At 47.9% G+C, this 142309-nt stretch overlaps 6 protein-coding genes and 1 long non-coding RNA gene across 10 annotated transcripts in view; 3 read left to right on the plus strand and 4 right to left on the minus strand.

Moving 5' to 3' along the window:
- The first annotated feature begins 24173 nt into the window (after window positions 1-24173).
- Window positions 24174-28971, plus strand: Sfrp5 (secreted frizzled related protein 5). The gene is made up of 3 exons (XM_059246511.1): window positions 24174-24726; window positions 26599-26676; window positions 28019-28971. The coding sequence occupies exons 1-3, from the start codon at window positions 24207-24209 to the stop codon at window positions 28363-28365; spliced, it is 945 nt and encodes a 314-aa protein (XP_059102494.1). The 5' UTR covers window positions 24174-24206; the 3' UTR covers window positions 28366-28971.
- Window positions 28972-37215: 8244 nt separating this feature from the next.
- Window positions 37216-55121, minus strand: Zfyve27 (zinc finger FYVE-type containing 27). Of its 2 annotated transcripts, XM_059257923.1 has the most exons (12): window positions 54943-55121; window positions 53984-54181; window positions 50326-50396; window positions 48312-48498; window positions 45585-45680; window positions 44211-44323; window positions 43198-43337; window positions 42268-42339; window positions 40707-40851; window positions 38745-38791; window positions 38375-38456; window positions 37216-37588 (listed from the first exon to the last, which is right to left on the minus strand). In XM_059257923.1, the coding sequence occupies exons 2-12, from the start codon at window positions 54178-54180 to the stop codon at window positions 37524-37526; spliced, it is 1215 nt and encodes a 404-aa protein (XP_059113906.1). In that variant the 5' UTR covers window position 54181; window positions 54943-55121; the 3' UTR covers window positions 37216-37523. The 2 variants fall into 2 exon arrangements, with proteins under 2 accessions (XP_059113906.1, XP_059113908.1); XM_059257925.1 differs by lacking the exon at window positions 54943-55121 and having other exon boundaries at window positions 54009-54113.
- An 18276-nt stretch (window positions 55122-73397) lies between these two features.
- On the minus strand, window positions 73398-76882 carry Marveld1 (MARVEL domain containing 1). The gene is made up of 2 exons (XM_059246520.1): window positions 74987-76882; window positions 73398-73594 (listed from the first exon to the last, which is right to left on the minus strand). The coding sequence occupies exon 1, from the start codon at window positions 76880-76882 to the stop codon at window positions 76361-76363; it is 522 nt and encodes a 173-aa protein (XP_059102503.1). The 3' UTR covers window positions 73398-73594; window positions 74987-76360.
- Window positions 76883-78954: 2072 nt separating this feature from the next.
- On the minus strand, window positions 78955-88335 carry LOC131895975 (uncharacterized). Its single transcript, XR_009375339.1, has 2 exons — window positions 88136-88335; window positions 78955-79776 (listed from the first exon to the last, which is right to left on the minus strand). It is a non-coding gene; the product is annotated as an uncharacterized LOC131895975 (long non-coding RNA).
- A 13347-nt stretch (window positions 88336-101682) lies between these two features.
- On the plus strand, window positions 101683-107332 carry Avpi1 (arginine vasopressin induced 1). The gene is made up of 3 exons (XM_059246533.1): window positions 101683-101855; window positions 106039-106314; window positions 107126-107332. The coding sequence occupies exons 2-3, from the start codon at window positions 106049-106051 to the stop codon at window positions 107283-107285; spliced, it is 426 nt and encodes a 141-aa protein (XP_059102516.1). The 5' UTR covers window positions 101683-101855; window positions 106039-106048; the 3' UTR covers window positions 107286-107332.
- A 1247-nt stretch (window positions 107333-108579) lies between these two features.
- Pi4k2a (phosphatidylinositol 4-kinase type 2 alpha) lies at window positions 108580-139956 on the minus strand. 2 transcript variants are annotated; one of them, XM_059257939.1, is made up of 9 exons: window positions 139243-139852; window positions 128446-128646; window positions 124289-124420; window positions 123728-123881; window positions 118206-118267; window positions 116171-116270; window positions 115135-115268; window positions 114613-114672; window positions 108580-110838 (listed from the first exon to the last, which is right to left on the minus strand). In XM_059257939.1, exons 1-9 carry the CDS (start codon window positions 139672-139674, stop codon window positions 110677-110679), a joined length of 1437 nt encoding a protein of 478 aa, XP_059113922.1. In that variant the 5' UTR covers window positions 139675-139852; the 3' UTR covers window positions 108580-110676. The 2 variants fall into 2 exon arrangements, with proteins under 2 accessions (XP_059113922.1, XP_059113931.1); XM_059257948.1 differs by lacking the exon at window positions 128446-128646 and having other exon boundaries at window positions 139243-139956.
- Window positions 139957-142061: 2105 nt separating this feature from the next.
- Morn4 (MORN repeat containing 4) overlaps window positions 142062-142309 on the plus strand; it is a 10124-nt gene continuing 9876 nt past the window's right edge. Inside the window, exon 1 of one of the 2 annotated variants that reach the window (XM_059257961.1) lies at window positions 142062-142224. The gene's annotated coding sequence lies outside the window, so the exon portion shown is untranslated. The remainder of the gene's footprint in view (window positions 142225-142309) is intronic. The other variant, XM_059257970.1, reaches the window with a different exon arrangement.

Here is a 142309-nt window from a genome sequence, read left to right on the forward strand (position 1 = left end):
AAGGCTAGGGTTATAGTCACAGACCACCATGATGGGCTTTTACATGGGTTCTGGGCCCATATGCATGGGTACCAGACACTTTACCACCTCCCTACCTTCCTAAAGAAAAGTATTTGCCAGAGTGTCTCACTGCCCATTAGCCTGGACACAGAGGCTTTTGAGGTGCAGGATCTGCTCGGAGAAAAAGGTGCCTGGGAGGGTGGGGCTTCATTTTGAGAGGCTTTGGATGCTCTCCCTAGAGGGAGCCCAGTTCTCCAGGGCCTGTGACAGTGGGCATTCACAAACTCTTCAAGCCAAGCAGAATCCCCTATAGCTAGGTCCTATGTCTGGGTTTCTGGCACCCCATGACTCCCTCCGAAGCTAACTCTGTGCTGGAGAGGAGCACCCTGACATCATACCATGCCACCCTACCTGTCTAAAGATCACACTGAATATCATACCATGCCACCCTGCCTGTCTAAAGATCACACTGAATACCTCCCTCCTTCCCATTGCCTGCGCCACACCTCCTAATTTAAGAGCAGAATTCATTAGCACCTGCTTCACGTTCTCTCTGGGCATGTCAAGCATGAGGACAAATCCTTTGAACCATCCCTGCGTCAGTTTGCAGAGGTGTTTGCACTCGGTCTGGGCATGCAATAGGTGTGCAAAGACCTGTCAATCAGCCAACGATACATGAGGAGAACGAGGGGCACAGGGTCCCTTCTTGTCTTTGAATGCTATTGTTTGAACATGGGGTTTGTTACAGGCTCTTATGGTCATGTTGGGGAAAGCCAAAACAATGTCAGAGAAGATAAGCCAGCTCTGATTTTGTTGAACCACCTAATTAACACATTCTCGAAGTCTCTTGCCTCCATATTTTATCTTTTTTAAAATAAAGTTTTTATTTTGCTTATGAAATATTATTGCTTATGCACACATGCGTGTGTGGATGATGTGGGGGTGGGGCATGTTGCCACTGTGCTTGGATGAAGGCCAGAAGATAACTTTGTGGTGCCAACTCTCTCCACCTTTATGTGGATTCTGGGGACTTGAACTCAGGTTGTCGGGCTTGGGTCACACCATCTCACTGGCCCCTCCACACTTCTTACAAGAATTAAGTGTGCTTTAATATGTGAGTGGTTTCTAGCAGCTCAAAGCAGACCCTACATACCTGTGGTTCTTAAAGGGCTCCCAGGGCCACTGAAAAGCGAAGGAGCACACGGAGGTATCACAAGGTTGACCACACGGCAGTGGTGGGCAGTTTGGCATCAACCACTTGATATGATTGTAATGTCTTGGAAAAGGAGAATGGGGTCAGCAGTAGGAAGAGGAGACCCCAGTTTGGGCCCACAGGGAAGGCAAGCTGTCAGAAGCCCATGGGCAATTATTCCTGGGACTTGAGCCACTGGGAGGAGCCTGGTACAGCCAGAGGGAAATAGACACCTGCCTCTGCCAACAGAACCAAAGCTGAATACTTCTTCGGATATACTAAGTGAGCACAAACTGAGTTAGAATCTGGGGGATTTACAAGTAGGGTGACTCTGAGGACAGTGTGAAAGCCACTCCAGCGCACTCCACTAGTAAGCACCCTAAGAGAAAGCGCAGGAAATCCCAAAACCAGTTCTAACAGTTGAAAGCCCCGAGTGCAAACATCTCCTGCCTCCATCCTACAAAGCCCCTGAGCACACTGGACTGAGCCAGTACTGTAGATCCAGGATCATTTAGGAGCAGAGAAGGGCCCTCTCTAGGGAGAAGCCAGCAGGCAGGATTTTTTTTTTTTACATGATTAATTGTGAAAATAAGAGCCTTGATTGCATTTTGGCAAGCAGATAATTTAACATCCATTCAAACCATTGTTTTTAATTATTTACATAACATGTATTTAGCAAGGATGAGGAGAAACTGATTTTTTTTTCCATAGAAAACTCGGGTACCTTCCTTTAGGTTCAAAAGAATGGATTTATTACATGCATTTATTATAGGTAATTTTCTAAGCTAGATGGCTTCCCGGGAAGCTTAGGCACCATTTAAAATTTAGGTGCTGAATAAATCACTTGTTCCAGTAAACAGTGCCCTGATGGCATTAATCGGTTTCACCCGCTCAGCTGACTGGACTGTACCTGCCCAGGGTGGGCGTACAGTGGGGGGGGGGGGGTACGCTCCTGTGTCTGACAACCTGCAGGCGCTTGAAACACTGGAGAAGTAGGTCAGCGGTGACAAGGAGGGTTTCACACTTGAACACACTGTCTTCTTCAGTCTGAGCCAAGCCAATTAATGCGGGCCAGGGGCCAGCCAACTTTTCCTACAAAGGGCCGGAGAGTAAATACTCTAGATTTTACAGGCCCAAAGCAAAATGAACAAATGTCCTAGCTGACAGCCTAGGCAGTCTTGTTTTGCGTTCTGCATTTAAAATGTGAAAACTATTCTTAGCTCTCAAACCACGCAAAACCAGGTGGTAGCTGGATTCTGTCCGTGGGCCAGTTTGCCAAGTGTCAACTTTATCAGGCAAGTACCGAAGGGACATAGGAACCCGAGAGCCTGGTTGCAGCCAGACGGCTTACTAAAGCACGTACCCTGCCAACGTCTCCCTTCCCTCCAACCCTGCTTTCCCTCCACCTCGGGGCATGAAACTCCTCACTCCCACACTGGCTTCCTTCGCCAGGCATCCTTGCAGAACGGTTAGCTACTCTAGCTGAGAAGAAGCAAGCAGAAGATGCCTTGAGTAGAGACTTTTAATACCTACAGCTGCCTTAGCTACATACAGCACAGCAGAAAGCCCAGGGGCCAGTCACCAAGCCACTGAGCCAGATTAAACAGCCAGGCATGCAGCTCCCATCTTCTTCCCAAGTGAGAAAAACAAACTTCTGTTTGTTTTAGACCCGGTTGCGCTAGTTCCCACCAACACAGTTACACCACCAGCGCCCACTGCCCTGAGAATAGAATCCAGGCTTCCTGACATGCCCACGAGACTCAGAACCTGGGCTCCACCTGATTCTATACCTTATGACCCCCCCCTTCCACTTCCTGTGTCACCTGTCACACCTCCTCAGCCCTCACCGGTGGCTCGATGTCAACAGGCTTCTGCTCCGGTCTTCATCTGCTCAGATGGCTCTTGTCTTCCGGTCCGTGTGGAGCCAACTGTGGCCCATCCGCCCCTCTCATTTTCCTGCCAGCAAGGAACACTCCCAGAACCTCTAGACTTGTTTATTCTTGGATCTGGCGACTGCCTGTCTCCCTGACCTTGGCCTGTTGTCTAGACCCCAGAGCAGGAACCCTGCTGCTCAATGCTCTCTCCCTGGTCCAAAGAAGAGTAGCCAGGACAGAAGACAGGCTCCTCGTGGATCAGTGAGCGAGCTTAAAATAATTGTCCCCTCCTTCACTGGGTTGATTCTGTTCTCTGTGACATAGCCCAGATGAGAGTATTTGAAACCGTTCTAACACCAGTGAGTGAAGAGAAGTGTCAGAGAGCCACTGGGCAGGATCCAGGCCTCCCCCCCCCCACCCCCGTAGACCCGCTGCCTAACCAAACAAGTTAGCCTTTTTCTTGGTGCGGTGCCCCTTTCCAACATGGGATTTGTAGTACTTTCCTCGTACGATTATTGGGAAGCACGAAAGAACCTGTAGACAGCACTTGAATGTCTGGCACTTGGTAAAAAGTGGTTATTATCATTACTAATTCATACTCACTATTCATTGACATGGGATGAGCACTGCTACTGTCATGTTACTTAAATATACTCAGCAATAGTTCGTTCTAGAATCAACACTGGCTCTCCTAACCCCAGATCCAATATGTCAACCAAAATCCCCCACTGTCCCCAGCACAGTCTTTCCTCTCCCTCCCACACCCAGTGCTCACTGAATGAGGACAGATAAGAGACACCGTGGAGAAGATGAGTCGTCCTCAACAGTGACTATGCCAGCCTTGCTGTGTGCCTGGAAGCCAGGAACCCATTTCATTCCAACTGTATGTGACTTCCCCTGCAACAAGCATGTCTAGACAGTGAGCTGCTGGCTGACCCTAAGGAGCCTGATGGTTGGCTTTCTAACCCCCATCCCACCCCACCCCACTCCATGGCCTGAGTTGCTTCAAGGAACATTTCACTTGAGGCTGAGCCACCTTGTCCCTCCAGCTCCCAGCACTAGTCCATATGTATAGTGGAAAGCTGAAATCTCCTAGAGTTGGCTTGTATCTGTGTAGGCTTCCATGTTGACACTGGGGCAGGTGACAGGGAGATGGCTCTGAGTTCCCAACCCATGATGGGCACAGTTGAGGCAGCGTGGGGCTCAGGTATCCTCCCTGAGTGGTCCCACTTGACTTTGCTTGCTCTGTGGCTTCAGCTGGGTCATCCTCCAATCCATCCCACTGTCTTCCTCCCGGGTACTCACAGTCCTCATTCTGCTGTTCACCAGCTCACTAAGCTTTCTGAAGTTTTCAGCATGGGAAGCTATTTCCCCTCCACCATCTCTATCGCTCTCATGGCCTGGAGAACCCCAGCTGCTCTGGACAGAGCAACCATCCTAGGCTGTTCCCTTCCCCCAGCACCCCACTCTTCATCCCGAGGTGGTGAATTGGAACTTTGCTTGCCCATGCTGGCTGGCTGTGGAACTTCAGGCAAGCCTCAGAAGCCCTGTAAGCCATATTAGATGCACAGACTTGTCCTTGTCCAGAGACAAGGACAGAGAGCAGAGGCCTTACTTCAAATGGTTGATGGCCAGCACTCCCTGAAAGGCAGCATGTGCCAGAACTGTGCACCAGGCACTGTTCGTCATAGCCTACCAGTGGTGTCCAATTCACAGCTCACAGTGACCCCGTGAAAATGGTCTATTATTATCTCCATTTTGCAGAAGGGCCAGCAAGCAAGACAGGAAGGTCAAACAACGTGTCCAATGTTCACACCATTAAGAAGTGTAAGAACCAGCTTTGGATCCGGGTAGTGTGAGCCTCATGACTTACTATCCTCCCCCGGCTTCATCAGCACCCATGGCATAAGCACAGCATGATGCAGTTAACTGCTCCCCACCCTGGTAAGGGCTGAGACCTGCAGAAAGAGCTCATGGGCACTGGCCCAGGTCCTAGGACTTCCTGGTCCCAGCTCTTTGATCAGATCTGCCAGGTAGAGTATCTGCCACCCCAAAGGTCAGGTGGGCCCCACTGATGAGGTCCTGCCAATGGACATGGGAGCCACTAATGAGGGCATCATGACAGATGAAGGCCAGGAGTGCCAGCTTCCCCCTCCATCCCTCGTACCAGGGGCACAGTGAAGGACCTCGGGGAGGAGCAGGGGGGCTGTGTTAGGACCAGGTGTTCTGAGTTCCTGCCTCCTACCATTTCTTGGAAAACTGTCTTAGCCTCTTTCTTCCTTCTATCCTTTCTTTCTCTGACCACTGGTAGATCCATTAATGTCCTGTTCTTTGCCTACATAATGATTTCTTCCCCCTCTGGCTCCAGGGAGGACTCATGTAGACATCTGCATTCCCATCTGCTGCCCTACCCTCATCCATAGGAGACCCAGGCTCCACAGAATCAAGAGTAGCACAGAATGCCATTAGTGGAAGACTTGAGAATCATCTTGCCCATAGCTTCTCAGCAGGGAGAAGTACTGTCACCTAAGGGCAGCTAGACAAGAGTGATGTTGTGGCCCCTGGGGTGAGCACCATGCCTATAGATGTGACTTTATTTAATAGGCAGATCCAGGGGTGGCAAGTACCCTATATAGCATAGAACAGTACAGTACTGCACAGTAAAGAAAGTGCCACTCAAAATGCTAATAGCACCCCTCCACCAATGTCTATAGATGAGCAGCTCAAGTCCAACGAGGAAAGGGATTTCAATCGATTCATTGCCAATTCCCTTTTCCTTGGAAAAAGAACCCTACAAACTTCCCAGAGATGCCATTCTCTGCTTCCCTGGCAGCCCCATATAAACTATGTGTAAGAGCTGGCCCATGGGATTAAGTGGGTGTGTTGTGCAGGACTGCTGAAGTGTCTCCTTGCATGGGAGGAGTGACCTTTCCCTTTCTGTCTAAAACATGGGTGCCACATGGGCAGCATCTGGGATGGGGGAGGCGTGCACCAAGGATGGAGGAAAAGCAAGGTGCCAGGGACCCTGATGGAGCATAGTCACTACCTAGCCCTGGACTCCTGCTTAGGAGGACAGGGAGGGAGGGAGACCTCCACAGCTCCTGTCACCTGGGGACCTTTCTAATATTCACAACTACATTGGTAGAGCCATGTAACTGCTTTGGATTGATAGTCATCAAACATTTGTGAGTATCTAAATATGTCAGGCCGTGTGATGGGGCCTTTCACAGGCATCATTTGAGGAGATAATCGTAGGAGAGCACATTCTTCATACCACGTTGCATGTAAACTATTTAAAGACATGAAGGCTGAAAGCTTAACCAGGAAGGAACTCCCTCACCCAGGGCGAGGGACACACTGAGACCATACCTCCCACTTCTGGGCTTGTGACAGGAAGGTAGTTAGGAACAACAGAGTGACTATGTAGTGGCAAAGCCTACGTCAGCCTTGTTCTTAGCCAGCACGGACCCATCTGATAAAAAGCAAGCCTCCTGCAGCCAATGAGGCTAGGAGGGGTATTTCAGGAGAACGTGGCCACAGTTGCTCATTCTACCCATAAACACAGTCAGACAAGTTAATTCAGGCCAGTTCTCCACTGAGGACAATGAACTAGAAGGAAGCCAAAAATTAAGCAAACATCGTCTTAAACATGCCAAGCAACTGGGACCTTCCTAGACCTATGCAAAGAGCACCGAGCTGGAGCGCCGTTTTTATTCACCTCAAGGACATTTGCTGATTTTGGAAACAGATATTGGAGCAGGGCTGTGCTGGGTCTTTTCGGGGCTGGAGGGAGAGCAGTGAAGCCCCAGAGTTTGTGAAGTAAAGTTGCTGCAAACCCAAACCCAGCATGGAGCTGAGCCTGCATGTGCAAGTCCGGGCCAGAGTGAGCAGGGAGAATGCCTCCCCTAAAGCAGCCAGCCCGAGCACAAACCTGCCCTCTGGATTCTTACTCTGAACTATCCAGCCCTGAAATCGAATCACAGATGAAGAAAATAAAAATATTCTCTGGACGCCCTGAACCCTAGGTATAAGGTATTATTCTGAACTCTGGGATAAGAAACAATATATAGGGGCTGGAGAGATGGCTCAGTGGTTAAGAGCCCTGGCTGCCCTCCCAGAGGACCTGAGTTCATCAATTCCCAGCACCCACATGGTAGCTCATAACTGTCTATAATTCCAGTTCCAGGGGATCTGACACCTTCACATCAATGCACATGAAGTAAGATTAAATAAATTACTTTCAAAAAAAGAAACAATACATAGGACTGGGGATGTAGCTCAGCTGGTAGAATACTTGCCTAGAATGCACAGAACAAAGCCCTGGGTTCAGTTCCCAACTACATAAGGTGTACATACCTGTAAATCCCAGCACTCCAGAGGTAGAGGCAGGAAGACCAGAAGGTCAAGGTTATACTCAATTACATAACAAATTGAGGCCAGCCTGGGCTACACGAGATCCTGTCTATGACATAAAATAAAATGCAACAGACAACATAAGCAGACTCAAAGATAAACAAAACACTGGCATTCTCAGGTATAAACTGTACAAACAACGGTGATTACTGCATTCAAATACCTGTGAGTCCAAGCCTGAAAGAGTTAGCAGGACTAGAGGCTATCACGTGTGCTGCTTGCTCCCCTGGATCCCACAGTGCCAGGGAAAGACCAGCGCCTGAAAGATGCCTCTGACCTCCACACAAGCGCTGTGGTACTCACATGTGAACACAATAATAATAATAATTAATAATAATTAAATAATGCAATAATAATAAATCACTTTTTTATTTACTCATTTTTTTTTTAAACAGGCTCTCAGTGCGCAGCCCTGGCTCACCTGGAACTTGCTATATAGACCAGACTTGCTGAGAACTCACAGAGACCCACCTGCCTCTGCCTCCCAAGTTTTGGGATTAAAGGCATGTGCCAATATGCCCAGCCCATAAATAGCCATTTAAAAGGTTACTTAACTGTATAGTTCCAGCAAAATCAACTTCGGAAAAAGGCAAATTCATGGAGAAGACCAGCATTGCCAGGGCTAGGGGCAGAGAGTGAAAATGAGTGGAACAGGAATTTAAAAGATGGTGAGCCTTCTGTATGTTGTTGTGGTGTGGGGACACGTCCTCATGTCTGTCCAAACCCACAGAATGTACAACACTAAGTGACCCTGTATGGACTATGGACTTGGATGTTGATGAGACCAGCTCAGGTCCTCAGTTGTAACAGATGCACTGCTCTGTCTTGGGACACAGAATGACATGAGTGGGGTGGCGGGGGTATATGGAAGCCTCTGTACTTCCTGTTCAATTCTGATATGAACAAAAAGTACTCTTATTTAAATGATTTGTTTTTAAACCTCTCTCTCTGTCTCTCTCTGTCTCTCTCTCTCTCTCTCTCTCTCTCTCTGTCTCTCTCTCTCTCTCTGTGTGTCTCTCTCTCTGTCTCTCTCTCTCTTTCTCTCTCTCTCTCTCTCTCTGTGTGTGTGTGTGTGTGTGTGTGTGTGTGTGTGTGTGTGTGTGTGTGTTGCCCACATGGGCCACAAGGGGACACCAGATCCCTGGGAGCTGGAGGTGCTGGGAACTAAACCCAGTTCCTCTGCAAGAACTGTATGCACTCTTAACCACTGAGTCATCTCCCCAAAATACATTAAGAAAATCAATTAAAAATTTTATTTTAAAGATGTGAGAAATGTTAGTACACATAAGAAGTACTAATAAGGTCTTGAGAGATGAGCTACAATGTTCCTTGACCCACTGAGGGAAGATATTGGTAGGAATGGACCCAGAGAAGCAAAGTGGACCATCATGGTACAAACCAGCGGGAGAATCCTGGCAGGGTGGTTTTTGTTTTTGTTTTTGTTTTTATGTATATAGGTGCTTTACCTACATATATGTTTCTGTTCCACATGTGCACCTAGTGCCCATGGCGTCTAGAAAACAGCATCAGATTCCTTGGGACAAAGTTACAGGCATGGGCTGGAGAGATGGCTCAGAGGTTAAGAGCACTGCTTTTTCTTCCAGAGGTTCTGAGTTCAATTCCCAGCAACCACATGATGGCTCACAACCATCCGTAATGAGATCTGGTGCCCTCTTCTGGCCTGCAGAGATATGTGCAGACAGAACACTGTATACATAATAAATAAATCTTTAAAAAAAAAAAAAGTTACAGGCAGTTGTGAGGCAGGCAGTATGTGGGTGTTGGGAGCTGAACTCAGGTTCTCTGGAAAAGCAGCCAGTGCTTTTAACTGCTGAGCCATCTCCACCCCTAATTTTCTTTTCTTTTTCTTTCTTTTTTTTTCTTTTTCTTTTTTTTCAGACAGGGTTTCTCTGTGTAGTTTTGGTGCCTGTCCTGGATCTCACTCTGTAGACCAGGCTGGCCTCGAACTCACAGAGATCCACCTGGCTCTGCCTCCCAAGTGCTGGGATTAAAGGCATGCGCCACCACCACCCAGCTCCCCCAATTTTCTTAAGACAGGGTCTCATGTATCGCAGCTGGCCTCAAACTCACCCTATAGCCTTGAACTTCTGATCCTCCTGTCTCTGCTTCCTGGGTGTTGAAATTACAGATGAACACTCCCACTCCTGGTACCGGGACCAAGCCTGTGGTAGACAAGGTGTCTACCACCAGAGCAACATCCCCAGTGCCTGGTCACGGTGAGTTTTTGGTTTTGGTTTTTGGTTTTTGGTTTTTTGAGACAGGGTTTCTCTGTGTAGCTTTGGAGCCTGTCCTGGAACTCGCTCTGTAGCCCAGGCTGGCCTCAAACTCACAGAGATCCTCCTGTCTCTGCCTCCTGAGTGCTGGGATTAAAGGCAAGCACCACCACCGTCCAGCCTGGTGGTGAATTTTAAAACATCAGGAAACAACCCAGAAATCCGTCTGGGTTTTCTTGTCGCCACTGAACTATACATCACTGTTGAAATGCCCCATGCGTCTGGGCTTTCACACTAGCATCCAATTCACACCTTCCCACGGCTCAGCCTTTAATGAGCTCCACAGTCTTCGTGACAGTTAATTCCAAGGCTCCTGGCGTTTCTGGGACAGCCTTTGGCATATAGGGTCTTAGCTACATGTGGCATTTTAAAACAATAAGATGACTTTGGGAATCTGTGTTTATAGGAAACTTGAGTGTTCCTAGTTGCCCTTATACTAAAATCTTGCTTCAGTGTGGTTATTGTTAACAGTTTATGATGCAGTACCAGTACTTCCCCCTGAGTGAACTAGAGTGTGTTCAGAACCACTCAACTGGCTTCAGGTGCAGTGTGTGTCCCCAAACTATAGCAAACACAATTCACGATCCAGTATCAACACACTGAAACTTAAAGATGAAGTTCACAAGGACTCTGCCCTGCAATTTTGTACTGAGTTTTGACAAATACATGGTTTCATGTGTCCACCTTAACAGTGAATGAACGGATGAATAGATGGATGGATGGATGGATGGATGGATGGATGGATGGATGGATGGATGGATGGATGGATGGATGGATGTGGATGGTAAAAAGAAAAAATTACCCCACTCCAGCCAGTGTCTGGGCTGAAGGGCTTCCAGAATAGGAGTATCCCAGCTGGGTGCCCTCACCTGGAACCTCCCAGTTCCCAGACACAGCATCTGCTCCCTCTGCTGGCAAAACTGGGGAAGTGCTTGGACATCCGAGTAATCATCCTCAGGGAAGGCAGAAGCAGAAGGCTACGGGAGCTCCTGCAGCACCTCCTGAGCCCAGAAGAGACAAGGTGAGCAGCGCTGAGAGGACAGTAGTCTGGCCTGAATCCTGCCCCAGTCAGGGGTCTCTATCCTGAGACTTTTGGTCCTGGCCAGGGAGTCTTAGTTGAGCAAGGCCTAGATGGGAGACCCCAGATTGAAAAGGGGAACTGCTTTTACCAAGAAAACACAGTCCTCTAAGGACAGGTAGTCCAACCCTGGCGCTGACTAGTCCTGTCCCAATGATTAGAGGTAGCACACATACTGCCCATACTGTGCTTACCTTACCTTGCAGCCGTCCTGCAGGTAGATGCAGAAGAAGAGGCAGAAAGTTATTGGTGGCATCAGAGCAGGCATAGCTCCCTCAAGCCATTTGCCCTTGCCATGTGCCTCATATATTATTTCTAATTCCACAACCGAGGGAGACCCACACTTCCTCAGCTAGTCCTGTGTCTTTCAGAGCCAAGATGCCTCAGATGTGGCTCAGCTGGAGTGGGGAATGGCCTAGGGCAAGTAAGGCAAGCCCCGAGGAACAGACACTACCTCGGATATCCCTGCTGAGTGGCCTGGGGCAGATCCCTCAGCCTCTCTGAACCAAGTCTCGCTGGCAAAAGAAAAGTAGCTCCTGACTCAGGTGTGAGATTGAAGACAAGGTATGCCAGTTCTAGCACAGAACACCCAAGCACAGAAGGCACCCTGCACTGGAGAGGAGCTGGACCTAGTGATGGGTTTCTGCTGCTGCTTGGCAACACCAGAGCAAGCAGAGAAAAGGACCACACTCCTCCCTACTCACTTCCTCCCGTGCTCTGGAGGATATGAGCTGTTCACATGCCCTCTGATCAATGGCCTCATAACTGAGCTTGAAATCGGAGGGGCCAGCCTCAAGCAAGCCTTGGGATGACTGCAGTCCAGGTGCACAAGTTGATCTTGACCTCATGAGAGATCTTGAGTCAGAACCACCCCATTAAGCTGCTCCTGAACTCCTGGCCACCACAACTGAGGAAGTCATTAGACTAAGTTTTAAAAACAATAGCGACTAATACACTTTAGATTCAGCATCTTCTGGCCAGCAGTTGTTTGGGGCAGGGGAGGCTAGCTGCCCCATTTCCATGGTCCTGGCCCCGCAGATTACACACTGAAGGGTGCCCAGGTCCTCTGGACCTTGCCAAGAAGGAAGAAATAATGATAAAAAGCGTTTTAAACTACTGTTTCTTGAGGACCCGCCACCTGAGGCCAGCTGCCCGCCAGGCATGGAGCTGAGGGCTCTGCATTGGTCTTCCTAGTATAACCCGCCAGATCACAGTCTGTCACCCACCGTCTTCATGTCATCGTAGATGGGGACACGAAAGGGGCACAGGCTGGGTGACCTACTCAAAGTCTGCATGGAAAAGTAGCAGAGGTGGAGCCTTACCAAACTCCATTATCCCAGAGCCTATCCAGGCTGCCACACGACTCCAAAGTGCACAATGACCCACTATTTATTCTCTATTCTGTCACATGGTCACACAGCCTGTGTGGCCACCAACCACCCCCTTCCCATGACAGTAAAATAAATCCCATCCAACCCATTGACCCTTAGCCAAGGCAGGCCCCTCTCCTGACACACGCCCTTTGTCCCTATCCCTGCAACAAGTGAGCCCACTCCTCACCACCCGATGCTTAGAGCATCTCAAACCCTAAGGACCGTTCGTGCTGTCCCTGCCCCTCCTCCGTTTTCTTCACAGGTGGAAACAGGCCCAGAGAGGTGCTGTGGTGTATCTAAAGACACAGAGTGGGGACAGCCAGATCTCTGGACTCTCATAACCTGCCTTTCCCAACGTATCACCATCCCAATGCCCACGATGGACTCCACCCCCATCTCCACACACTTGATATTGGAATTCGAGGCCAAACTCCCCAGCAACCTCCCCTGGCCCATCCCTGGGAGCCAGTCCGGGAGGGGGCTTATCTGCACCTGTAATGTGCCAGGCCACCTTGATTAATGGGCTGTGATTATCTTATCTCCCCAGAGAGCAGTTCAGGAGCAGGGGTAGTGGCAGGCAGGTGAACACAATCATCCAGACCCACCTGAGCGCTCCATGGGGGTGGGGGTGGAGCAGAAGCAGAAGGTTAGGGTCCCAAAGGGCTCTGTCCCCCAGTGGCCTCTTGCACTCCCACGTATACTGGCTGGGCACCCAGGACTGTGTCTGGCACTTAGCAAGGGCTCCATCATTGTTACCCATCATTCTTGCTGCCGCTGTTCCTTCTTGGAGAAACCACATATGGCTAGCCAAGAGAGTGACCAGGAACCCGCCTGTTCTCTGCAGCCTCTGGCCTCACCTGCAGACAGAGTTCAGAACCTGGAAGTAGTCTTGTGGAGCTGACTAGCTCTCTGTGTTACTTTACCACGTAACCTGAGGGCTGGGCTTGAGGGTCTGTCTAGCTGAGGCTGTAGGAAATCCCTTCACACATGACAACTCCTGTCATTGGGAGTGTGGGCTCTGGGGTAACAGAGGGAGATCAGACACCCAACTCTTACCAAGGGCCTGATGTTGAAGCATGCTCTACTCACTGGGCCTACTCCCAAATCCAGTGTTGGCTTTGGAGAGAGAGGCCGGAGTCACAGACTCACCGTGGCTGGGTCCAAGGAAATATGGCTGAACATTCTGCTTTGCCCAGAACATTCTGAGGTCACTCGTGGCCCAGCTGGGTGGTTACTAGGACTGAAGTATCCTGTTTGGACAGTAAGTTATTTGGTCTCTACTCCAAAGGAATAAAGTTTTACCCTTCCCCCAGGGACAGCGAGACTACCTAACCTTGAGCAAGCACACATCATGTCTGAGGTCAGATTGTGAACTCAGTCAGGACTATGGAGGTCCCCGTCTCAGAACCCCATGACTGGGTTGGTTGAAGGACTCCCATCATTCTCTTCCCTAGAAACATGTGGTCACTCTGCAGGGGAAGGAAGGATGAAGACGGATGAAGGTGGTGATGGATGATTAATGAAGAAAGTGGAGGGTTACAAGGAAAACATGGGCTTTCGGATGAATAAACTGAACACAGAAAGAATAAATTGACTTAACAAGGAGAAAGAAAAGGGGGTGAATGGCTCAAAGGGGAGAAGAGGTGAGAAGAAAGACACTCAGATGTTAAAGGGAAGGAAGGAAGAATAGATGGACAAAGGGAGGGATGAAAGATGAGTATCAGTCTTGTTGGCTCTCCTCCCAAACCCTTTCACAGGGCATGGCACACGGGGAGCCCAGCCAGATTTTATTCCCATAAGGACATCCCGAGTGACTCTTTGGGGCCCCAGGAAGCCAGTCTCCCTCCCCCACTCCAAAGCCATTCCCAGGAACACACCTCCCATTTGCTGTCTATCACCCCTTCCCACCACCCTTTCCCAGAGGGCAAAGGGCAGCACTGCTGAGGGGCTTGCTCTGCTATCAGCCCCATTTCTTCTGGCCCTGTTTATTCTGAGTCAGCAATTAACAGAGCCTCCTTCCCAGATCAATTAATAGTGGGGGCCTCCAAGGGCACAGGCAGGTTACTCACTGATAAACACTGGGAAGGAGATAGAGACTGCTCCCTAGCCCATGGGCCACCCCCCGCTATCACTCCGAGAAGCCCAGGTCCCATCAGAGTACAGAAAGGTTGACAGGACATGGAGCTGGGAAACCCTGCCGCAAGCTGGGGGGAGGGGACTGAGTCCCTAATCGGCTTCCCTTGTGGGGTGCACAGCTCTGATGAAGATCACTGGCCTCAGCAAGGGACGGATTCAGGTTCATAGGCTGGTCATGTACCAGCTAAATAAGCTAATGAGTTACTCCAGCACTCTGAGACTCTGTCTCCTTCCTACTCTGTAAAACAGGGATGAAAAGGAAGCTCTACTTGCAAATCTCTGTGATGCTGAGTGTGTCTGTACGCACCTACAGTCCCAGCTCCTAGAAGTAGGGGGCTGTGGGCTTGAGTCCAGCCTAGGCTACATAAAAAAACACTGCCTTAAAAAGAAATACATATATAATTTAAAAAATCATATAGTACCCATAAATACACATAAAAAATGTATTTTAAATGGCTCTGCCAGTGTTAAATAGTTACATCATACACAACCCAGTGCTGGGCCTCAGTAAGACTTCCACACATGACAGACGTGCCTGTCACCAGGTAACGCTTTGAACTTCTTTGGAGAGACCCCAGGCACCATTTTTAGTCTTCTCGTTTCTTAGGTCCTTCTACTGTCCCACGGAGTCCTCTAAGGGAGCAGCCAGCATATGGAAGCCCTGTTGCCTCGCGCGTGTCTCAAAGTATATCACAGCCTTTCTGTTGTGCAGTACGGTGATCACCAGCCATCATTTAAAAAAGAACAGAGGACTAACACATGCTATAACATAGACAACTTTACAGCATCAAGTTCAGAGGAAGAAACCAGCCAGGCAAGTCACATTGACGGACAATCGTAGGAAGCGCTCAGAACAGGCAAAGCCATAGATATGGAAGTGTTGTATGGCTGCCAGATCTGGGTATGGAGAGGATGGGAAGCTCCTGCTTTAGGGAGCAGGGTTTCTTTCAGAGATGACAAACGGTTTGCAACTAAATCAAAGTGATGGTTGGTGGCTGTATAAGCCTGTGAGTGTCCTAAATGCCTGGGTTGCTCGATTTAAGATGGTTAGGGAGCTAGAGAGATGGCTTTGGGGTTGAAAACATTGGGCGCTCTTCCAGAGGACCTGGATTCAATCCCCAGCACCCACGTGGTGACTCACAACTGTAATTCCAGTCCCAGGGGAGCCAACACACACATGGTGTATAGATGTGTATGTAGGCAGAACACCCATTCACATAAAATAAAAATAAAGGTTAAAAACCAGTTTTTAAAAGGTAGTTATTTGGTATTCTATGATTCTCATCTCCCTAAAGCACAATTACATTAAAACTCAGTTCCTCAGCAGCCCCAGACACACGTGGCTGGTGGCCACTGACTTGGAGTGGCAGGAGGGAATATTTTCACCACTGCAGAGATCCCACTCACAATCTCTGCCAAGCTTGACCTCCAACTAATCAATTATAGTGATCGATCTCCTCAGACATGCTCTCACCCAAGCCACTCACCAGGACGGTTTTACATTTGCCTGGAAGGGCTGAGAGACTGAGACTGGGAGAGGAGATGCAGAGCCCCGGAGTGGCACTGGAAGTGGCTGGTCTTACCCTGGGTCTTAGGGCACGGAAGCCCACGTCCTTTCTGCCTTCCTCAGAAACTTGCTGCCAAACTCTTGGTGACCACTGGCTCTCCTGCCCAGCTGACCTCCCAGTCTGCTATCAACCAGCCCTTTAGGAAAGGGTGTGAAAGTGTGCGGTCTGGAAGTGCACGGTGCTGGGTTCCTGTATGCGGGAACTGTGGGGAAAAGAACTCATTGCCAAGTCATTTGGAATCCAAACAAAAATTCCAGGAAGTCAAAGGCTGGCTGATGAGTTAAGGGGAAAGAATGCACCTATCCCTGACCCCCAGCTGCCTCATCCCTGAGCCAGGTCAGAAGGGACCGACCTCTTGTCCCCTGCAGACCCTGGTCTGATTTCACAAGCCCTCCTTGGCTGGCCGCAGAGGGACCAGTCCAGCCCTTTTGGTTTTCCTGACTTTGGCCCCACTGGATTCATGGGGCAGTGGGAAAAGGACGGAATGTCAGAGCAAAAAGAATCAGAGCTTTGTTCCGGGCCTCGCCATCACATACTGCCGGGGTAAACTGGAGGAAGCTAACCTCGAGCCTCGGTGTCCTCAAATGCAAATTAGGGAGTGTTCCCATAAGCCTCCCTGGTGCCATAAGGATGGAACAAGACAACATCTGTAACTCCCAAGCCCTTCATTAAGATGAGTCATCCTCACCAGGACCCCAATAGCTGTCCCATGGGACTCTCTTCCTAAGCAGAAACCCCTGTAATGTCCTCATTAGTGATAGACACTGATCTCATAGTGATGAGGGGTGAGAATGAGGAGCCAGAAATGTGTGGTAGAGGGCCATCCATCTGCAACCTCCCTACGGTGCGACCAGTTCACCTCTGTCTTCTCCTCTCGTGCACAGGAGGAAGGTGATAACGCCTCCCCACTGTGCGCCTAGTCACCGAGATGATGGAACACTTAATGCAGGACACACACTGTCCCCTGACACTGTCATCCATCAGAGCACTGAGCTGGGGGCTGGGCAAATAAGAGGGTTGTGAAATCAACTAAACTGCCAAAGACAAGAGACAGGGGACCAGGGCAGAGGAGAGAGGCCAGGCTGTGTGGAACTTCCACAAAAAATAGTCCTCACTTTATCCCAAAGAGGCCCATAAGCAGGAGACTGGGGAGAGGCTGTGCCCAGCAGATGAGGTGGTACAGAGCAGAGGACCAGCTACAGCCTTTCCAAGACAATCACGAGCCGTATAGCTCAGTAATGGAACATATGCCTATATAGGGCCCTGGGTTTGACCTCTAGTACCACACACACACACAAACCACCTCCAAGACCAGGGTTTCTCACCCTGGTCCAAGGTCCACTGCATCCAACTACCTAGGAGTGACATGCATTGAGCTGGGATCTCTGCAGGTGGCCCGGGTATCAAAATGTGTGTTCTGATCAGTTTCTATCCACAGCAGCCACTTTGTTGTGTAGTTTGAGAATCTCTCCCTTCTTCTATGATGTGTGCCCGAATCAGCCATGTTGGAGGGCCAGAAAACCAGCAACAGTTCAGAGCTGTGGGAAGTTCATTCTCACACCTGAGCTGCCCACCGCCTCCCTTAGAATGAACAAATGCCTAAGCCAGGAGTAAGAACTAGGAGCTGCTATGGGGCAGACGCAGGCCAGTCCCAGCAGATCTGTCATCAGAATCAACACTGACCCGTCAGAACAGAGATCTAACCAATCAGAGCATCCGGAACTATCAAGTATACCCTTCCAGCTGCAAAAGAGCCCTGAACATCCTCCAGGGCAGGGTCCAGGGTTGGGAGGGACGTTGGGGCTCAGTGCCAGCCCCAATTACCTTGCCCCTCTCTTCTCTACTGAGCTCTGCCATGTCACCTCTGTCACTTGGTGAAAAGCACTGGGCTCTGGATATATCTCAGCAGGAGCTCTGTCAGCGTGTGAGAGAGGAAACCTCTGGTCACACAGGTTGTGCAGGATGGTGCCCACTAAGTTCAAGTGGTAGCCCAGCCATCCTGATGACCACACCCCCCTCACCTCACCTAGGTGGGAGCCAGCTGCCCACCCAGCTGAGGAGCACAGCCAGCTCAACCATCTCTTGGCAAGTGGAGCTCTTGGGATCCACCAGCACAGAACAGCAGGATGGAGTTGCACAGGAGAGCTACAGAAGCCAACTAGGCCAGGCCAGAGACAACCCTAAACAGTACCAGGTTCTCCAGATGTGAACAATTAGGAACTGGGAGAGCCTTGTGTGGGGACCCACACCCTGAACTGTCAGGCCCAGCAACCCGCTCTGGGGCCTGAGCTCTCAGCAACCAGCAGAAAAGTCATTCTAGGCCAGCAAAGGGGCCAGGACCACCCTTGGGGCAACTGTCCAGCCATTCCCAGGCTCAGACCCCAGCTCCCTCTTCCCAGAGGACAATTGCTCCATTGGCTGGGCTGGCAAGAGGAGGCTCAGTTCCCCACATTCTCTCCCTTGCTGTGGCCATGCCCAGCTCCTGCCTGCCTGCACCCTCTCCTTAATGAGACCATTGTCTCTGCAGGGTTCCCCCAACAGCTGGTCCCAACCCCAAACACTAATGCCCTGGATTTGCCCTCCACAGTCCTGCCCCTAGGTCCCTCCCAGGGATGGTGACTTCCTCTCCTGCACCCAGAGCACAAAGTGCCCCCAGGGCCTCTGACCTGCTGTCCCCTGAAAAGCCAGTCACTTCCCCCTCCTGCCTCAAGGGCTGACAGTTGATTTCTGTGAGCCTGGGAAGGAGCTGTAGCCCTGAGAGCATGTCATTTAGCTCCAATCACAGAAATCGCTGTTTTATTTACAGGCAAATGAGCCGTTCTGTGTCTGTGTTGATTTGGGGAGTCGTGGAGAATGGCTGATAGCTTTCTGTACTGCCTCCATAGCCGCTGGTGGTCAGAGCAGAATCAAGGATTACTCTCAGCTGCAACAGTTTATAAACTTGGGGCCCCCAGCAACCCACATCACCATGTCTGGAGCTAGAAAAGGGGACCCTGCACTGTACTCTTGTGACTGCACACAGGCTTTTGCACCTAACACCAGAGCAGTCGTCTACAAACCTGCAGAGAAATTCTCCCCATTCATTTTGCTGATAGGAAAACCAAAGCACAGGGAATTGGGTCTTGTCCAAATTCCCACAGCCTGAAAGCAGTAGAAACAAAGCCTGGGAGAAGAGGGGTCTTTGACTCCACCCACACTTTCTCCCCTTCCCACGGAGGGGGCTCTGAGCATCTTCCTCCAACCAGGAAGTCATCTTACATTTCCTCCAACCAGGAAGTCACCCTACATTTCCTCCAACCAGGAAGTCATCCTCTACAGTGATCCCAAGTTCATGGATTTGCTCATCAATGGCCTCCTGCCTTCTAGACGGAGCACTGCTGAGATCAGGGAGCCAACCTACCTCAGCTATAGCGACTTGGGTCTCCTTGAAGGGTCTGCTCCCCTCACACCCCCTTCTGCAAGGCAGCTTGACTCAGTGCCCAACAAGATAGCATGTCCCCCAGCAACTTCTCACATGCAGCCAGGAATCCACAAACCATAAAAGGAAGTCCTGGGTTTGAGTCCTGGTACTCTTTCTAGCTGTGTGACTCTATGTTACTTACCTTCTCTGAGCTTGTTTCCTCATATAAATGGGGATAACGTCTCTCTCGCAGTGCTATTGAGATAATTAGATGAGACAACATATAATATAGAGCACAGTGCCAGGCAAGTACCTCGTTGTCTCTAAACTGCATTCCAGAGAGGAAGCAGTGGGCTGCAGGGATGACTCAGTGGTTAAGAGCCCATACTGCTCTGGTAGAGGACCCCAGTTTGATTCCCAGAACCACATCAGGTGGCTCACAACTGCCTGTAACTCCAGCTCCGGGGATCTAATGCCTCCTCTAACCTCCTCAGGCACCAGGCAGGAAGAGGGTGCACATAACACACACACACACACACACACACACACACACACACACACACACACACACACAATCACAAAGCCTTATGCTCCCAACCACACAGCTTTAAAGTATGTAAAGCAGAAAGGATTCAACTACAAAAGCAGGAAGAACCCCGGGCGGTGGTGGCGCACGCCTTTAACCCCAGTACTCCGGGAGGCAAAGGCAGGCCGATCTCCCTCTGTTACCCCAGAGCCCACACTCCCAATGACAGGAGTTGTCATGTGTGAAGGGATTTCCTACAGCCTCAGCTAGACAGACCCTCAAGCCCAGCCCTCAGGTTACGTGGTAAAGTAACACAGAGAGCTAGTCAGCTCCACAAGACTACTTCCAGGTTCTGAACTCTGTCTGCAGGTGAGGCCAGAGGCTGCAGAGAACAGGCGGGTTCCTGGTCACTCTCTTGGCAGGTCTGGCATCTATGAGCCTATTATCAGTCAGTAAATTAATCAATTTAGAATCCCAAAAAGTGACTTACAGTGTTTGAAATTTAAGATAAGAAAAAATTAAATTCATTAATTCTGTCAATAAATCATTGTATGGGCTGGAGAGATGGCTCAGAGGTTAAGAACACTGTCTGCTCTTCCAGAGGTTCTGAGTTCAGTTCACAGCAACCACATGGGGGCTCACAACCATCCGTAATGAGATCTGGTGCCCTCTTCTGGTGGGCAGGCACACATGCAGGCAAACACTGTATACATAATAAATAAACAAATCTTTACAAAATAAATTTAAAAAATCATTGTATGTTAACATAAACAAACTTCATGAAGATAATTATGCTTTTTCAAATGAGAGAAAAAACACACAATGCCCTGAGAAGAATGTCATTATTTTACAGTTTGTAAATCCCCTTAATGTATAGGCTAATAGAGGCCAGCTGGACTCTTCTGGCTGCTTCTGCAGCCAATTTGTTGCCACATGTGTTTTGGCTGAACTATATGATGAAAATTTGGCCTTATCCAGAAATGTGGTTGGAAAAGGAAGAGTGTTTTAATGGCCTTTGCAGATAATTATGGACATCTTCTTTGATAGCACCCCAAAATGACATATGAGCTATATATTCATTATAATAATGTGTAATCTGAAGCCTATTAATAAACTTTTTTCCATTGCCCTAAAATCCATTGATTTATCTTGTACTCTAAGTTGACTTTTAAATTATGTACAATTTTGATTTTGAATACCCTCTGAAAAGGCTTGCGATTTTGAGATCCATTGAAATAAACAATAAAAATGTAGAAAACTATAGGAGTTTATAAAAACAATTAGAAGCATCTTAGATGCCAGAGATATCTATACAGAATTTTGCTCTTTTGAACAAGTGGTCCCCTCTACTAGCTGAGGTAGCATGAACCTGGACAGACTACATACATCCCAGGACAGACAAATGCCAAGTGTGCCAGGTGCCCGATCCAGCTGCCTAGGCCCTGGGTTCACCTCAGCAAGGAGCAGCACCACATCTGAAAGCAGGATCGATTGCCCAGCCGCAGAGCCAGGGGAAGGGCTAGCCACAGAAAGAGACTGCCTTGAGCAGCCCCGTGCACTCTGGCTCCTCCCTTGTGAAGGGCTTCCCCCTTGTTCTCATCCTGCATCCATGTCAGGGAGCCTCAGGCCTCTCCACATCAGAGCTGGCAGGTAAAGAAGGCGCACGATCCTCTTTAAGGAGGCTCCCAGCCCAGTTCCACTGCCCTTTGGAATCTGAGCTGCCAGGCCCAGACATGCTTGCTTTCTGGCCATGTGTTGGCCTTATATAACCAGCCACAGGAACAATGCCCAGCTCTGTCCAGGTCACCTACAGCAATGCCAAGAACAGCCCAGCCAAACCAGGAGGCCCAGGAGCCAACACCTTACACACCACCTGGGAGGCCCAGGGCCCTTGTAAGTGTCCACAGCCACACCTACCCTACAGTGTACAAGATGGTCACAAGATGGCCAGGCCCAGAGATGAGGCAGGGGGTGGATCACAGAGAGCAACGCCACTCTCAGAGTTCAAATCAGAGCCCTGTCCAAGGCATCTCAGGGAGTGTTCAGAACAACCCAAAGACTCATCTCTGTGAACATCTGACATTCCTAGTTGCTCTTCACGTGTGGGTGTTGCATGAGGCCATCCATTCATCTACCTTGCCCATCACAATAACTTCAATGGAAGTCCCCTATATAAAGAAGGAGACTGAAGGTCAGAATCACTCTTTTTTTTAAAGATTTATTTATTGTGTATTATGTATACAGTGTAGTGCCTGTGTGCCAGATCTCATTGCAGATGGTTGTGAGCCACCATTGGGTGCTGGGAATTGAACTCGGGACCTCTGGAAGAGCATTCAGTGCTCTTAACCTCTGAGCCATCTCTCCAGGCCCCAGAATCACTCTTATTTGCCTGAGGCCACACAGGTGGTAGTTGGTGAGGAGGGACAGAATTCAAACTTGGCTTTCTGATGCAGTCAGTGCCCTTCACATTACTATTCTGTATGGCTCGGCTCTGTGGTGACCAGTCCTTCACCCTCTAAATGGTCATCTATAGGGCCTCTTGCATGTAAAGGAAGAAGAGGAAGGGAAGCTCTACCTGGACTCAACTCCGTCATCCAGGACACCAGAGGCATCGTGCCCCACCCTGGGCTGTCTGCCTGACCCGTTCCGGCTTCCTCTGCTCTGCCTGGTGTACTGTTCTCACAGCTACGTCAACTGCATTCAGGACCAAGCCTTTTGCACCCCACCTATATGTGGCACATAGCAAGTGCTCTGTATGTTTGGGGTGTATACTAAGGTGTGGTCCCCACCTCTCTCCACTACCACTGCGTGGGTAGATCGATCGGAAGCCAGAAGCCCTGGAAATGTTGAGGAGCAGAGAGAAAAGGATTACTGGGGAGAAGCACCCCTTACAGTAGAACCAGCCCCTCCTCCCCCGCCAGTCCACTCGATACCACCTCACTACCCACCTCACTACCCAAGCCGGACCAAGGAGGCTCCTCCCCGGGGGGGAAGCCAGAGGTCCAGTGAGACTCACAGAGCCTCCTCCCACAAGCCACTGCTCCAGTTCTCACAGGAAAGTCAAGGAAGACAGGGCCCAGACCAACAAAAGACACCAAGCACGAGGTTCTGGATGTCACCTTTCTAGTGTCTGCTTGGATGACAACAACATTTCTCCCTCCACCCATAGTGTTTCCTGCCCCAGACGGGAATCTTATCTTAACCAAGAATAGTGAAGCTCTGCTCTTTGGAGCCCAGTGCTTGTGTTCAAATCCTGCCTTCTTTAGCACATGAGCTGAGCAATCCCGGGACAATTATCTCCACTTCTCTGAACTCTCAGAATCCAGGCCTTTTAATTGTTTCTGTGCTCTGACTCTGGAACCAGACTATCCAGATCCAACGGCCAGCTCTAACTAATCCTTACCTAACCTCAGCCTCCGAGTCTATCTGTAAAGTGGTTGTAATAATGGTACCTAGCCTCTCTATAGCATCACTGTGAGAATTAAATGAGGTAGTTTATGTAATGTGCCTAGAACAGTCTCCAAGCACAGTTAGCACCCACTGGATGCAAACTTTCATTAGAAAGAGGCATCGATAAGGTTCTGCAGTTTGGCACTTGCAGTTTGACACTTAGCAGAAGCTCATTAAACAGAAGCTAAAATTTCCTTCACACCACCCCCTTGACTGCCATCTACGACCCCCAGCAGGCTGCAAGGTGCCTGGCTCTGGGCAGAAGCTCAGTGGATACTTGAAGACCTCAGGGTGAAGCTCTGCCCGCCTGGCCAGGAGGGCGTGTATGGTCAAGAGACTCCAGTATCGGAGAAGAGCAAATGAAGGTGTTGGGGAAGAGAAACCAGAGCGGAGCAGGGAAAGGCCGAGGAGGAGAGATAAGCAGGTGAAGTGAGTGAGAAAAGGAACAGGAGAGATTGTGGCGGAGAGAGATAAGAAGGATGGAGAAAAGGCCAAGGGTGAGGAAAATGTCGAGCCCCAGGAAGAGGCACAAGGAGAGGCCTGGGCTGCCGCAGGGGAGTAGTTGACCGGCCAGGGTCACATAGTGGGGCGGGGCGGCAACCGGACAGAAAGCGGGCGGGAGGGACTCCAGGGTTCCTCCCAGGTCCGCTAGCCCGGAGCGGGCGTGGGGGGGGGGGGGGGGACCAACGACTGCAGATTGGCTAGGGCACAGCGAGGCCTGGGCTGGAGCCCCGAGGTGGGAGGCGCCTGGATCACTCCGGCAGCGGAGCAGAGCAGAGGCTGCCACCTACTTGGCCGACCCGAGCAGCTGGGACAGTTGCAGGGAGCATCCCGGCCCGGGCGCACACGGGGCAGCTGGGCCCCGAGCACCGAGCCGTCGGGGCGGGCGGCGACATCCAGTCATGCGGGTGGCGCGGGGTGCGCGGACCGCCGCGCTGGCGCTGCTGCTCGGGGCGCTGCATGCGGCTCCGGCGCGCGGCCAGGAGTACGACTACTATGGCTGGCAGGCCGAGCCTCTGCACGGCCGTTCCTACTCCAAACCACCGCAATGCCTCGACATCCCCGCCGATCTGCCGCTCTGCCACACGGTGGGCTACAAGCGCATGCGGCTACCCAACCTGCTGGAACACGAGAGCCTAGCCGAGGTAAAGCAGCAGGCGAGCAGCTGGCTGCCGCTGCTGGCCAAGCGCTGCCACTCGGACACCCAGGTCTTCCTCTGCTCGCTCTTCGCGCCCGTCTGCCTAGACCGGCCCATCTACCCATGCCGTTCCCTGTGCGAGGCCGTGCGCGCCGGCTGCGCACCGCTCATGGAGGCCTACGGCTTCCCCTGGCCCGAGATGCTGCACTGCCACAAGTTCCCCCTGGACAACGACCTCTGCATCGCGGTGCAGTTCGGGCACCTGCCTGCCACCGCACCTCCAGGTAGCGCCACCAGGGTCCCGCACGCCCCGATGGTCCCGCGGGCCAACAACCTGGGGTTGGACAGATGCCTCTCCCCAAACCCTTATCTGCACGCTCGGATAGGTGCCAAGTCCCTTACACACACAGTGCGCGCACACACACACACACCACGCGCGTCCAGGCCCCAATAACTGTCTGCGTTCTCCTTCCCACCTTCATGAACTTGGGGCTCTGGTTATCCCGGCTGGTTCTCTCCCCAATCTGACCTGTACCTCGCGCAGCTCACAGCACTCCGGCTTTCCCAAGCTGATGAATCCCTGGGTGCCCTGGGGGGCTGCTGAATCCCTGGGTGCCCTGGGGGCGTCCCCATAAATTCTTTATTGCCTTCCTCAACTCAGCAATGCTTGGGGTCGCTGGACAGTGTCTTTGACCTGAACTGCAGGCACCCAGGCAAGCCCTACTCCTACTCCTCCCCAACGACGTGGGAAATTTGGGGAAAGGCGAGTGGTTAAGGGAAGAACTAAGGGCCCTTCATTTCTAACCCTGGAACCCTAACTTCTCCAATTCCTAGACTGGATATCTTTTGGGTACTTAACTTCTCTGAGCCTTCTTCCCCAGCAGTAAAATCCCAGCTTCTGGAGCTCCCGGGTTCTGCTTCCCACTGGCACCTTGGTACCGTTATTGCCATCATGTCTGATGTCTGCTTGATCTCAGCTTCTCTTTCACTGTGCCGGTCCTCAGAACTGTCCCAAGATTGGAGGCCACACTCCCTCCTCCTTTCTCCAAGAATGCAGGTCCCCTTCCAGGCTGGCCTGGGCCCTTAACACCCTGCTCAGGGTGACACCCAGCAGGTTGCCTGCGCAGTTAGCATGGGAGAGCAAGAGCTCCCATGAGCCCCCATGGCTGGAACAGGCAAAGCTCCATTCCCTTTTTGCTCCCCTCCCAACTCCCCAAAAGCAGCTGGGCCCCTCCTTGCACCACCCCACCCCCTCTCTCCAAGCTAATCTTAACTGCTTAGTCCTAGGAGGCTCTTGCCTTCTCCTTCTCCCTCTCCATGGAGTGCTGGGAGGGGGAAATCCCTATCCTGGACGCTGAAAGCTGCAGGCAAGCAGGAATAGAGCCAGCTAAGCAAGAAATCCACAGTCCCCAGAAGTTCCTACTGGTTCCTTTTATAGTTTCTTCGGAGCCCAAACATGAACAGCCTGAGAAACTCAAGAATCTTAGGCTCAAAACCCTGCCTGGCCCTGCCTTGCTACACCACCACGACTCCCCCACTTCCCAGTGAGGCTTGCTCACCTGGAGGCAGGCACACAAGAGAATCCAAACAAAGGCCAGATTGGGGGGGGGGGGTGGGTGGACAATAGGCAGGTTGTAGAAAGGTCTATGTGTGGCCAACAGATGACATTCAGATGTTTCACATAAAAATGAGTCGTTTGGGCTTTCTTTGAGAAATTATAAGTTAATGCTGGCTTTTCTCTGCTGGCTACCCACCTGCCCAACCCCTGCAAACACATCCGCCCTGGACATATAGTAGGAGTCACACTCATGTGTCCTAAGCTCTGCTGCCTTCGGTGCCCACATTAGGCCTGTGCCCCTTCACTGGACGTAGAAAAGGCAGCGCCCGCTTCACAAGCGGAGTATTAGGTGGGATAAAATTCAGAACACAACGTGTGTGATGGCTGCAGCCGCCATGGGGAAACAATGCCCCCCCCATCATATTGTCCCTACACTATACGCTCTCTTAAACTGTCACAGCCACTCACTTAGTGCCACCATCCCATTTTCTGGTTAGGCATCACAGAGCAGCTTTTGTGAAGAGGGGGGTTATTGGAGGAGCCTGTACAGTCTTGGCGGTTTGGGATTCCAGCCACTCTGCTTTCTTTCTCTCTGCAGTGAGCAGGATCTGTGCCCAGTGTGAGATGGAGCACAGTGCTGATGGCCTCATGGAACAGATGTGCTCTAGCGACTTTGGTGAGTATGGGCTCACAGCACCACAGCCCTGACACTGCCCCCAGCAGCCTGGCTCAGAGCCAGCCCTACCTGAGTAAGGCTACAACAGCCGTGTCTTGGCACTGGCTATGAAGAGGCCTCCATGGCTGGGCTCTTTTTTTGGGGGGTGCAAGCTTTGTCGGAGATGGATGGAGCCTCACAGGACACGGGACTCCAGGATAGAAGTAGAGTCCCCTGTCCCCTGGAGTCTTGGCTGAGTACCCAGTGTTCCTCTGGCCAGGGTGGGTTGTGACTGGCTTTCCCCACAGCTTCATCTGGGACTCTTCCCACTGTGGGACAGCTGTACCGAGCCAGTTAGGACCAAGCTCACTGTGGGCCACAGAGTTCTGCATGAGATCTTTGCAAAGTTGGTTCTGTTTTGTGTCCTAGCCTCCTCATCTATAAAAACAGGGGAAAGAGCAATGATGAAATCCTTACTTCAGAGGAATCTTTATGTCGGTAGCCTCTTTGGAAAGAAAATGCTATTATAATTGCAGAGGGCAGAGCAGGGGAGGAAAAAAAGAAGAGGTTTTAGGCCAGTTCCCTTTCTGAGTGGTCAAAGTTATTCTCTGGCTTCTTGAAAGATGGAGGCCAGCTACAGAAGAAGGGTGAAGCTGGCCAGAGGGCCCTCAGCCCAGGATTCCTGTCCCTGGCTGTATTGGGTCCCTATGGCCACTTGTGAGTGATCTAGATGATGACTCAAGCCACAGGCCCGGACTTTACCTCCCTACCCTACATTCACTCACCCTCCTACACATACCACAACATACTTCCAGCCAGGATGGATATCAGCAAATGCTACATAGTAGGACTCCTCCTCCCAGAACTGGCTATTAAATATTACCAGTCCCCACCACTCTACCCACTCATCTCACACACACACACCTAGAAGACCCATCAGAATCACCCACAAAGCGATAGCAGAAACCAGTATCCCTGCATCACAAAGACATCCTCCAGATGGGCAGTGGCCACCCCACCCCATTGCTGAAGAACCTACCACCCTGCATTGGTATTATGGAGGAGTGCTCTGGATCTAAACCTGGATAATCTTAACAGGATTTGGCCTCCAGAACTCAGGAAGGACACACACTTCTCATACCCTTATCACCCTACTGTACTTCAAAGCTGAAAGCTACCTACCATGTCCATGGAAGTCCAGCCCATAGGAGCTTCATAAACATTGATGTAACCTCATGAGTCCGGCCATCCAAGCCCCACACCTCAGCAGGCTTCCCAAGAGTGTCCTGGTATCAACTTAGGGCTCCTGCTGTCCTGACAAATGTGACACTTTTCAGACCATCCCTTACCCATCCTTCCACAGTGGTCAAGATGCGCATTAAGGAGATCAAGATAGACAATGGGGACCTGAAGTTGATTGGAGCCCAGAAGAAGAAGAAGCTGCTCAAGGCAGGCCCCTTAAAGCGCAAGGGCACCAAGAAGCTGGTCCTACACATGAAGAATGGCGCAGGCTGTCCCTGCCCACAGCTGGACAGCCTGACAGGCAGCTTCCTGGTCATGGGTCGCAAAGTGGAGGGGCAGCTGCTGCTCACGGCCGTCTACCGCTGGGACAAGAAGAATAAGGAAATGAAGTTCGCAGTCAAGTTCATGTTCTCCTACCCCTGTTCTCTCTACTACCCCTTTTTCTATGGGGCAGCTGAACCCCACTGAAGGGCTGTCCTCCTTGCCCCAGCCAGCCAGCCGTGCCTTGCCCTCTGTCCCCGCCCACCTGGCCTCACCCCCACTCCCAGACTGACCCAGGCCCTGGCAGAGGTGGCTCCGTGCAGCTACTAACTCGCACAGGCTCCAAAGGCATAGGGCTTCCCTCCTTGACTGAATGAAGGGTCCTGGAGTCCTGGGGTCTCCCGGGGCTCCCTCTCTTGGAGAGGGACTTTCTCTTCTGGGGGAAGCCCCAGTGTCTGAGAAAGCAGGCAAAGGAGAAAAATGTGAGGGAAGGATGCAGGGCCTCCCACAGCCTGGGGAGGGAGTTTCCAGAAAGAAGAGTGGGTCTCTTTTAAGAGGGATTTCAGTGCTTAGAGGACGATTTCTTCCCCGCTGCCTCTGTATGTCATCATAGGCCTCCAAAGAACCAGAGTCAAGGCCTCCATGTCCTCCAGCCACACCCACTTCTCATCTGGAGCCCTGCTGGACAGGCGTGCCGGCTCGGCAGCTTCGGCAGACACTGTCACACAGGCTTGCGTCCCGGCTCCTGCCTCAGCCCTCCAGACCCTTGTGTCCCAAACCCGACAATAAATTATTGCTTCTGCTGTGAGGTCACTGGTATTAGACAACAGGTTTGGTTCTTAATATTTTTTAAAGTTTTTAATTAAATAAAGGAAAATAATTGTTGCTTTGGAGCAGGTAATTTCTTTATCCAGTGGCACTGAGGAGGCTGGGGGACAGGGAGCTTTAGATGACACTGAGCAAGGACCAATAGCCTAAGCCAAGGCTTGGTCCACTCATCTCCCTGGAAAGCCTAAGAAAGGCAATGTTCCACAAGAATACAAGGTGAGAGTCACCCTCACCTCCCAACCACTAAGTAAGGGACAGAGATGACCACCCTTCTGTCCCGGAGGGACAGAGGTGTCAAGTTTCCCAACCTGATCCCGTAGTCAGAAGACCAGCCATGCACTGTCCCCTGGAACTTGAGCAGTTCCGGGTCAGAAGGGTCTAAGAAGGCCAGGCCACAGGGATCAATGTCACTTTTCCCCTGGGGTTCCCAGATACTCCTGGGCACTTGTCCTGACATACAGGTGACGATACTTTAGACCACACTGCCCTAAGCATGCCCCGAGGCCAGCAGCTGCTGTGTTACCCAGAAGCTAGTTAGAAACACAGAACCTCAGAGGGCTACGAATGCCTGCCCCTCAAAGAGTGCTTGCCTGAGAACTTGGACACGTGGGCCCCACCCAAACTTGCTGTAATGGAAACTGCTTTTTTTTAAGAGTACTGGGGACCAAACGCAAGAATCTGCATTTTAACACATAAATCTTAGCCCATCTACTGAGCTTTTAACACATACTGGGCCTCACTCCATGCAATGAAAACAGGACCTCTGCCAAGCACCAAAACCCCACGGTTTTGCCACCTAGTGGCATGCAGGGTCTGGGAGCCATTGCCAGGATAAAGAAACCTGAGCAGGAAAAGAGAAAGTTGGGATCCACAGCCACTTTAAAGTACAGGTGCAAGAATGGAGAAGTCTTGGAGGTGAGAGGCCACTGCCATGCAAATGACCAGCATGTAGAAAGAGCTCACTGTGGGGACCAGGTGGGGTCCCTCAGCAGATGTGAAAAGATCAGGCAGATGTCCACAGAGCAGGGGGCAGGCACCCTGAGAGCCTTTCCTGGCCAGCAGACGTAGTCAAGGCCTGCTGTTCCTCTTAATACAGGAGCTGCCCAGGTAAGGAAAACTCTGGCTTCCAGCTCTGGAAGTGTGCTCCCTTGGAAAGATGTCACTTGGGCAAAACAGAAGTGGTAGCATGGCCAGAAAGGCCACTGGCAGAGACTAGGGTGGGCCAGTTGAACTGCCCTCCATGGGGGCATCACTAACAGGTGGCCTGACCACATGTCCATGAATCACCTCTGGGCAGTCAGGTGGCCTCTGCCCAGGCAGCAGAGGCCTAATTGTTCCTCTTCCATCAGAGGAGGATGTTGCCACCCACCCTGCCCAAACCCTGCCCAGCATGCCCAGCTCCTGAATCTGCTCCTTGTCTCCTGGCCTCCTGCTCTAACCAAATATTTACAGGCACTTCCCTGGTCCACCAGGCAGAGATTATTTTTCCACCAAGCACACAGGATTCAGGCCACCTCGGGCTAAAGTACAATGCTGAGCTCTGTCAGGTGCTGGCGGCCCGGAGTGGTGGTAGGAGAGGGCTCCCTTAGCCCATTCCATGGAGTCCAGGAAGGCTCTCCCCACCACTCCAAAAAGGGACCTGGCCCTGGGCCCCACCTGCTCTGTTCTCTGCCTGCCTAGAATCTCTTCTGGAATAGAGAGAAATTCTCCTGAGACCAGGGAGGTTCTGCAAGGCCCAGGCCAGTTTTCTTTACCCAGTCCTGCTGGCTGCAATGACTTCCTTCACAGTCAGCAGGAGTCCACACCTGGACTCGGGGAACCAGTGAAGGCAAGCCTCTGTTCACATGAACAGAACTGAATCCTCTGGCACATGGGACCTCTCCACACAAAAGGTGTGCGTTGGGGATGTCCCAGGCTCTAGACATCTGCAGTTCTTACCATTACAACACAGGTCTCTTCCCAACTCCCAGCCCCTTCCAGACAGCAAGGCATAAAGCTAAGTGAGAAGCCTCCACCCCTCCTGAGCAGAAAAGTAGTGGGCAAGCCCACCTGGTAGACTTTCATTCCAGCTCCAGGCCAGGAAAAGTCACATGACCACCCTCCTACTTACAAGAGAGCAAAGTTTTCACCTGAATACACTAAGTTCTCACACAAAACAGGAGCGACTTGGAAGCAGGGGACCACACACTCATGGTGGGGAGGGAAAAGGCAGTCCAGTTCTGGCCTCCTGTCCTACAAATCAGGGACCAGTGACACTGAGTATACTACCTCCCCCCCAGGGTGACAGAGTGTTGTCAAGTACATGACAAGTGCCTGGCCATAATGCCTAGATTTAGATGGTTGCTAGTGGTTATTAGTACTTTTATTTTTTTTTAAAGATTTTTTTATTTATTGTGTACACAGAAGAGGGCACCAGATCTCATTACAGATGGTTGTGAGCCACCATGTGGGTGCTGGGAATTGAACTCAGGACCTCTGGAAGAATAGTCGGTGCTCTTAACCTCTGAGCCATCTCTCCAGGCCCTATTAGTACTTTTATTAACCCAACAATGCCTGCACACAGTAGGTGCTCAGTAAAATTCCTAATTGATTCTTTATTCAATAGAGATACATGACTGTCAAGATGGCAGGGAGAAGCAGGGGTGTCTTATCTAAAAGCCAGAATTATGGAAACTGCATTTGGGGGTTTGTTTGCTTCAGAAACATATCCCTAGGTGGCATATAAGCCAATATTGGGGAGAGATCTACGACTGCCAAGGTCATGCTGAGCAGCAGGCACCACTCAAAGCATTTCTGCATATTAAGTGTTTTTTTAATTTTTAAAGATTTATTTATGTGGTACTTTATCTACATACACATCTGCACACCACAAGAGGGCATCAGATCCCATTATAGATGGCTGTCAACCACCATGTGGTTGCTGGGAATTGAACTCAGGACCTCTGGAAGAGATGCCAATGCTCTTAACCACTGAGCCATCTCTCCAGCCCCACACTTTTGCATTCTAATTTAAACCCTCCAGCATCCATTTTGATATCAAATCTCACAATGTAGCCCTAACTGGCCTAGAACTCCGCTATGTAGAACAACCTGGCCACAAACTCAGAGATCCACCTGCCTCTGCCCCCCAGTGCTGTGATTAAAGACATGCGCCACCACCGTCCAGCAAGAGGTAGCTCATTTTGGTACCAGTGACTACAGCTCAGAGAAGTTAAGGTCCTTGTTTGAGTTTGCACAACATACATGGTGGTGCTATGTAGCTAGAGTTTTCCTGCCTGGCCCACAGTCAGGGCAAATCTCTCTCACCTGCCAGGCCCACAGCCACTCAGACCCAACCAAGTAAACACAGAGACTTATATTGCTTACAAACTATATGGCCGTACCAGGCTTCTTGCTAACTGTTCTGACAGCTTAAATTAATCCATTTCTACAAATCTATACCTTGCCACATGGCTCGTGGCTTACCGGCATCTTCACATGCTGTTTGTCATCGTGGTGGCTGGCAGTGTCTCTGACTCAGCCTTCCACTACCCAGCTTTATTCTCCTCCTTGTCCCGCCTATACTTCCTCCTGCCTGACTACTGGCCAATCAGTGTTTTATTTACCAACCAATCAGAGCAACACATTTGCCATACAGAACATCCCACAGCAGTGCTAGGTTTGACCTCAAACTCTTAACCACTACCCAGGACTTAATTTTATTTTTTAGAGACAGGATTTCTCTGGGTAGCCCTGGCTGGTCCGGAACTTGCTCTGTAGACCAGGCTGGCCTTGAACTCACAGAGATCTGCCTGCCTCTGCCTCCTGAGTGCTGGGATTAAAGGTGTGCACCACCATCTGGCTTACCCAGGACTTCTTAAACACTTCCCACCCACAACCTTTCACCCAAGCAATGTTTACTTGCTTCCAAGCATAGTTATGTAAAATGGGTATATAAATCAAACATTTACTGATAATAAGCCATAAATCTATTTCAAAATAATCCTTTGGTATACACATACCACTTCTTAAGGGATGAAAGCAAATTTGCACACTAATGGAACAAATGTACTTGCATTTACATAAGGAATTAAATTGTGGCTGTTTGATACTTTAGGATGAATAACACTTTTTTTTAGATAATCAGTTTTGAACTTATAATCACCAACACTGAGAATGCTGTTCTGCACACACACATACACACACACTCAGTACAAAATGGCAGAAGTATGTTTAGAGACATTTCATAAACTATTTGAAATTCTATTCTGACCCCTGATCCAAATGAAATCACTAAACAATTTTTTATGAAACTAAGGTCAGTAATTTTCTTTTCTTAATTTTGTTACTTGTGTACGTACATGTGTGGAGGCCGGAGAATTGGTTCTCTCCTTTAACCTTGTTGAGGCAGGGTCTCGAGTTTATGTCAGGCTGCTGTGTGCTCCAGGGCAATTCTTCTGTCTTCTCCTACTTCACTACAGAAGTGCTGAGATCACAAATGCACCACACCTGACTTTTTAACATAGGTTTCAGGGATCAAATTCGGGTATCCAGCCTATGCGGCTAAGGCTTTACCTAGCGAACCATCTCACCAGGCCACCAACGTTAATTTCTTAAAATCAAATATTCCAACCTAATGCAATCAAAAGACATACTAATTTGATGATATTTACATGTTGAGGGATCCAATATTAAGTCCTTGTTTTTTGTAAACCATTATGTTCCTGTAGGAGCAGGAACAGAACATTCAGTAAAAACGTCACCATGCACAACACACAATGGTCTTGCATCTGAGCTGGGGTGTCTCAAGCAGCATTCTCTGGCTGTGTGGCATCCAGGGATGCACAGACCACAGGGTGCGTGTTGTGTAGTGCAGTGCACAGGACAGCGCTCTAGAGACGCCTCCCACCTTGAGTTACACGTTTGATTTTGAGTGAATTTTTGGTTGTTCAGTGTTCCAAAACCTTTTACTGTTACCAAACTTTTCACAACCCCACATCCAGTTACAGGGTACCACATGGAGTGAGAGCCTACAGTTTAAAAGTCTGAGGACTAAGCCAGATGGTGGCAGCAGACACCTTTAATCCCAGCACTCAGGAGGCAAAGGCAGGGGGATCTCTGTGAGTTTGAGGCCAGCCTGGTCTACAGAGCTAGTTCCAGGACATCCGGGCCTACACAGAGAAACCCTGTCCCAAAACTCCCCCACACACACAAAAAGAGGACTACTTACTATCTTCTACAGAGGTGGGTCTGAGATAGGTTAAACAATTGTGAAGGCTCCGGAAGTTGCTCTGACGACACTTGCAAGGGCCTGGACAGAGGCAGAGGAGCCATCAAGTCCCACACATTCCTCCCCTCTCACCCCTCCCATAATCCAGCCTCAGGTCTCCACAAAGCAAGCTCACATCCCACAGCTGTACAGCCAGCTGTAATCCTGGCTAAAGTTCACTCCTTGGGAAATCTAGTGTGGGGGTGTTTGTTGCTGGAATGTGTGTGGCCAGAGCCCAGGGTCCCAGCCCAGACAGCAGGCTCTGCTGGAGCCCCGAGAAGGCTCACAGCCAAAGGAACCCGGGATCCCCAGCCACCAACAGTGCCAGAGAATGGAATGTGCTGTTGGGGTGTTGCTGGCAGGAGCTGGGGTCACTGGGAGCTGGGGAAGGTAGGGGCTCTCGCCACAAGGCCAGCTCTGTTCTGCTAGGGACTGAAGGCGGTGGTGCTCGGTGGGCAGATCCTTCTTGTTGCTCAGTGGCTAGCTCCTTAGAGAGTGGGGACCAGAATGTGAGGAAGCTGCCCAGAATGTGACCTTTACCCAAAGCTTCTTAGGCCACCGCTGCTACGAACACCTGCAGCACAATTCCCATTCCATTTTGGGTGGGTCACTTAACCTACCTGTGCCTCTATTTACCCATTTAAAATACCCACCAATTAGATGGACCTGTGGTATTGTGGACATTAAAATGAGCTACTGGCTAGGCATTCAGCCTGGCAAAGTGATCCATGAATAGGGCGAGCTGTGGCCAGACAGACACAGACCTCTGAAAAAGGACTGGAAACGGAGCTTTCTTTGGCTTCAGCCCCAAAGGCTGCAGAAGACCCCCTCCCCAAAGCATCACCTGGTCCAGGTATGCCAGGACTCTCCAAAGGCATCAGCACTCCAGACCACCAAAACCTCAGCAGACCCAAGCCCAAGCCAGGCTGGAGCCAGGCCTCCAGACCTGCCCTGCCAGTACAGTACAGGACTGTACCCTGGCTATCTGTCCCCTCCTCCTGGATGCCCAAGATCAAACTGGCATGTGTCTAATTCCACAAAGGGCAAGCTGTCTGTCATGCCACTTTGAATTCTCTGTACCATGAGCTCCATGGTGACAATGTCCCCAGTCCTGGTGAAACCTGATGGCTCTGCTCTCAATGGAACCTGCATTTCAAGACAGCCTCCCCCACCCATTCTCACAGGGGCCTCCAGGAAACAAGAAGGGCAAAACCCCTTTCCTCACATCTTCGACTACACCCTATCTATAGCCAGCCTTCCTGAGCACTGACAGTCTCCTTTCAACAGGATGGCATCAACTGTTTCAAACTAAACCCTGGACTCCCCCTGACACTCTCCTCTAAAAAAATGATTTTACATTATTCTCTGGCTTAAAGGAAGAAGAAAAAAAAAAAGATGATTGCTGTAAGGACAAGGACAGAGGTGCATGTTTTGTCCCAAGGCTGTAGGATGACACACAGGAGGTCCACGATAGGTGGGCTGAGCTTGGAGCTGACTTACACTGCTGCCGCTGGGCACTGCCGTCTTACTGTGAGAAACGCAGTGCCTCAGGCTTGTCACTGGCACTAACATAATGTGTGCAGTGCACAGCACCCAGTCCACCCTGCCTCACTCGGATCACAGGGGCCACCTGCACCTCACACCTCCAAGCAACCTCTCCAACCAGCTCTCAGCCTCCAGCAGGGCTGGGCCTTTCTGGCTTTGCAGGGGAAGGAGAGGGGGTAGCTACAACTTCTCCATTCTAAAGCCTGCATTGTTTAGTATTTAAATTCTGGTCCCAACCTCAATCCATGGCCCTCACTCTGGTCACAAGACAAAGCCTGCCCCTCCTGTTTATAAGGCACAGCTTTCCACTGGGCCTGGCTCCCTCGCAGACTGGGCAGCAGCACACAGGCACTGCCGCAGAAAGTGTGCAAAGACCCGCCCCACAGCCCACCTTGGCCAAGTGAAAAATCTGAACAGCACTAGGAAACCTGGGTCTCCACCCTGATGGCGAGTGTTGGCATAAGGACAGGACAAAAGCATAAGCTTGGGGCCTTTTATTGACAATTCTCCATACAGTTTCTTTACACTGCTCTCCAGAATAAATAAGCACAGAGGTAATGCTCTCTCACCAGGACAAAGGGTACACTTCACCTGCTTGGTCCGCACTGCCAAACCCTCACTGCTCTGTATATGGCCAATCAGTAAAGAGGACTTCAGACGGGAGTCGCTCATCCCACACCCAGATGCAAGGTCCTGCAGAAGTCCCTCATCTTCTTCACCCCAGCCCTGCGCTGCATGCTCCCAGGAACCATGAAATAAATAAATAAATACTTTGAAAAGACAGGGCAGCTCCAGGGAAGGGGGGGGCCTGAGCCAGCTCATGGCTTAAGAAGAGGCACAGGGCCCCCTTGGCAGATCAGAGGGAACATAAAACGAATCATGTGACCTTATCCCACAATGGACACTGTTCTCCAGGAACAGCCCTGGACTCTAAGAGCCAGCCCATCAAGTCCTACACTTTCCCGGACCTCAAAGGCCAAGGGCTTTCAGAATCTCTGCTCCACTCCCCTGGCCTCATGTTCTATGTGGTAATGGTTAGGGAGAGGTGGCAGTGTCAGAGAAGAGAGGTGGGGTGGCCTAGACCCAGGGCAGGAGCAGGAGTGATGCGAGCGTCCCGCAGCCATCCCAGCAGGGCTGAGGACACCAGAGAGTCATGGGAGATAAGATCCTGTAGGCAGAGCTTCCCCATGCTGCCATCCACTTGACACTGAGAGACTGGGTCAGTACCCTCATGTGCACTCTCCTCTGGGCACCTGGGAACTCCAATCATGTCTAGAAAACAACAGCCCCTGGGGCTACTCAAAGGGCAGAGTCAGGCCATGGTGTCTAAGTCATCCTGCAGGCTCTCTGGGGCTAGGCCGGCCAGCACTCAACAGGGAAGAACCTCTTTCCCCACCTCAGGTCTCTTAGAGCCTAAGGCTCCTCAGTCTGGCCTTGACCATCAGAGCTCAGCTGAGAGCAGACTATGCTCAGTTCCGCCCTCTGGTAGCCATTCTCTGGCCAGTCCAGAGTCAACAGGGCACAGGGTGGTTCAGGGCAAACAGCTCCAGGGGCCCCTCTCCCCGTGGGCCTTAGAGGGTCACCAGCCCAGCTGGAGGCAGCAGGGGACGGGCGGGTGGGCGGGAAGGACCTAGCTGTCAGGCTACATTTGCCCAGCACACGCCTCAGAGGACCGGGGTTGGGAGAGGAGGGTCTACTGGTGGCCCCCGGGACAGAGGGAGCCTGGCCTCTCTCTCTCCTCTTCTCACTTGCTCAAGGTCTGATTACAGGAGGCACACACAAACACAGTCTCTCTCTGGGCTTCAGGAGCTGGAAAGGAAGAAGAACGCGGTGAGACGGTTCTTTGTACCCTTTAGGCTCAAGGCGCCAATACTGAATTAGCCTCCCCAGTCCGTAGACAGACCACCCACGGCCCAGCCCACACCTCCCTGACCCAGCGCATTCCCTGCCCTCAGACACGCAGGAGCACTGGGGCTCTGATGCCGACGGCAGGCCTCTCCCAGGTGTTCCGTGCACTGGAAATTCTTCTGGCATCAACAAAACACTTTTTTAAAGCCTTTTTTTTTTTTTTTAAATAAACTACCAGAGGAAATTTTCCCTAAACGTTTTAACGGTGGTTTAAAACCTCTGGGTGGTAAGATTACAGGATCACTTTCCTCTTCCTTTCTTCTTTATAATAATTCCAAATTTTACAGTTAACAAGCGTGTGCTACTTGTAAGATCAGAAGGGAAAAAGCTTGCCCAACATCACAACACAGCACAGGGCAGGAAGTGAAATATAACCCCAGTTTTCAAGAACACCAATGCACATTCATGCCACCTACATGCCAGCGACAGAGAGGCCCACACCCAACCACCCTGCCTGGGACACATGGGAGGATTTTCTTCCTTTTGCTCATCCACAAGTGTTATTCACAACAAACATGTACAGCTTTTAGGAGAGGAAGAGAAATAATTTTGATTTTGTTGAAAATGTTACCGAGGTAATGAAAATAAGATTCAACCAGGCGGTCTCCTCGGTGAGGAAAGAAGGGCACCTCGGGGAGCCCCCACCCCTTCCCAGGGCAGCCGCCCGGACTGCGCCTGCACCCTCACCTGTGGCCCCCATGGAGGACTTGGGCACCTTGAAGGAGCAGCACCGAGAGCAGAAACTGTTCCCACAGTTGCTGCAGCTCCGCTGTAAACAGAAACGTCAATGTCAGATGGAGCCCACCCCCAGGCACCCGACACCCCACTACTTCCTCCCTCCTATCGTCCAATCCTGTGGGGTGGGAATGAGGCCGGACAGAACAGCCAACGGAAGGCTGGTAAGGGTGTGGGCCTGAAGCAGGGAAGATGCGCTGGCCTGAGTGAACCACAGGCACTGGCCCTCTGTGACCTGAGACGTAGGCTCCATTGATGGCTCTCCCGAGTCCCACATAAGCGGTCACAGCACACTGCCCCAAGCACACAGCACCGGACTTACCCTCTTCTTCAGCACCGAGAAAGTGGCAGCGCAGCCCGCACAGTTCCCTGAGAAACAAAGGCAGCAGCAGCTCAGCTATGACCCAGACCAGGCCACTCAACCCGAACTGCTCCTGACTCTTGAAACTGGGACACTTAGGACCCCAGCCTGGCACAGCCCAGCATCTCAGCTGGGTACAGAGAGGAGGTCTGGAGTCAGAAGAAGAAAAGGTACCCACCCCTAGGAGCAGCTGCACCAGGCTACCCACAGCTCCGATTCTCGCACCCTCCCAACACTGAGTGGTCTCGCACCCCCATCACAAGCTTGGCAGATTACCAAGGAGCACCCAGAGACTCTCCTCCCTGGAATCTAGCCAAGCCATCATCAGGGACCTGACTCAAGTGTCCTCGGTGAAGCCCACCATATCTGACCCTTTCATAATGTTTCCTTACAAACACAGCTGAGGGACAGATAGGCCTCCAGGAAATGCACATTCCTGCTTTCTGTCATGAGAAGATTCCAAGAGAGGAGTGTGAAACCAAGCACCTTCCACATGACACGGAGGGAGGGCAGGATTCTCAAGCCCTGGTGGCCAGCAGGACCACCACCTTCCTGAGTCACCAAGGTGACGAGATGGAGGGGCTTCAGACAGTGGCACAACAGCCCAGAGCAGCTCAGGTGGTGACGGGCAGTCAAGGGGTGGATGTAAGGAGAGATGGAAGATGGAGAAAACGGTTCTGGGGCCTATTATGATACGGAAGGGCAGCAATCAGCAGCACAGGGCACAGCTGTGACTCGTGGGTAACATGTCTGACCATAACAATCCCAAAGCTCCTTTCTAGTCCAGCCAGGATTACCCATCGCTCTTGCTAAAAAGAGATTCCCTGGTGTCAAGGAAGGAAGACTGTGGAGCCAGGGGGACCATGGCAGAGATGTCTGAGGCAAACATCCCTTTGCTGCTCCTGGGCCCAGAGGATCTGCCTGCCCAGTCCATCCACCTGAGAAATGACAGTATGTTTATGGAAGGACCCTGAGCCTACAGTGTGTCTATCTATCAAGGCCAGGAGTCAACACAAACAAAAGCGATCCTCAGTGCTTAGGGATATTGACACAGGAAAGAAAACAGCAGGTCCAGAACACCTAACCTAAAAAGACAACCACACCACGAGTCAGGGCAGGAAGGCAGGTCCCAGAGGCCCTCAAACTCCTGAAGATAAATCCAGGGATTTCCCCTCCCTCAAACTCACTAAACACTGGAACACTCAAGTCAAAGGCCACAGTGACGCTCAGTCACCAGTTACTCTAGGCTCTCACGAGGACTTTATCCATATCAGAGCCTGGTCCCCAAGCTGTGCTCAAAGTCAGACCCACCCTTCAAACTCTATCCTTGACCTACCCACAACCCCCGCAAATGCAGACTAACCAAACTACAATTTTGGCAACAAGCGACCTCAGAAAAGTACCATCCCCAGAAGAAGGTACCCTTTACTGCAGATAGCCAGGTCACAACGACCCAGACAGGCTCTCAGGGACACACAGGCCCAGCCAGCACCTCCCACACCAACAGCACCCAGTTACTAAGCCAGCCTGGCCCTGTGCTAACTCTTGGCATGCACTGTCACGATATCCACAACAACCCAACAAGAACTTTCTCTTACAGAAGGGGAAACTGAGGCATAATTTGCCCAAGGACACTGGCTGAGCTAGTATTTGCTGTCAAGTTCTGCCGCCTAGGGATCACAGCTCTCTGTAGCCTGGGCCAAGGGTACCTTCTCTTCCTGTCAGCTAATATTCGACAATGAGAGGTAGACATGAAAAGACCCACACTCATGCCACACTCACATGTCCTGAGACATTTGCACATTCCCCAAGGTGCCATGGACATCTTTACAAGTGCCCACAATTCTTGGACTCTGCTCCTGTAGCCCAGGTGTCCCACCCGCCCTAGCCACACCCCCCTCCAATCCACTTCCTTGGCCATACCAAAGTTGTTGGTGGGATAGCGCTTGCGGAGCCGTTCTGTAAGCCGTGACACCTTGCTGCGCAACACCTCATTCCTACTGAGGAACCCATTGTCCTGCAGGGCCAGCTCATCCTCTGCTGGGCACGGGGTGCCCTCATCATCCTCCTGTGGGAAGAGCTTATTCCAGCCCCGCTCATCACTTACAACAGCCCAGGTCCTGCATGCAGAGGCACCTGGGCATGGTGGCCCATGAAGTGGGGCCCAGTTAAGCAGCCCTGCCCCTTTCACCCCGCTTCTACTTACCAGCACCACCAGGTGGGTCTCCTGCCTCCCAGGGTGCGGGCAAGAAGAGGAGAAAACAGAGAGAGCTGGCAGGCAGGGAGGAGCAGGAGAGGCAGGGGAACTGCTGTGCCATCCCGAGCCCTGAGTACTTCCCGCAGGGTGAGGTCAATAGGTGGGCTCTCTGGAAGCAGCCCAGACCCATGGAAGCTTAGAGAAAGCTTGGCATGACTCTATTGCCGCTGGTCATACACAGTTCAAGAGAACAGAGTAGGAAAGGAAATATCCCTCACAACAGTCTTTTGGGCTGTGTTTCACTTAAGTTCCACACATTTTACAGAACTAAGGATGAACTGGGTCTGGATCTAAAAATGTGTTTCTTACTTGGGTCATGAATAAAAATGCTTGGAAAGCCCTGCCACAGCTATGTCCATCTTCCACAGACCAAGCCTACAACCATTACCAACTTGAGGAAATCTCTCACAGTCACAGCTGAAATGGACTGGGCGGGTCTGAGGGGCAAGTCAGCAGTATAGCCAGGGCCCAGTTAAAACCACAAGCCTCTTGCTCTTCCAACAACCTCTCAGAGGACACTTTCCAGAGTCATGTCTCTCCCTCCACCACAAGGGTTCTGGAGACCAAACTCAGACCATCAGACTTGGCAACAAGCACCTCTCCCAGCTGAGCAACCTTGTGACTTGTCCAACGGGAGACAGTGGCCCCTCAGCTATACTGACTGCTGCAGACTCTGAGATGCTAGGAAAGTAGCAAGTCTACAGTTCTAACCGAAGTCCACCCTATTTCAAACCCTGGCTCAAAGAACTATTTTAAGAGTTTACAAGCCAAAGAAAACACATCTTCAAACTACCCATCTAAATCACTGTCTAAATCAAGGCTGCTGAACTTGCCCTGAACCAGCACTTGGCCAGGTAACTGCTTTCTCCACCCTCCCAAAGGGACATCTATGGAACTCAGTCTACAGACAGGCAGAGGCACAGGGCAGGCGCCTCCTCCAAACATGCCCCCTGACATCATAACCTCAAGCCCAGGTGACAAACCACCGCCCCCCAACAGTGGTTTACATAGGCTAGCAGAGCCAGCCCTGCCCTGGGCTCTCAAGACAGATGAGGAGAGAAGGAAGGGGCCAGTGGCACTCTTTCAACCAGTGAATTTCCAGCTCAGATCAAGTTCTGGCTTCCCATGTGGATGTTAGGGGAAAAAAGTAAAAAACAAAAAGTACAGCTCTCAGCCCACCCAACATCTGGCCTGGTCAGTAGAGGGGACTGGGAGAAGGCCACCCACCTCAATTGCATCTTTGAACTCTTCATCTGGCTCAGCCTCCTCAGCCTCTTCCACACTGCCTGGCGTGAGGTCCTAGAAGAAAAACTCCATGGCGAAAGGGTTGGCAGCCCTGGTCCCCAGGGTAGAGAGCCACCTGCTGAGAGCCAGTGGTTAGGCTCCAAAACCCCTGGACCCGCCCCAGCAAACCGCACAGCTGCAGGAAAGAAAGAGCACCCTCTAACCCCACGGGCACGACCACAGACCAAGACTCCGCTGGACCACAGTAACTAACCGTCAGAGCCTACCCAAGACCCAGCTGTTCACCAGCTAAGAGCCTTTGGCAGCCACTCTGTGCCTCAGCCTTCTCTTGTGCCACTGGAAATGATCTCATCCCCATCCTCAAGACACACCCCACGGGCACTTAGTGCACCCCCGGGCACAGAGCAAGTGCTCACACCCCACGGGCACTGAGCAAGTGCTCACACCCTACGGGCACTTAGTGCACCCCCAGGCACAGAGCAAGTGCTCACACCCCACGGGCACTTAGTGCAGCCCCGGGCACAGAGCAAGTGCTCACACCCCACGGGCACTTAGTGCACCCCCGGGCACAGAGCAAGTGCTCACACCCCACGGGCACTGAGCAAGTGCTCACACCCCACGGGCACTTAGTGCACCCCCAGGCACAGAGCAAGTGCTCACACCCCACGGGCACTTAGTGCACCCCCGGGCACAGAGCAAGTGCTCACACCCCACGGGCACTTAGTGCAGCCCCGGGCACAGAGCAAGTGCTCAGAAAAGGGCAGCTGTTTCACTGCACTTTTTATTACCAAGCATCCCAGAGACTAGGCAGGAAAGCTCCACAGCCCCAGCCCAGAAGCTATGCCTTATAAACAAGAGGGAGGAAAACAGACAAAAAGGGGAGGACCCGCTTGCCAACGGCAGGACACTCACCTCTGTGGGTGTAGGATCAGGTGTGCTGTCCAGCAGAGAACTCCTTCCCCCGGCATCCTGCAGTGCTGAACTCTCACAGGCATACTCTTCCTGCTGGGGGTTCATCCGCCGCTGCAGACAAGCCCTGTACTCAGACACCACTGCAGAGGGAATGGAGAATAGGGTCAGAGGACACGGAAGACACAGTAAATGGGCTGTGGTGGTGCACACCACACCTTTAACCTCAGCACTCGGGAGGCAGAAGCAGGTAGATCTCTGTGCCTTCAAGGCCAGTCTGGTCTACACAAAAAGATTCCAGTGAGCCAGGACTACAGCATGAGACCCTGTCCAAAAAAAAAAAAGAAAAAACTCCAGAAAGAACTCTAGAGGGACTTTCCCAGAGGCACAGTAAGTGGCACTCCAGGAGTGTTCTCTATCAGCACTCACCCCTCTGCTCCAGAGAGTCACTCCAGCAAGTGACCATGAACTAAGGACAGAGGGAAAGCAAGGAGAGCAATCACCAAGCACAGGGCCACTCCAGACTGCCCAGCATCCAGAAGCCTGACAGCAGACTCGGGGTCACACGGAGATGTGGCAGCCACTCCAGGTGGCCACAGTGCAAGAGTAGGTAGCAATTTAGGGGAAGGACACCTCCCTTATCTTCTACAAGCCACCATATCAGTAAGCAGTGATGGATCTGCCTTAAAAAGGGAGAGGGAAGTCGGGCGGTGGTGGCGCACACCTTTAATCCCAGCACTCGGGAGGCAGAGCCAGGCGGATCTCTGTGAGTTCGAGGCCAGCCTGGTCTACAGAGCAAGATCCAGGACAGGCACCAAAACTACAGAAAGAAACCCTATCTCAAAAAAAAAAGAGAGAGGGGACAGCCACCTTAGAGAACGGTCAGAGCACACTCCCAGAGATACTCCAGTGCAAAGCTGCCCCCTGTGGCAAGCACAGCAAACATACAGAAGCAGGAAGCCTAAACAGGTCCTCAGGTGGGCCTTGGCCCAGCTGTCAGGCTCTCTGGGGCTTACCTCGGAAGAATTCCACGTTTCCCAGAAAGAGCGTGCTGTTTAAAAGGGCAAGGACCCAGCAGAGAGGCAGCAGGTAGAGCATGCAAACCATGCCCAGGAGAGCGCCATAGAACCTGGATGAACACAAAGTCCAAGATCAGGAGGAAGTGACGGGGAGCACCAGGTAAGACACAGCTCTGGGCACAAACTGGCAAGACCTGCCAATCAAACCAGTGTGGAACTGTTGAGGAAGTACTCGGAAGTGCTAAGTTGTTGGTGTCTATCAAGTGACACCAGTGAAACCACACTGTGTCTCAAGCAGGGAGTCCATGGCGGTGGCTCAGCTGCCATTGCTGGAAGGGTCTAGGCTCTGAAGTCTAGACACAGACTGGGGCCGAAACAAACTCTGCCACTGTCTCTGTGACAAGTCCCTTGGTTCTCAAGCATTAGTTCATTCACCTATAAAGTACAGGTTAAACAGCATCTACTCCACGGGATCACTAGAAAAAGACAGACAATAAACAGGAACCTCTGAGCATGGGCCTGGCACACACAGTGAAGCCGAGACAGACATTATAGCCATTATTGATATAGGAAAGCCTCAAAAATATGCATTTCTTGTATGCAGCAATTTCATCTTTTAAGTTCATCATTAAAAATTTTTCAAAAAATTAAAACTAAGTCCACCAAAATGTTCACTGTAGGGCTATCTAAATATATAACTTATCTAAATATAAAACAGAACACCTTCACAAATTACAATCATTCACAGTCCACATTACAAAATAATTCCAAAGACTTTGTTGTAACCACTTATGATGTAATTAATGAAGAGAGAGATCTCACACACAGGCTAGAGAGGTGGCTCATTGGCCTAGGGCACTTTGGGCTCTTGTAGAGGACCATGTTTGATTACCAGCATCCTCAGGGTATACACACATGCATACAGACATACAAACATGCAGACAAAACAGTCGTATATTATATATAATATATATATATTTTTTACATATATATAATTAAATAAACAAATTCAAAAAGCAACATGAAGCTGATAGGCACATGAGCAGCTCCAGAAGGCAGCTGAACATGAGCTCAGCTGTTATAGCAGGGTGGTAGATTACACAGTGAGTTACTTGCCTATTATTCGAGTACTGTTACTGTGTATCTTTTAAAATGGCACCTACACAAAAGCAATCATTTAGGCTCAAAAGCATATGTGCAGACCCACACCCTAGGGCCATGGTGTGCTCCTTTCCCGAGGTGGGTGGGGCAGAAGCCTTTTCAAGGTAGCTGGCTTCACTTGGCGGGGGTGGGGGTGGTGGTGGTGTTCAATCCACAGATTGCTACAGGGCGGCGGCAGCGGCGGCGGGTGGAAAGGAAGGGCCCACTCACTGTGAGGACACCATGGGGTTCTCCCAGTGTAGCACACGGTAGGCTGACTCACAGGTACAGCACAGGCGGGTCAGGAAGGCTTCCAGCTGAATCAAGCTGTGGACACAGGAGCTTCTGTGAGTGGACAAGGCCTGGCCCTCCCAAGCCCACCTACCCATCCAGGAGTATAGAAGCTATGAGGATGCAGAGGCTGGGCTTCACAGGCACAGCTAGCCAGCAGTGCCACCGTCGGTAAACACTTGTGCTGGGAGATGGTCTGGCAAAGCGTTCCAGTCCATGTCAACCTCCTTTGGGAGTCCCTTGTTGAGGTGAAACAGTTAAGGTCCCTGCTTTTTTTTTTTTATTTTATTTTATTTATGGCAATTGGGAGGAACCACTTTGTAGACTCAGTGCCCTCCTTCCCCATAGGGCTCATTAGAGACATGGCTGCTTCTAGAGCTGGAACAGGGAAAATTAGACAAATGTGAATATTCTGCTGTGCCACTCAGTAAGGCAGCACTGAAAAATGATGGGGCTATAATGAAAGAAGACAAAAACCAGCTCAAGGGGTCCCACTGGCCAAACCGAGGACACTCCAAGATGGAAGGAAGGACTGTAATAGATTAGACCCTGCTGAGTGAAATAACCTGTGCATTCATACTGACAACAAATGAGAAGCACACTTCCCCGCCGCAGAATGCCAGAAAATAAATGCAAACAGAATGTTGAGCAGAGAACCACTTCTCAACCACCACGGAATAAACTCATGAAGGTAGGACCCACCAGTGGCTTTTACAGCAGTGAGTGGAAGCTGATGAGAACAAGATAGTTCAGTCTCAATGTATCTCTGCACAGATTACTAACAACCGAGGCTAAACAATAACTTACATAGAGAAGCTTTAAACAAGTGACCCAGTTAGTATTTCCTGACATCGTGTGGCTCTCACATAGACTATGACACTCCCCTTGTCAGCCCTGCTCAAATGTGTACCCTGAATCTAACAAGGAACCGGGTAACACAAACTGTTATACACACACACACATATACACACAACAACACAGTGAGCTTGTACTGCATCAAGTACGTCAAGATCACGTGGAACCGCTCACCCCATGTTAACAGAACACAGAAATTAAGTGTGAGGACTGAGGTGCTTGGTAGCCAAGGTCTTGGATCTAGTCTTAGCAGTACAGGAAAGAAAAAACCTTCAATATAATGTATGATTCTAAATTGGACCCTGGACCAGGGGAAACCAATATTAAAAAAACTTCAATACAACTGGCAAAATGTGATTATGAACTATGCAGCAAGAAAGGTACTAATATATCAATATAAATATCCTAATTCCAACTGTTCTACTGGGAATACATAAGACAATGTCCTTGATCTCAGAAAAAAAAAATGCTGAAATGTTTGGAGTGAACAGAGGGCTGTTTATAATTTTCAAATGGTTCAAGGGAAAAAAAAATAGAAAGCTAAAGCCAGTGTGACAATGTTAGTAATTGCTCTGTATGAATGGTATATGGAACTGTTTCATTCTTCTGTGCCTCTTGTCAAATGTTAAAATACTGTTTCAGTGTCAAGCATACTGGTGCACCCCTTTAATCCCAGCACTTGGGAGGCAGGGGCATGAATATCTCTATGAGTTTCAAGTCAGCCTGGTCTACATTTTGAGTTCCAGGCTAACCAAGGCTATATCATGAGATCATCTCAGGAAAAAAAAAAAAGAAAGAAAGAAAAAGAAATCCATAAAAATAAATTACTTCACATTAAAAAAGTTTTGTTTGTTTGTTTTCCCATATACCTGGACCTCACTCCTGATGACTCTATTTCTGGGCATGTTAGTTCTGTTATAACCCCTGCTGTATGTCAAAAGCCTACTTGGAGCCTGAATCAAGGAAAAGCTCAGGAAAAGCCAGTTGCCACTGAAGTCGACAAGGTTAACATTCCTCAGGAGTCTTAAAGTTGCTTCCTCAAAGCACCTGCCATGTCTTGTTGAGGATGGTAATGATGACTAACACTGAACACTTCCTGGGTACCCAACACTCAAGTAATCTTCACAACCATCCTCTGCATAAACCCAACATCATATCTGACAGATGAGGGACCAGAGACGCAGAGAAGCAAGAGAGTTGTTGGATGTTGCACAGCAGTGAAGAGGTAGGATCCAAGCCCAGTTGTTGTGTGATATTTAATAGCATTCTGATGTTCCCAAGACTGCCAATAAAATTTGCTTTAAATCAGAGGATGGATCTAACTACTAGCTGACCAAAATTAACCACAGAGGTTTTGGAGGACTGAGAACAGACACAGGAAGTAGTAGGGCGAGGCTTAGAGAAGGTCTCAGTCCTGTTTGATTAAGGATTGGGGCGGGGGGGGGGGGGGGGGGGGGGCGGGCGCGGGCATTTACTGGTTGCTTCTCTGATCATTCAGGTTCTGACTCCAATATCTGACTCCCGAGTTTTTACTGATAAAGAATAATTAGATAAACACTTCACCCAGCAGGGGCTTGCACAAGCGCACCTAAGCAAGCCCCTTAGAGGTCCCTCTGGGGAAAGAACGAACATAGCTGTGATGGCAGCTGAATCTGGAGTCTCAGTCACTAGCTCTAAGTGGAGGATAATAATAGTGTCTCCGCTCAGACCTGGTAAAGAGATTAAGTAGAATGAAGTCTGTGGCAGCCTGGCAGCATTCAGTGTGGCAGCCGGCTCACTCCCCCACACTCCTGGCCTCCTTTCAATACTTACAAGCTCTTCACCTCAGCCACAGCCTCCGGTCGGGAAAGGCGAACTCTCTGTAGGTCCTCCTGCCTTATGCTGTGGTATTTCCTCCGCATCAGCTCCGAATCTGGCAGCTGTGGCCGGCAAACCTCCTGAAGGTAGCCCAGCAGGGCAGGCACCGAAATCATCAAGGCACCCATGGAGTACCAGGCACCTAGGAGATCAGGAACACTGCAGGTGACACAGTAAACGAGTCTGCGCACCGTCCATGTGCTTGCCTCCCACCTCCTCCAGGCCCTGCCTGAGAAGTCAGCCTGACCACGCTGCAGGTAGGACTCCAGATCCCCCCACGCTACGGCCTGCTCAACCCAGTTTTGTTTTCCCTCACAGATCTCATCACCACACCATGTACTACGGACATGATGTCTCTTCAGCCAAAGTAGGTTCGAAACTGTGAGCCCCAGGTATGTGGTCACGGATGAACTCCAGCCTTGTGTAAATTTAAAATAATGCCTCGTGGGTTGGAGAGATGGCTTGGTGGTTGAAAATATGGGCTGCTCTGCCAGAGGACCTGGGCTTGACTTCCAGTACCCATACTGTGGCTCACAAGCATCTGTAACTCTAGCTGTAGGTGATCCAACACCTTCTTCTGGCCTCCACAGACACTGCACACACCTAGTACACAGACATACATGCAGCAAAACACCCACACACTAGGATAAAATAAAAAATGCCACAGCACACAATAGATGGCTCACATCTGCAGTCTGGATGCTGCAGGATGAAAATTTGGCCCTTTCTACCTACTACTAAGGCAGACGGGAAGCCTTTCCTTTGACTTTTAGGATAGTGTAAGAGTCCTGAGGATTGAGGGATAGATAATGAGGCAGAGACAAAGTTCAAAGCAGGAACTTCTCCCTTGTAATACAATATCACAATAGCAAACAAGGACAGCACTGGCCATCATAAATGCTAATTACACACTTTGTCATTGAAACTGACAGAATTTAGAACTATGCTTAGACACACATACACTAACATCCTAGGAGATTTAATCCAAGAAAAATCCAACTAAGGAAAAGAAAACTGGGTATGATGGTGGTTACATTTGTAACCCCAGAATCCAAGAGGCTGAGGCAGGAGAATAGGTAGTTCCAGGCAAACCTGGACTATATGGTGAGTTTAAGGCAAGCCTAAGCTACATAGAGAGCTCCTGCCTCAAAAAAGAAAAAGAAAGAAAAAAAAAAAGCAGTCCAAAACTAGATGATCCTGTGTGAACTGAGATAATTTTCAACCCACTGACTCCACATGTCCATAGGAAATATTGAGAATCATGTGTGTCATATAAGAACACATAAAAGTCCAGCTACTCTAAACACTGCCCTGGACCCTTCCCGCACTTCCTGACAGTTCCAACCCTGAAAGGACTGGGCCACAGCATACATAACAGATGTCCTCAGGAGGCACTGCCTTCCAGGACTTCTGCAGTCACACGTCTTCCTCATGGCTTTGTGTGTGTGCCTCTCCCCAGCGCTGGTGGCCATCCAGCACATTAGAGAAAATGACAGCTATGAGGGGAAAAGTCTCTCCTCAGATCCTCCTCCTGATAACCTTACCCCAGGTCATGTTGGCAAATGACCCCTAATCAGATAGGAAAGCAAAATGGGAAAAGGTGGAGGCATCAGCCAGCAGTCAAGAAGGAAGCAATACAGAGGCGGCAGCAGCTACAGTCTGTGTGAGGCACTGGGCTGAGCGGCACACACAGGCTCTCATTCCTCACAGTGATCATGAGGAAAGACTGCTGCTATCTTCTGTTCAGAGATGAGGGAAAGGGAGTCTCAACAGATAGGCTCTATCATGTGCCCGAAGTCACACAGAGGCTGAATCCTGAGGATCGCTCTGGAGCTTGGGTTCCAACACCAAGGAGACCTAGGAGGAATCGGACTGGCAAAGAGGTGGTCCCTCTCACACTGCTCCAACTCAGGGTTCTTCCCCCACATTCATTCACAAAAACCCACTGGCCTCCAGAAGTAGTTCTTACCCTCATTCAAAGTGAGGAACAAGATGTTGAGGCCCAGGCAGGTCATCAAGGAACACAAAGGCATCTGCCACCTACAACAGAGAGTTCTGATCAAAAGACAGCCATTCCTCCAGCCTGAAAGAGGCCTGGCAGCACAGCCAGCCAGCCAGATCTGGACATGAGGAGAGGAGGGGCACGAGGGCCATGGAGAAACACACATGGGCCTATCTGTAGGTCAGGAGGCTAGCGGAGGAACAAAGAGGTCACACACTGACCCTGGGGTGACAAACTGGAAGACCCACAGAACCTCCTTCCAGGGGGAAGAGCTCTTCCACCATCCGTTGAGAAACTTGGTCCCCACTGCTTCACCATGTTTTGTAAGGCTCTGTCCTTCACAAGGGACACTGACAAGGTTCTTCTTTTAACAACTTCCTTTATCTTATGTCACAATTTCCTAAGACTATTATCAGCTCACTCTCCAGGCCACTTGCTGGACCACGGAAAATAACAGATATGGGGAAAATCAAAACCCTCCTCAGCTCACCAGTCCATTTGCCCAAAATTCATCAACAGGGCACCTTTAATCCCAGCACTCAGGAGGCAGAGGCCAGCAAATCCCTGCAAGCTCAAGGCCAGGTGGTCTACATAGTGAGTTCCAGGCCAGCCAGAGCTATAGTGAGACCTTGTCTTAAATTGAGAAAAAAACAATACGGACATTTTTGCCCATATGTTACTTTATCTCTTTCAGTGCTGCTGGCTTAGCTGTGGAAAAGGACATTTAGAACCCAGTGTGGGGGAGCACAGGTATAATTCCAGCACTGGGGAGTTAGTGGCAGGAGGATCAGGCATTCAAGGTCAGCCTCAGCCACAGTTAGTTGGAGTCAGTATGGGCTACATAAGACCCTATCTAAAAACAAATAAGTTAAAATAAAAAGAAGCAAACTAAGAAAAAAGAGCATAGACAATAACGAGGCCACTGACACCCATGTCCTAAGGCAAATATACACAAGGTACACAATATACACATCAGAGGAGAGAAACAAGTATCAGAAAAAGAATGGATCCACTGCTGGCAAACAGTGCTTTGTCCTCATCCTGGCGCCTGTGCCCGTTTTGCCCATTTCAACAAAGCACAAGTTACACACACCCTGTCCTACTTTCCTCTGCTGGTGGTGTAGTGCCTCTTGGCACACCAACTTGTTAGGTTTGGCGGTCTGAGGATCTGGGGAGACCAGCTTGGAGCTGGATGGAGGGGCACCTCCCTCAGCTGTAGTCTCTACATGCTGGCAGAAGGACCGCTGGGCTGTGAAAGTGGCTGCCACATTCGTTTATGCTTTTGACAGTGCTTTTTTAGTAAAGAGGATTGGACTGACAAGGGACCCAACCTTGGAGTTTGGCTATCGGGTCCAAAGCTACAGTAAAATTTTATGATCAGCTGCTCTGCTTTGTGGGTCTCCTGGGATCAAACTGTCAGCACATCAAGGAGAGTGGCTCTGGAAGGCCAGTGATGTCACTGCCAGTGTGACGCTCTGACTCTTCAGACAGGGCTGAGTTTCCACCTATCTTTTCATTTTACTTTTACCACAATGGCAGCCACCAGTGGTTCTGAGACATGTTTAGGGTTATATGTATTTGACTTCATGAAAAGCAAAGAATGGTATTCCTTTCCTCATAATCTATGGGAAACTAAGAGCCCCAGGCTGCAGAGTGGTTTTTAATTATGTTAGGTATGACATTATTTTGATGATGAAATCAAATGCTTTTATTAAAAGACATAAACTAGCTGGGCGGTGGTGGCACACACCTTTAATCCCAGAACTCGGGAGGCAGAGGCAGGTGGATCTCTGTGAGTTCAAGGCCATCATAGTCTACAGAGCTAGTTTCAGGACAGCCAGGGGGCTACACAGAGAAACCCTGTCTCAAAAAAACAAAAAAACAAAAAACAAAACAAAACAAAACAAAAAACAGACAAACTGAAGTATTCAGAAGTGCAGTGCAAAGCCATTTATTTGCAATTTAGGATATCTTTTTGTTTTGTTTTGGGGGTTTTTTTGGTATGTTTTTTTTTTTGAGACAAGGTGTCCTGTAGCCCAAGCTGATCCCAAACTTGCTATGGAGCTAAGGATGATTATTGTGGAATATTCCTTTATACTATGTGAAGATGTGTCACTGTGATTGGTTTAATAAAAAAGCTAAATGGCCAATAGCTAGGCAGGATGTATAAGCAGGACTTCCAGGCAGAGAGAGAGAGACAGAGGGGAAACCAGAGGTACAAGATGGAAGAGAGGTTTAAAAAAAAAAAAAAGACAAAACGTAGATTAATATAAATGGGTTAATTTAAGTTATAAGAGCTAGTGGAACAAGCCTAAGCTATAGGCTGAGCTTTCATAATTAATAGTAAGTGTGTGTGTGTGTGTGTGTGTGTGTGTGTGTGTGTGTGTGTGTGTGAGAGAGAGAGAGAGAGAGAGAGAGAGAGAGAGAGAGAGAGAGAGAACTGGCAGCCCAAAGAAAACTCCGTCTACAAATGATTTTGAGCTTCTGATCCTCCTGTCTCTACTTCCTAAATGCTGGAATTATAGGCATATGTCCAAATGAAAATACTTTTAACACAAATAAACCCAGGAGTTGGAGAGATGTTACTGGTTAAGATCCAGGCTCAGTTCCTAGCACCCACATGGCAGCTCACAACCATCTATAACTTAAATTCCAGGGGCCGTGACAGCGTCTCCTGGCCTCTTAGCAAACACATGGTGTATATAAATATATACAGACAATACATCGTACACATAAATCTAAAAAGTAAATACATCACTTAAGGAAAAAAGAGAGAGGCCAGGCATGGCAATGCATGCTTTTAATTCCAGCACTCCAGAGACAGTGGCAGACAGGCCTCTGTGAGTTCCAGGCCAGCCAGGAATACACAATGAGCCAGTTGGTGTTGGCCTGGTGGCAAACACCTGTAGTCCCAGTACTTGTGAGTATGAAACAGAAAGATGTGAGTCTGAGAGCAGCCTAAACTACATGAGTTTCAGACCACTATCTCAGACAACAAAAGGAAGGAAAGCTAGAAAAAAATTGAGCAGATGAAAAATGAAGCAAATCAGGAAAAAAATTGAGAACCATTATCCTACGTAACAAATGAATATGGTGTCCAGTTTTTTCAAAGGTATTTGTATTTGAGGTTTGTTTAAAATTGTAACTTGCTGGTGAGATAGTTTAGCCGCTTGCTGCCAAGCCTCTGAGTCTGCTCCCTAGAATCCACTGTGGAAGGAGAACCAGCTCCCAAAGGCTGTCCTCTGACCTGCATACAAATGCCACACACATACAAAAATAACAAAATAAAATCAACATTTTAATATTAATTATGTTAATATTGGGAGAGAAGGGGAGCGGGAAACTCTAAGCCTGCTCAAGCTTTAGTAGGCCAATGTCCAAGGCTTTCTAGCGGTCCCTGAGAGGAGCTTATCCAGCCACAAAGAATCCTGATGAGGGTCAGGCAGTTCCCAGTTCCTGCCTTTCCTGCATAGGACTGGAACACAGGTAGACCTGAATAAATCCAGAGATCAAACAACGTCTCCAGAACTAGTCATCACTAGAGCAGAAAAGTCAGCCCAATAACTGCCCAACTGGCCAGAGAGGCAGGAGAGACCACAGGAAAAGCAACCCCTAAAGTCTGTACCTTAGCAAGTACCGAACACCATCACCTGCGTCCTTCAGGGGTTCCAGGTAGATCTCCAGCCTCTTGTAGGACAGAACCAGGTTGAAAAGATCAAACGCTGTGGACTTGGTCGGGGCAGGTGGACTCTCAGAGAGAACCTCGGGCATCACGCCGGGGCTCACCTCTGGCGCACTCAGGTCCCGAGCTGCTGTCTGCATCCTGTAATCATAATTCCCCACACTTACAATGCACTTCAGTCTTCAACGCATTTCCCCTTGCATTATTTCATGTGGTACTTATAATTAAACCTCCAAGGTAAGAGGGACTACCCATTTCACACAGGAGGGAACTTTGTTCCTGCTGAAGATCAGCGGAGTGAAGTGGACCACTTGGATATAAAGCTTGTTCTTCATGAACCCCTTCAAAGCTCTTCCCCCCCGCCCCAACCTTTGAAAAACATATAAACCATAATAACCAGGTTGTTGAAGGAAGATAGTTGGTAATCCCAAGAGAAAAGATGTCCCGTGATATCTTTCTCAAATCTTTATCTGGTAATCCTATTCATCCTTCAGGTGTCCGCTTAAAGAGTGCCTCTTGCTCTGAGAAGTCTTTGTCAACACCCTCAGTGTAGTCTGGAAGACCCTTGGCAGGGCTCCCCAAGGTTCATGAACTCTTCCTAGCAAACACTTATCACGCTCTTAACCCTGGCTCCTCCATTCATCACTTGGAAAGGGGCCGACCGGACACCAAACTCCCGATAGGACAACCAGGAAAAAAGGAACCCGGGGCAGGGGCAAGACAGGCGGCTAGGAAGGAGATTGGCAGGTCAGCGCCTACAGAGGCCTCGACCACCATCACCCCCGAAGCCGCGCAAGGCAGGCCACGCCCAAGGTCGCTGGGCCAGCAGGTGGCGGCCCCCACCGTGTGGGAGCGCCAGACTCAGTAAACACAGAAGCGGGGGTGTGATGGCCGTCACCTACCCGGACGCTGGCCCAGGGGAGAGATGGGCAGGGACGGCCAGGGGGGACGGAAGGGCCACCGAGCCCCGGAGCGTTCCCTCAGGCCCGCCCCACCCCACGCCGCGCCACCTCCCACCGACGTTCCGAAGTCACAGGTCCCAGACAGTCGTCAGCCCCCTCCACCGCCGTCGCTTCCGGGACGCGCGACTCGCTCTGCGGTGGCGCGCCAGTGACGTCATCGCGCCCGTCCCGCCTTGGGGCGGAGCTCCTGGCTTAGCTCCTCCCACCCAGGCGCAGGTGAGCCTGGGAGCGTTTCCCTTCCCTGCTAATTTCTGGTGAACTCAACTCCTGCCAAGCAAGAGACGACTCACTTAATGCTCCGGAACCCTAGGACCTAATGCCTGGGGACCAGCCTAGCTCCGGAACATTACCACAAGGACAGTTAGAGAGACTTGCGTGGTGAAGCACGTCTGTTAGGATTCTGAGGTAGGAGTGTTTCTATTCCAAAGCCAGCCTTGGCTACAGGATCTCCTGGCTCAAAACACAAGGGGGAAGAGAAGGATTAAAAAAAAAAAAAAAAAGAAAGAAAAAAGAAAGAAAGAAAGAAAGAAAACTTGGGTAGAAGCTCCGTGAGCCTAGGAAAGGCAGAAAACACATTTTTTTTCTTTTTTTTTCGGTTTTTTGAGACAGGGTTTCTCTGTGTAGCTTTGCGCCTTTCCTGGAACTCACTCTGTAGCCCAGGCTGGCCTCGAACTCACAGAGATCTGCCTGGCTCTGCCTCCCGAGTGCTGGGATTAAAGGCGTGCGCCACCACCGCCCGGCCTGAAAGCACATCAATTGCCTAGTGGAGACAGAATGGCGGTGGGTAGCTGCTGTCTTCAAGGTCCTGTGTAAGCCTTTCCTACCTCAGTCCTCTTCGCATCTTGTGACCCAGTTGGTGTCCCTTAAAAGACACATCCCATGAGTTTGCATTAACCAGCAGCCAGGCAATACACTAAGCTTTTTGCACACATTCTTATCTGATCCTCCTTCAATAACCCTTTTGGGGTTATCATTTCACAGATGAGGAATTTGAGTCATGGTAAGTAACTTCTTTAATGTCACAGCACATAAACCTCTTGGAGCTGGGATTTGAGCCAGATATATCACTGGATCCCAGTAACCCCAGCCATAACACCACCCACACGAGTCTGCATCTACTAGCCTCATCACCCCTGCGGCTCCCTTTCAAGCTCATCAATCTCAACCAGCTGAACCCTCTCCTGTTACCTACAAAGGCCCTGGACTCGGGCCAACTCCTCAGATTGCCGTCACACCCGCCTGCCCTGCTTCTTCTTTCCATCCAAGTCCAAACAAGTCATCTTAGCAGGAGTCAGATGTCTGCAGCCTCCCAGGCGGCCTGCTAGCGATAACCACCCTCTCTGAACAGCCCCAAGTTTTATTGCCAACTCCTCCAGCATCTCTTTTTCAGAAAGACAGCCATGCTTATTGGTGAAATTATTAAGACAACTTCACATAGTTAAAAGGGAGGTTTATTTTGTGGGGTAACTCACAAGTGAAGGGATAGGTAACAGGGTCTGGGAAAGGTGTAGCGCAGTCAGGTGGTGTTCTCTGGAGAATTCTGCTCAGTCTACCGCAAGCGTCCAGGGTCCAGGAACCAAGAGAGCTGGTGCATCCTGATCTCGGGTCTTCAGGGTCCTCCCTCGGCCCCACTGGCGTGACAGTTACCGAAGCCTCAATGAGGGTTGGAACTTCCAGATCAAAGCTGGAATGGCTACCCACTACACATGCTTGCTCCTCCAGCCAGGACTCAGCTGTACTGGGAATCCCAACTCTTCTCACTTCCTTAAGGCCTGTCACTGTTCCACAGGCTCCGAAATCCCTCCCTAACACCCCTTATCCTAGATTCAAGATCCACAGGAAATGTCTTCTTTACCCTGTTTTCTTTCCTCATCTGACTTGCTGCACTCTACTGTGCACCCCTGACCAACTGTCATCCCGTCTTCCTGGGTCACCTGTGGTCTTCTGGCTGTTAAACCCAACGGACACTTCCAGTCTTCCTTGCAGGAGCGCTTGGCAACACTGGACACTTCACTGCTCTTTGTCCATCTTAGTGCCCAGGATAACACTAGTGTCCAGGATACGACCCTGTCTTGGCCTCCTCCTTTATCAATGTCTCCAGGAGCTAGAGCACTGGCATGTAGTAGGTGTGGCGAGAAAGGGGGAAGGGATTGCAAGATTGCAAGATGCTCACAGGATCTCTTATGTTTCGGAATATGTGTACAGTGTATGATGAGGTGTTGCTGTGATTGGTGTAATAAAAAGTGGAACATGCCGGGCAGTGGTGGCACACGCCTTTAATCCCAGCACTCGGGAGGCAGAGCCAGGCGGATCTCTGTGAGTTCAAGGCCAGCCTGGGCTACCAAGTGAGTTCCAGGAAAGGCGAAAAGCTACACAGAGAAACCCTGTCTCGAAAAACCAAAAAAAAAAAAAAAAAAAAAAGTGGAACAGCCAATAGCTAGATGGGAGAGGATAGGCGGGATTTCGGGGGGGGGGGGGGGGGGAGAGGAGGAGGAAGAGGAATATGGGTGTGTGGAGAGTCACCAGCCAGCGGTGGAGGAAGTAGGATGGGCAGTACAGAGATGAGGTAACACCACATGGCAGAATGTAAGTTAATATAAATGGGTTGATTTAAGTTATAAGCGCTAGTTGGGGACAAGCCTAGTATTTGCGGGCTGGCGGTCTCGATGACAAAGTACTGGTACCCCCCTAAAACTATGTAAGTTTACAGTTACCTCAAAATGAAGTGCTTAAGAATGGAGGAATTTTGTAAAGTTCTGCTTTGCAGGCCCAACCTCAGTAAGGTGGGAGGATTCCACGTTGCAGGAGATACTTAGTTGTTTTTTCCAACTATAAAGCAGGGATAATTAGGAGCAACTTCACAGGGTGGAAATAAAACACGCTAAAATATAGAAACTCCCAGCATGTTTAAAGTGTGGACTGGCAAGATGGCTCGGTGATTGAGAGCACTTGCTGTACAAACCCGAGAGCAGAGTTCAGTCCCCCAGTCCCATGGTGGAGGAAGAGAACCAACTCCCAAAGATTGTCCTCTGGCCTCCACCCATGAGCTATGACACACAATACACACCTGCACACACACACACACACAAACCCGAGAGCAGAGTTCAGTCCCCCAGTCCCATGGTGGAGGAAGAGAACCAACTCCCAAAGATTGTCCTCTGACCTCCACACATGAGCTATGACACACAATACACACCTGCACACACATACACACAACACACACACACACACATAAACACTATACACACATACATAATAATGGTTTTCAAATGTTAGTTGGGGGCGGGCACTGAGAGGTGGCTCATCAGTTAAAGACACTTGCTGCTCTTGCCAAGGACCTGGGGTTGGTTCCCAGCATTTATATGGCGGCCCACAACCTTCTATAATTCCAGTTCCAGGGGCTCTCACGCCCTCTTCTGACTTCCACAGGCATTGCACACACGTGGTGCACATACATACAGACAGACAAAACACTCAAACACATGAAATAAAAATAAATAAATCATTTGAAATGTTAGCAGGGTCTAGAGAGGTGGCTTGGCAGTGAAGAGCACTTACTAAGTAGTTATGAGGACCAGAGTTCAGATTTCAGTACCACATAGTAACTGAAGGTCTCAAACATGCCTCCATCTACAGGTCGACAAAGATCTGGTACCCTCTTCTAGCCTACACACACACACACACATTACAGTCATTACCATGTTCACTTTTACTCTAAGTTCTACCTACACCACCCCCAGCCCAGAATCAGACAAGAATCCTTGGAGCTGGGCGGTGGTGGTGCATGCCTTTAATCCCAGCACTCAGGAGGCAGAGGCAGGCAGATCTCTGTGAGTTCGAGGCTGGCCTGGTCTCCAAATCGAATTCCAGGAAAGGCACAAAGCTACACAGAGAAACTCTGTCTCGAAAAACCAAAAAAGAAAGAAAGGAAAAAAAAAAAAAAGAATCTGCCCGGTGGTGGCGCACGCCTTTAATCCCAGCACTTGGGAGGCAGAGGCAGGCTGATCTCTGTGAATTCGAGGCCAGCCTGGGCTACCAAGTGAGTCCCAGGAAAGGCGCATACCTACACAGAGAAACCCTGTCTCGAAAAAAAAAAAAAAAAAAAAAAAAAAAAAAAGAATCCTTGGAAATCCAGGGTTAAAGGATGTAGCTCAGGTGGTAGAGTACTATCCTATCCCTGGGTTTGATCTGCTCCACCCCCAGGTATGGTGGTACATGCCTATAAGCACTTGGGGGATGGAGGCAAGAGAATCAGGAGATGGGGGTCATCCTCAGTTATAAAGCAAGTTCAACGCCAGACTGGGATACATGAGACCTTGTCTAGAAGAGGAAGAGGAAGAAGAAGAGGAGGAGGAGGATCACTATTATCTTTGGAAGTCCAGAAGTCTAGAATGCCAGCAGATCCAAATTCCACACATAGTGCTCAGCTGTCTGCTGGACTCTATGTCCTCCTTTGGATGGCTCTGTTCCCAGGGGCCTCCTTAGTCTCTCTGGAGGCCCCACTTCACCCTCTCCTGACCCAGCCCATCTCTGATCCCAGAGAGGCCACAGCCACTCCTGCCCCCACCTCTTCCCTCCTGCACACGCACCTTTGACCGTTCTTCTGCTCAGACTTGAGAACTTTTCAGTGGCATGAGTGACCTCCCTGAGGCCCCAGCACATTCAGCTCTTCAGGAATGTCCCCCAGTGTATCACACCTCCCACTGCTCTGTGTCCTCATCCATACAGCTTTCATTGGGCCAGCTCCTACTCTTTCCACAACTTGGCTCGTATCTCACTTCACCCCTTCAGGAAATCTTCCTTCACACACCCCATCAGCGGGTCAGGTGCCCATCTGGCTTGGTTCTGTGGGCTTGCCCATCCTAGCACTAGGCACATGCAAAGTCACTGCCTTTGACTTGATGGATCTTCTGCCTAGACAGAGGCTACTGGGGAAACTGGCTGGAGTAACTTCTGTTCATCTAGCTTCTAGCACAAATGTTCTCCCAAGTGATTCAAGCCTGTCAGTGTCTCCCCATGATCTAGCCAGTCTTGGATGTTCACATTTCTTCTAATCTAAGACCCAGCAGAATACCTCTTCCCTTACATGAGTGGATTTGAAACTGTCAAGAATAAGCAAGTCTCACATTCTACTTTCCATGGCTCTTAGTTTCACAGGAGACACTAACCTAACTCAGCCATAATACAAAGCAATGACTCCTCCAGTATTAAAGTATCGAGCATAGAGACGGGGTAGATTTACCTGCCTCTGTGCCCAGCCAGGCATGGGAAAGCAGACCTGTAATCCTAGCAACACCAGCTCTGGGTCAGCCTGGGCTAAATAGCAAAATCTTGTTTCAAAGAGAAAAAAAAAAGCCTATCCTTTCTTAGAGAAAAATTGCTTATTTCAATGACTTATCTACCTGGAATTCTACCATCAGTAACTCACTTCAAAGATAGATCTCATTTTCTTTGCAACTTTTCCTCCTGGGTCTGATCTGAGGCTGGCTGTGGCTGGTGGCAATGTTGATTATTTATTTGTTTGTTTATTTATTTATTTATCTATTTTCTCTAGCTGCGATCAGATCTAGCTAGATCAGCTCTAGCTACGATTCCCAAACTCCTAGACATTATTTGGCACAGCTATTAGAGGGTATGAAAAGGCACTAAAGACCGACTGGGACAACAGGCATGGCCAAGAGCCATGAGCAAAGTCTTGCCCTGATCCTAAGACATTGACCTGCTTGGGGTGGGGTGGGGGGCTGATTTTATTTCGTTTCAGTACTGGTAACGGAACCCAGGGCCTGGCAAGTGATATACCATTTAGATAAACCCCCAGGCCTAACATTTTAATAATTTAATTCTACTTATCTGTCCCCTCCCGAGCATCATGAACCCTTTGACTCAGTCCTTCCAGATACAAACAAGGGGCTAAGAGGGAACAGAAAATGATCAAAGAGGGCACCTAATACCTTAACTTCACTTTTCAGAGGATAGTCTTCATATTGCTACGAAAATGTGTTTATGGCCCACGTAACTGAGTCATAAAACTCACTATGACCCTTGGAGGAATTCCAGACTGTCCACTGAGTACAAGCTGGAAATGGGAATGGCTAAGCATGCCTTCTGCCACCAGGGGGCTCCCTTGCCCACTCTTTCTGAGAACGTGGCATTCAGAAGCATCTCTGCACTTCAAAATCAAGTTCCTGGCCAGATCTCCCACGCCAGCCTCCATGATTCTCACGTCACCTTTGGAATATGCTTTATCTTTTTTCTGCTTCTCAATAAAATTGGTCAAATTATTTCAAAACTTAATGACTGAGGGCTGACAGAGTGCTTGCCTGACATGCACCAAGCTCTGGGTTCAATCCCCAGCACCATGGAAACTGGGGGAGGTGCTGCACACCTGTTACCCCAATGACGGGGAGGCTGAGGTGGAGGTAGTGGCAGAAGGATCAGAAGTTCAAGGTCATTCTCAGCTGCAGAGTGACTGTGAGGCCAGCCTGTGATACACAAGGCCACGCCGCCCCCCCCCCCAAAAAAAAAAAAAAGAAACGTAATTCCTTAACTAGCAATCAGCATGCACTGTCTCACACTCTCCTAGGGTTCTGGTGTTTGGAGGGGTTTGAGTGGGCAGTCTGTGGGTTTTCTTGACACTGCAGCTGGATGTTAGCATCTGAGGCTGGATGGAGCACCGGCCCTCGTGAGCACTGGCCACGTGGCTGCTAACTTGGTGCTGATGAAGTAAGATTAGCAGCTGAAAACAGCAGAGGCCCTCCTGGAGGGTGTGCTGCTGGCCACCTCCCTCCCATGTAACTTTCACGTCCCTGGTCAATAGCTCGGCCCTTGGTGACATCTTCTCTCATGTAATCCCTCCTCCTTTTCTTTGCTTGCTTGGCACTCTGTTCTACCTCTAGTAGACACCCATCAACCAGCATTTCCCCCATGGTACCCTGAACTTCTGAGAGAGCCCAGACACTTAATATCTGGGCATCTCTAGTTTGTGCCAAGTATAGAGACTTGACATACTAGGTTGTCAGTGGCCGCTTGAAAGTGGATGTCTACCTGAACTTGGTGATCCACACCTGCAATCTGAGAACTGGTGAGGCTGAGAGGGGAGGATTGTGAGTTGGGCCAGCCTGGGCTACATAGCCAGACTCTATTAAAAATGCATAAAATGGAAAATAATAAGTGTCGGTGAGGCTGTAGAGAAATCGGTACCCTTGTGCATTGTCACTAGGGATGTAATTGGGACAGCCCGTGTGGAAAACGGCATAGTAATTTCTGAAAGATTTTAAAATAGAACTATCATGTAATCTAACAATTCCAATTGTGGTTATATACTATACCTAAAAAGAATAGAACACAGGGTCTAAAAAGGTATTTGTATGTCCCAGTCCATGGCATCATTTTTCACACTAGCATTAAGTGGAAGAACCCAGGTGCCTATCAACAGATGAACAGATATACAAAACCAGAAATCACGCACTGGGATAGTGTTCAGGTTTAAATGAGACCCTGTGTCAAGGAGGTTGGGGGAGGGGGTTGGAGCAGGGGGTTGACAGAAGATATAAAGATACAACATGGGTGAACCTGGGCAGCTGTCAGAAAAACTGTTCTGATTCCATTCATGTGAGGTTCCTGGAATGGCCGAATTCACAGGAACAGGAGGTAGAATGGAGTGAAGGGAAATGAGATGTTAGTGAGAATGTCCACCCTGTGAGCCGGAAGAGTGACACAGATGGACATGGGGATGGCTGCACGACGTTGTGGACAGACGTCTTACAGAAGTGGGCACAAACAATGGCTGAGAAAGCAAACTTTATGTCGTCTATTCTGGCACAACCTTTTGATATTTTTAAGGTAGAGTCTTTAGCCAAGGCTGGCCTTCAACTTGCTCTGTAGCTGAGGATGATCCTCCTGCCTCACTTCCCAGATGCTATGTGCTAAGACTACAAGTGTGTGCCGCCATGTCTGCTTTGTGTGGTACCAGGGATCGAGTCCAGCACCTTGAACACTCGAGGCAAGCACTCTACCCAATGACTTACATTCTGAGCCCCAACTTAAAAACGGTTTAAATGGATACATAATGGGTAAACAAAATATACCCTGTCCATTCACAGGAAATTATTCATTATAAAAGTAAGTGAACTACCAATACTACCTACATCATAAACAAACCTCAGAACAAAACCCTTAAACATAGTGGTGTGGTTGATCTTGATGTAAACTTGAAGGGATTGAGAATCACTATGGAAAAGCATGTCTGGGTGTGTCTATGAAGAAGTTTCCAGAAAGGTGTAACTGAGAAGAGAATTATCTTGACAGTGAATGATGCCATCACATGGGCTGGTGTCCCAGATTGAATAAGAGGCAGTCAGTGAGCTGAGTACCAACATTCATCTCTCAGCGTCCTACAGGATGCACCTCACTCTCCTGCCATCATGGCGTCACCAGCTGCCACGTCTCCTCCCCTGTGATGAACCACACCCGCAGTGTGTACACTGAAGTAAACCCTTGGCCCTTCAGTTGTTTCTTGTCAGGGATTTGGTCACAACAATAAGAGAATGAATTACACGCCAAGTGGGGGGAAACAGTCTTACAGGAAATAATGCGTGCTCACACTTCCCTGAAAACACCCAGACAACCTGAAGCCCTAGAGACAAAGTCGATGGGTGGTGACTAGGGACTGCAGGAAAGATTGATTGGAGTTCTTGACAAGACACAGTTTCTTTTGAGGGTGAAATTGTTCTGGAACTAGGCAGCAGCAATGGCTGCATAGTTCTATGACTATGCAAAAACTCATGAATTGTACATCTTGACATGAAAATTGTTCTGTGAAACTCTATGTTATACGAATTGTGCGTCCACTCTTTTGTTGTTGTTGTTGTTGTTGTTGGTTTTCTTTTTTGTTTTGTTTTGTTTTTTGAGACAAGATTTTTCTGTGTAACAACCCTGACTCCCTCTAAAGACCAGGCTGGCCTCGAACTCACAGAGATTCGCCTGCCTCTGCCTCCCAGTGCTGGGATTAAAGGCGTGCGCCACCACCGCCCGGCCATCCACTCTTTTTTTAATGAATGGAAAAATAAAAGGAATATTAGGCATGTGTCTTTCCCTTTGATGTTTTCATTTTTGTCTCCTGTATTGACACCTACTGTTTGACTGGTGTGTCTGTGGATCCACAGCCTGCCGCTGTTGTCCTTGGACAGCGCTCCATAAATGCATCTCTATGTTCTTGTACCTGGGAAAGAAGTGCTCATGAGTAACGAGCTTTCCAGCTGGGAGACAGTGAGCTGTTGGGCAAACAGCAGGGAAATGAATGTCTGCAGTCACAGTCTTCCTCGGCAGCTCCTGGCAGCCATGGAAACCGTCATTCATCAAACACTGGCACACGAAAATCTCACAGTGGAGAGCAATGAAAGCCTCCCTAATAAACCTCATGGCTCCCATGAAAGAGGCGGTTAACCATCCCCCAAAACCTGGCAGGAGTCAACCCTCATGTACACTCCCTTCCAGGGAACCACAGGGTTGTTGGGCAGAGGTCACCCATCCTGGGACTGGGTTCTTATGGTTCTCAACCCCTTTGCATAGGCTAGGACGTGTAACTTCCAAGGAAGTGAGTGGGAATGTTGAGTGTTGCTTGTAAACCAAGACATTTAAAAGTCAGAAATTTACTGTTACCTCCTCCAGGGAGTGGCCAGCTCAGTGCAGAGGACAGTATCTCAACAAAGTGAATGAAACCTACCTCCAGGAATCATCTCATAGTGGACCATCTCCCACTTCTAGAGACAACCCACAGTGGACAATTATGTGAGAAAAATCTCAATCAGCATTGTAGCATGGAGTGGGAATGGGCTCATGAGCCTACCCTAACTGAGAAACTGCACAGTTGGTAGGCTCTCGGTGAGGGGGAGTAACGCTTTTTTGTTTTATTTTACATTTATTTATTTTATTTTACATGTATGAGTGTGTGTGTGTGTGTGTGTGTGTGTGTGTGTGTGTGTGTGTGTGTCCCACATGCGTGCCTGGTGCCCACAGAGGTCTGAAGAGGACATCAGATCCCCTGGACTTGGAGTTGCAAATAGTTGTAAGCCACCACGTGGATGCTGGGAATTGAACCCAGGTCCTCTGCAAGAGCAACAAGAGCTCTAAACTGCTGAGCCATGGCTCTAGCCCAGAGAGTTCGTTGTTTAGGAGTATGACTCCTGGTGGGTTGACTATGAGCCAATGGATAGCCCTGCACCAGAAATGTGTGGAGTACAAATTGGAGTTTTTAAATGAAGAATCAAAGAAGACAGGAAGTTGGGGTAGATCTGGGAGGAGTTGGGAATTAAATCAAAATACATTGCACGAAATTCTCAAAAAACAAATAAAAATAATTATTTTTTAAAAAAAATGAGGGCCAGGCGGTGGTGTCACACGCCTTTATTCCCAGACTCGGGAGGCAGAAGCAGGTGGATCTCTGTGAGGTCGAGGCCAGCCTGGTCTACAGAGTGAGATCCAGGACAGGCTCCAAAGCTACAGAGAAACCCTGTCTTGAAACGGCCACCACCACCACCACCCCCAGAAAAAAGGAGGAAGAAATGAATAAGGAAGGGCTGGAGAGATGGCTCAGTGATTAGGAGCACTGTGGTTTCTCTTGCAAAGGACACAGGTTCAATCTCTAATACTCACATGGCAGCTCACAAGCACCTGTGTCACCAGTTCGAGAGGATCTGACGCCCTCTTCTGGCCTTGCAAGCACCAGGAACAAACGTGGTGTACAGACATGCATGTAGGCAGAAGAGAACTACACATAAAATAAAAATAAATAAACTAGCAAAACAGGTAAGCATATATGAATGTAAATAAGTTTTTATTTTTGTCAAACTCAACAACAGGACGACAACACCCATTAATTTCCCCAAGGATTCATAGTATATCTTTCGTGTGAATATAGAGGTAAATACCTCAGGATTTTTATTCTGAGACAAGTTCTTACTGTCTATAGCCCGGGCTGGTCTCTAATTCTCAAATTCTCAATCTCTTGATCCCCTTTTTCAACCTCTAGTACAGGTGTGGTAGTGTATGCCTTTAATATCAGTGCTTAAGAAGGGGAAGCAGAAGCTAGGCATGGTGGTGTACGCCTTTAATGCCAACACTCGGGAGGCAGAGGCAGGCAGATCCCTAAGTATGAGGCCAGCCTGATCTACGTAGGGAGTTCCAGGACAGCCAGTGCTACATAACAGAGACCCTGTCTCAAAAAAGCAAAACAAAGAGGTATCCTTTATAGTTATTTACTGTGTGTTTGTGTATGATTTCAGAGAGTTTGAGACCAACCTAAGCTACATAAAAAAATCTTGTTTAAAATAAAAAGGTAGCAGGGCTGGAAAGATGGTTCAGTGGTTGGGAGTGAGTACCATTCTTACAGAAGACTAGGTTCATTTCCCAGCACCCACATCAGGTGGCTCAAACCACCTGCAGCTCTGTTGGTGGATTGGATGACAATGACGTCCATAGACTTATATGTCAGAATACTTGTCTCCAGTTTGTGGAACTGTTTGGGAAGGATTAGGAGGTGTGGCCTTGGAGGAGAGGTGTGGCAGGGACAGGGAAGGGAACACTTGAGGTTTCAAAAGATTCCTGATGAAGTCAAGTATGGTGGTGCATGCCTTTAATCCCAGCACTCAGGAGTCAGGATGGAACAGAGGCAGAGCTCTGTGATTTCAAGGACAGCCTGGTCTACATAGTGAGTTCCAGGCCAGCCAGATCTATATAGTGAGACCCTGTCTCAACCCCTCCCAAACAACAAAAACAAACAAAAAACAAAAAACAAACAAACAAAACCTTAAAAACAAAAACACCAACCAACCAATAAGACCCTCCCCCCAAAATACAAACTATTCCAGCATATAGAATAAGACAAAAAAATTCCCTAATTTATATTGAGTCTAGACTTACCCTGCTTGATACAAATGTCAAGCAAAACCACAACCCACCTCATCTCATTTAAACTATAGCTGATTTAGAAATCAAAAATCTACCACATGACTGAACCATTTCACTGAAGAGAAACTGAAGTCTGAGGGAAGACTTGTTCAGTTATGTTCTCATAGTGACTGTATTTACACTAACCAAGCCCTAGAACAACGCAAATGTCCACCAACAGGTAAACGGATAAATACATCACAAATACCTGTGCAATGGAATATGCTCGGTGACAAAAATGAAGGGGTTATTTGGTCATGGTGGCATGTATCTGTAATCCTAGCACTCAGGATGCAGAGGCAGGAGGATCACTGCAAGTTCCAGGCCAGCTTGGTCTATGCAGTGAAATCCAAGCCAGCTAGAACAGCATGGCAAGAGCCTGATTCAAAAAATAAGGGGGCCAGAGCTGAAGGGATGCTGTGGTCATGGGTTGCAAACAGCAAGACCGGTTGGAGCTCAGCAATTTGGGTCAGAAAAAGAAGTCCTTCTGGTAGGACAAAACTGCCTTCATCCTAGCTGGCATGCACCTGATTTATCTGAAAAAGAAAATCAAAGAATCAGATTCATGTGTTTCCAAATGTAGCCCCCTCTCCACAGTCATGTGACCCTAAAGTTTTTTTTTTATCTACTTATGGTTTGCAGGAAAAAAACAGGTAGGTTTACTTGGCATAAACATGACAATTATGCCTTAACATGGCTGCAGTTATGTCAAGCTGATCTCTGTGCACCCGAAGATAAGGTCTGTAAGGTGGTTCATTTATTTGGAAAAGATGAAATCCAGAAGCTAGTGAGATGGCTCATCGGGTAAGATCACTGGCTGCTCTTCCAGAGGACCCAGGTTCAATTCTCAGCACGAACACAGTGGCTCACAACCGTCTGTCACTCCAGTTCCAGGGAATCTGACACCCTCTTCAGTCCTCTGTGGTCACCAGGCTCACAAAAGTTGTGCACAGACATACAGGCAGGCAAAACACCCCTATACATATAAAATTATGTTGGTAAGTCAAACCCAGCAAGAATTTTACTAGTTCCCAGGGACCCAGGGAAGAGACAGCAACGAGCTGGTAAATCTAACCACAATTATCATAGAAGCAGACAATCTTGTGCAAAGCAAAGATATGCACGAGCAAGGTGGCTGAAAACACCTCCTTTTGCCAAGATAAGTCCTGGGATGAGTACAACCATATGATCAAATGCACGAGAGGAATCTGTGGGCCTTTCACTACTGACAGCTGAGATCAGAGGCCTCTTTACCTCTCCAGAGGTAAGGACTCCATGAGAACAAGCCCTCTTTGCTGTGTACTGTTGGGACACAGAGACCAGGCAGGGACTGCAAGGGAACAAGGAAGAGAGGACAAAGGACCCGGGACTACAAGAAAGCACAGAAGACACCCAGGAGAGCAACACCTATCTACCGATGTGAAGACTACCATTGCTCAAGTCAGGGAGAGACGCACGCTGCCTTGGGCAGAAGAGAATTGCCACTCCTCATCACTGTGAACTATGGGGCATGGTGTGGGCTCTGCATGTTATCTACAAGGTCTTAGGAAATCTTACAGAGGACAGCCCTGCTGCCTCAGCAGAGCTGCACACATGCACATTTAATTGCCAGACCCTCTGATCTATGGACAGTATCTCATGATGCTCTTCCCACATCCAGTGAGCAGGAGGCAGCATTATCCCCATTGGCTGGATGATGATCCGTAGAGGCTTTGGAAACTGCCTCAGACCAGGCCAACTAATAAGAGATTTGTTGAACTGACTGATGGAGAGTCAGTTATGTGAACTGCTCAGGAGCCACAGAAGGAGTAGGCAGGAGCATGTGAGAGGCTACGGTCCGGTTACACCGAAGGTACGGGACCTGAAGGATGCTCTGGGCTCAGGGCAGTCTGTGTACATCTAGCCTACAGGAACTGGCTCCAGGCAGCAGGAGAGCTGGGCTCAGCACAGTGAGCTGCTTAAACCTGAAGGGAACTCTCCAACATCCTTCTCAACCAGGAAGAGAAAAGTTGATGTAATCCAGATTTGTAATAACCAGCTTTCTTTACGGTCCTTCCTTCCTGTCATGGCTGGAGACAGAGACAAACTCAGATGGACTTGATTTGAATGAAGTTTTTCTGTAACAGAACAGGCTAGAAATTACAGAGGGAAATAAAAATGAACTCATAAAGGAGCTATGCGTACCAGGGAGTACTAGCCTTTCCTTAGCTGGCTTTGATAGGAAATGTAAGCAAAGCCCTGCCAACCCCACCTGCCTCCCCTTTCCCTGCTCTCCAGAACAGCCTACCCTTCCCTCAGCCTGCTCTAAGTGCCGGGGAGAGCCCTTTAACGCCACTTCCTCCTCCCTTTTCCTGTCACCGTTCTCTTCTCTTGCAACACAAGCTCTGTAACAGATCAGGCCAAAACATTTCTTTTTTAAATTCACTTTATTTCATTGTATGTGTGTTTTGGTTGAATGTGTGTATGTGTACCACATGCATGCCTGGTGACTGAGGAGGTCAGAAAAGGACATCAGATCCCCTAGAACTGGAGTTACAGATGACTGTGTGCCACCATGAGGGTGCAGGGAACTGAACAATAAGTGTTCTTAACCACTGAGCCATCTCTCCAGCCCCCAGAAAGATAATTTCAAAGAAAAAAAAAAAAAGACAGAATCTCCACCCTACAAATCCTTCAAAAGGCTTATGGAAAAACAAAGGATTTTTCCAAGCTTGGGAATCAACCTCTCCCAGCATGGGAATCTTCTGCCATCCCATAAAAGCTCCCAAGACGAATTCCCATTTTGAAAAGGAGGAATGTGTTTCTATGAAGCAGAATAGCACTACCCATTTACCCAAGCCCAAACTTGAATAAAATTACCTATTCCACCAGGTTTTGCCCCGTTTTATTTTGATAGGAGGATCTTCATGCCAAGTGACATGTGGACGGTTGGGGAAACGCTTACCTACTTGGAGACTGGAGAGATGGCTCAGTGGTTAAGAGCCTGTACCGCTCTAGCAGACGACCAGAGTTTGGTTCCCAGCACCCACAGCTGCAGCTCACAACCACCTATATGCAACTATAGCCTCAGGGGATCCAATGCTTCCTCCGGCCCTGGCACTCAAATGCACATACAGATACATAATTAAAAGTAAATATTTTTTAAATTAAAATAGGGGCTGTCTTAGTTACCATTTCTGTGATGAAACACCATAATCAAAGTAACTTGGGGTGGGTGGGAGGGTTTATTCAGTTTACACTTCCCCAGCCCTGTTCATCATTGAAGGATGTTTGGACTGGAACTCCAGGAACCCAGGGCAGGAACCTGGGGACAGGAACTGATGCAGAGATCACAGAGGAGTGCTGCTTACTGGCTTGCTCCTCGTGGCTTGCTCAGCCCACTTTCCTGTAGAACACAGGACCATCAGCCCAGGGGTGACATTACCCACAATGGGCAATCCCACATTAATCACTAATTAAGAAAATACCCTACAGGTTTGCCTACAGCCCAGTCTTACAGAGGCGTTTTCTCAGTTGAGGCTCCCTCCTCTGATGACTCTAGCTTGACATAAAACTAGTGAGCACAGGGGTCGAGCATGGAGCTCAGTTGGTAGAGTGCATGCACACTCTAGCACTCACGAAACACTGGGTTCAGTCTCCAGCAACACATACGCTGGGCATGTTTGTGGGTGCCTGTGGTCCCAGTACTTGGAAAGTGGAGGCAAGTTTAAGGTCATTCTCTGCTACATATGCCTATTTGAGGACAGTGTAGGCTACAATAAATAAATAAAAGGCCACCAAGTTGGCTCAGCAGGTAAAGCTGCTTGCCTCTCAAGTCTGACAACCCGAGTTCAATCCCAGGAACCTAAAGATGGAAGGAGAACCATTCTACAAAGTTGTCTTCTGACCTCACACTCAAACCATGACATGTGCACCCACATACACACTGAAAAAAAAAAAAAAAAAGAAAGAAAGAAAGAAAGAAAAAGGAAAGAACATGGCTGCTCCTTGTTTGGTGGAGGAGAAAGTTTATTGTAGATAAAAGGGAGAACCAGAGGCAAAGACTTCTGGGAGAGTCCAAAGTGAATATGGAAAGACTGAGCTGGGTCATGTGAAGAGAGGAGGAGGAAGAGCAAGAAAGGAGGCACCACCCAAGAGGGGTGGCCTGTGCTAAGAGACTGGCACAGCCAAGATGGCTGAGTTATATAAGAGCCAGCAGAGCTGGGGGGAGGGAAGCCCAGACCAATACCAACTGAGCTATATCCTCAACCTTTGCGTTGGCTAATTTTATGTCAAGCTAGAGCTATCAGAGGAGGGAGCCTCAGTTGAGAAAATGCCTCCATAAGATTGGGCTGTAGGCAAGCCTTTAGGACATTTTCTTAATTAATGATTAATGTGGGATTGCTTTGCCCATTGTGGGTGACGTCACCCCTGGGCTGGTGGTGCTGAGTGTGGTGTCACACCTGTAATCCCAGCGATGAGAAGATGGAAACAGGAGGGACCCTAGGACTTCCTGGCCAGTTGACCTAGCCAATCAGTGGACTTCAGGCTCAGTGAGAGACTCAGCCTCAAAAAAATAAAATAAAATAAAATAAAATAAGGTGGGGGCTGGAGAGATGGCTCAGAGATAAGAGCACTTGTTATTCTTGCACAGGTTCACACACACACACACACACACACACACACACACACACACATTGTGTTTCCAACACCTGCATACGGTAGTTCACATGCATGCACAATTCTAGTTCCAGGATGAACAAGATACAGAGTCATACATGGAAGAGAACATTCATACACATAAAATAAAATAAATACATCTAAAGAAAATAAGGTGGAGCACTCAGGAGGCAGAGGCAGGGGGATCACTGTGAGTCTGTGTCTACGTTGCCAGCTCTAGGACAGCCAGGGCTACCTGGTGAGACATGTTTTGTTTTGTTTTTAAAGTGGAGAAGCAATTGAGGAAGATGAGGAAGACGTCTGAAGTCGACTCTGGCCTCCATGTGCGTGTTTACCCACACATGGGTACACACAGACACACAAAGAAATAGAAAGACATACAGGGGTGGGTGGGCTCTGCAGCAAGTGACACTTCTCTTTACTCTGGAAATCCCAAACCAAAACAAGAAGAGAAAGGAGGTGGGGATGTGCCCACGCCGCTGAGTTTCACGCTGGAGGAGGGTCTTGAGGACAGGCAGGCTGGGAGCACATATGGCATCAGATCCCAGCGGGTGCTGTTCCCAGGGAGGTAAACTCAGACAGCGGGATCCTGTTTCCCAGCAGCAGGAGGGACCCAAGAAGCTGCTCCCTTCTGCTCCAAGACTCAATATTCCAGGGCTTCTCTGTCAGCAGGGAACAGTAGGCCAATAACCCCGGGGGGTCAGGGCCACAGGCCAGGCAGGAACAAACCATGGCCTGGCCTGAAGGCGCCATGGTTTGCTCATAATCAGCTCTAAGGCATTAGACAAGTTGCTTCTGTGTCTTGGACTGATTCATCCTCTGTATGATGGGGCCGGACCAGAACAGGACCCTGCTGGCTGGACAACAGTCCCTCCCAGCCTGACAGGGAGTGGCACCCATTAATAGGAGCCAGTAGAGAGCAGACAGGAGGGAGGAAACCTCTGTAGTTCCCTTCAGCACTGACAAAAACCAGAGTGTTTCTCTCTGGATCCTGCCCTCGGGCCCCTACTAACCACAGTGGAAACCTGTAAGTTCATTTCCCTTCCCTCCTAGACGGCAAGGGTGGGTTGCTGGGGGAAACCCAGCTGAAAGTTACCACAGAGGACTAGGACGGAAGACACAAGATCAGACAAACCAAATTTTATTCCAAAAAGCATCCTGGGGTAACCTTGACTACACTACTGGGTAAGGCACATGGCCCCTCCCTCTAGCCACCCTCCCTTTACCAAAACCCACCCCTGCTTGGCCTTTGTAGACACTGTTGAAATTGTCTCCTGGGCCCACAAGAGGCCCCAGACTTTTGGTTGGGAGGTGTCTGGGTGGTCTTGGCCTGGCCCCAGTCCTGGTGTCAGAGAAGTACGCCGTGGAGACTACTGCCAGTATCCAAGTGCTCTGGGCCACATCAGGTGACCATTCTGTGGCATTTGAGGAAAGGTGGGTGGCATAGCAGTCCCATCCGTCCTTCTCACTTGGGAGACTGAGGGACCACCAAGCTGCTGGAAGCCAAGCTGGAAGGCATATCAGGAAGAACTGGTGAGCTCGGGAACGCTACAGGCACATCTGGATGGATGAGGCACCAGCAAGGCCAAGATGTGTGCCCCTGAGTAAGGTCACCTGGCCACAGACCCACAGCACTGGGCTGAGGTCCTCAGGGAACGGGACCTGAGCTTAGTGGTCTAAAAAAGACAAACAGAAAAGATGCAAAGCTGGAACTGAGACCCCATCATCTACAGAATGGGAGACGGGCAGAGATCAGTCCCAAGGGTCCAGAATCTTGTGCCCAGAATGTAGGAGAATCGGGAATCCTCTACCATCAAGGAAGAAACCAGTCTTCCCCACCATGCCTTGTCCACCAGATAGTGTGAAGGAGACTTCTTGCTTCCCACCTGCCCCACGGCTGCGGAGACTCCCAAACCTTCTGTGGCCCCAGGGAGACTAGTGCAGCCAAGCAGGCAGGGGAGTTTTGGGACCTCAGCAACATGGAAACCTGCAACATAAGAACAAGGATCACTGGCTATCGAGGTGTCCCAGCAAAGCCACCGTAGGCACAGACTGCTACTCATCCTCTGTGGAGCATGGTAGTAGAGCTAGCCCAAGACCATGAAGAACATCAGAGGTTGTGACCTGGGATTCCCCAGAGAGAGAAAAACAACAAAAACCCCTCACAATTTTTTTGTTGTTTTGTTTCTTTAAAGGATAGGGTCTTATTATGTGACTGGGGCTGGCCTGGAACTCACTATGTAGCCCAGGCTGGCCTTGAATTCATAATCCAACCTCTGTAACATTCAGCATTCTAAGATATTATGCCTGTGTGACCATACCCAACTCGAACTCCCGCAATCCTAGTAGATACAGGCTTTTTGTTGTTGTTGTTGTTGTTGTTGTTGTTTTTTGTTTGGTTTTTGGTTTTGGTTTTGTTTATTTGTTTCTTTTGGTTTTTCGAGACAGGGTTTCTCTGTAGCTTTGGAGCCTGTCCTGGACTAGCTCTGTAGACCAGGCTGGCCTCGAACTCACAGAGATCTGCCTGCCTCTGCCTCCCGAGTGCTGGGATTACAGGCATGCGCCACCACTGCCCATGCTGATACAGGCTGTTTTACAAGATGCAAACCGTTCTGGAGGCACGTGGTGGTGATGGTCGTACAACTGTGTGACTGTCCTTACTGCCACCAAACTGCCCTTAAAGCTGGCTACAAGGACAAATTTCAGGTCATGCATATTTTACCAATTTAGGAAAAAAATATTCCTGATGCTGGGTCATGAACCAAGGGCCTCCTATATACTGTTCATTATTCTAATACCAAGCCACACCCTTAGCCCCAGAAAAAAATTGCCATATCAAATATGTATTGACCCTTACTAAACATAGTATGGAAGAAGCTGGACTGTCAGGGTTCAAAGCCAGCCCCCTTTACTCATTACCAAGGAGACTTTGGGTATTGATCTCACAGTACTTATCCAGAGAACACATGCATTCAAGCAATATACCCACACAGTAGGGCTACAGTAAGTGCTACATAAAACTTATAGTCCACTCCAACCACTGCCTTCACAACAACAGCAAACAAACCCAACACCTCCACACCTAGGCTTGAAGACACTTGCAGGGTCTGGGTGCGGCTCCCTGACATGATAGGAGCACCCGGTTCTGTCTCTAACAGGCAGTATCCTTTATCCTTGTGTTTCCAGAGAAAGCTGAGCTTGTAAATAGACCTTCGAAGGAGTTAGTCAAAATCTGAATTTTCACAACGTCTGTGGTTATCATTGTCATTTTTTCTACTTGCTTTGAGTAAAATCACTTTCATTTTTGGAAAATGGGGGGGGCACCATGCTTTCCATTCACAGGCCTATGATACTTCCCAATTATCCAAAAATGTCTTACCTTAGAGGTGGCACCAGCTGTCCACCCCAGGTCCAGAGAGTTCTCATTTTGGTGGCAGAGCTCACCCCACCAGCTGCTCAGAGTCAATGCCAGGATCTCTTACAAATGACTGTCGTTTTGACTGGAAGACCACCTGGGTATCCTTAGCTTCATTTTTCCAACTATGTGAAAGAATATTCAACAGTTCTCAGGTCTCTGGCTGGTGAAGGGCATCCAGCTCTTTTGTCATTGGGTGGACCCCCAGTTAGAGAAACTCCCAGGGAGAGAGAGGAGCTTCCCAATCTTCAATGGGTCAGACTGTGGGAATGACCTACGCAACACGGGCCAATCTTGAGGTCGGAATGGCTCAGGCCCAGTAGTAATTCAGTAAACTAAATGACCATGTGTGGGCGTGTACCTGCGGGATTTCTCAGAGACCTTATACTAACATTGTGAATCTTCACGGGAAGACAGCACCATTGACAGACCCATTTGCCTTCTCAGTCTTCTTCCCGAGGTAGCACCCGAGTGGCTCCCTAAATAACCTACTGCTTTAGAGGGGAAAGTGTGGTTCTTATCTGAAAATGGCGGTTCCCAAGAGCGGGATCTGGGTCCCCAAAGGGGTGGGCATCACCTTAACAGTCACGTAGGACCCCTAATAAAACATATTTAAGGGTGAGGTGCAGCAGAAGCTGGTGAGTGACATCTGAGAGGCCAGAGAAGTTAGTGCATTTGGCCTGGTCTGGATGAACCCCAAGGATAAATGCGGAGAGACTCGCGTTGTTTAGTAAGGTACAGCTAGCGGGCCTTTGCTATGTACCACTCCTGTGGCTGGCCCCACCCAAAGACTTCGATGATGTAGGACTGCGCAGGGAGAAATCCAAACTACAACTAAAGACGTCATTCATTCCGGCACCAGCTAAGGCCTGTCCCCAGCTCCACTTGCAGCTGCCTGGCTGCATTCTACACCACCCCAGGCTGGAAGAGGGGGCAGGAGAGGATGCTCTTTCGAGTGCAGGGCCGGAGGGAGGGGGCAGTGGCGCAGCCCAAAGACTGGTTCCAATTTGGGAGCCTCCCCCGGATCTACGCGGCGGCGCCTGTCCACGTCTAGCTCTCGACAAGGAATGGGGAAAGGGACTTCCAGGCTTCGCCTGGGGCAGCCCGTCTGAGTGTGTGCGTCAGCGCCTCGGATAGCTGCGCTGGTCCCTGGAAGCTGATATCTGGGCTAAGCTGCGGTGCAGCAGTCAGACTGGAATTGAACGTCGGAAATCCAGGGCGAGGGCAGTGAAAACACAGGCAGGGAGAGGGTGCAGGGGCACACCGGCACGGGGCGGCGGCAGGAAGGGCTCGGGAGGGATCCCCGCACCGATCTGGGCCGCAGGGGAGTGGGCGGCCTCACACCACCTCCTCCTTGCCCTGGTAGCGACGGCAGCAGCCGTAGAGTGCCGAGAGCAGGTAGAGGCCGAGGCAGAGGCCGCCGCAGACGGAGGCCGCCAGGAAGGCATGGTAGGCGCAAGGCAGCCGGTAGCTCTTGAGGTTGCAGTAGCTGTGGCGCTGCGTCTGGTCGATCATGATGCCCGTCGCGGCCCCGTAGAGAGCGGCCGCCAGCAGGTCGTGTGCCACGTTGACCACGAGCCAGCGCGAGCCCAGCACGGGCACCAGCTCCTGCTTGCCCAGCAGCGTGATGAAGTAGAGCCCCAGGGTGAGCAGCCAGAAGAGCACCGACACGAAGAGCGCGAAGTGCACGGGGCCCTGATACTTGCTGGTAGCGATGGTGATCCAGAAGGCGGCTCCGGCCAGCAGTTGCAGCAGACGCAGCACGCCCAACGGGCCGCGCAGGAAGGCCCGCTGCAGGCGCAGGGATCCGCGGGCCGCGCGCGCCTGGGGCGGCGGCTGGCGCGGGGGCGGCGGGAGCATGGCCCCCGGACGCGGCGGCGGCGGCGGCGGCGCCCCGAGCAGCGGAATGGCTGCGCCTTGCTCGCGGGGGCGGCCCGCTCCGAGCCGGCTGCCCCCGCTGCTCCCACTGCGGCCTGCGCGATTCACTCTGCTCCGAGTCCTTCTCCTAGCTCCGGCTTCTCCTTGCCACCCTTCCTTCCCTCTCTCCTCCTCTTTTCTCTCTCTCTCTCTTTCCAGCCCTCCTACCCGCTCTTTGGCCGTCCCCCGTCGGTCTCCACCCCTGCTCGCGCCTCTCTGCTTCCTGCCGTCGCGCCCTTCATCCTGGCTCCCCCCACCCCCCTTTCTCCATTCCTTCATCCTCGGGCCAGGGCTGAAGGCTCGCACCCCCTAGCCCATGGCAGGCCTTCCTCCCAGGCTGCCTGCGCTGCTGGGTCAAGTTTGCCACATCTGGAGACACCCCAGCTCGCCCTGCCTCCCGGGCCTGGCTGGTCTTCCATGAAGGAAACCAACTGGTTACAACAGCGTTCTCCCAGCCTGTGCCTGAACCCCCATGATTAACCCTCTCTCCAGTCACAGGAGAAGGGAGACGTAAGTCTCTCCCATGGAAGCCTCCTGGCGTGCCTGGGCGCCACAAGTGAGCAGGAGGCCTGACCTCAACGCTGCTCTCTCTGGGACACCCTCAGTGCCCTTTACTTGGCCACCACAAACTTGGCCCTGTCCAAAGCTGGGCTCAGACTGTCTAGCCATGAAATTCTCTTGGTCAGAGTAAGGAACCATCACTCACTGGAGGCCTGGCTACCTCACCCACGGCTCACAGAGCACAGCAATGCCAAACACTTTTGGCCATTCCTTCCTGGTCATCTTTGTGTCATGCTTAGATTAAAAATATGCCACCTAACATGGCCAGGACACAGGCCTGGGTCTAGGCAGCACGTCCTGTGTGCTTAACTCTTCATCCAGATGGCAGAGACTAATGATGCCACGGTTTCTTGGCATTACAGGGCCCACGCTCTACGTGCATTCTTGTGTGAGCCTCCAACAACATAAGAGACCAGAACAGTTATTTTCTTCATTTCCCTAAAGTCTAGAGGAGTTCAGACCAGGAAACCAATGATGGCTTCACACACACACACACACACACACACACACACACACACACACACCACATCCCGGGAGCCAACCTTCATACTTCAGCCGCGTTCTGAAACAGGCCTGGCTATTCTTAGCTCTGAGCAGTACTTTTCCTCACTGAGCATAGTATGGAGCTGTGTCTTGTCAGTGTGGCATATTGCATAATCTGTGCCCAGACAACTTCCAATTCCTTGTTTTTTCCACTTCCTCCCCCCACCCATGCCCAAACTCGGTCACTTCTTGCAAGTTTCCCACATAGACTCAGAATGTCCTTCATTTTCCAAACCCTCCTTAGCTGGTAGACAATGTCTAGTTTAAGCACTACTGGCTTTGGGTCCAGCTTCCCATGCTGATAAGTGCTTGCTTGTCTAGGCCTCCCTTTGAAGCATTCCTCTGCAGGGGTTCTTGAGTCTACTATGTCATAAACCACGGTCTAGCCGGGCTTCTCCATCTTTGCTGGGCCTGCCATATAGGAGACCCTCAGTACATACAAATGGAGTTGCTTGCCAAGTGGCTACAGGAACAGTACTGGACCTAAGCAAGCCACATTTGTCTTTGGGACAATGTCTGCATCAGACCTCCAGCTGATTCTACACTGTAGAGCTCCCCCTTCATATCCTGGTTCTTAACTCAGTGTCCCCCCGGCCTGACACAACAGGTCCCTTTTTCAGCTGCCTAGCTCTACTTTGAAGAAAAGAGCTTTGGCCTATCACTGCTACCCCAGCCTGTATATACTACTCAGGAAAGCCCCCAATGCATGTGAAAATGCCACACCTACATAAGACAGCACAGCCCTGGAGTCAGCCTGCCATTGCCTTACCACTCTGTAGCTGGGCATGGAGGAGGGGCTGCCAACCCTCTGCGTCTGATTACTTCATCAGTAAAATTGTTTCATGCAGCAGGCAGACAGAGTGCTTATTAAACATTGAGCTCCATTTTAGAGGCCAGGAACACATGATATATGTGGTTTGGGGAACAGAATGTTTACTGTGTTCGGCCCTGTGGCAAGAAGTTGTATTTACTGTTCCAGTTGATGGTTAGTTACCAACACTGTGGAATACTTGTTCTTAGCGCTGATCCACTCACTGACAGGGACAGCAGACTCAGAAGGTTGAAATTGCTAACCATGTTCCAGGAGCTGCTGGAGACTCAGGAGGACCCGGATGGAGCTGACTCCACCTCTACAATCCAGGTATTTTTACGTATTATCTGTGTTTTGTTTTCTATTCTTGCAGGGACCCAGAAAAGTGATTTGCCCAAAGAAACAGTCTGTGTCATGCTGGAATCCAAACCTGCACATTCTGATCCTATCTCAGAAGCACCTGGAGGGATGTACTTAGTGCCCTTGACTAGGGTCTAGCAGCTGAATCCGGCTGCTGGACTGAAGAGGGCATTTCTGTGAGCAGGGAGACAACAGGAGGAAGAGAAGAGAATGCTTCCATCTTAAAAAGGCATCCGGAGATGTGTGGGTTAGGGCGCCACCTGGTGGTCATAAACTTTCAGCTTCCATAGTCTCAACTCGGCTCCTTACATGGAAGAGTCCTTCAATAGCTTTGGGATGATATTTTTAGCCTCTGGAATCTTGAAAATATTCCAAGAGGCAGTGGAGCAGACTCTCTGGAAAAGTGTAGCCACAGATAAAAAAAAAAAAAAAAGCTTTGATTCTGTCCAATGGATCTAGTCTAAGCACCTGCCATATGCAAACATGTGGTCGTGAAAGCGGGAAGGAAGAGGACTCACTCCTGTTCTCAAGTGTTGGCACTCTGCTGGTTGCTAAGGGACAGCTGTGAACACAAAAGACAAGTCAAAGGGTCATAAGTAAACTATGGAAGAGAAGGAGAGAGTATTGTGAAGGGAAGTCTGGGAATTTTCAGTCACAGATGTCGTGGAGGGTGAGTAGCAGTCACATAAGAAGGAAGGAAAGACAGACCTTGGGAGTGGCTGTCCTCAGGAGCCCCAAGCTTGCTGGGTGTCCCGTCCCATCCCCCCTCCGCCCCCTGCCCCCCACTGGGTATACCTAGAATACGAGACCATGACTGCTCTTTCCCCAGTGACTCCTCATGGTTGTGTGTGCAGCCTGCAATTTCAAGGGATAAGACATTATGTTCCTCCAAAGCGGAGTTGTTTATAGTTAGGGGACTCTTGAGTTTGTTAATCTAACAAGGGATCCCCAGGCCTTTCTTATCCCAAGCAGCCTGAACTCTGGATAGAGGAGGGGCTCGGGACAACATCCTGGGCCTGGACAAGTGGTGAAGGAAATTGAACAGCAGTCTCAGCCTAGCCCCTGCTCAGCCCGTGGGATGTCAGCTAGCTAGACTAGGACACACAAGGTCCCCAGAGTCTCACTGTTGCCCCTTAGACCATGCCACCAAAAAGAGACCCACAGGTGTTGATGGAGCCTCCACCTGGACCTCTGATGGGGACATGCGTGCTGATCTCAGCTGGGAATTACCCGGCCAAGGGGCGCAGCGAGGAGTGGGAGTAGCCGCCGAGGAAGATCTAACAGCCGCAGGTACCAGGCTGTGCTGGCTGCTTTCCTCCTCTACCTGGCTCGCCTCCCCCAATAGTTCTGAGAGAGGCACTTTAAAAACCACCCTCAGTTCAAAACGGGGAAACTGAGGCACGGGAGTGTTTCACAAATAATCCAATTACCTAGCGTGCTACAACTCAAGAGGAGGGAACCTAACTCACACATTTGGTCTCCAGATGTGGCTTTCATCACTGTGTGTAACTGGGACTTCAGCTTTAGTCTGGGAGAAGAGGAAACTCTTTCCCTGTGTGGTGAGAAAGAGAAAGGTCCAAATGCCTGGAGATGGGTCAATGAGGAGGAGCCAGGCAGAACCCTGAGAGGAGGGGTGGGTATACAGGCCCATCTTGAGATTCACACTTGGGGAGCCTGACTCTGCCTGCTGTGTGTTTCTCCCGCTATGGGACCTCAGGATGGGGACATCCCTTGATCCCACCTTACCCTTTAATGCAATGGACCTGGAGGGCAAGGCTGGAGTTCAACGGTGCTCTGCATCCCCTAAAACCTGTGAGATGGACCATTTCATTGTCTCCGTGTGACAAGAGGCAAGGAGATTCTGAGAAGTTGAGCTATACGTAGTAGAGCAAGGAACTCAACTTCCATCTGTGGACACTAGGAAACACTACAGCTGTCATCAGCCTCCGAATCCACTTTAACCATGAACTTCCCAGGAAGGCCAGCCCCACAGGAAACTCGTCACAAGACATACACACTCTGACCACTCAGCAAAAACCAAACGTGGCCTCCTTCCTATGACCACTTGGGTCCCCAGCCTCAGGTCACCACTGGAGTCTCTTAAAGATGTGGTAAAGTGTGGAAAGACACCACCCTGGCCTCCACTCTGTCTCCAGGAAACCTCCCCCAACCTACTCAAGTTGATTAAAACACTGCTGCCATGCCCCCAAAGACGTCCAAGTCATACAAGCCGCCAGAGAGACATAGCCTGACCCAAGTAGCCGAATGACTGGCACAGAACAAGTAAGGCTACAGGTTTTGGGGAGCTGAATTCTCCACCCTTACTTGCCTTCGCCCCTGCTGATCTAGTGACCCTACACAGGAAAGCTCTATAAGACTCAACACTGACCTCTTGTGCCCCATTTCTGACCCACGGTGGTACCCCCAGAATCATCTTCCTGTGATTTGGGTTAGTAGCTGCTCCCATTGGAGTTCAGGCTTAGGTAGCCAAGGAACACACGACACAAGTATGTGGGGAGCAGAAATTCTGGGAAGTCAGAGGATGCTGGAGTAGAGAGAGGAACCTTGCACCAGTTGGGGTTCTCCAGAGAAACACTCAAGACGATGGAGAGAGGAGAAGGGAGGAGAGAGAAGAGAGAAAGAGAGGGAGAGGAAAAGGGATGGGGAGAGAGAGTGTGCGTGAGGGGAGGGAGGAGGAGGGAGGGAGAAAGCGATCACAGGGATCAGCTCACAAAATTCCAGAGGCTGACAAGCCCCAAATCTGCAGTTGGCTGGCTGGAGGCCCAGTTGGAAGGGCATCAGCATCCCATTACTCCTAGGAGGATCAGGCGTTCTGTGCTGGTCAGACTTGCAACTGATTGGGAGGTTCACCCACACTGGGAGGTGGGGGTGCATCTGCTCACTCACTCTACCAGTTCACATATTCACCTCATCTACATCTTCACAGACACATCCAGTGTCTTAGTCCATTTACTGTTACTGCAACAGAACGCTTAGAAGTGGATAGTTTATAAAGAAAAGTTGATCTTGGCTCATGGTTCTGAAAGCTAGGAAGTCCGTGTTTGAACAGCCACATCTGGTGAGGGCTATAGCTGCTTCATCCCATAGTGGAAAAGCAGAAAGGTAAGTGGATGCACGCAAAGGAGGCAGTCTTCCTTTATAACCTCATTTATAACTCTCATAGTCACTAGTTCAGTCCTGTGAGACACCTTGAATGGCAATAAGTCCACTTCATAACCTAGTCACGTGGTAGGATACCACCTCTCAACACAGCCACCGCAGCTGTGGGTGGAAATTCCAGCAATTTTGTCAAAGGAGATGATGTTATTCAAACCATAACGACCAGAATAATGTTGAGCCAAATATCCGGGCACCGTATGGCCTGGTCAAGTTGACACATACAATTCGCCTTCACAAACTGATATGCAGAGCCCAGAGATGATGAGGGGCTGACAACAGCTTCCTGTGGCTTGCTCCAGGTCACAGCTGGACCTCATTACTGTGAACACACGTGGCTCGCAGGAACCTCCCTCCCCATCCCTTTGCCTGAACTAACTCACATGTGCCTTGCAGTGGCCTGTGTTCAAACAAGGAGGTCTGGGGCCAGACTGACAGGGGCTGAATCCTAGTCCAACTTTGTGAGAGGTGTTTCTTTTTAGTATTTGTTGTTTGAGACAGGGTCTCACTATGTAGTCCAGGTTGGCTTCAACTTGAAAGCCTCCTGTGTTAGCCTCTCAAGTGTTGAAATTACAGATGTGTGGCATTGCACCCGGCTCTGTTTATTCGTTGGTTTAGTTCGATACACTGTGTTTGATCTTCCTCCATGGAGACGCTGGGCCTAGGTTCCCTTCCTATGAATCTGAGCAAACTTGTGATCTGATTGTAACTAATGAGATGGCCACAGCAACACTTCTAGATATTTTTAAAAGGCTACACAGCTTTCTCCTTGTTTTCTAGAACTCACCCTGAGCTACCATAGAAGTCTGGCTACTTGGAGGCCACCATACTCCAGGTCACAAGGAGCCAGTAAGAAACTGCAGCTGCTCCTGGTTTCCCAGCCCAGGGTCACAGAATACTATTGCTTAAGACTGAATCATAGCGTAGCTTCCAACAACTTATGTGTAAATGAAATAAGAAGAAAGAAAAAAAGTTTAGCTGGGTGGTGGTGGCACATGCCTTTAATCACAGCACTCAGGAGGCAGAGCCAGGTGAGTCTCTGTGAGTTTAAAGTTAGGTTGGTCTACATAGCAAGTTCCAAGCTAACCAAGACGACACAGCCAGACCCTGGAAAGGGGGGGAGAGAGAGAGGAAGCAAGGAAGTGAGGAAGGGAGGGAAGCAGAGAGAGAAATAGAAAGAGAGAGAGAGAGAAAGAGAGAGAGAAAGAGAGAGAGAGAGAGAGAGAGAGAGAGAGAGAGAGAGAGAGAGAGAGAGAGAGAGAGATGGATTTTTCTGTCCCTCCTGGCAGCTCCCAAATCACTACAGGAAGAGGAAGACTTTTTATTAATTATGAAAGCTCGGCGGATAGCTTAGGCTTGTTACTAACTAGTTCTTACAACTTAACCCATATTTTTATATATTAATCTACATTCCACCACGTGGCTTTTACCTCTATCCCATTTTGTGTGTCCAGCTCCTTCTGTGGCTGTCTGGCTTCTCCACCCTTATTCTTCCCAGCATTCTCTCTGCCCCAAAAATCTTGTCTAGCTACTGGTCATTTAGCTTTTTATTAAACCAATCACAGTGACATATCTTCACACAGTGTATTTTCCACATTTCCCCCTTCTTGTCTAAATAATAAGGAAAGGTTTTAAATCTAACATAATAAAACTATAAACAATAAGAAAAATTATCAGGTAAGAATTACATTTACAATGCCCAATTCATTTGTATTTGGCATATTTGAAGAAAATACTCCATTATTTAGTCTGTCTTGGTGAGTTCAAAGCTCTGTACCTAATTTACCTATGATGATATTTTATTTGTGCTGAAATGTGGTGATATTTTATTTGTGCTTTAATGAAGTTTGCCTGGAGAACAGGGGAAAAGGCCAGCCATTTTAAGTAAACAAGAAGTCAGGCAGCACACAAACTTAATCCGATCACTTATCTCTGTGTGTTCAAGGCTATAGGAGGTCTGTACAGACAAACAGTGACAAGGAAGTGAGGTAACTGGGCTAAGATAGCCAATGAGAGGGTAGATCAGCAAGGCAATAAAGGCATGGGTAAGACAGGAAGTAGTTGCATTTGGAAGCTGCAGAGTTGGTGAGGTAAGGTTGGCTGGTGGCTTTCCCTATTTCCCTGATCTCTCTAAGGCTTTCACCCCATATTTGGCTCCGTGTTTTTTATTTAATAAGACCATTTAGAAATTCATCTACATTTATCTTCTAGCATAACTAAGGAAAAACTATAACTACCTAGTCTTCAACTCCATCAAAGACCCAAGAAGGACATAATATTACTTGAGTAAGCAAGAAGCACAGAGTAAACAACTTCTAAAACTAGAAATGACAGTCACTTGTTTCCTCTGTAATGCTGGGGCATCCCTCTTCAAACTACAGGTATCTAAAGTATCTGACAGACTTTTCTGTGAAGGAGGAATTTTGACGGACTGTCCCACCTGGTCTTGGCAAAGTTCGGCAGATGCTTTCCTTCTCGTCCTGCTGGTCCAGTTTGGACGGCAACTGTCAGCAGCTGAGGCAAAGGGCATTTTCTTGGCCCGTGGCTAAATTTCGCCACAAAGAAAGAAAACTCCATATGGAGGTTCTTTGATGCCTATCATTTTCTCTGAAGTAGATTGGTACTGCCAAAAGCAGACATGTCTCATTGTCATAAAAAGCCTTATATTATTAAAAACATATTAAATGTCAAATCTGTAGGTCTTTGAAGTGTTTGAAGACCATCTATCTATCTAAAACATATCTCTGTATGACCTTGAAAACATACGTAACATGACTATAAGTTTGATAGTTATAGATGACTATTAACCTGGATTTATTATCCTAAATAGCTTCCCAAGATTAAAACTTTACATAACGTTTTTAAGCGACCTGCACAGGCACAATACCTTAAACACGAATAGAAACATATGTAAAGTATAACAAAAAATAACCTTAAATTTGTATCAGTATACAAAAATTCATACCAATGTAAAATATTTGAGACTAGTGGTTGTTCAAAAGCAGACTCAAGGCCGGGCGGTGGTGGCACACGCCTTTAATCCCAGCACGCGGGAGGCAGAGGCAGGTGGATCTCTGTGAGTTCGAGGCCAACCTGGGCTACAGAGTGAGTTCCAGGAAAGGTGCAAAGCTACACAGAGAAACCCTGTCTCGAAAAACTAAACAAAAAAACAAATAAATAAATAAAAATAGGCTCAACAATCCACCCTTTTATCTCATCATTTCTATACTAGAAATGTATAGAAAATTAGGATAATGGTCAAGTCCTGGGAGAGTTGCAGTATTATTTGTTGTCCAGTCTCTGTACAATGGGAAAGTGCAAGGCTTATCTGAAGTCCTGACTGAGTAGTCTATGAGGCTGGACCATCTCAGCCAGCAGCCTTGAAGGTGTTCTGGATGCAGAACTCTGAGAAAACTACAACAGAGGCATTCTGAGAAGCTGGATCACCTGGGCCACCAGTTTTCATTGGTATCTGGTCCCCTTGCTCTGAAAACACATAAACTTTCAAAGGTGACATACAGATCTGCATTAGCACAATTATGGAATGTGCTATGTACACAAGTCAGTTAAAGATGATTTTTTCTTTTATGTTTAAGCAGGTAAAAGGCATCTGTCAACTTTATAAGTCTATTTGGACTGTATAATCAAACTATATTATAAATTTCTATCCATGCCATATAAAAGGATGGCATGTAATAATCAGTCATGAGGACTCTGTAGCCAACAAGATTTATCATGTCTCATCTCATCTCAGAGCTGTTCCATGTCAAAGGATCAACTTACATGTAACCTGTCCTATAGTCTTTTTTGGCTTCCTCCCCAATTTCTGTAGCCAAGTGTGATGGCTATTCCTGGTTGTCAACTTGACTATATCTGGAATGAACTATAATCCAGATATGGAGGGCACACTTGTTATCCAAATCTTGAGGCTAGATGACACACCTTTAATCTGAGCCACATTTTCTATTGGAATACTACATAAAGACAATGGAAGAAGGAAAGATGTTCTTCAACTGTTTGCCCTCACATCTATCAGCACATTTATTTCCTTCTTTGAGATCCCAGCAGACCAGCTGAGACACACAGCCTTGTGGGACTGAGCAGCTACTAGATTCTTGGACTTTCCATTCATAACTAGCCATTGTTGGACTGCAGCCTATAAGTCATTCCAATAAATCCCCCCATATACATATGGAAAGAGGGAAAGAGAGAGATTCATTCTGTAAGTTCTGTGACTCTAAAGAACCCTGACTAATACACCAAAATACTCAGGAGGTCCACAGCCTTTTATTATCTGTGGAAACAAAAGCATAACCTCTCCCCCAACATAACACATTGTCCAACTTCCATTTTAAAGTTAAGACATTTTTTTAAATATATAGGTTGGTTTAATTTACCAGTTTCCATAATCCAGTGTCTCTCAGCAGCTATTTTTTGTACATTAGCATTAAAAAAAATTAAAGTTAACAAGACACCATATAGGATCCAGACTCTCTGTGTATTTTCCATCCTTACATGGCTTATTTAATTTTTTGTATTACTTTACTCTCTCTTTAAATACTTTACTATTATTTTTAAACTATTATTTTTTCTATGACTATCTGTACCCATTTTTTTCTTAAACCTATGCACATTGTTAAATGCACTGTAACCTGTTTAGAGGTTTTTTTCTGTCTGAACCTGCTTTACTGCATATCTGTAACCTTTTCTGTCTGCATGAGAAAATCTTAAACTTGCCACGCAGCTTAGCTCATGGCGCACTGGTATAGCTCAGGCACACAGACAGCTGCAGGAAGATGTGTCTCTAAACTGTGGCCAGCATGAGAAACATGAGGCTAGGAAGCTGCATTTGGATCCATTTTTGTGTGTTTAGAACTTTTTTTAAAGCCTTCTCAGGTCTTATGTGGATATATGTGACTGGACATTGGGCACCATTTGTAGGTGGATTTTTCTGTCCCTCCTGCCAGCTCCCAAATAACCACATGGAGACTTCTTATTAATTATAAAAGGTTAGCTGATAGCTTAGACTTGTTACTAACTAGTTCTTACAACTTCAATTAAACCATATTTTTACTAATCTACATTCTACCACATGGCTTTTACCTCTATCCCATTTTGTGTGTCCAACTCATTCTGCACCTGTCTGGCTTCTCCGCCCTTCTTCCCAGCATTCTCTCTGCCCCGAAAATCCTGCCTAGCTATTGGCCATTTAGCTTTTTATTAAATAAGTCACAGTGACATGTCTTCACACAGTGTAAAGGAATATTCCACAACAGAGAAAGAGATGTATGTGTTAATGCTACATTCTAGCTATGCCCTACCTACTCATTGGCTGACTTCCTACCTTCCAGGTGACAGCATCAGGAGGGGAGGCCTCTGGGGTGTAATTAGTTCATGATAGGAAGCACTTAATGAATAGGATGAACGTTCTCATAAAAGAGGCTCCTGAGACCTGCTTCATGTAAGGAGGACACAGCAAGATTTGGTGCCATCTATGAAGCAGGAAGCAAGCTCTTCAGATAAGAAATCGGCTGACTTAGAAGCCACAGTCTGTGATGTTTTACTGTAGCAACCCAACCAGACCAAGACTCTCAGCATGTACAAAACACCACACATGTACAACAACAGAAAATACTCAGAACTGCTACAGTCTGGTGACTGGTCATGAAGCAGACCGGCTGTGGGTCCCAGGCTATAACGGGTAGGGCTTCCTTCTTTGAATGCCCATCCATGATTCACCTAACCTTGACTAGAACCTTGGCTTCCTGGAATTCTTCCCTGGCTGGCATAGGTCAGCGCTTCATTTCTGGGAGGACTGAGGCTTCACTCATCCTGTCTCCTTTGAGCTGCTGTTGTTTCTGATTTATCCTCACTGTGCAGTCTGGAAGCACTGCTGGGCACCTCAGGGGATCCCCTGGTTTTGAAAAACAATTATCTTTGCTTGACTGTGACAGACAGACTGGAATGTGGTTCTCTATGACATCAGTCTCCAAATGCTCAGGCTTTTGTGGCACCTCTTCTCTTTGAGTAGGGACGGGACCTGTAATTGGCAAAGGTAAATGGCACTCGTGATGACAGTTTGTGCTGTAGGACTCTGTCTTGTGAGTAGACATGCTATAGGGACACTCCTTATCAACAGTTTGGGTAAGCTGGGGTGGCCAGGAACCATGGAACTTTCCAGAAGCCTCCGGCTGCTGGGAGCAGCCTCCAGCTGGCAAGGAATCAGCGAGGCCTCAGTCCCACAGCTACAGGAAGTGGAATCGGCCAACACCTTAACTGGGATGGGAAGAGCCTGCCTTGTCAAGCCTGTGGTCTCCAAGACACAATGCACCTCGCCTGCCACCAATGGCAGATGTGTCCGTTCCTAAGCAACGACCTCCTGACCCAAAGGAAGTGAACATAACTGTGCTTTCCCCCCCAGTTATTATTACTGTGTGTGTACAATGGGAGCGGGCACATGTACCCCAGTGTGCATGTGGTCAGAGGACAGCTGTATGGAGTGGTTCCAGGGATCAAGTTCAGCAAGGCTTTCACCCACTGAACCACTTCACCAGTGCCTGGAGTTTGTTTCTTGAAACTGCTACATAGTGCAGATTACCTCCCTCAGGTTCTGTGATACAATTACACTTTGTTTGTTTGTTTGTTTGTTTGTTTTGGTTTTTTGAGACAGGGTTTCTCTGTGTAGCTTTGCGCCTTTTCCTGGATCTCACTCTGTAGATCAGGCTGGCCTCGAACTCACAGAGATCCACCTGGCTCTGCCTTCCGAGTGCTGGGATTAAAGGCGTGCGTCACCATTGCCCTGCTGTTTGTTTGTTTTTGAGACAGGTTCTCTTACATAGCCCTGGCTGTCTTAGAACTCACTATATATACCAGAGGGGCCTCCAACACACAGAGATCCACCTGCCTCTGCTGGGATTAAAGGCAGGTTCTACCACAGCCTGGATAATTACACATTTTTATTTGGTTATTTTATGTGTATGGGTGTTTTGCCTGCATGCATGTCTGTGCAGCATGTGCGTGAAGTACCTGCAAAATCCAGAAGAAGGCATCAGATTCCCTGGAACTGGAATTAGAGACAGTTGTGAGCTGCAATATGGGTGCTGGGAATTGAACCTGGATCCCATGGAAGAACAACTAGTGCTTTTAGCCACTGAACATCTCTCCAGCCCCACAATTACACATCTTTAAAAAGCAGCCAGAACTCAGCTAGGTAAAACCTAACTCCAAATCACATTATGTCTAGAGTTCATGGCTGCATATGCAAGAGAATGTTGGCCTCTATCAGTTACAAAGGGAACTGAGATCTGCCTGTGGTAGCCCGTGCTCCTATATCCCCAGCACTAAGCAGGTGGAGGCAGGAGGATCAAGAGTTCAAGGTCATTCTAGGTTACATATCAAGTTATAGGATAGCCTGGGCTACATGAGACTCTTCTCAAAACCACATACACACACATACACACACACACACACACACACACACACACACACACACACACACACAGAGGAACTGAGAAAATGATAAACCTATTTTTGTATGTGTACAGATTTAGAAGCTAGTGTATATGTATATACATGTGTACGGAAGCCAGAGGTTGACTTTGGATGTCTTCCTCTATCTCCCTACCTTATTTTTAAAATCATGTTTGTGGTGTTTTTTTTTTGTTTTTTGTTTTTTGTTTTTGGTTTTTTTTTTTGGTTTTTCGAGACAGGGTTTCTCTGTGTGGCTTTGCGCCTTTCCTGGAACTCGCTTTGGAGACCAGGCTGGCCTCGAACTCATAGAGATCCGCCTGGCTCTGCCTCCCGAGTGCTGGGATTAAAAGCGTGCGCCACCACCGCCCGGCTTGTTTGTGGTGTTTTGAATAAGAATGACTCCCCAGTAGGCTCATAGATTTGAGTGCTTGGCCACCAGAGAGTGGCACTATTTTGAAGGATTAGGAGGGGTGGCCTTGTTAGAGTAGATGTGATCTTGTTGAAGGAAATGTGTCACTGGGAGTGGGCTTTGAGGTTTCAAATACCCAAGCCAGGCCCAGGGTCTTTCTCACTTCCTGTTGCCTGGATCCAGGTGTAGAACTCTCAGCTACCTCTCTAGCAACATGTCTGCCTGCATGCCACCATGCTCCCCATCGTGATAATAGACTAAACCTCCGAAACTGTAAGCAAGCCCCAATAAATGTTTTCTTTTATAAGCGTTGTTGCAGTCATGGTGTCTCTTCACAGCAATAGAACGGTGACTAAGACGGTATCTTTTAAAAAACATTTTATTTATATGTGTGTATATGTGCCTCTTTGTGGGTCTGTGTAGATGTGTATGTGTGCATGTGTGAGCCTATGTACATATATAGAGGCCAGAAAAGGGCATCAGGTGTTCCCTGGTACTCTCTTGATTGCTTTGAAGCAGGGTCTTTCCCTGAACCTGGAGCTTGCATTTTCTCTGCTAGGCGGGAAGCCAGCAGAGGCTCATGTCTACCCATCTTGGAGCTGGGGTTACAGGAGTTTTGGGGGACACTTGCTTTGTTATGTTAGTGCTGATGTCTTTTTTTTTTTTTTTTTTTTGGAGACAGGGCCTCATAATATAGCCCTGACTACCCTGGAATTCACTATGTAGACCAGGCTAGTTTTTAACTCACAGATATCCTCTTGCCTCAATTTCCAGAGTGCTGGAATTAAAGGCATATATCTATGTATCATGTGCCCTCAAAGGCCAGAAGAGGGTGTTAGGTTCCTGTGGAAATGGAGTTAAAGATGGTTGTGAGCTATATGTGGGTGCTAAGAATTGAACCCAGGTCCTCTTGAAGAGAATCTGGTACTCTTAAACACTTAGCAATCTCTCTGGTCCTCACCTAATTTTTTGAGACAGGGTCTCTCACTGAACCTGGAGCTCACCAGTTTGGCTACACTGGCTATTCAGCAGCCCTGGGGGTCTTCTTACCTCGGCCTCTCCGGCACTGAGATTCCAGGTTCACACTACCATGTCTGCCTTTTTTCACGTGAATTCTGTAGATTCGAACTCAGGTGAAAGGATAACGGTGCTGGTTGTTCAGCAGAAGAGTCACGAGCCATGGCTACCAGAGTTAGAATGGGCTTTATTAGAGAGAAGAGGGGATAGGACAGGAGAAGCCAGGCCTGGCAGAGAGAGAGAGACCCGGGGGAACATGGCACCGCCTTATAAAGGCCAGGACACATCTACACACACAGGCCCACAAGCAGAGGTCATGTGGTCACGTCCATGTGACTACATGACTGTGTAACGATGGGGAGTGGGTCACACAGGATGTATGACCCGGAAATGACTAGGCGGAGATGACTAAGTGTTGGAATTCCTATCATCTCCGACTCTTATCTTTTATAAAAGATGGCAGATGAGTGGGTATGGGGCGTCGTTTCTCCCGAAAAACTGCTTCCAGCTGACTTGGTGGACTTCAGTTGGCTCTTGCGGGGAATAGGCAAGGGAGCTTCCAAGGTAGACAGGCATCTTGGGATGGTGTGCCAGGTCCTTAAGCTTGTGTGGAGACACTTTACCAACTGTTCCTTGTTCCTAAAGTGAAAACTAAACTATAATATATCAAATCTTTGCATGTTGTTTTATACTCTATGGAATAAAATCATGACTTTTCATTTAAAGAAAAGTGTTGTAAGGGGAATCTCATTGTGGCAGTTTGAATGGTAAGTAGTCTCAGGCATTTGAGTACTTGGGCACCAGTTGGTGAGGCTGTTTTGGGAGGCGTAGGAGGTGTGGCCTTGTTGAAGAACATGTGTCACGGGAAGCAGACTGTGAGATTTTAAAGACTCCATTCTAAGAATGGTCTCTGCTTCCTGCCTTGACTCAAGATGAGAGCTCTCAGCTCTAGCCACCAGGCCTGCTGCCTGCTGCCGTCATTATGGACTCCTTTCTCCCTAGAACCATAAGCCCCCCAAAAAAACCCTTCCTGTGGTGGTATTGTGTTCCCCAAAATATTGTGCACCCTAATAAACTTATCTGGGGTCAGAGACAGAACAGCCACTAGATACAAAGGCTAGAAAATGGTGGCACTCACACCTTTAATCCTAGCACTCCAGAGGTAGAAATCCCTCTGGATCTCTGTGAGTTCAAGGCCACAATTGGAAATGGCCAGGCATGGTGACTCACGCCTTTAATCCCAGGGAGTGATGGCAAAAGCAGAAAGATATATAAGGCGTGAGAACCAGAAACCAGAAGCATTTGGCTGGTTAAGCTTTCAGGCTTCTAGCAGCAGTTCAGCTGAGATTCATTCTGGATGAGGACACAGATGCTTCCAGTCTGAGGAAAAGGATCAGCTGAGAAGTTGGCCAGGTGAGGTTAGCTGTGGCTTGTTCTGTCTCTCTGATCTTCCAGTGTTCAACCCAATACTTGGCTCTGGGTTTGTTTAATTAATAAGACTCTTTAAGATTCATGCTACATCCTTCCTTCTATAAGTTGCTTTGGTCATGGTGTTTCACCACAGCAACAGGAAAGTAACTAAGACACCATGATGATGGGAAAGGCCCCATCTGAGTCTGTGGATGGCAGTCCTAGCAGAAACACTGTGGGCAACAAAGGCACCCTCAGATCTGGAGCTGTGGTGGCTAATCTTCACTGTCAAGTTGGCTAGACTTGGAACCACCTCCTAGGTACACCTACACATGTCTGCAAGAGTGTTTCCAGAGAAGATAAACTAAAGAAGGAAGACCTACCCTGAATGGACAGAAGACCATCCCGTGGGGTCCCATACTGAATTAAACAGGGAAGGAGAGTTAAGCACTGTCTTAGGGTTACTATTGCTGTGCTAATACACCAGGACCAAAGCAACTTGGGGAGGAAAGGGTTTATTTGGCTTACCTTTCCACATCACTGTTCATCATAGAGGAAGTCAGGACAGGAACTCTAACAGAGCAGGAACCTAGAGGCAGGAGCTGATGCAGAGACCATGGAGGGGTGCTGCTTACTGACTTGCTCCCCATAGTTTGCTCAGCCTTATTTCTTATAGAACTCAGGACCACCAACCCAAGGATGACTTCACCTACAATAGACTAGACCCTCCCCCCATCAATCACTAATTTAAAAAATGCTCTACAGGCTTACCTACAGCCCAATCTTACGGAGACATTTTTTTAAATTGAGGTTCCCTCCTCTAAGATGACTTTAACTTGTGTCAAGTTGACATAGAACTACCCAGCACAAGCACCAACATTCATCTCTCTTCCGACCGACCGACCACAGATGCAATTGTGAGCATCTGGCTTATGCTCCTCCCACTGTGTTCCCTGACATGGAGGACTGAATCCTCAAGCTGTGAGGCAAAGGAAACCCTTACTTCTAGCTTAAGTTGCTCTTTGTCAATATGTGGTCACAGAAGCAAGGAAAGTAATCAGTACACAACTACCCTTTCATGATCCAACAATTACAACGAATTTGCCACAGGCAACCTGCTGGTCTCATTGATGAAAACCATGATGCTTAGGAAGAAATAGAGTCCTGACTGAATCTTGCCCATAAAACTTCTGTAACTGGCTTGGATTTATGGGAGTCAATATTGCCAGTGTGCAGAGATGGTACAGCAGAATGATGGACAATTCCACTGCCCCACTGAACAGGTCATTCCAGAAGCCTCCCTGCCTCTGGACCTCTGGTGGTAAGAGAAAGAACACGTTTCTATCTGCTTGTATCATTAGCTGGTTATGTTAATTATTTTTCTAGTTGTAACAAAGTACCCGGCAAAAAAGTAGCTTAAGGGAGAAAGGGTTTATTCTAGTCCATCATGGCAGGGTGTCCTGGTGACCAGAGCCTGGGGCAGGTGGCCCTGTTGGCCTGCAGTCAGGAAGCAGAGAGCAATGAATGCTGGTACTCAGGTCACTTCCTCCTTTTTATATAGTTCAGGACCCCCAACCATGGAATAATATCATCCACATTTAGGGTGGGTCTTTCAACCTCAATTGTGGAACATTAGTTTAAAATGTGTTACATTTGTTTATGCTGTGGAATATTTGTTAAAGATGCAAAGATGTGTTGTATTCTTTAATGTTGCATTTGTTTAACTCTGGAAAGCTGTGTTACTTTATCTACATAAAACACCTGATTGGTCTAGTAAAGAGCTGAACAGCCAATAGCTAGGCAGGAGAGAGAAATAGGCAGGGCTGGCAGGCGGAGAGAATAAATAGGAGGAGAAATCTAGGTGCATGAGAGAAGAGGAGACAAGGAGAAAAGGAGGAGAGGAGGACACCGGGACCAGCCACCCAGCCACCCAGCCAGCCATGGAGTAAGAAGGAAAGAAAGATATATAGACTAAAGAGAGGTAAAAAGCCCAGAGGCAAAACATAGTTAAACAGAAACACGATAATTTAAGTTAGAAAAGCTGGCAAAAAACAAGCCAATCTAAGGCTAGGCATTCACAAGTAAGAATAATTCTCTTGTATTTATTTGGGAGCTGGGTGGCAGGCCCTCAAAGAGTTTAAAAAAAAAATACAACTAACTCTAGAAACTTATCTTCTAGGTGATTCTAGACTCTGTCAAGTTGACCATCATATTAACCACACAGTTGTGTGGTGATGTTTTATTTGTGCTGAAATGTGGTGATATTTTATTTGTGCTTTAATAAATGAAGCTTGCCTGGAGATCAGAGGAAAAAGCAAGCCACAACACATAAGTCATGCAATGTTAGCACATGCCTTTAATCCTACCACTTGGCAAGCAGGATCTCTGTGTGTTCAAAGCCACACTGGAAACAGCCAAGTGTGGTGGCACACGCCTTAAATTCCAACACTAGTTAACCATGGAGGTTTGGAGGTCTGTATAAACAGACAGGAAGTGACAGAGCTGGGCAGGAAGAGGAAGTGATGTAGCTGGACAGAGAGAACAAATCAAATGGCAGAACAGCAAGGCATATAGGTGTGGGTAAACAGGAAGTATCTCACATTTGGAAGCTGCGGAGTTGGTGAGGTAAGGCTAGCTGTGGCTCTCCCTGTTTCCCTGATCTCTAAGGCTTTCACCCCTATATTTGGCTCCGTGTTTTTTATTTAATAAGACCATTTAGGAATTTGTCTACACAGTTGTTACGCCATTTTCTCTGTACTCTTCCTGATCCCTCTCCGCCACTCACTACCCTGCACCTGCCCTCCTGGGGTCAGGGGGACAACCTGCTTCAGCCACACCAGAGGGCCCCTTTCTCTCTTTGGCTTTCAACCAGACTTAAGTCATGAGATGTTTCCTGCCAGAACCTTACTTACTGGATGTTCTCTCTCTCTCTCTCTCTCTCTCTCTCTCTCTCTCTCTCTCTCTCCCCTGATGTGAGAAGGCTACCATCTAAAAGGCAGCAGCAGAGTCCTTATCATTTCTTTTAAGCATTTATTTTATTATTTTTAAATCGTGTATGTCCTAGAGTTCCTAGTGCTCTGAAGACACACCATGACCACAGCAACTCTATTATAAAGGAATTGAAGCTGACTTACAGTTTCGGAGGTTTAGTCCATTATCATCATGGAGGAAAGCGTGGTAGCATGCAGGCAGACATGGTGCTGGAGAAGGAGCTGAGAGTTCTACATCTGGATCCACAGGCAGAGAGAGCCACTAGGCCTGACTTGAGCTTCTGAAACCTTAAAGCTGGTCCCCAGTGACACACTTCTTCTAACAAGGCCACACCTCCTAATAATGTCACTCCTCGTGAGCCTATGGGGCCATTTTCATTGAAACCACCACCGTGTGTAGGTGTACACGTGTGCTGGGTATGTGCACCTGAGCGTAGGTGCCTATGGAAGGCAGAGGTGTTGACTACTCTGGAGCTAGAGCCACTGACAGCTGTGAGCCACCTGACATGGTTGCTGGAAATCAAACTTAGCGGACGTGCTCTTAACCACTGAGCCATCTGCCGCTGCCACCACCACCACCACCACCACCGCCTTTCACCACAAACGGATTCAGCTGGCACCTTAAACTTGGATGTCTCAGCCTCAAGACGGGTGAGAATTAATTTCTCGGATTGGGTGGTAGCTCAGTTGGTACAGCATTTGCCTTGTAAGCATAAGGGCCACGTGAGAAAGCTTTGAGTGTGTGTGCTTGTAATCCCAGCACACACACTTGGGAGGTGGAGACAGATGGATCTTTGAGGCTTGATGGCCAGCCAGCCTAGCCTCCGAGGCAAGGCAAGTTTCAGGCCAATGAGAGACTCTGTCCCCAAGAAAAAAAAGAGGATGGGCGGCACCTGCAGAAGGACACCTGAGGTTCACCCCTAAATACACACACCCCTACACACCTGAATACGCATACCTATGTACAACACAAAGACACCGAAGGACAGGACATTATTTCCTCTTGCTAAGACATCTAGTCTTTAGTATTTTTTGTTCTGTTTTAATAATTTATTTATGCACACTTGTGTGAGGGTGTCAGATCCCCTAGAACTGGAGTTAGAGATAGTTGTGAGTTGCCATGTGGGTGCTAGGAATTGAACCCCAGTCCTCTGAAAGGACAGCCAGTGCTCTTAACTGGTGAGCCATCTCTCCAGCCCCTGGTATTTTGTTATAGTAGCTGTATTACTTACATTTTTTTTTCAATCATTGTGATAAAATACTTGACAGAAACATCTTAGGTGGGAAGAGGCTTTTTATGGCTCATGGTTCCAAAGAGATTTCAGTCCATCATGACAGGGGAGGCTGGGCAGTAGGAGCTCAGTCTACCAGCAGCAAAGCAGGAAGCAGAGGCTGCAGCAGGCTGAACAGTGAAGGTAAAACCCTCAAAGGCCCCGCCCTCAAAGGCCTGCCTTGGTGACCCACTTCACCAGCCAAGCCCTGCCTCCTAAAGGCTCTGAGCATTCCGAGCAGCAGCACAGACTGGATACCTAGCATTGAAAACATGGGCCTTTGGGAGGAATTTTAGATGCAAAACAAAGCAACAACCTGGCCATGATCATGCATCAAGAAAAACAGTCATGGCTGGGAAGATGGCTCTGTGGGTAAAGATGCTTGCCTGGAACCCTGGCGATCTGAATTCAACACCCATGATCCACACCATGGAAGGAGAGAACCAATTCCTGCAATTGTCCTCTGGACTCCACACATGCACTGCGGCACACATGAGTAGCATGTATAAGGCCCTAGGTTTGATTCCAGGATAACACTAACATATATACACACACAGACATACACTGACACATGGACAAGCACGCACACACACACACACCACACACACGTCTATACATATTTATACAACACACTTGTTTTCATATCTTTTCTTTCTCAAAATAAAATTATCTTTATTTTATTTTATTGAAATCCCAGGACTTACTTGAACATAAGACTTTGCACGTGCAAGGTCAGTGCCATACCACTCATTTGTACCCCGTTTGTGTTTGAAATACTTTCAGTCTAGGGGACAGGGATTTAGTTTTGGACTCAATTCCCAGTACCACATAAACTAGTGCTGAAAGAGAATCAGAAGTTCAGGGTCACTTGGAATAGTGATCCACGCCTTTCCAGCACTCGGGAGGCAGAGACAGGTGGATCTGTGAGTTCAAGGCTAGCCTGGTCTACAGAGCAAGATCCAGGACAGGCACCAAAACTACAGAAAGAAACCCTATCTCAAAAAACAACAGCAAAAATTCTAACGACAACCAGAAGATTCAGCCTGTGGCTATTTGAAGCACTCAGCCTGTAGTTCTTCCCTGTGTCGTCACAGTAACACTCATAGCAAGTCTTTTATTAAACATGCATTTCTTTTGCAGCACTGGGAATCGAACCCCTCATGTCTTTCATGCTAAGTCACACTTTATGACCAAGCTGTATCTCCAGCCTCAACCATTCCCATTTTAAAGAGAAGAAAGCTGAGGGACAGAAAGGTGCAATCACTTGCTTAAGGAAGATGAGTAGAAACCCTTTCCTAGACTTTCCTGGGGTTGGGGGCGGGGGGTAAAAACAGCACCAGGGTGAACCATATTGGAGCATGAAGCAAGGGCAAATACGTGCCCCAAACACTCTTATGCAAATATCCCCTCAGGTCCTGAACCAAATGGGAAAAGTGGATAAAAGCCCTGCAACCGAATATAATAAAAAGCAGGGTTGCCCAATGTGTCCTAATGCTACCATCAGTCCTCATGAAGCCACAGTGGGGACAGCCTGGCTGGGGACGGAAGGCTGCTGGAGACGAACGTCTGCTACAAAATCAGAGTCATGAGGACAAGCAGAGGCCTGTCTTTACTAATTCTGTAGTTTGTTCATGCCGGTTTTTGGCATCTGTTTTGATGTTATCTATTTTAATTGCTGAGTTTTTTGTACTCTACTAAGTTTGCAACCCGGAAGATCTCTTCATTCCTCTCAATTTTTACTACATTCTAGTGATTGTTTGTGTACAGTGTATGTGTGAGTGTGTTCATGCCAATGTCAAGGATGTGTGCGAAGGGCAGAGGACAATTGGCAGAAGTCTGTCTTCTTCCATCTGATGTTGGTTCTGGGGTCAGACTCAGGCTCTCAAGCTTGGTGGCCAGTGCCTTTACCACTGAGCCATCCTACCAGCCCCATTCATACCATCTTAATCTGGGCCCCGGATGACACCAAGTCTTTGCCTGAATGGCACTAGGGGCACTCCTCAGTGCCAACCTCCTCTAAAAAGGGGCCCAGAAAGCTATGGTATGGTGGCCCACATCTGTAAACCAGCACCCAAGAGGCTGAAGCAAGAGAATGTGGAATTCAAGGCCTGACTGAGTACAAAAAAGAGACCCTGCCTCAAAACAAATGAAGAAACGGGGCCCTTTTTGTTGGTAGCTACCGTTTCCTGCACCATTCTGTGAGTCTCAAACATCCCCATTTCTGGTGAGGTTTCTCATGGCCCACATGACTAGGGGAGTGTCCCATCTTCTCCTCAGAAATACTGAATCATAAAACGGGGGCAAAGGAAATGGTTCCATTGTGGAGTGAGCACCAGTACATGCCTGCAGATCTGTTTGGAGACAGCAGGCATTCTCCACCCAGCCTTAGTCACAGCTGACCCAGAAGCCACAAGTTCCCGATTCCTGCAGTGGGTACCCATCTGAGCTGGTGGCATCAGAATTCCCAGGTCCTTTAACCCGGATATGCTGAGCAGCGTCTGACTTTCCTAGAGCTTAGAGTGGGTGAGAGGAATTCCTGCATCGGAAGGCCAGCCTTGGTTTACCAGCCTGCTGTCCTCTCCTCAGCCACACTTTGAATGCAAAGAACACTGCTAATTTCTCTTGTGTGATCTTGCTCTTGAATCTCTTATCTCTTTTATCTCTATCTCTTTTCATTTCCCCAGGACTTCAAGAAAAGCTGAGAAACCATCCTTAAACACATGCTTTTGTGCAGTGGGACGATGAGGAAGAATAGAAACTAAATTCCCCTTGCAAAAAGGATCCCACAAATCCCAGCTAGTGCTTCCCTCTTGGAACATTTTTTTTCAAGGTTGTTTTTGTTTGTTTTCAGTGTATGAGTGTCTTTGCTTGAGTGTATGTGCACCAGATGTGTGCTCGGTACCTTCAGAGTCAGAGAAGGGCACCAGATTCTCTGGAACTGGAGTTGCAGATGGTAGTGATGCCATGTGAATGCTGGGACTAGAACCCTGGTTTTCTGCAAAAGCAGCCAGAGCTCTTAACCACCGAGCCATCTCTCCAACGTCCTTCATCTCCTTCCCACCTGGAACTTTTACAGAAGAGAAACTAACCTTAGTATGTCAGCTTTGAAGTGAGAAAAGTCAGGAAAACTTGCTGTCTACACCTGCTGCCCAGGCATCCTTCCTGACATTTCTGGACAAGAGCACAAACAACCCCTCCACAAGGCATTTCTCCAGAGCCTAATGGAGCTGGGCCTGGTGGTACGTGCCTATTATCTCAGCACTAAGAGACTGAATCAGGGGCTGGAGAGATGGCTCAGTGGTTAAGAGCACCGACTGCTCTTCTAGAGGTCCTGAGTTCAATTCTCAGCAACCACATGGTGGCTCACAACCAGATCTGGTGCCCTCTTCTGGCCTGCAGGGACACATGCAGGCAGAATACTGTATACATAATAAATAAATAAATAAATCTTTAAAAAAAAAAGAGAGAGAGAGAGAGAGAGAGAGAGACTGAGTCAGGAGGAAACCCAATCTTAAAGTAAAACCCAATCAAAAGCAAAAGACAGAAAAATAAGCTGGGCACATAGTAGCTCAGTGGTACAAGCACTTGTTTAGCATGCTCACGGACCAGATGTCCAGCGGTGGCGAGGGATCAACTCCCAAGTTGCAACTGGTGAGACCTTCTAAAAATGCAAATTCAACACCAAGAGAAAATGAGCTAATACTTGTCAAGTACTGACTGCGTTACTGGCACTCTATGCAGGCTGCAGAATGCCTATTCATAAGTACAAATCCCGTTATTTCCGTGCTTACAGACCCTCCGAGGGGCAAAGGCAAGATTGCCTGCCCATGCCTTCTGCTTCCCACCGTGGATACCTTGCTATTCACTTCAACTCTCTGGAGAAAAGTTCTGTCCTGGCTGCAGCAAGCTTCCTTCCCTCTACCTTTATTCTTCCCAGATCCACTCTTACTCCTTCTAAAATCTTCAGCGCCTTCCTTTTACTGGTTATGTTCCTTCTCGTGGCTTCCAAGACCTCCCAAACATGCCTCTTTACCCTCTTCCAGCTTCACGTGATCATGATTGTAGTCACATATTAAGTGGTGGTTCAGTGTTAGCCTTCATTGCTAGGCTGTTAACTACTCCAAGTTAAGGGTTGCAGTTCTATTACTGCCCATCAAGGAAACCGAACTGGGGAGGGTTGCAGTGAAAGATGTCAAAGAGTAAGGAACTTTTAAGTACTCCCTCCTTTAGGTAACAGGCCCAAACTTGCACGGTTGCTACAGGATTTGAAGATCATTCTGAATGCAGGCCCAGGTGGGCTGGGAGGGGAGGGGAGTTTTAGGAGCAGCAGGTTACAAGGATCATAACAGCAGAACTTGGCGCCACGCGAGCAGGACTCGGCCCAGAAAAAAAAGGGGGATCATTTGTCACATGTACCCAGCAGGGCCAACAGCCTCTGCCGCACCCTGTAGCAAGAATGCGACCCCGCCCGGCCTGCGTGCGTGAGTGCGGGTAAAACCCAGCCAACCCCCAAGACTGACGTCAATCAAGGGGGCGCCTCCCGGCGTCGGGAGGGCTGGGTCTTGCAGGGAGGAGGGGGAGGGCCCGGAGGACACGCCCCTCACCAATACTCTGCGGTTGATTGGACTCGAAGAATCTCCGCACTCGATTTGGAGGCGGGCACGAGGGAGGGGCGGGGTTAGACACGCCCTTCACCCTCTGCAGCGGCTGATTGGCCGGCGGGGTCTCCACGTTCGATTTGGGAAGGTTGGTTTAGCTGCTCGCTGCAAGGCTGTGGCCAAGGATTGGCTGTTGAGGGGCTCAGTGCACTTTCTCCAGAGAACTGTGGCTGCGATCCAGGTGGCCCGGCCAGGCTCCGGGCTGCGTTCTGCCCGCCTCGGGCAGCCAAGGCAACCAGGTAGGTAGGCCACGGTCCGGCTCAGCTCTGCGCGGGAGCGCACGGGAGGACGGTCGTAGCTAGGAATCCGCCAGGTCGCACACCCTAGATCCATTTAAGGGCCTCTTGTTCTGCTAGCGGCCGCGTCTGAGCCCTGAGGCCGACTGTGCTGGGGATGGTGCTCTGTACCTTCTGCCAAGATACCCTCTCCCAAGCTCTTGGCCAGCCAGTCACCTCCGCTTGGCCCTTATGATCACCTTCAGAGCAGGAAGCCCAGAGCTGTGTCTGCCCTTTCTCGAAAAGCCGGAGAGGTTGGAGTGGGCGTCTTAGCTGCTGGATCCCTATTTGGGGTCTGCTAGAACTGTCTGTATGTGGACACGACACTGATCTAACTCCCCATGGAACTGCTTTAACGCCCCTCGCTCTAACTCCAGCGCAGAGGCTGGCGTGGGAATTCTGTCTGTGGATCGGTGGCGACCTCCAAAACCCTCAGTCGAAGATGGCAGGTTTCAGATCCTTCTGCCCCCTTGTTTCATTTGAACACCTTCTCAGCCATCTGGCAAAAATGAAAATAACTCTGGTCGAGATCGTAGGCACTCGGGTCAGACCACCTAGTTAATGGCCTAAGATTACCTACCAGCCTCGGGTGTTGAGCAAGTTACTACTTCCAGCTTTTTCATCGGGAAAACGAGTTTAACAATAGTGCCCAATAACAAGGGACATTAGGATGCCACCTCACATGAGGACCAAATAAAGTCCCCTGAAAATGCTGTTCTGTGCTTGACACAGCAAGAGGCTTTCTTCTGTGAAGTTAGTCACAAAACCATGGTTTTAAAGGGGGCACAGATGACCTTGTCTCTCTTTGAAACCCCCCTGGGTAGTTTGCATGTCAGTGATGACCATAGTCCTCTATAGTCCTGTTAATAGCCTTCCCTTAGCATCATTTTTCATTCAACCAATATGCAGTGTAGAGTGTCTGTAGTATGCCAGGTACTAGAATGGACATTCTCGTATTTCATCTCTGTACCCAGTAAGGGTTTTTTTCCCCCACCATTTCGATTGATGAACAAAATGAAGCAAAGGAAAAGTGAGACTTGTCCAAGGTCACTCAGTGATCAGTGTACTGCCGGGAACTCAGGGGTTTGAATTCTTTCAAAGGGAGTTATTCCTCATTCTACTAGTTTATTTTTTGGGTTATGCCAGAAAATGGGTCTGGAATAAGGGCCCAGTTTTCTTCTTCACTTCTGCAGCATAGATTTGGAAAGCCAGCAGTATATGGAACACAGGGCCATTTGAATGTGGTTTCCCACTTGAGAAACAGCAGATTTAGGCTGTTGTCCAGAGGTCTGTCTGTAGGGGGTAGCAGGCCAGGGCCACAGTATTGACTTGAGCTACAGCCCCTAGTTGTTTTAAAGAGAGGATTGCTATCACCGGTTATTCAGAAGGTGGCAACCTGAATAGGGAGCAGGAACTGCCACCCCACCCAAGTGTGCTCTGTCTCCAGGGTTACCTATGCCTCCCCTGAGAGGAGGCAGGATGGAGAAATTATTGACTAGCTGTGGAACTAATGTCGTGCCACAGAGAATGCCCCCACTGTACACGTCTGTGCTGCCTGTGCACTGGCTGGGTGAGGCATGTCTTAAATCTTTGTACATTTCTTCCTTTAATGCCTGACTCAAAATAAGTTGAACTTTGTCATCCTCAACGTTCAGTATTTACTTTGGGGGTTCGTTCTTAACCTATTCAGTATCCAACTGAAGTGTTTTGTAATTAGCTCTTACTCATCTGCTCGCAAACCCATGCTTATCTTCTATGTCAGCTCTAGAATGAAAGCTCCATCTGTAATCTTTTAATAGCCCCATGCTTTCGTTTTCCAGTTTTAAAAAGTACCATTGTTCAAGGATATACTTGAGCTTCCTGGAGTAAGGTTTCGTCCCGGAAATTAGAAGAGGAATGCTTGAGCAGTGAATGAGACAGGAAGTGTCCGCTGACAGTGTTATGACCCCACTTTATCAGTTTTCCCCATGTTTACCATCTCCTCCTACTTGGAATCCTAGCTTCACTCTGCTGCCTCAATTCCAGGGTGAGGCTCCCTCAGGTGAAAGGCTTCAAGAATTTGGAGGTGCCAAGGCTTCCCAAGGCTCATGGGGGTGGTTGAAGCTGGACCCTGGACTGTCCAGTAGTTTCCTCCCTGGAGAGGCTGGCCAGTTAAAGCCTTCAGCCCTGTAGAGGACGCTAGAACTAAAGTGGGCAGTCAGGCCCCAGGCCATTTCCTCCTGCTGACTTCTGCTACGGGATCCTTTGTCTGTCCTTCCTCCTCAGAGAAGATGAGATTTCGGATTCTGAAAGAGGGACATCACCCCATCTCCTACCACCCCAGACCAGCCTAAGAGTCTACCTAGGGCTTGGCAGTGTTCTCAGACTTCTGCTGGATTCTGACCCTTCCACCCACTGTAGCAAAACAGTATCTGGCCTTCCTTCCTTCAAGGAGGCGAGGGGTGGGGAGAAGGGTAACTGCTAGTTGAGGCATTTTCTGGAACCTAATTAGTTAGACCTGTCCACACATGCAGCTCCCAGCCAACAAGGAGCAGGCAAGCAGTGTTAGTTACCCTTCAGCACAGACCATTCTTGTCATCGCTTCATTGACTCAACACTAGTGAGGCGGCAGGCCCTCTGAGGCCATCAACCTCAGCCTGCTCCCACAGTGGCAAGGAGTCAGCCCAGCGGTGATGGGGACTCCTGAAGCCTATCAACCAGTGAATGGCAGAGCCAGGGACAGACCCTTGACTCCTGAGTCACGTGCCATTCTGTGCACTGGGCTCAGCTGCAGTCCTAGAATTCTTTAGTGGAGACTGGAGATTTTCTTCTGAAGAGCACCACTGGTTCAAGGCTGAGGATGCTGTCACCTAGTCAGCCACCTTGACACTAGTGACTGGATGAAACATTGCACAGGACTCCACCTTGTGGGATAAGGGATGTCCTTCACTCCTCATGGAAATGGAGGAAGTGGGCTGAGTTGCTTCCCTGAACAACTGGTGGCTCAGTGGTTTAAACTGTGGGGCCACAGTCAAGGGACAGGGTCCAGCTGGACCCCAGCCCTTGCTTCTCCTGCACTGGGATAGCGGTAGCAGTATCTATCTTCTAGAGTTATTTTGAGGATTAATGATTCATGCGCACCATCCAGTGCACAGTAAACACTCACACATGCCTTTTCTTTCTCATTAGCCTGAAAATGTGCCTTGGTCACTTAGCTTTGGTTCTCAGCATGTAGATACACCAGTTCCTGGGGGCTAAGTACCACACAGGTTTTCTTATTCGTTTTCTAGGTAAAAATAGAGCTTTTATGACTTTATCTGGATGTCTTTCTTCTGTGGATTTATCTTAGGTATTAAGTCTTGAAAAGAAAGTGGGATCTCAGGGTAGAAACTAGGACAGTGAGTGTGTGGAAACAACTGGACTGATGTGTTGAGCTGGAGGCCAGAGCAAGGGAGGGGTGGAGTGATGACTCAGGCTCTTCCAGAGAACAAAAGAGCAGTAGGTGAGGGTGAGGGCTGCTGCTGTGAGCAGGTCCAGAACAAACTGGAAATGCTTGTATTTACTGTCACTTTTTTTTTTAACATGGCATCGTGTAGTCCAGGCTGTTCTCAGACTCAATATATAGCTGAGGATGACTTTGGTAGCTTTTCCTTTTTAAGATTTATTTTTATTTCACGTGTATGAATGTTTGACTGCATGTATATCCATGTTCCTTGTATATGCCTGGTGCCTGCAGAGGCCAGTTTTCCTGGAACTGGACTTACAGACAGTTGTGAGCAGCCATGTGGGTGCCAAGAACTGAACTCGGTCCTCTCCAAGAGCAGACAGTGCTCTTAACTGCTGAGCATCTCTCCAGTCCTGACTTTGATCTTTTGATCCTCCTGCCTCCATCTCCCAAGTGCTAGGATTACAGACATGCACTACCATACCCAGTTTATGTGGCACTGGGGCTCAAAGCCAGTGTTTCATGCATGCTATGCAAGCACTCTGTCAAATAAATGAGCTACATCCTAGCCCCCATTCCACTCTGCCTCTTTTATAGCAAATGTGTACCTATCTTCTGTGACTATATTTTAATTTTCCCTTGTCCAATTGTGGCCAGCTGTTGGTTGACAGTGCCTCTGTAGATGGCTACAGGAGTGCTTATGTCCCCACCTTTTGTCCTCAGAGCACTCGTGATGGGGACGCCGGCCTCTGTGGTGAGTGAGCCACCCCTGTGGCAGGTTTCAACTGAGGCCCGGGGCCGCAAGCAGGCCTCTGCCAACATCTTCCAGGATGCCGAGCTGGTACAGATCCAGGGCCTGTTCCAGCGCAGTGGGGACCAGCTGGCTGAAGAGCGGGCCCAGATCATCTGGGAATGTGCAGGGGATCACCGTGTGGCTGAGGCCCTGAGGAGGCTGCGCAGGAAAAGGCCCCCGAGGCAGAACCACTGCAGCCGGCTGAGGTAGGGGCCTGGCACTGGAGGGCTGAGGGAAGAGGTAGAAAGGATGCCTGCTCGGGTGTGACCTCAAACCAGTGATTTGTCCTCGCTGTAAGGTACCTACTGTTCATGTTTATACTACTATGGCACCTAAGACTATTGTTATTGTTGGAGTCACATGACTCTGTGGTCTCCATGAGAAGGAAAGCCTAGTCAAAGCAGAACTACCAAATTCCGAGACTCTGGGCCAGTAGAAAGGAGTACTGTTGGAAGGGGAAAAAAAAAAAGACCAGTAGTCGAATGGGTACTGTTCAAAGGCAAGCCTGGTTAAAGCATGCAGGGGACACAGAGGAGAGGTCTCAGCAAATACTGTGGAGATCCTAGGGAGACAAGCAGGAGATTCTCTCTGGCCATCTACCTCTGCCCTGGCACTGCCAGCCCAGGAGTGGTGGGCCCCAGGGGACCTAGGTAAACGACCCGGCCTTAAAGCCATCACTACAAATTTCCCTCTAGGATCCTCCCCTCACTCTAAGCAGCAGAGACTGAACAGGTCCTCGGGTCTGAGATGGCAAGTCAGTCTTCATGGCTTGCATTAACTGATGCCATTTATGCCTGACTTATGATGCCATGAATGAACGAAAAAGGCCAGGAGAGACTTGTTGAGTGTCCCATTCTCAGATCCAGCCCCACCCTCTGACATGCAGAGCTGGAAAGAGTTGTCATACAGTTCTTGGGTCTCTTTTTATCCCAGCAGTGTTTTATAGGGATAAAACTCTTAAGGTTCCATCCTGCTGTCTGTGTTGACGTTGGCTTATCACACACTTGTTCCCAACAGAGCACCAGAGCCTGGATCTACAGCGGCCGACTCACAGGCCAGCACCACTGATGAGGCCTCTGGCGAGCAGATTGGGAACTCCCGGAGGACAAGTGCCAGAGTCCACCGAAACTGGAATAAGCCGGGTCCCACAGGTTACCTCCACCAGATCAGACACTGACCCAGTGAAGGGTTGGGGAGGTCCTCCCCAGATACTGCAGGGACTTTTGCCAAAAGGCTTATGGAGTTGCAAGGAGGAGGCCTGAGCAGGGCCCTGTCTAGGCGATGAAAGCAGTAGTAAGATGTTGTCCTCAGTTCAGATCAGAACCAGCATTCACTGGACTCTGCCCTGTATGGAACCTGTTCTTACCAAGCGAGGTGATGCCTCAGACCTCACAGCAGAACTGGGCTGCAAGGTGTTCCCCTGGGGTAAAAGTAATGTGCGCTCAGACGCAGCGCCTCACCGTTCCTGCCACTAACTGCCAGTCGCTGTGACCGTGCAGCAGCCAGCTATCCACACCCTTGTGCCACAGGCCAGTGCAAAGAGAAAAGTAGTTGAAGTGAAAAATAAAAACATTTACATCAACAGTTCTGTGAGTCTGTTATAGAAGGGGAGAATCCCAGACAGGGAAGGACAAGATGTTCCCCAGGAGATAAATCTGACTGGATGCTTGTGCTTTCTCCAGCCCAAACCCTGGAGATCCCAGTGCTACAGCTTCCTCTTCCAGAATGAGTAAGTTGCAAGGAAAAATGAGGTCTCTGCACTTGGGCACTGGGTCCTTGGCTGATTATGCAGTTGTTGGAAGCACTATCAAGGGCCAACCATCGGGATGGCACAGGACAATTATCACCCGGCACTATGGCCTGGTAACCTAGAATGAAGGGCTTTTCCTACTATTCTAAACTATGTGCTCATCAGCATTCCCCCTCCCCACCAACCAGTACCCCCAGGGACAGTGGTGTACCTTTATGGCAAGACTGCCCTCTGCTGGCCAAGGAGAAAAACTAACATCTCTAAATTCACCTCTACACCAGTGGTTCTCGACCTTCCTAATGCTGTGACCCTTTAATACAATTCCTCATGTTATTTTCCATTACTACTTCATAACTGCAATTTTGCTACTGTCATGAATCATAATGTAAATATCTGTGTTTTCTGATGGTCTTAGGTGACCCCTGTGAAAGGGTCATTTGACCCACCCCCATCCCCAGGGGTCACAACCCACAGGTTGAGAACCACTGCTCTACACTTAACAGCCACTGCCAGGGCAAATACTATAGAGTCCCTACCAGAGAACAGTCTGTAACAAGTAATCATACCATACATCTATTGATGTATCCCATCAATAGATTCAGGTCAGGTTTTGAAATGTCTTAGGAAAACACTTGGTTTTCAGGAGTCAAGTCTCTAACTCTTTGCCGTAGAACTGCATTTACCTTGTCTTCCTTCCCCCAAAGAAAACTGGACAAAGGGATCAGAACTGATTTGTTATTCATACATTTGCATTGATTTAAATACAATACATACAATTTCTACAGTGCATTAGAAGAACGGGGCGGCGCTCACCAGCCAGCTTCCACTCCTAGACATGGGGGACAGGCCTAAGGCTGGCAGAGGGCCGCTGTTCTGGAAGTACCTGACACTCTGGGCTCTTGGAACTCCCAAAGTCCACATTCAAGACAACCTGAGTACAGGCTTCAAGCGAGAGAGGCAGGGAAGGACGCCTGTACCCTTGCCCATCAGGCCTGGCACTGGCTCCCTCTTACATTGGACCCAATTTCCTCCTGATGGCAGAGCTGATCTGGAGTAGGACTGTGCACAAGAGCCTGGTAGAGCACCAAGTTCTCTCCAGGCACCTGGACTGTCTCCAGTACCCCAGTGGGGAGTCTCACCAACAGGCTGGTTGAAGATGTCTGTAAAGAATGTCACGTACCTGGACCCCTGCAGGCTCCTGTGATCAGGAGGCAGGAATTCTCCCAAACATGGTTCTGAGGCCAGAGTCTAAGTGGGCTGGATAGGATTGTCAGGATGGGGCAAACAATGGTGCCTTGGTCCACAGGGCATGCATATCCAGTGCTCAGAGATTCATGTTGGCTGAGTGGAAGCCAACAGCAAGCTGGCTCCTAGACTGGACTGGATGGGGAGCAGCCTGCTCCAGCTGATGGGAGAGCCGAGTGCCTCTGCTCTGCTCCTGGATGGTGGGAGCCAGGCAGGCAGACGAGACAAACAGCTGTGGTCCTCATTCCCTTTCTTTGGTTTTTTTCAAGCCTTCAAGACAATTTCTTTCCAAGGCTGACTGACCAATTGTAGAATGTGAGAACCCTCAGGGGTCCACATCACAGGGTATGGACACTGCTGCCTCTTAGCCACAGGTGGCCCCTTTTTACTCCCTCCTGAAGCCAATTCTTTGCTTTGGTGTAGAAAGGGTTCAAACACCTGGCAAGGGAGAAGACACATGGAAGCAGGAAGATGCATGGTGAGCTGGGCAGGCACTGGGGAACTGTTTGAAGGCCTCTCTTCGGGAAGCTGAGGAGAAAGCAGCCCAGGACAAGAAGGCAAGGAGCCCTGGGGCACTGCTGGTTAGGAGACAGAACACAGGTCCTGTTGCTTTCCATGCAGCAGTGATAACAGGAAGAACAAGGACAATGTCCTGCCACTCATGACCTGACTGACCCACAACCCCTACAAAGAGCCGCTCCAGAACACAAACTGAACTCCTTAGTTAAAAGTTGGGAAAAATAGTGAAAACAACAGAAACCAGGTAGAAAAGGATGGAGACAAAGGAAGGACCCAGGAGTGAGGCTGTGCCAGGCTCCCCATGGAACACTCCTAGCACCCAGCATGCACTGAGGCTAAGTCAATCACCTCTACATGCTACACATCCGCTTGGCAGAACAGCACTGCCAAGGCTAGCCCTCTCTCACTTCAGCTGAGTGCTAGGCAAGCAGCAGCAGAGCAGAGAACAGAAAGATTGTGTGCAGAGCCTCTGGCAGATACAGAGCAAAAGCCTGCTCACTGCCACAAGGAGCCAGTACCAGTGTGGCAAGAGGAGAATCAATTTGGCAAAAACAGAAAGGAAAGGTGTGGCTTCTGTCTGAGGGCCTCGACGGGCCTCTGACACAGCTCAGTTCATGGGGGTAAACAACAGCTAGGCATCAGAGCGTGTCTAAGCAAACTTAGGTCTACATTAAGGGCTTCTGACTCGAGTATCTAATCTGGTTTCCTACAAGCATTTAAGTTTGTTTCTTTCTGATGCAGAATATAATAGGGAACTGGGATGGAGAGGGCTGTCAGGGAGATGGGGCTTTCCCAACCTGCCACCAGATACTGGGAGGGAGTTGCTCCTCCTCAGCCACCTGCCACCTTGCCTGGATGCCAGCCTCCCCAACACTCTGAAGGGTCCAGGAGTACTCTTGTCCCTGACTGTGCTTCTCCCTGTGGGTGGGAAAGCCCTGAGGGAGGCGTCAAGCAAAGAGGAAGGGCCCTCAAAGGCTCTGCCGTGCACCAGCTTCTCTCCAGGCTTGCTTACAGCCTGTCACCTGCAGGATTAATCTTCTGCCTGCCTCTAGGGCTACCACCATGAAAAGAAAGGCTTCCGACTCTGAAAGCTCTGTGTGTAGGATTCGCTTGAAGACCGCTGATGGGAACGGGCTGTCTCAACAATCACAGGTGGCATCTGGACGAGGTGAAGGGGACTCTTATTGTCTTTTAGGGCCTGGGTCAAATTTAGGATCTGTATTGAAAAAAACAAAATGAGTGAGAGATAGGCCTACTATTCTAAGCCTGCCTCTGCAGAGAGCACCCTCTTTCAAGTCAAAATAAATACCAATGGAAACATCATGGAAGCAGAAACACAGGGCTAGAGAGGTAGCTCAGTGGCTGAGTATGTACTGTTCTTGCAGAGGACCTGAGTTCAGTTCTTAGCACCCTTGTCAGGTGGATCACAATTACCTGTAACTCCAGCTCCTCTTCTGAACTATGAAGGCACCACACTCACAGGTACAAATACAGATACAGACACATAATTTTAAATGAAAATTTAAAAATTTTAGGACTAGAGAGATGGCTCATAGTTAAAAGGCACTGGCTGCTCTTCCAGAGGACCTGGGTTCAATTTCCAGCACCCATATGGTGGCTCACAACCATCTGTTATCCCAGTACCAGTGGATCTGACACCTGCTTCCTGGCCGTTACGGGTGCCAGTCACTGAAGTGGAGTACAGATATACATACAAGCAAAACACCCATACAATAAAATTAAAATAATCCTAAAAAATTAAAAGAAAGTAGGTATATGAATGGGCAATACATGGACAGTAGATACGACCTCACTAACAATTTTTTAAAATACTGTGTTTGCCTGTAATTCCAACTTCAGAAGGGAAGAGAAGGCAAGAAGGTTGCTTGGCGGCCAGGAATCTGAGACCCAACTGGGCAACATGGTGAGACCCTGCCTTAAAACAAACAAGCAAACAAACAAGTAGAACCCCAAGTGAAAACAAATACTTTTTTGCCCTTTAAGGCCATAAAATAGAAAGTATGACCCAAGAGGTGGAAAGTTCAAATCAACAGGCTGCATGGCTGTGGAGCTGGAACGTGGAATAGTTATGTGGGTGAGCTGAAAATAAAGCCCCCTTTGATCTTGCAACCTCCCCACCTCCTTTTAAAATGTGTGTCTTCTGGGACCAAACCCAGAGCTTCACACACACCAGGCAGCTGCTCTTCAGCTAAGCCTTTCCTACGTCAGCCTTGCAAATGTTGAGAGTATCAGCATGCCTGGCCCTGTCGTTTTGAAGGGTAGGTAAATTGGCTGAGTGTGTGTGTGACTAAGCAAACTAATGATTCTGAGTCAGGAGGCCACGACACAGTCCTACCCTATGATTATTTATCCACAGCTCATCAACTGATCCAAAAAGTTTCAAAACAAGTGATACAAGGTCAGATTACTTCTCTAGGTTCCTTGCAAGTTTCTTCCCGCTGTCCTCTGCCAGAACACACTGCAGGTCTGCCCTGGGTATGCAATCCAACTGCAATGGCTATGTTCAAACCAACGCTTCCTTTGCTTTTGTCACAGCCTGCTGCCTCTTTCTGCCAACAGTTTTAAAATACAAAAGCTGTTCCAAAAACATTAAGAATACAAGGTAGAAAGATAAAATTTCACCTGCCATTCTCTCCTACCTTTTGCTACCCTAGATGATAACCCTAATTAGGAGTAATGGGAAGGCTGCTACAGTATTGGCAAGGGACTGAGAAAGGGTTGGAGAAGATGGAATGATATGGATGAGGTGCTACCTATATTATCTTAGGAAGCAAGACAGTTCCTTTATGTTGAGGCCTGTAATACCAGAGTCTACAATGTAGCTTTCAAGGTTCAAAAGATATGTCAGCCTAGGTAGGCCCTTGCTTTACTTGAGAAAGACAGAATATTGGTATTCAGACAGATTAATAAGATGGCAGCTCTTAAAACTCCTTGACTATCTAGGTGTGCAGATGAGCCAGCCCTGAGGGTATGAAAGCTGAGCACCCCCCAGTACACACATGCATACACACACACACAGTTTATGCCCCCCTACAGCAATCAGGAGAGAGGGCCCTACACCTCATCTGGGCAAAACAGCAATGTGAGTGTGTGTGGCCCAGATCTGAGGATCTGAGAGCAGGAGAACTGGCCCTGATCTTTGCTGCAAGTTGCATTGAATGGGCTGGCCAAAGCAGTGCTGGAGAGCTCACCCAGGTAGTGACAATGAGGGAAAGCTGGCGGGCTGACCAGCCCAGCTACCACCCAGAACCAGGGCTATGAGTTAGCCCATTCCAACACCCACCTTATCTATGAACTGTTGGAGCATGTGAAGGGTACAAACCTACAGACCTAAACTGCAGGATCTCCATGATACAGGACAACAACAGGATATCCAACAACAGCCCATTACTGGTGGCACAGCAGAAGCCAGAGGCCTCCAGACAGACCAATGACTCATGGCAATGAACACTTGCAAGTAAAGATGAATAGACTAAAGGGTGAACTGTGTGACTCAATGGGCCACGCTACAGCTTCCACAAGATTCTTCTTTCTCTCTCTTGTTTGTTTGCTTTATTTGGTTTTTGGTTTTTCTTTTAATTTTGTTTTGTTTTGGGGAGAGGTTACAAGGGCAGAGGGTGGATGTGAGGGGACAGAGAGATAAGTGGGATCGGAATGTATGATGTGAAATCTACAAAGAATCAATAAAAGTTTAAAAAAACAGAACAAAACATCTTGACTATCCCATTTCCAAGGAAAATGTGCTCAGCAAACCAAAGGTGCTTTCTTTGGGAGCCTTTAAATGGTGCAAAGAAGTAAACATATACTTATGGTGGAAAGACTACTACATTCTTTGAAGACTAAAATTAGTTAGGTAATTACAGCTACATGCCTGCAATCCTAGCACTTAGGAAATGGAGGCAGGAGGATCAAGAGTTCATGGTCATTCTGGACTACACAGTAACTTTAGGACCAGCCTGGGCTATATAACAACTTATTGCAGAGAAGAAAAAGATCCAAGAAGCAGACTTTTCTATTTACAAAGTCATAATTAGCTAGTATGTGTTGAGTACTTTTATGCATCAGGCATTACTCCAACTATTTCAAACAACAGATCTAATTTTTATATATATATATAAAAAACCTCATGAAGCAAGTACGTGATACAAACAGAAAAGTGGATGGAAAAAGAGGTTTGGATCTCATAGGTAGTAGATGGGAGTGCCAGGCTTCAGAGCCAGGTCCTCTGATCAGTTTGTATCCTTCACTGCTGAGCTCTCTTTAAGTAATACGTATGAAACTAATATCCTACAGTTTTGTTTTGTTTTTGAGATAGGATCTAACTACATAGCCCTGACTGCCCTGGAACTCACTATATAGAACAGGCTGGCCTCAAATTCACAGAGATCCACCTGCTTTTGCCTCCTGAGTGCTGGAATTAAGGGTGTACACCTCCATGCTCAGGCCTACAGAGTTTTGACAATGCCGAGTTTCTGTAGTTCCCTCTGAAGGTGAAGTAGAAAGGGAGAATAATACAACTTGTAACTCAAATGACAAAATTATAACCATACCAAGGATCAGCCTGCTTCCATGTGCCAGGCAGTATTTTCACTTAACTCTTACCATGAATTCTCTCATGCACTTGTCCAAAACAGACTAGGTACAGTTACTCCCCTATTTTATAAACAAGAAAATCAGTCTCTTGCCCAGCATCACAGAACCAGTGGGGTGACCTGGCTCTAGGGCCCAGTTCTTAGCCACTGAGGCATGCAGCCTTGAGCAGCTCCAGGCCAGGGTGTGCTGGTTTATTTACCAATAATGCACCCAGCAACTAGTATAGGCTAAACATTCGGCAAGTGCATCAGCAAACACTGGTTGGTATCGACACTATGGAAGAGGTAGGGGATTGCAGAGGCTACCTTTCCTCTCTCCTGAAGTTTAGGAGAGAGTCACAAATATATACGACACACACTTGATGTTCCAGGCTTACCTGGCCCCTCATGACAGCAATCTGTCTATGGAACTGGCCCCTGTCGAAACCAGGATCTCTCTGTAAGAGAAGGGCAGAGGAAGATGATGGAACCCATGTGAACGCCTCTCAGGAACCCATTTTTTTCTCCCCCACTTAAGTTTCTAAGTGTAGTTTAGTAAGTACACTGAAAGGAAGCAGTGGCTGGGAAGTACCTAGAGTATTTCCTGCCCCTTGGAACCCTGAATTTCGGATCCTCCTGCCTCCCCCTGTTGAGTGCTACACCACACAAGATCTAGGTGGTACTGGAGATGGAACCCGGGGCTTTCTGTATGCTAAGTAAGTGCCCTACAAACTGAGTTACATCATCCTAGCACTAGGGCTGCCCTTTCTTTCAATCCCTCCAAACCAGCTCCAGCTGGTATGTGGTAACCCTGCTTTTCCGGCTAACTCACGTCAGACAAGTGTGAGACAACAGCCTTTGTGGCTTGTTCAGGACTAATCAGAACAACCATGGACAATGCCTTTTCCCTCAGGGCTGACCTTGAAGAGTTCATATAGGTCCTCCTCCAAGTCCTTGATGAAGTTAGGATCTGAAATCTTTGGAAGGATCAAATCTTTAATCTCCTGAGAGAATGGGACTTTCGCCTGGGGCAGCCAGGCCCAGTAAAAAGGATCTGAAAAGAGAAAAGGCTCAAAGAAAAGCTAGTGCTGGAAAAGTCCCCTCCTGGGTCTTCTATCAGGGTTCTGTCAGAGAGAAAACAACTCTCCCCTGATACACAACAGAAAACCAACAAAACCCATTTCCAAGTGCTGCTGACCCTAAGACTGCGTGACTAGTAAGCAAAAGACTCAGGAGCCACACCCAGAGCTGCCCAATCTCAGAGCTCTTTCCCAGGTGACATATGACCTTTCCAAACAGGCCTGTCTAGATGCAACTACTTGCTGGATTTTCAGGTGATCCTAAAAATGAAGGCTGGTGCTACAAAGGGGGCTGGTGATTCCCGACTGGTATTTCTTTTCCTTTTCATAGATTCTAGGTTAAAATGGGGTATGGAGTACACCAAGGAAGACAGGACACTGACAGCAATTTATCTGCAGAGACCCAAACAAAGTAACTTATGAAAACATGAGTTTAAAAATGCAAAGTGGCTGGGCAGTGATGGCGCACGCCTTTAATCGCAGCACTGGGGAGGCAGAAGCCGGTGGATCTCTGTGAGTCTGAGGCCAGCCTGGTCTACAGAGTGAGTTCCAGGACAGCTAGAGCTGTTACACAGGGAAACCCTGTCTCAAAAAAAAAAAAAAAAAAAAAATAGAAATGAGTCATCTTTATACTGACTTATTTATTTTTCAGAAATTGGGATGGAACCCAGGGACCTTGCACACGCTATACACCCTCTCATCACCCATACACCTCCAGTGGAAAATATAAATGGTAAAAATTTAAATAGTTTATACTATGGAACAGTTGCCATATGCTGCTGGCCACTGTATACAAGGCCTAAAGGATTTCATTCATGCTTAGGCCAGTTCTACTGCAGCAATGAACCAGAGCACAGCCCATTGCTCTTAAACTTACATGCCCTCCAGGAGTCAGGATGCTTCAGTGGGAAAGCTAGCCCATTGTCTATGGCGGCCACCTTGATAACAGGCTCCTTGACCACCACCCAATCTGTTTCCTGCAGAACAAAGAGAGACTTGCTCAGGCCCTTTAAAATACAGCAAGAAGGGGGAATGGGGATGGTTTATACCTTTAATCCCAGCACTCATGAGGCGGAGGCAGGAGGATCTCTGTTAGTCCAAAGCCAGCCTGGTCTACAGAGTGAGTTCCAGGACAGCCAGGGCTACACAGAGAAACCCTGCCTCAAAAAACCAAATAAATAAAATAATAACAATACACCTCATCTCAGCCCCTCCTTGGGCTTACTTAGATCTAACCTCTACTGGTTTCCATACTGTTTTCTGGACTTGGTTTATTAGTGGCATCTTCTCCATTTACAGTCTGCTCAAGGTTCTCAGGAGCCCACCCTCGACTCCCAGAGACAGTGGTCTTACTATGTTGCTCAGGCTAGTCTACACCTCCTGAGTGCTGGTGTTACATGCGTGTACCATATACACTGCTTGAGGCTCTTGCTCATCATGGGGCATGTACAGTTATTTACCCAGGACTTGCCTGAGTCCTTAGAAGGGTAATTATAAAAACAAAGATAGGCCAGGAGGAGGTGGCGCAAGCCTTTAATCCCAGCACTCGGGAGGCAGAGCCAGGCGGGTCTCTGTGAGTTCAAGGCTGGTCTACAGAGCGAGATCCAGGACAGGCACCAAAACTACACGGAGAAACCCTGTCTCAAAAAAAATCAAAACCAAAACCAAAACAAAAAACAAAGATAGTTGTAAATCATTCTGAGGTAAAACAGTGAGAAACTTGAGAATAGAAAGAAAGAAAAATTTGTATCAGCAGCCAAGGTCTTTTAGTGTGGAACTTAGCTCAGCTATGACTACACTGGTAATGACAAAGTTCCCATTTTCTAGAGAGAAAACAGAATCAAGATGACAGATGGCTGGCTTCTACACAAGGTGTCATGCCTCGGTGATATATACAAATGAAAAGGACAAGTTGGGCGGTAGTGGCGCACGCCTTTAACCCCAGCATTTGGGAGGCAGAGGCAGGTGGATCTCTGTGAGTTCAAGGCCAGCCTGGTTTTACAGAGCAGGTTCCAGCACAGCCAGGGCTACATGGAGAAAAATCTGTCTCAAAAAAAACCAAACCAAAACAAACAAACAAAAAAGCCAAACAACAAAAAGAAAAGAAAAGGACAGGAACTGAGTTTTCCACTTTTTAACTGAGATGCCTTGGCAGGCTATGCCAGGGACATTATGTCTACTCGGTCCCATGATTTCTTCAGGCTCCACTAACACCATCACAAGAATAGGAGTTACAGTTCTAGGATCCCTGAATCAGAATTCCCTGGTGTTGAGGCTGAAGAGACGGGCTCAGAGGTTAAGAGCACTGGCCACTTTTCCAGAGAACATACGTTTGATTCCCAGCACCCACGTGTGGGCACTTAGCCATCTGTAGATCAGATGCACTCTTCTGGCCTCTGTATGCACCAGGCACGTATGTGGTACATAGACATATATGCAGGCAAAACACTCATACACAAGAAATGAATCTTAAAAGGAAAAAAAAAACTTGTGGGGAAAAAAGGCATTGAAGCAGCTTCTTCTAAACTTGTGGAGTCTGAGTCCTCTGTAAAAAAGTACCCCATGGCTTAAGAAGGTAGGAACCGCTGGGCTAACCAATATTAGGCAGTCATTTAATGTAATATTTTTCAGACCCTTACTATGCTATGGTGCAGCACGAAGCTCAAAGGAAAGAGTATACAATGTGCTCCAAAGCTACTCCTTTTCTTGATGCTATTCCAATTACTATCATGCGGCAGGATGCTCCTTAAAACACACACTGAAAAAACTATACCAAGTATTAACTTCACTTTAAACCCTTGTGTTTCTGACTCTTATGAACTTTGGTGACCTACATCTCCATTTTGTGTTTCTATTGTTTAAGGATTTCTCCTTCCCATCCTCCTCTTTGAGATACAGAGTCAACCTCTTACCCGACAGCTAGAACTATCCATTGGGCAGTCATATTTAATCAGCCAGTTGTCGTTGCCTCGGTCTGCCAACAGAAACATAAGGTTAGTAGAAATAAGCTTTCTGATTTTAGAAATGATGGATTAAGCATTTGGGAGACTTGGACCATTCCTCCAACTGAGATCAACTACAAGGTAGATAAAATATTTAAACATCCCTGGAAGGTACTGATGATTTTAACAAGATTATAAAAATCTGAGTCAAAATCCCAGTACTCAGTAAGGCAGGAGGGTCTTAAATTCAAGGTCAGCCTAGCTTATTTATCACAAGACTGTCTTGGAGAAAGGAAGGAAGGGAAGGAGTGAGAAGGAATCTAAGAGCTGGGTCCCGGAGAGAAAGAGCACCCACAGGAAGGGCCCATTCTTTGTGGCTTCTTTCCTGCTCCAGCTACCCACTGATTTGGGAAGAGGCTGCTAGAAGGCCGGGAGTGGGACAGTGTTCCTACTCATAGCCTTGTGACTCTAGAGGGTAAAAACTTGCAATCCATCTTGGAAGCCAGCCAAGCTCCTCCTCAATACCTGAGGCTAAAGTGACCCCTGGCTGCTACTGACTTAGGTGCTGGCCCTGCATAAACATCATACTCCAGACAAGATTTTACACCAGCACCCGAACCTTTCAAATAGCTTTACAGTTTCTGATACAAAGTATCTGACAACCAGACTAACCAAGTACACAGAGACAAAAATGACAAACTAAAAACAGAAATGAGAACCCTGAAACAACACAGAGCCTCCAAACAAGAGAGATAGCTTATATAGGCTTTTTAATGTCCAAGTAAAATATTTAATATCTTCCAGAAGATAAAATGTACAACCAGGAGCGGTGATATGTGCCTATGACGCCAGCACTCAGGAGGAGGTGGCAGGAAGATTAGGAGTTCAAGGTCAGCCTGGGCTAAGTAAGATTCAGTCTCAAAAACACCAAGGAAAAAAATAAGATTAAAGGCAAGACTAAAATATCAGCAGAAAACAAGAGAAAATAAAAAAAGGACCAAGTAGCAATTTGAGAACTGAAAAATCGCCACCATGGGAACCAGAACTCAAGCTACACTGGCTGCTGGAGCACATCTTTAGTCCCAGCACTTGAGACCCAGAGGGAGGTGGATCTCTTCTAGTCCCAGTCTTGTCTACATAGCAAGTTCCAGGACAGGCTACAAGGTGAGACCCTGTCTCAACAACAACAACAACAACCAACAACAACAACAACAACAAAAAGAGGAAGACAAGGAGGGTCACTCAGGAGACTGAGACAGAAAGATCATAGGTTCACACTAAACATGGAAAGGCCACCCACACATACACACACCCTAAACAAACAAACAAAAGGATCGGTCAAAATGAAAACAACTCAATGGTAAGCCTTTTTTTTTGGCCGGGGGGGGGGGGGGGGGGGGGGCGGGGACGGGGACGGGACGGGGACTCGCTCTGTAAGACCAGGCTGGCCTTGAACTCACAGAGATCTACCTGCCTCTGCCTCCTGAGTGCTGGGATTAAAGGCATGTGCCACCACCTCCCATCATTAAGCCGTATTTTTAAAAGATGAACACTCAATGAATAAAATATCCTTGCAGGTGGGCAAAGTACCCTGTAGTTGGGTATGGTGTCACAAGCCTATAATCCTGAATGAATGAGGCTTGAGACAGGAAGAGAACATTCATGGCCAGTACAGATACAGGATGTCTAAAAAGAAGGGTAGAAAAGAAAGAAATGGGGGAGGATGCAGAAAAGGAGGCCAAGGAGAGGGGAAAGTAGGATGAGGAAACGTTAATACTGGATAATTCTGCAATCTGAGGACAAGTTAATGGTTTTACTGAGTTTCATATCTACCTAGTATTTTTTCCTCCCTTTAGCAATTCTGAAACTACTTTCTATGTTGTCTAGGACTAAACAAATAAGTAAATTATTGTAATTTTTCTGGATTTACTGTATTGTAAATAACTGTAATGGGAGCCTGGTCTGTCTGTATCAGGAAAGGAATTATAAATCAAACAGAAAGAAGGCTAAAATAAGCCTGTGTCTGGATGAAAATTCTCGCAGCTGTAAACATACCCTCTTCCAGTAAGAGGAACATCAGAGAAATGGTGGATTCCAGCTGGAAACTAGAAGATGAACCCAGAACATCTTGTGCCAGAAATTAAGGAAGTGCTTATGACAGATACAATCAAAAGAGCGCAGGAGCACTGCCAAACCAGGGACAATTTGAGCATCAAATAAATAAGGACAGAAAGTGAATAAATAAATCAAAATTTATGTGGCTGGGTGGTGCACACCTTTAGTCCCAGCCCTCAAATAGAGAGGTGGACCTCTGTGAGTTTGGGGCCAGCCTGGTGTACAGAGTGCTAGGACAGCTGGGGCTACATAAAGAGACTATCTCAACACACAAACAATACGATATGATGCTTACCATCCTCCTGCTTCAGCCTTCCAAGTGCTAGGATTAAAAGGTTCTACCACTATACCCAACCCCATGGGAATTTTTTAATACTATTCTTACAGTATTTTGTCATACCATTTTATGACAAAATGAACTTTATTAAAAATTCAATCCTGAGACCTGTAGTAGCGGCACACACATTTAATCCCAGCACTCAGGAGGCAGAGGCAGGTGGATCTCTTTGAGTTCAAGGACATACAGAGGAACCCCACCCCTGGAAAAACAAAAACAAACAAACAAACAAACCTCAAACCTGAATTTTACCAAGTTTAGACCTAGCATCAATCTGAAAGAAACATGGGGAATGGAATATACTCAATCTGTCAATAGGAAGATTCTACAGAACAAGTACCCAGTTGCTTCAACAAACTGAAAATGGGAGGTTGGTGGGACTTTTTCAGAATGAACGGTACTATGGAATGCATTAACTAAATGTAGCAGGTGGGCCTTGTTTAGATCATTTTAACAGATGAACTTTTGTGAGGTGCAATGGTGCACACCTTTAGCCCCAGCACTCAGGATGAAGAGGCAGGCAGATCTCCGAGTTTGAGGCCAGTGAGATCCTATTTTAAAACAAAACAAAAACTACTTTTTTCCATGAGACAATTTGGGTACTATGACACTTGAATAGTGTTTTTTAAGACACTGTCCAGTGATTTTATTAAAAACATCACAGCACAGAAACTAAACAGAGACAAAGATTTGCCTACTATTTGTTACCTATTTGGTTTTTCAAACTAGCCCTGGCAGTCCTGGAACTCACTCTGTAGAACAAGCTGGCCTTGAACTCAAGATCTGCTTACCCCTGCCTTCCAGATGCTGGGATTAAAGACGTGCACCACCATGCCCAGCCTGTGCTGGTTTTCTAATTTCAGCATTTGCATATATCCTTGTGTTCTGGCTTCCTTTTCTTACTTTAATTATTCTTCAAAGGGATGTGCACAGAAGAGCCCAGCCCTGTTAGGCAAGGTCTAACAGACACACATGCACACACAACTCTCCTCTTCTCCTCACACTTGCTTCTCACTGTACATAAGACATTTTCCAGGATGGTCAGATCAAAGCCACAGACTGTCAATAGATTCTCAAACAACAGGTAACAACAGTCAAAGAACAGGTCCCCCTTAACCAAAAGGGTATGTTCCAAGACTCCAGTGAATGCCTGCAGCTGGAGTACCAAACCACAGAGACTGTTTTCCCCTTCCTCTCACATCCATATGCTGATAAAGTTATCTTTTCACTTAAAGGAACTACTTTACAGCTTTTCTTTGGTGTGTCCCAATTGTCAGTGTTGTATTTAGGACCTACTATTCAGCAAAATAAGGGATTCTTATGGCAACAGCTGAGGGACTAAGATCACTAAAACTGACAAGTAATTCCGAAATGCAGAAATCCTGGACAAAGGGATGATTCACATCCTGGGTGAGACAGCAAGAAACTTGAAGCTACTCAGAATGGATTTTTTTTTTTAGTTATATAAAAGTTATGCATTATTTATTTCTGGACCTTCCCATTTAATATTTTCAGACCAGTTAACCACAGGTAACAGAAACAACAGAGAGCAAAACTATGAATAAAAGAAAATTGTGGAATAAAGTTAGTAACCAAGCAATAGCAAATAGAATACTAGAAAGTTGGGCACAGGGGCTCATGCCCCAATTCCAGGAATGCAGAAATAGTGCAATGAGTTCCAGACTAGCCTGAGCTACACAGCAAGTTCCAGAACAGCCTGGGATACAAGATGTAACCTTGTCCCCCCCAAACCCCCTCAAAAGAAGGAAACATAAAATTTACAAAATTGCATAACCAATGGATGAAAGAAGAAATCACAATGGCACCTTACAGTAGTATTTAGCGATAGTTATCGCTATAAATGTTCGCACTGCAAAATGAGAAAGCTTACAAATCCACAGCTTCACTTTCTATCGTGCAGAAGTAGAAAAAGAACAAACTGAAGCGAAAGCTACCGAAAGAAGGATGAAACACTGGAGCAGAAGTACACTGAACAGGGGATCAATAAAACTTAAAGACACCGTGACACCAAAAGCTGCTCGTAAGACCACCAGTTACCCGTGATGGCACATGGTGGCACATGCTTTTAGTCACAGCACTTATGGGAGGCAGGTGCAGAGGATCTTGGTGAGACTGAGGCCAGCCTGGGCCACATAGAGACTTCCAGGACAGCCAAAGTCACATGGTCAAATCCTATCTCAAAAACCCAAAACACACAAGCAAACATCAACACAAGGGACAAACCTTTAGTTAGATGGAATAAGGAAAAAAAAGCTCAAAAATGAAAGCACAAATATTTCCAACAATTCTATAAAAATAAAAAGAATTTAACACTAAAACAATGTTATGACAAACTCAATGACCCAGATGATATGGAAAAAGTCCTAGACACACAAAACTTGATATGATTAAACCACAAAGAATCAGAAAATCTCCTAAGGAGATTGATTAGTAATCAAAAACTCCCTACTACATGTAAACTTGGTCAGGTCTGATGAATTCAAGTTCACCAGCATATTTAAAAAAAAAAAATCATTCCAGGTGCCATGGCCTACTTAATCCCAGCACTTGGCAATACAAACGCAGGTGGATCTCTGTGAGTTCAAGGCCAGCTTGGTTTACACCCTGAGTCCCAGGCCAGCCAGGGATACACAGAGAAACTCTGCTTTAACAAGCAATAAAAGAAAAGCAATGACCCAAGGCAAGAATGTTATCAAAAAGTCATAGAAAGATAATACTGCCTTATTCAATCTCTAAGAATGACTAGGAATCAAGAACGAATGCACTTTTCAGTGTTTTGGGAAAGCCAGGTAAATCCTGACTCCAGGCCTCTCTACCTCTAGTAACTTGCAGATGCTATATCTGGACAAAATGGAACCCAGAAAATTGGTCTGCCAGGCCCTCTCTAAATATGCATCCCCATTCAAACACAGGAAAACACCATCGTCACAAGGTCCTGACTCCGGTTCCTGCAGCCCTCCAGGCCCACCTCAACCTTCACAGTCTGGCACAAGGCGTGGGAGCACCCCGGGCTGCTCACCAGTGTTGCGGATGATGTAGTCCAGCACCACCAACCGCTCAAACTGTAACAGCAGCTGTCGGTTAGTGTTCTCAGGGAGAGGCTCTGCTTCAAAACGCCGTAGCCAATAGTCTGCATCTTTGTAGCCTTCCACAAAGAGCTGGAATGACCCAACCTGCAACCCAATGGAAGGAACAAAATCATTTCTTCAGAGGCCAAGTAAAAGACCCCAGGAGTAAGCCAGAGACCCACAAAGGCCCTGTGGAATTCCCATCAAAGAAAAGGAGCATTTCTTCTGCCTTTATTTCCTTCTAGGTACAGGAGAAAGGGAGTGGGAAAGATTCATCCACCCAAGCTGAAGAGGTCTATCCAAATGGTCTAGACTCTAGAGGAATAAAGTGAGGACTGTTAGGTCTATAGTTCCTGGAGAGCTATTTCTCAACCCTGAGATCTCTGACAGAAGTGAGAAAGCAAGAGCCTCAGGGCAGGCCATTCCCATGACATGACCAGTTCAAGCCTGTAGGTACCTGTTTCCCACCACAGACCGTCAACTTTGTTATGTCACACAGGGACAATCCATACCTTTGGTGGTAGCCCGATGCGGTTAAACCGCTGCCCAACTTTCGGCACTTTCTCTAGTGCAAGCCGCTTGCCCCTGGACTTTACTCGGTCAATGGCACTGTAGTTGAAGGTTTCACTGGCCAGGTATACTACCTACAGAGGAAAGAGAAAAGACATTTAGGTTAGAGTTAAGTTTAAGAAAGAAGACCACTGTGGCAGAAAACAGCTGGATGATCAGTACTACTGTTCTTCTCCCAGGGAAGAAAAAGCATTTCTCGCCAGGCGGTGGTGCACGCCTTTAATTGCAGCACTTGGGAGGCAGAGGCAGGCGGATCTCTGTGAGTTCGAGGCCAGCCTGAGCTACAGAGCGAGTTCCAGGACAGGAGCAAAGCTACACAGAGAAACCCTGTCTCAAAAAAACAAACAAACAAAAAAAGCATTTCTCAGTCTTATGGCCCAGGGTAGTCAATATAGCTAATTTTGAGTAATAGAATGTTGATAAAATATATATATATACACACATACACACACACACACACACACCACTTCTGAGCCTGGCCTCTAGAATCTTCCACAACTCTTTCAGTTCATATTTCCTTACCTGTGAAGCTGTACATGAAGGGTTCTGAGATGGCAGAGCCACACCATATAATGATATCATATCCTTTGTGATAGGAATGACTTGGACATGGGTATACATGTCTGTGATCTCAGCATTTAAGAGGCAAAGACAGGGAGTTCCACACAAGGTTGAAGCCAGCCTGGTCTACATAGTCAGTTTCTGGGCAGAATGAGCTATAGTGTGAGACCTGGTCTCAAACTCGAAAGGGGAGAAAGAAAATGAAAGGGAAAAGGGGAGGGGAGGGGAGGGGAGGAGAGGGAGAAAAAGAGAGGAGGGGAGAAAAGAGGCACAAAGAAAAGAAAAAGGGCTGGTGAGACAGCCCGGTGGGTAGGGGTTCTTGGCACCAAGTCTGACAACCTGAATCTGGTCCCCAGAACCTGTAACTGTGAAGAGAGCATGGACTCCCACAAGTTGTCCTCTGACGTCGTGTGAGCCTTGGCATATGTGCTCCCTATCATCCCAGCACTGGGGAGGCAGAGGCAGGTGGAGCTCTGTGAGTTCAAGGCCAGCCTGGTCTACAAAGCAAGTTCCAAGATAGCCAGGGCTACACAGAGAAACCCTGTCTCAAAAAACAAAAAAGAAGAAAACCTATTTTTCCAGTTTCCACTTGAAATCCCTGGCTTGTTCAAGCTCTAAAGCATCTTTTCCCTGCTATAGGTTTATTTACAACTGTTCTTCCCAGCACATCACTCTTCCCTGTATGACTAATGAAGAAACTCTCACTACCTCACAGGAACAAGAAGCAAAAGTCAGTGACTGAGAACTAGAACTTTACTCTTGAAGCACCTTCACAGAGTGGGCCCTGTTTCCATAGTGACAGATGATCTGATCAACCAGATAGAATCCTGTCACAAGAATAGGGCAGGCAGCAAAGGGAAGAGATTCCTCTTATATTCTTCTGTCTCATCTCAGCCTCGTGGAAGACAAGTGTTTTTGTGTTGTTGACTCTGATGCAGGAGGTCCTAAGAACTCATTCATGTTCCCTAATGAAGGAGCTGTAGGGGTACCTAATAATTATAACAGCTTACACAAACACCGCAAGATCCCTCATCAAGCAAACTTATCTTGGCCACAGACAGAGACCATTACGAAAAACTATAACTGATCAAAATGCAGAGAAGTGGCGCATAGTCTCAACTAATACATCTACATACATGGTAACTTTTTTTTTTTTTTTTTTTTGGTTTCTCGAGACAGGGTTTCTCTGTGTAGTTTTGGTGCCTGTCCTGTATCTCGCTCTGTAGACCAGGCTGGCCTCAAACTCACAGAGATCTGCTGCCTCTGTCTCCTGAGTGCTGGGATTAAAGGCCGTGAGCCACCACTGCCCAGCACATGGCAACTCTTACACCTGAGGCTCAGAGATCATTGTGAACAAGGGGCGGAAACACTGAAAGAGCCAGAGGAATAGAGAGCCTGCTGTGAGACTGTCTTCTAGAAATGTCAGAAGCTATGTCCATGAAGTATCACTAAAATGGCTGCCTAAACCTGAGCTGAACAAGGACACAACAAACAGACAAGCTAACATGGAAGGGGGAAAAGCACATGAGGCCTCAACCCTGGACAAAGAACTACAGGCAACTAAGGACTACTGAGAGCAGAGAAAACAGCCTTTCCCAGGCAAGAGCACCAACTGGTTATCCAAAACCAAATGGACAGCCTTGACAACATCTATTAAAATAACATCATACAGACTGAATATGGTTTTTACACACACACACACACACACACACACACACACACACACACACACAAATAATTAAAGACAAAGAGGCCATGAATTTAAAAAAGAACAAACAGGGGTATACAAGGGAAGGGAGAAATGAGAATTATGTAATTCTCAAAAAACTAAAGATATTAAAAAAAAAAACCTCACAAGATACATAGAGTATTTACATTATGCCAGGCCAGGCACTAGGCTGTGTGTTTTATATAGATAATCTTGTGTAATTTGATAGTCACTCTACTAAATAATAACTCTATCTAGCTCTAGTTTTACAGGGAGGGACACTGAACATGCACTAGGGGACTCATTGCTTTGCCCATGAGTCACACAAATAAAAAGCTAGAGGCCAATGCTATGATCTCAGCACTCAGGAAGCTGAGGCAGGAAAATCACAAGTTAAGGCCAGCCTGGGCTACATAACAAGACTCCATCTCCAGTAAGAGAAAAAGACACTGAGCAGAATTCAAACTCAAGCCTCAGACCCTTAGGCACTGCACCCTGGAAGCACCTGCAGAGCAAGCAAGGAAACGTTTGTGGCTCTGTGCTACTTGCCTAGCAAAGAGAGGAAATGATAGAACACTGAGCAGGGAATGCATAAAAGGCTTCTAGAGTGTAGGATGGGCCTAATCTAAGAGGATTTCAGGTGAGGGACCAGAGTCTGAAGCAAAAATGATCATATGAGATGTTCTTAAACTAGTATCAGTAAATTCCCTGAAGTCATATAAAATCAAATATGGATTCAAGCACTGTTTCAAATTGGAAAGGGGAATATGATCCTCTTTATCAGAATCTCAACTAACATATCACAACACATACAAGGGATGTGTAAATCCACACTATATGTGAATCTGTCTAGAACTGGTCCTTTCCTTCTCCCTCCTCTCCCTTCCCATTCTCCCTCTTCCTTCAGTCCTTGTGTTGTTGTGGATTGAACCCAGGCCTTGCACATGCTGAGTAAGTGTTCTAGCACACCCAGGCCAGGACCGCTATTCTAATATACTCAGACCAGCCCCAGGATTCCACAGCATGAAGGTAGGTGAGGGAAATTCCATGTTAGTCTTTTGCAGGGAGTTGAGACAGGTATTTGACTCTAACCCTCAGCCCAACCAAATTCTCTTTACCAAACCTTGCATAAGGCAGGCATGGTGGCAGACTCTATAGACTCAGGTACTTGGGAGGCTAAAGCAGGTAGACCACATGAAGATACTGTGTTTAAAACTCTTTTGGGCAACATGACAAGACTTGTCCCTTAAAAAGAAAGGACTGGAGACATGACTCAGTGGTTAGGAGCACTTGCTGCTCTTCCAGGAGTGGAGTTTGGTTCCTAGCACCCATAATGAGGAGACTCAGATCACGTGTAATTCCAGCTCGAGGATCCAATGCCTTCTTCTGGTCTTTGTTCGCACTTGCACACATGAAGATACACATACAGAATCATTTTTACTTAAAAAAAAAAAAAGAAAGAAAGAAAGAAACGGGAGAGAAGGAAGGAAAGAAAGAAACTGAGAAACTGTGTACTAAATCTTGATCCAAAAGTCTTTGTGAATGAGCAGTTTATAACCACTTATGACTGCCTAGGATACAAAGACCAAGGAAGCACATAAAGCACCTGTGAGATTCGTAAGATTGTATATAAAATATTATGTGTCCTTCTGAGAATAGCTTTTATCAGATGATCAAACTGTAAGCCTATTCCTACCACCTACCCCCAAAAGGCTGCTGACTATCTCATATTTAAACAAGACCTCCCTGGACCCTCTGTTCCACTAATAGAGGTCAGGGCCCAGCAAACCTTTAGCAAAGTACTAAAGCTCCCAGAAATGGGTCACTGACCTTTGTACGGGGAACAATGTTGAGTTCCAGTTTTTGGTCCACCAAGCTAGCCCCTGCCTCTGAGAGATAGCCCTGGTTGAGGACAAGGCAGTCACGGCCAAAGCAGCATGGACAGCACAACTTCTGTAGCCACTTGGTCCATTTAGGATTAAGGTGCCCGTATGGCTCTTCATTCTTGGGTTTGAAGACAGCAACAATCTTCTACATGGACAAAAGAAAAAGAGGACAGGGAAGGTGATTTAGAAGTCTGGGAGAAGCTGAGTAGCAGATCACACACTTAGCATTATGAGGCCTTTGATTCAGTGGAGACAGGCTGCTAGAAAGAGCTATGGCCAAAGACAGCAAGACTCCTCATTCTTCTTATTTCACTCCCAGGTTTCCCATCACTCTCCTCTGCTGTAACTCTGCTTCAAAGTAAATGCCTTTGTATGCTTCTAGGAGCAAAACCCAGAAGCCAGCTTGGTAATACATCTTTTGTTTTGTTTTGTTTTTGGAGACGAGAGTTTCTCTGTGTTAACAGTCCTGGCTGTCCTGGAACTTGCTTTGTAGACCAAGCTGGCCTCAAACTCACAGAGATCCACCTGCATCTGCCTCCCAAGTGCTGGGATTACAGGCATACACCATCACCATCTAGCTTGCTAATACATCTTGGGCAACAATTCCATGCTAAAACAGCATTGCTCTGTCCTCTCTAAAAGGATATAACCCACTATATATCAATAGCCTAAAATTAATCCTTTTCCCAAAAATGAAATATTACTTTATAATGGATTATATTTTATTTTAAGAATCCCTGTTCCATTTATCCCATTAATACTTTATTATAGTATGCCAGAAACTTAGTACCATCAAACTCCAACCTCCAGGGTGTGTGTAAGTGTAAATATTGTCATTTCTATCAATTACATAAAGATTAAGGGCTGGAGAGATGGCTCAGCAGTTAAGAGCGCTTGCTTTGTAACTGTGAGTATCAGAACTTAGGTCCTGGAACCCAAGTAGCAAGCTGAGCATCCCTGCAAATGCCTGTAACCTCAGCTCCAAAATGGGTGGAGACAGGAGGATTGCTGGGCTGGCTGGCTTTCAGTCTTGCAGAGAAAACAAAGAACATGAAGTATTATGGAATGAAGTTAAGAAAATTGTTATCAGTGACCCATTCCTCTATTAGACTTATTATCCCATCTCCTGGATGTTAACAAAACTTTGAAAAAAAAAGTTTAAGAAATACAATCTAATAACAAAGCAACCAAAGAGGAAACAAAAATCATAGCAGGAAAAAGAATGTGGTTAGAATTGGGGTTCTCTTAATTCTGATAGGCAAAGGCTTAAGAGAAGAGAGCCCACAATTCATTTTCTCTAGCCTACAGTAATTAATCTGTTTTCCTGGGTTTGTTTTTGTGGAGATAAGATCTTACTGCGTATCCCTGGCTGGTGTGGAACACAGCTGTGTAGACCCTCTGACCTCAAACTCAAGAGATCCACCTCCTCTACCTCTCGAGTGCTGGGGTTAAAGGTGTGTTGCACCAAGCCTTGACTCTGAATGGTTTCTTTCACAGAATCTTAGGCCCTCTGGATTTACTTATCTCATTCCATCCAGAAACCAAACTGGTAACTCAAAGTAAGAAAAGCAGATACGCTAACCAAGTAATTCATCTTATGACTCTTCTTCTTCCTCTTCTTCCCTTAATTCACAGTCAACCCAGGGTTGTTTGAGTCATGAGGCATAACTCAGGGCATAACTTCCTGAATTAGGGTAGGTCACAGCAGACAACACGTACCCATCTGCCTCCATTAATTGAGTACCAGTGAACTTACTCATCCCATCTCAATCAAGAATCAGTTAAATCTTGAAGCCAGATCCTTCAAAAACTCCTTGCAAGGATTTGAAAAAGCAAGAAAACTCTTTTTCCTTCCAAAAAAAAATCAATTTATTCTTAGGTCAAAGTCATTTATTGGCAAAAGGAAAATATAAACCATATTATAAGAGTTTTTGTAGTTACTTTTATTTAAAGACACTAGCCGGGCGGTGGTGGCGCACGCCTTTAATCCCAGCACTCGGGAGGCAGAGGCAGGCGGATCTTTGTGAGTTCGAGGCCAGCCTGGTCTCCAAAGTGAGTTCCAGGAAAGGCACAAAGCTACACAGAGAAACCCTGTCTCGAAAAACCAAAAAAAAAGACACTAGCTGGCCCGTAACTTGTTATATAGACCAGACTAGTTGAACTCACAGAAATCGGCCTGTCTCCGCCTCCACAGTGCTGGGATTAAAGGTGTGTGCTGCCACAGAATTACTTTCTTATCCAAAGTGGCTAGTAAGAAACCGTGGCATGCCAGCCTCTGTGCTCATCTGGAATCCAGTCTCTGAAACCAGAGAAGCAGCCCCAGGCTCTCAGCTGAAATCAGGGCTGATGAGGCTGCTGAAACACTCCTCAACAGTGCAGCTTGCAGCCTGCAGCCTCCAGTGGGAAGGAGATGAAGATATTCCAGACGCCAGTGAGGACTGAGAAGTACCGGGAATAAATTAAATTCTTCCACTTAAAGAAAGCAGAACTTGAAGGCCAAATTACAGACAAGTGTCATTTATGTACTGACCGGTCAGGCTCCTCAGTTTCCTCCCACTATGAGGCAGGCATTAGTTGGCTCTTCAAAGGAATTAAAAATTATGGTTATCTCCGTCACACAAGGGCTTCATTGGAGAATACTGTCTGCATGAAATAACTGAGGGAATGAAAGGGGCGGGAGAATGGAGAGCCAGAAGGACTCTGCATGGACTTTTTTTTTTTTTTGAGGCAGAGTCTTAACTATATAGCCCAGGCTGGCCTTGTTTATGATCTTCCTGCTGGATTACAGGCATGCACCACCACACCTGGATGGTTTTGTTTATTGAGAGGGAGTCTCAGCATTATTTCCCAGGCTAGCCTTGTACCCTTGGACTCCAGTGATCTTCATTCTTTCTGATGAGTAGCTGGGGCTGCAGATATTCAGAGAGAGGGAGACTAGGACTAACAACAGACCTCAGTGTAATTTAGTTCTGCTAAAATTTGATCAGGACCTAGTTTGTGTAAATATGTGGTAGTTTTCCTCAACAGACACAAAAAGTCTCTGTCCTAATTTCCAAAGCCATGTTGACAGCTATAGTGAACTATGCTACTGACAAATCAAGAATACTCTCCTCTTCCGTGAAGGACAAACTCTAAAACCACTCAAATTTAAATACCAGTATTCGCTAAGAAAAAACATGACTGATTTTCCTCACCATTCACTCTCCCTAGATAGTCAATTCATCTGTTACAGCCAGAACGTATCAGTTTTGTGCTGATTTTAAAAGCATCTTTCCTAAACAGCCACTTACTAATTTCCCTGTTTAATGAAGAATAATGTACAGATACCTTAAGTAGTAGTCTGTGAATAAAAACACAACCATACCAAGAACCAAGAAACTTCTAACTAGCTGGTGTCAGAACCTACAACCAATTACTGGAACCTAAGTTTCAGATAGCTAACCAGCAGTGGCTAGCATAAGGGTATGATAAAGAGACCCCTGAAAAGACAAAATGTCACATATCTGCAGCCCCAGCTACTCATCAGAAAGAATGAAGATCACTGGAGTCCAAGGGTACAAGGCTAGCCTGGGAAATAATGCTGAGACTCCCTCTCAATAAACAAAACCATCCAGGTGTGGTGGTGCATGCCTGTAATCCAGCAGGAAGATCATAAACAAGGCCAGCCTGGGCTATATAGTTAAGACTCTGCCTCAAAAAAAAAAAAAAAAAAGAAAAAAAAGAAAAAAAAGAAAAAAAAAAAAAAGAAAAGAAAAGAAAAAGCCGGACGGTGGTGGCATACGCCTTTTAAAAGAAAAAAGAAAAATTAAAAGGAAGTTCTTTTTCCCAAGAACTTAAAACTTTAGTTCAAATAAATCATTCATGCACAGTAATATACATAGAAGTGACCTTTAGTTAAAAGTTTTTTTTTTTTTCTTTTAAATTCAGGGGCTAGCCAGAGTGCTCAGCAGGTTAAAAAGTACTTGCCATCAAGTCTGATGACCTGAATTCAATAGCCAGAATATACGTGGTTGAAGGAGAGACCTGGCTTCACAAGTTGTCTTCTGACCTCTAATTGCATTGTGTGTAAACCTTCAAAATAAGTACGATGTAAAAAAAATACAATTGAGTGGTGGTGATGCTCACCTTTGATCCCAGCACTTTGGAGGGAGAGGCAGGCAGATCTCTGTGAATTCAAGGCCAGCCTGGTCTACAGAGTGAGATCCAGGACAGGCACCAGAGAAACCCTGTCTCAAAAAACAACTCCCCCACCCCAACCCCCGCCGCCAAAAAAAAAAAAAAAAAAAAAAAAAGAAAACAGAAAAGAAAAGAAAGAAAGAAAGAAAGAAAGAAAGAAAGGAAAAAGATGTAAAAAAAACGTTATGTTTGTTACACACAACATGGGAGGTTCTCAAACTTTTTCCTCTCAAGTGTTCCTTTGAGATAGGCATGGTAGTACAGTACTAGTATTCCCTTAAATTGTTAAAAATTGTTAAGACCCCCACCCCAAAGAGAGGGGGAGGCAGTCTTCTTAACAGTATGATCCGTGGTAGGTCAACCATACTTCAGGGCAGGCCCCACTACCAAGAGTAGCAGGCAACACAGACTAGATTAAAATAATAATTTAAAAGAACTCCAAGGGAGGTCAGGTGGAGAGGATGGACCTAGGAGGAATGGAGGTGTGTGAATATGATCAAAATACATTATATGGAATTCTCAAAGAATTAATTAAAATATTGTTTTGTAAAAGATTCTGGGGCTGGAGAGATGGCTTGGTGGTAAAGAACCCTTGCTGCTCTTGCAGAGGACCCAGGTTAATTTTCTAGCACCCAGAGAGTGGTTCACAATCACCTGTAACTCTACTTCCAGAGCACCTAGGTTGTCTTCTGACCACTGCAAACAGCAGACACACATGTGGTGCACAGACATACATGCAGGCAAAACACTCATACACATAAAATAAAATCAATCAAAAAATAAATAAGATTACCCCAAAAGCTTTCATTTTTGTGGGTAAAAGCTATACTTCCTATATTTGAAACTAAAGCTGAAATGTTAAAACTATTAATAAAAAATAAACACTACATATTAACATAACCAAAATTTTATGAAAATAACCATTTTTAAAACAGTTTTGCTAAACTATGTAATATCTGAGTTAATGGAAGCCCACTGCCTTCTCATACCTTCCTTGGTGTTCAAGGTTTCAGTATCTCACATCATGTGATCTCTTCACATCTCTGCTCTCCACACAAAGGGAAATGAGAGTAAGGGCAGACAAATAAAGCCTTACAACCATCATCCCTGAGCCCTCAAAAGACATTTTTAGTGATCCCTAGGCCATACTACTATGCACTGTGAACTATTGTACTTGTAACTTCGGCGTGAGATAGCTCCCTGTACCAGATGGCAGATAAAGCTTCAAATCTCATGACCTACATCCATACAGGGTATAGAGCAGTCATTATATCGTTCAAGTGTTTTGCTCCTTAAGATCTGGTGATGGCTATCAATCTGGTTCTTAACCAAGTAGAAGGATGTAAGAATTCTTCTGGACCGGTGTCAGAAGAGCACCTGAGGAAGTCAGTTCTATCCTACCACACCTGATTCTGGGGAATTGAACTCAGCCATCAGGCTTGGTTTTGAGTACCTTCCACTGAGTCATCTGACTGGTCCCAATTTCACATACATCAACATTTTCTCATGAAAATGACGTCTTTTGCTGTTTTTCAAATATTCACATATTGAATGCTCTTCTTCTGTACATACAAATAAGAAAACCTTTTAATCTCAGCACTCAGGAGGCAGAGGTGGGCAGTCACTATGAGTTCCAGGCCAGTCAGGTATACACAGTAGGCCCCTGCCTTAAAAAAATAAAATAGGGCTGGAGAGATGGCTCAGAGGTTAAGAGCACTGACTGCTCTTCCAGAGGACCTGAGTTCAATTCCCAGCACCCACATGGTGGCTCACAACCACCTGTAATGAGATCTGGTGCCCTCTTCTGGCCTGTAGTCATACATGATGTATACATAATAAATAAATCTTAAAAAAATAAAATAAAATAAAATAAAAACAAGCTGGAGTAGTAGTGAAGACCTTTAATCCCAGCACTCACAAGGCGGAGGCAGATGGATCTCTGAGTTAAAGGCCAGTCTGGGTCCACAAAATTTCAGGTCTGGTAAGGCTACACAGTGAGAACCTGTCTCAAAAAAAAAAACAAAAAAAATCAAATAAACACATAAAATGGTTATATATATATATATATATATATATATATATATATATATATATAATTTTAAGGTTGAAATCACTGATAGGATATAAAGTTCCTAGAATATGTGGATGGATATCCCTGTAGACACTGCAATTGGTAATTTTATGCAAAGACTAAAGAGCATTAGTTAATGAATTGCTATTCTCAGTGGTTATGAGAATGTCCTCTCAAAATCATACTACTTCTGCCTTACACAACACCATGTATCCAAGAAAGCCTAATACAGAGGTCAATAGGTATATAACTGTAAAAGAGGGCAAAGTGAAGCCAGTCATGATGGAACATGCCTGTAATCCCAGGAATTCAGGAGGTACAGGCAGGAGAATCAAGAGTACCAAAGTCATTCTTGGCTAAATAGCTAGACTGAGGTCAGCCTGGGCTACCCCAGACCCTGTTTTAAAAGAAAAACAAAAAAACAAAGGGGCAAAATGGAAAAAACTCTTGACTATGTACCTGCTAAGGGGCTTTCATGTGTGACATCTCACTTAATTCCTCTCCCTTGCCCCCCCCACTCTGGTGACAGGGTCTGGCTGGCCTGGAAGGCACTATGTAAATCAGGCTGACCTCAAATTTGCAGAGCTCCACTTGCCTCTGCCTCCTGAGGGCTGGCTGGGGTTATAGGCCTGCACCACCATGCCTGGCTCATTAATTGTCTTAAACTAGTTAGATCACATGTTCTGCAATTCCTGGGAATATGAAGATCATAAAAGAGTAAATTCTAAGGAAATACATCTGTAGTTGAATGAACATGAGATCTGAAGCACCAACAATGTAAGTGAGGAGGGGTAATGTGAGCACACATCACCATGACAACTTCTAATCTAGCATTTTCCATTTTACTGTTCCAGGTCCTTACTTAATTATCGTGTGGCAGAAACTACCACAAACTGGGAAGTGGAATGAAGGCTGTCATAGTCAAGCATCTTTCAGAATGAGATGGAATACTTGCTGCTCTTCTAGAGTGCCTGAGAACAATTTGCATCACCTACATCAGATGGCTCCCAACTGCCTGCAGCCCTAGTGCCAAGGGATCCAACACTCACTTCTGACCTCCTTGGGCACCCACATACAAATGGCATACAAACCTGCAGGCACACTCATAATTAAATAAATAAAGGTTAAAATAGACTGGGCATGGTGTTGTACACCTTTAATTCTAGCCACAACAAGGCCAGGTCAACATGGTGAGCTTCAAGCCAGCCAGGTCTACATAGTGAAATCTTGTCTCAAAACAAACAACGAAAAATTAACTTTAAAATATTAAAAAAGAATATTTCTGACTTCCCAAAATAGTTATCACACACACTACTGGTTCCTCCTATTTCCCCCTTCTGCCTGACATAAGATATCTAATTTATCGTGTAGGCAAGATAAAAACTACAACTCCCAGACACTAAGTACTACAACTATGTTCTGGACAATAGGATGTAGGCAGAAAAATCTGGTGCAACCTCTAGGACGGGTCCAAGAGGGTGGAGACACATTCTTTCTCTCCCTTCTTCCAAAGGCTAACAAGCAAGTAAGCCTGAATAGCTATCTTAGAAGATGCAGTGTAGGCCACATGCTAAGGACAGCTAAATCTGGACTTGAAGTGAGAGTCATGCTGCTTCTAGGAAGTCTATAGACTTCCTTTATATTTGAGACTAATAAACCTTTTTTTGTCATTATTATTTTAAAATCTCCATCACACACAGGCAAGTGCAATACTAACCAACACCAGAGCTATAAAGAGAAACTATGAATTCAGATGCCTGACTTCCAGGAGCAGGACCTCAGCAGCCAAGATGCCTGCCTTACTAGGGGAGGGACTTTGTGCAAATCATTTATACCGCACCTCATTGTCACCTGTGAAGATAAAATAGTACCAACTTCTAAGATGGTTATGGGGAATAAGTGTTAGTATTCATAAAGCACTTAAATATAGTACTGGCATAAGGTAAGTACTATCTAATCATTAATTAAATAAAATAAATACATTTGGTGCAGATTCTAAGGTGACAATACCAACTACTGTGTGTCTGTGGCCAGTCTAACTCTCCAACAAGCATTTAGGAAGTGCTCCTCTGTCTTCAACCACATTTTCAGTGGGAGCAGAGCAATCATATTAATAATTTTGGGGGACATCTGTGTGTAGATTTTACTGCTAACAGAGAGCAATTGCCAGAAAATTAGAGACTGGGATCCTGAACACCACCAAAAACAAAACAACAGGAACAAAACCCACTGATCTATAATCTGTCCTCTGTATGTACTGAGGTGACAGAGCCCACCTATCAGAGCACCAGATCATTCCCCAGCTGATATGACATACTTCAGGGTTGTTTTTTTTTTTTTTTAAGGTTTTTGAGACACGGTTTCTCTGTGTAGCTCTGGCTGTCCTGGAACTCTAAAGACCAGAGATCTGCCTGCTTCTGCCTCCCAAATGCTGGGATTAAAGGGGAGTGCCGCCATCACCACCTGGCCCTGATATACTTCTAAATGAGAAAAAAAACAAAACTCTTCCTATAGCTATCGAAAGATCCAGACAACATACTGTTACTCACTGCCCCTCCCAAAACACAACTACTACCTTAAATCTCATTCTGCCTCTCCCCCCCACCCCACACACACACACACACACACACACACACACACACACACACAAAAGTTTTGTTTTTTTGGGATTTTTGTTGTTGTTTTTTTGAGACAGGATTTCTCTGTGTAGCTTTGCTCCTTTACTGGAACTCGCTTTGGAGACCAGGCTGGCCTTGAACTCACAGAGATCCGCCTGGCTCTGCCTCCGGAGTGCTGTGATTAAAGGCGTGCACCACCACCCCCCAGCCAAAAGATAAAATCTTGATGACTTGTTTTGTTGTGCTGAGAGCTGAATCAGGGACCTGCAATTTCTCAAAGCTCCTCCAATCCAGTTTACACAAAGTTGACAGAATTGCTCTCTGGTTTTGGTAATCTCAGGGACAACTCTGGGTGAATGGATTATTCAATGAACTCTATCAAGAGCTACAAGTCACAGCCCACCCTGGCCACTTAGACACACAACAGCATGCTACCTACCCATCTAAAGAGCCCACATGGGGGCTGGAGAAATGGCTCAGAAGCTAAGAGCACTGGCTGCTCTTATAGAGGACCCAGGGTTCAATTCTCAGCACCCACCTGACAGCTCACAACCATCTGCAACTCCAGTTCTAGGGGACCCGACACCCCCTTCTGGCCTATCCCAGCATCAGGCATGCACATGGTTCACAGACACATAAACGCAGGCAAAGTATCAATACACATAAATAACATTCTAAAAATTAAAGGAAATTTTTCAAGTTCATTCAAAAAAAAAATACAAGGGACTAGCTTCACAGTGGTGACACGTGCTTTTAATCCCAGCACCTGGAGATAGAAGCAGGAGGAAATCTGAGCTCAAGGCCAGCCTGTTCTACAGAGTGAGTTCCAGGGCAGTCAGGGCTACACAGAGAAACCCTATCTTGGGGGGGGGGGGGATGCAAGGGGATTTTGAGGCAATTTTAACACCCATTATTTTAATACATATAATAGTACATTTTAAAAATGAACTATTTGGGCACATCTGAAAACATCAACAGGAAAGATCTCACATATCTTGACCTACTATCCCCCTAATAACTCTGGTCTGATCTGTGTCCAAAGTTTTAAATTCTTAGGAAGTTCTCAAAAGGATAAAGATAAATTTCTCAGCTGCCCTGGTCACCTCATGCCCCATGTTATCCTATTTCCATACCCCCAGTACAGAATCAGGGGACAAAATTAAGGTCAGCAAAACTCTACCTTAGCTAAGCAAACTGCTGATAGGCTTGAGGGAGAAATTAGAGGGCAGGAGACAGCCTCTTGTGTTTAAAGCTCTACGTTCTAAACCGAGGAACCATAAGCAACGATGTGAACCTTTTCCCAGAAGTGAGCAACAACCAGGACAGACGGCACTGATGAGTCTACCCACGCTGTCACCAATGACTGTTAATAAGAAACCCGGGATCCCGGTACAGACAACCTCCCCACCAGAGAGGCTGGAATTAAATCCTCGGAGCCCGTGATGGACCCACAGAACAGGGGCGCACTGCTTTGGGCCAAAATTAGATAAATAAATAAAATGTTATAGAGAAGAGGACTAAAGTCTCGAATCTGGAGGCAATGACCAGATACTTGTCCCAGTAGTTTGAATCTAAGGGGCCGACTGAAAAGCAGCATCGGTCACCACTTCTCTGCCCAGTATCTGGTCAATTTCCTCTTTTCACTTTCCGCTCACGCTTCCCTCATCAGAAAGGTTCTGATTGATTTCTTCATCCTTGCGAGGCTTCCCCATCTCTAGTCCCCAGAAGCATTCCCAGTACCGCCGGGGAATGGGGGTCGGGGGATGGGGTGGGGGTGGGGAGCTGGCGCTGAAGTTTCTCTTCTGCACCCTTTCGATTCCCCTTCTCCCACGGTCCCGGGGCGCAGTCCCCGCTACGCCCGCGCCCCCGCGCTCACCCCCTGAGAGTCCTTGACGAAGTAGCTGCCGCTGGAGCCCTGGTAGATACGCTCGGGATAGATGCAGCACTCGATGGCCACCTCGGCCTGCCGCACCACCACCTCGAACTCGGGGTCCTCCGGGAAGTCGTTCCGCTCGCGGTGGGTCTGAACAGCGTGCGCCGCCGCGGCCGCCTGAGCGGCCAGGGCCTGGGCCTGCGCCGCCACCGTGTGGTTCTGGCCCTGCGCCGCCGCGCCCCGGGCCCGGTCCAGCAGAGGCTGCCGCTCCCGGTCGTGGCCGGGCGAGCTCGGCGGAGACGGGATAAGGCCGGCCGCCACCACGCGGACCGCGCCCCCCGGTACCTGCGGAAAGTGAGCTCCCGAGCCCGACGGGAAAGTGTACTCTGGGGGTTGGGCCCGCTCGGGGGACACTAGCGGGCTCGTCTCGTCCATCCCTCAGGCCGCCGGCTCGGGGACCCGGCTCGCTCCACACCAGCGAGCTCGCAACCGCGACCAATCCGCGGCACTCCCCACCTCCCGCCTGGCCAACCAGGGCGCGGCGCCTCCGTAGCTCCGCCCCTAGCCTGCCCTGTTTACTTGGCGACGCGTAGGCACGGCCCCTCGCGCTGGAGCGGTGGCCAATCAGAGCCTGCGTCTACGTAATCGCGGCCTCCACAGCTTTCGCGTCACCTTCTGTGAAGAGTGCGCATGTTTCCGGTAGACAGACCCGGGTCAGGCACGCCCTCTGCCCTTGGCCCCGCCCCAGCTTCCAATTGACAGACAGACGCTTTCCTAATAGCAGCTTTCTTAGTCACTTGTTCATTGAGTGCCCGCCATGAACTGTCTGTGAAACTGCAAAATGTCTTTTTTGTGTCTCTAAGCACCTGCTATGTTCAAAGAATTGAGAAGACAACAATGAAGTAAAGATGCCCCGCTCACCCCATGCTATCTCAATAACTTTTAAAAATGCCAATCCTCTTGCAGTTTGCATAGTGTCTGAGCCGATGATTCAATGCTTTATCTGGTCATTGAGGAAAGCTTGGTCCCTTGAGAATAAAAAGCCCATGACTTTATTCACATCCATGTCTAGACACAATTGGTGCTCGATTTCATTAGTAAAAAGAAGAAAAATGTGACTCTATCCTCACTCTGGATAAACAACGTCCAGAGACAGCCACTAGTTCACAGACTTGAGAATAGGCTGGAGAGTGAGCAAAACTGTATACAGAGCCTGTACTAACAGCCAGCTCCTAAAGGAAGTAACTGAATCACTGACGGGAGAAGAAGGAAAAGGCACACCATGCACATAAGGCATTGCCAAAGAGAAAGGGGAAGAAGGCTAGAGCTTATTTAGGACAGTCTGCTTGGCTGGGGGGAAGCAGCAGAGGGCATATGAGGGTACCAGGAGCCTTGGAGGAAAGAGCTTGGTAGGAGGGCAGGGGAGTGATGTGGAGCACATGCATTCCAAACCCAGACATTGAGTTGAGAAGGTGCTGCAGGGATGGACCAACAGTGAAGAGCTCTTGCTGCTCTTGAAGAGGAATGGAATTCTGTTCCCAGCACTCACATCAGGTGGCTCACAACCACCTATAACTCCAGCTCCGGGGGATCTGACACCCTCTTCAAGTACCTTCACACACACACACACACACACACACACACACACACACACACACTCGTGCATGCTAATAATAGTAACAATTAATTTAATAAAGTTAAAGTGTAGAATGTAATACATAGAAACATGGGCTTGAAGATCAGAGATATTTGAGGTTAAACTCTGTTCTATAAACGATTAGCAATTTTTAAGAAGGCAATTTCTAAAATTCCTCATCTGTAAATGGGAATAATCACCCTTATCTCACTTGATTTTAAAAAAGACTCTATAAGCAGCGCATTTAGCATTGCACTGAGGACATAAAAAGCCCTCCACAGATGTTCCCCTTTCATTGCTGCTGAGATTATTGTTAACATTATCTTTGTTTTCTCCTCAGAGCCAACAGCAGGTAGAACAGTTTTCACAGAAGATGACCAACCACATAATCACCAATATTTTATAATCATGCCTTAATATTTTATATTTAATTGTGTGTGTGTGTGTGTGTGTGTGTGTGTGTGTGTGGACATGCGTGTGCATGTGTGGAGGTCAAGAGGACAGTAGCTGGTTCTCACCTTCTATTATGTGAGTTCCAAAGATCAAACTCAGATTGTCAGGCTTGGTGGCAATTGTCTACCTGCTGAGCTATATCACCTTGCACCCATAATCCTACTTTCTTGCGTCAAGTTATTGCTCCAACTCACTAGAAGTACTGAATTGAAAGAGCTATTGTTTGGTTGTATGCTCAGTAAACAAACATATGGCTACATGGATATTTGAGAACAGTATTTCGGAAGATTTGCTCAAATAATGGCAATATATTTTAAATACAAAGGATGTGGGACATAACAAGTCCTTGTGAGTGCGAAAGTACAGCCCTTGCTAATTATAAAGCTGAGCTTCTAAAGCTGGATTTAGCTTCTTCCTTCATACTTAGCAGTGGAGCTGTTTATGAATATAAAGATCAGAACCTCTTGAGCTAGTGGCCACTTTGGACACACATTCGGTCTTATTTGGGATTAAAGTTTCTGCCTGGAAGTCTACGGAGAGATGAAACCTCCTTTTCTCTTGAGCTTATCGAGGTGGGACAGAAGGCTCAGCCCCACCCCTCTTTCAGATCTTTGGCCCAGGCTCTCAAAACACTCGGCCCCTCACAAAGATGGCACGGAAGAAGACTGGACCAATGGGGAGTGGCGTTGCTCGCGGTTGCCTAGGTAACAGCCAATGAACAGCGGGAATTGTGCCCAGTGCGGCCGTCAGGGATGGCGGCGTCCAGTGGGACTGAGGCGGGTGGAGGTGGCGGAGTGGAAGGTGTCTGTGGGGAGCCGAGAGGAGCAAAGATCCTGGCCGCCGGAGCCCCGCGTCGCGTCTGGGCGTGACGGTAGTCCCTAAGAGGCCAAGCTCAGGTTGGCCTTCGGCGCGGGTGGGAGGAGGACACGGGAGTGTGGTTCACAAAGTGGGGGCTGAGGCATCTCAAGCAGGTGGCCCGGG

The sequence above is a fragment of the Peromyscus eremicus genome, chromosome 1 (genome assembly GCF_949786415.1).
Source record: "Peromyscus eremicus chromosome 1, PerEre_H2_v1, whole genome shotgun sequence".
NCBI lineage: Eukaryota > Metazoa > Chordata > Mammalia > Rodentia > Cricetidae > Peromyscus > Peromyscus eremicus.

Coding starts and splice junctions, on each gene's coding strand:
- Sfrp5 (XM_059246511.1), top strand. CDS start 24,207: ATGCGGGTGGCGCGGGGTGCGCGGACCGCCGCGCTGGCGCTGCTGCTC. Junction 24,727..26,598: donor GCCTGCCACCGCACCTCCAG/GTAGCGCCACCA, acceptor TTCTCTCTGCAG/TGAGCAGGATCTGTGCCCAG. Junction 26,677..28,018: donor GATGTGCTCTAGCGACTTTG/GTGAGTATGGGC, acceptor ATCCTTCCACAG/TGGTCAAGATGCGCATTAAG.
- Zfyve27 (XM_059257923.1), bottom strand. CDS start 54,180: ATGCAGACAGCAGCTCGGGACCTGAGTGCGCCAGAGGTGAGCCCCGGC. Junction 50,397..53,983: donor GGTGTTCGGTACTTGCTAAG/GTACAGACTTTA, acceptor TCTCTGTTGTAG/GTGGCAGATGCCTTTGTGTT. Junction 44,324..45,584: donor AACCCCATGGTGTCCTCACA/GTGAGTGGGCCC, acceptor GTGTTCATCCAG/GTTCTATGGCGCTCTCCTGG.
- Marveld1 (XM_059246520.1), bottom strand. CDS start 76,882: ATGCTCCCGCCGCCCCCGCGCCAGCCGCCGCCCCAGGCGCGCGCGGCC.
- Avpi1 (XM_059246533.1), top strand. CDS start 106,049: ATGGGGACGCCGGCCTCTGTGGTGAGTGAGCCACCCCTGTGGCAGGTT. Junction 106,315..107,125: donor AACCACTGCAGCCGGCTGAG/GTAGGGGCCTGG, acceptor TGTTCCCAACAG/AGCACCAGAGCCTGGATCTA.
- Pi4k2a (XM_059257939.1), bottom strand. CDS start 139,674: ATGGACGAGACGAGCCCGCTAGTGTCCCCCGAGCGGGCCCAACCCCCA. Junction 124,421..128,445: donor ACATTGTTCCCCGTACAAAG/GTCAGTGACCCA, acceptor TTTCCTCTGTAG/GTAGTATACCTGGCCAGTGA. Junction 110,839..114,612: donor TTGCTGTCATGAGGGGCCAG/GTAAGCCTGGAA, acceptor TTTTCAATACAG/ATCCTAAATTTGACCCAGGC.